This window comes from Stenella coeruleoalba (assembly GCF_951394435.1).
Source record: "Stenella coeruleoalba genome assembly, chromosome: 1".
Taxonomy (NCBI): Eukaryota; Metazoa; Chordata; class Mammalia; order Artiodactyla; family Delphinidae; genus Stenella; species Stenella coeruleoalba.
This window is the reverse complement of record NC_137169.1, coordinates 101,515,589-101,659,767: the sequence shown is the minus strand read 5'-3', so window position 1 is coordinate 101,659,767 and position 144,179 is coordinate 101,515,589. Positions and strand designations below refer to the sequence as shown.

Sequence of the window (144,179 nt, the reverse complement as noted above, 5' to 3'; positions counted from 1 at the left end):
AGGGGTACAGGGAACTTTTGGGGGTGATAGAAATGCCCTATATTTTTATTGTGATGGTTATATGAATGTATACATTTGTCAAATTCATAGAAGTGAACATCTGGGAAGGGTGAAATTTACTCTATAAAAACTATACTTAAATGAACTGATTTTAAAAATCAAGCATCCAAAAGCTGAATGCAAATCTCTTGAGTTTTCCAGTGATGTTTAAAAGCATGCCACACTCAAGGTCTAGTACTTTTTTCTTTTTTTTTTTTGCGGTACGCGGGCCTCTCACTGTTGTGGCCTCTCCCGTTGCAGAGCACAGGCTCCGGACGCGCAGGCTCAGCGGCCATGGCTCATGGGCCCAGCCGCTCCGCGGCATGTGGGATCCTCCCGGACCGGGGCACGAACCCATGTGCCCTGCATCGGCAGGTGGACTCTCAACCGCTGCGCCACCAGGGAAGCCCAAGGTCTAGTACTTATGAACATTTCACTAAATATAATGATAAATGTTTAGAAGCCTCTTTTGAGGTTTCTTACTTTATAGCAAAAGCCAAACACTCTGCTGGAAATGGCAAAACCAATAAGGTGACAAACTAAAGTGCATTCCCCTGTCAGCAAATCCCACTGACAGATGCTTGAGAAACATTGCTGAAGATGTGAAGAAACAAGTATTAGACCAATTTATATGGTGTTGGAAGTTTGCTATTTAGCTGGATGAAAGAACAGCAGCTATTTCTAACATGCTTCAGCTCATGGTACTTTACAGATTCTGTTTCAATAATGAAATACATGAAAAACTTCTCTTTTTAAGAGGGCATTAAAGGTAAAGTGTATGGGAGAAGATACACTTACAACTGAAATGATCTTTAATAAAAAAATGATTTATGGAAAAACCGTGGAGGTGTAACCACTCAGAAAATGGCTGCTTTAATTCAAATAAATATAGGGTCTGGGGCCAAAGATTCTATCACAAACAAAATTGATTCACTAAATAATTCCACTGCAAGAATTTTCCATAAGGAGGTTGGAACAGAAGGGTACAGGATGTAGCCATGTAGTTAGTTTTAGAAATATGAGTCATTTGAAGTATGGGTGAATCTTTGCGATATAGAAAACTAGAAGAGAGCATATATTCTGCTGCCCCACAAGGTGGTATGCTGGCTAGCACCAGCTAGAGACCTGCACGCCGCAACTACAGAGCCGCGTGCTCTGGAGCCAGCGCATGGCAACTAGAGAGAAGTCCGTGCCCGGCAACGAAAGATCCCGCATGCTGTAACTAAGACCCAGGCAGTCAATCAATCAATCAATCAATCAATCAATATTAAAGAGAAAGATTAACGTTCCAAATTTATTTTTCTTTGATGATAAAGGGCTGTAATAGCATGCTACCAGCAGATTAAAAATAAACTCACGCTCAATGTGTCTCTTTAAGTAAAATATATATTTTTAAAGGAGTTAAATGATAACTTAAAAAAAAAAGAAGTTTGTGCTGTGGAGAATGCATTTTGAAAAGAAATATTTGGACATTTTTCTATCGTTACGTCATTTTTTGCCACTGAAATAATGGAAATATGCCACATATTAAAATCTCTTGTATCTGAACACTTAAAACACTTGGAAATAGAAATTTCCAAACTGTTAAAAACTTTTTCCAAATAAAGAGTGTCAGGGCTTTGAACCCATTTGTTAGAAAGAATAATTCACATTAAAAGAAAATTGCTAACCAGATTTCAAAAATATTTGGCATATTTGATAGATAAGATAGAAAAATGAGAATCATAATTTAGTACAATCAATGATGATCTTCTATTTGGATTTTTTTTTTTTTTTTTTTGCGGTACGCGGGCCTCTCACTGTTGTGGCCTCTCCCGTTGCGGAGCACAGGCTCCGGACGCGCAGGCTCAGTGGCCATGGCTCACGGGCCCAGCCACTCTGCGGCATGTGGGATCTTCCCGGACCGGGGCACGAACCCGTGTCCCCTGCATCGGCAGGCGGACTCTCAACCACTGCGCCACCAGGGAAGCCCTGGATCTTTGAATCTTTGTATTACATCTTTTTCTGCCATATTAACCATTAATAAATAAATTGAGCTTAAAACCAGACCATCAAATCATGTTATCTCAAAGGATTAACCAATAACCGTAGTAAAGTAAAGCTTATTGCTCTTTAAAAAACTATATATTACCAACAATATCTTGTGCTGCTAAGAGGTTTTTGTATGATAATAAATAAAATTATTTTATAAATACTGCTAATTTTATGTTTATCGCCCTTTTAAAATGTCTTTTTGCGTATGCTTTATAATTACAGAATATGCTGCTACAATAGTACATGTATAAAGTTTGTTAATAATGAACATGCATACACTGGCTATGTATGCTGAACATTTCTACTGATGGAGTGCAAAATTAAAGAAAATAGATTGGAAATAGCTGTCTAGTTGAATTAACAAGTGATTATAAAGCCTCTGTAGTCCGACAGTGCCTGGCACAATACGAGACTCACAGGAAGTGTTCAAAACTTACTGTGACTCTCTGACCACCTCTGAATGAAAAATGTGGTAATTTATATATGTTTTGTGTGTATATATACTTCTCCCTCAAAATATGCATTTCATTTGGCGAGTAATTCTTCTGCCGGAGTATATTTGCGTAGAAAACCATGACCATAGAAGCAGTAGTGCGTAGTGGTTGCAGTTTCTGAATTTGGACCACCTGAGTCTGAACCTTGGCCTTATAATTTATTAACTATGGGACCTTGAATAGACTACTTCTCTGTGTCCCAGTTTCCTTGTATGCAACGGGGCCTACCTCATGGCTTTGTGGTGAAGATAAATGAGTTAATATGTGTGAAGTCCCTTGACCTATGTTTGACATATGGAAAGTGCTCACTCTAGGCTACTTGCCAGATATATACATATCTATCTATCTATTTATATACATACACACACAGTTACACACACACACACACTGGATATGTGTATATTTTGTGTAATTTCATTTACATTTCCTGTTCTCATTATGTATTTATTTATATACATTTATATTGAATAATAAGAATCTGTTATTAACAATATTAATAACCCACACTTATTTGGCATGACTAAATATTATATATTTAAATATATTATACATAAATATATATATATATAAACTAAAGACTAAATAAACTAGGCATTTGTTTAAGCACTTTACACGGATTATCTTGCTCATCTTTGGAAAAATATATAACATAACATACTTTTGTTATTCCCATTTTACAGATAGAAAACTGAGGTCCAGAAAAGTTAAGTAACTCACTTAAGTTCACACAGCTGGCATATGATAGAGTCAGGAAGTCTGGCTTTTTCTACTTCCCCACTCATTTAATAATATTATTTACTATTAGGAGTAATAGTTCATAATCTCTTTATTTGCCTGGTGCTTAGTATTTTATAAAATACTTTCACATACATTGAGATTCATAACCAGCCTGTGAAGTGAGTGGGGCAGGATTATTATCCTCACTACTATGGGAGAGAAAACTGGTACAACTGAAACCATGGGTGTCCTTTGGAGGAAGTGTTTCCGTGTTACAAACAGCCTGGGTGCCTCTGTACCCAGGGAGTCATTTACCATGAATGTACTGAGTCCTTATAACATGTCAAACTCGGACAGGGGTGCTAGCGATATGAGCCACAGTCCTCCCCAGAAGCATCACAGCCTAGTGGGAGACCAAGGTATGGAAACCAAGAATCACAGCACACAATGTAGTCTCTAAGGGAGATATGAAAAGAGCGCTTATGGAGCACAGAAGGAGGGACCATCTGTGCTGGGGAGGTCTTAGAAAAGGCAAGGGTGGGGCCTTTCCTGGAAGAAAGAATGCGTGTGTGCGAGTGTGAACCCATGTTTGTGACCATGACCATGTGTCTAGGTGGATCTGAGTGTGTACCTGTTTACATGGTCTTACTCATGGGTTAATTTATGCACATGCAGGCTGTTAAGTGTGAAAGCAGAAAGCCTGAACGTAAAAGAAAGTGTGCTTGGATTCACACACGCCATAGCGGAATCTGCCCTGCCCTGGATGGTCTCCCCATTTCTCCTTCCTCCCCCTAACACCGGGGTAACCAGTTGCTTGCCACTCTACCAGTTGCCTCGTGAGCTATGGTGATTAGACCCACCAGGTTTTCAATCTGTCGGTCTGAATGTGTAGTGGTCTAATAGAGCCCACCATCTTGTGTAATTGGGGGTGAAGAGTACAAGTACCTGTGGGTGTATATCTGTTTGTATGCTTCTGGCTATGTGTGAAAGCTTAGCGTTGACTGCTCCTAGCCAGACTGGGAAAACCTCCCCTCTCCCTTCATCTTCACTATCTTGAGAGTTCATACACTCACCTGTTTCCCTTGCCATCCAAATGTGGCTGGCTTCTGCCTTCACTTAAATGTCCTGGGATATGTAAATATACTTCTGTGCCAGGACTGGACAGAGGCAAGGCTGGAAAATGCTGGTGCCCATTATCTGTGGAGGCACTCCGTGCTCTCCCCCATTCTGGTCCAGGACTCTCCCGCAGGATGACAAATGCGTGCAAAGGCAAACAGGAATGGTGACAGCCATGAGGAAACCAGAGTGTCATTCCTAGGGGCGAGCTGGTCAACCCCCTCCCCTGATAATAAAACCCATTTTTAAGGCAAAATTGATCAAGGAGGGAAAGCGAGGACTTTTCTCTCCACAAGTGCTACCTCAGGGACTGGGGAGGTTGGGGCGGTAAGGCTGCAATACTCTTTATTTCTTTTAAACTTGCACAATCAAAAAAGTTAAAATGATTACAAATAATATGCAATTGATGGTGACTAACAGTATCTCTATAAAGTGGCCCAATAGTTGAACTAGATTTTCCCTTTTGTCATAAGGCATATAAATTCAGGGCTGTGGGGTCATGTAAGGCAAAGTTATTATGTGCTGGAATACACTGATGATTTGTGAGTGTTTATGTCCTGGCCCAATGCACTGCCACACAGCTAAATATTCGCATGTTAAGATAAGCAAGAATGAACTGCAATAATCAACACATGTAGCATGCCATATTTTAAGTTTAATGAATGAGTGGGTGAAGAGCAAAACAAACATATTCAGAAAAGTAGAATGGTCTCATATATTGATCCTTGAAATTACAACACCTGGATTCTGTTCTCAATTTCAGCAATGACTTAATCTATTGAAAGGTTCTTATCATATATGGGAAAATTAGTCCAGTGGCAGGATATCTCTCAAAAATATGAATATGCTTAATCAAGCCTTGTTGAAGTGTCTTTTAAAATGTAAATGATTACAAATAAATGTTAGCTGTTGCATATCTGAATATATTTATTGTAGCACCATACATAGTATATATTTCCATGTTCTGGATACAAGCATTATCCTAAACTTTAAGGGAAGATATTGGTTTTATAATGTGCCAGGAGAATTTTTCCATAGTCAATATGTTGTTTATTTGCACTTAAATATTGCATCAATAATCTGAAAAAGAGAAATAACCTGATTATGGCTAGAGATTCTGATTAGAGGCTAAGGTTTCTATCATGGACTGCTTTCAACTGTTATATTTTATGGCACAGATTCAGTGGGAATCTGATCTGCTAAAATATTTGGGCTGTGAAAACTCCCACACTGTGACAGATGTCAAGTCCAATTAAGTGACTCATGTCCAGGTTTCTGTCCAATAGGATTTCCCATTAAATATCAATTTAGGGAAAAAAATTCCATCCCCCTTCTTAAGCCTTTATCTCTTCCACCATCTCCAGGCTGAATCAATTGGTACCAGGAGAGCCAAGAAGCCACACACTCATCTCTGCCTCTTTGCTCTGGCTCTCCCACCCTCTCGCGTCTTTCTCCGCTTCCCTGTCACTGTTACTCCGGGAGACGTTCACTTTTCACCAACCTTTCTCCAAACATCTCCAAGCCACTGACTATATATATTTTGCTACAAGGTAAAGAAAGGAGGGGGTGGGGGTGGGAGATGTAACCAAGCCTTGAAAGACTTTGAAACTGGAAATATGTGTCTGTTTATACAACATACAAGTAAATGAGGGAAGAGGAAGAGGCAAGCTAAGCCCCGAGTTACAGTATTGTGTTCCTGAGAACTGGGGAGACATCAGCTGAACAAAGCCTTATCTCAAAAAAAAAAAAAAATTACTTCTGAGCAAGATTGCATCTCTGCCTTGCACTTCCCAGTTTCTGCTCAGTCGTATTAAGGGAAGGAAAGGCGTTCTACGGGAGCGGAATCTTATCTTAACCATCTTTCTTATTGATTCTTCCGCTATTAGAAAGTGGAGGAATCAGCCCTTTGATGTGATTGTGTTTATCTCTGCATCTCTTTTGTTATTTATAGAGACCTAGAAGAGGAAAAGAGGCACGAGACTTTTCAACACATCGTTTTAAAAAAAATCAACAACGAATTTCCCGAAATGTTTGAGAACAATTAAAAGGAAAAGCCGTTTTTGATCTATCAACTAAGTGAACAATCATTCATATCGTCCACATCCTGAGATATTATCGTCCCTCGCTGTGGACACCAGCGAGATGACAGCTGCTTTTTCATTTTTGAATGTAATAAATATTTGCTGCTTCTAATATATTTCGGAATTTCTCCCTGCTTTTCCCTGGGATTTTAACTCTAAAAGATTGGAGAAAAGATTATCGAAAAGGCTTTTACAAGGTAAGCCTCCTTTAAATGATTTTTTTTCCAGCTTGGAACTAAGTTAGATGATTCATATCGCATTTATAGATGTGTTTCAGTGAATGGCTGAAAAAACCAAAATGCATACACGACATGCTATTTACGAATATTTTAAAAAGATATCTGGAGAAGAATTTATCATGCTTCGAGGGCAAGCCGGGAACTTTTTATCCGAACTACAACTATGTTGTGATTTATTGTGATTTTCCATTACTCGCCTATTTATTTATACCCTTTCAAGGCGAAGGTGTAGCTGCAAGTTGTTCTACTTACAAACGTATCCGTGAAAAGCCCACAGGGAGTCACATGTATTTCACTTGGAGCGTTTGTTTTTATTTTGCCTTAGAGGACTTGTTTTCCTCACAGGGAAATGAAAGCTGCCTTGGAGCCAAATTCGCTCCTAAGCAAGTGCGGTGCTGGGAGCGGAGAGCACAGCCCCCGCTTTTGTCTAGGAGCAAACGCTGCCGCACGTCGCCGACTCGATCTCTCTTCCAGCGAGCATCCCTCCAGCGGCACACTAGGGCCCGGGGCTCGCAGCCTGGTCCTCCCTCCCGGTGCCCGCGATCGGTGCGCTTAGCCCCCCGCAGGTGCCTCCCCGCCTGCCGGACCCTTTCTCGAAGCCCGAATTTCCTCGAAGCCCCAAGGCTGGGAGCGGCCCCCTCCCCGGATGGGCGCGATCGGGGCTGGTCCTCCAGGCGTCCGGGAGGAGCCGGGCAAGGAGGCCTTTCTAGGATCGCATCCTTAGAGAAAGGCTGAGGACGGGCTAGCTCGGCCTCGGCCAGGCCGCCCGGGGACAGCTGAGGGCTCCCGACTCCGGGCCCCAGAGCACCAAACTTTGCGGGCGGGGATGCAGCTCGGGCCGGGGCAGCAGGCGCGGCGCCCGCCTTTCCCCGGCCCTTCCCTTCCCTCCCCAGCCTCTCCTTCCGCAGCCACCCGGCCGCCGACCTATTCCCGGGAGGTGGTCGGCAGACTGCGGGAGCATTGTCTTATCCCACGTCGCCGTGTCCCTAGGTCCCCGATGTGTGTGGCTGTCTGCGTGACAGATGGTGCTTCGGGAGCCTGCGAGGGCATGAGAGTCCATTTGCTGTTGAAAGGAGCCTCCACGTTTGTTTAGTCATCTATTATTTCGGAGAAGCGCGAGGGGTACGGGGAAGCCTTCCCGCTCCGGGACGCCTGCTCTCCGTCCGCGCTCGGGGCTGGGTTCCTCTGGAGTCCCGGCCGCCCCGCGCCCCAGACCCGCGCGCAGCCCGCGGGCACCCAGTTCTCCGGCTGCTTCGCCCCAGGCCCTCGGGGCGGGAAGCGCGCTCCGCGTCTCCCCGCCCCCCCGCAAACCCCAGATGGATTCGTCGTTCGGATTCATTCGTTTGTCAGGGTCGGAGAAGAAGTAAGGGAGGCGGAATGGCCGAGTTGTATTTAGCCGAAGGAAGCACAAAACCCAGGAGCGGCCTCGCAGGCCTGCGGTCGTTCCCCGGAGCAGGCCCGCAGGCCGGTGTGGGTCTCCTGCAGGCCTCGGTGTCAGGTCCAGGATGCGGCCTGGGCCAAGGAGAGGCCTCGCTGGCTCCTGAGCCGGGCGGTGGCACAGGGCTCGGCTCTCGGGCCTGCCTGCCTCGGCGCGCTCCCTCCCCGCGGGGTCCGCTCCTCGGAGCTCGCCGTCCTGCCTTGGGGAGGCGGCCCGGGCCGCGCGGAGGCCCGGCAGGCTAGGCCCTCGCCCGCTCTCGCTCCTATCCAAAGAAGACCCCCATTCCTTTTATTGATCGCTTTTCTGACTCCCCCTCAGTTTCCAAAATGATGCTGAGTCCAGACCAAGCCGCCGACTCGGACCACCCCAGTTCGGCGCCCTCGGACCCGGAGTCGCTGGGTGGCGCGGACGCCAAGGTGCTGGGCAGCGTGTCGGACCTGGAGCCGGTGGAGGAGGCCGAAGGCGACGGCAAGGGCGGCAGCCGGGCCGCGCTCTACCCGCACCCGCAGCAGCTGAGCCGCGAGGAGAAGCGCCGCCGCCGGCGAGCCACGGCCAAGTACCGCTCGGCCCACGCCACCCGCGAGCGCATCCGCGTGGAGGCCTTCAACCTGGCCTTCGCCGAGCTCCGCAAACTGCTGCCCACGCTGCCCCCGGACAAGAAGCTGTCCAAGATCGAGATCCTGCGCCTGGCCATCTGCTACATCTCCTATCTCAACCACGTCCTGGATGTGTAGGGCCGGGGTCGCGGCGCGGGGCCGCCTGGCCGGGAGTGGGTGAAACGCGGCCAACCCGGGCGGCCGCCGCGGCGATGGAGGAGGAAGCGGTGGCGCAGCGGGACGGCCGCCGCCACGACCTTGGACCGGGTAGGAGGCTCGCACCGTGTTCTCTCCGGTCGGCAGGGCGACTCTGGAAGGTTTCCGACTCCAGAAGGGTGGGGTTGTCTGGCGAGCCCTGGGGCTTGTAGGGAGCATTTTCCAGGCAAGGCGAACCTCCTGGAGGCACCGAGATGAGTGGCCTCCAGGCCTCCCCTCCACGTGTTAGGATCCCTTTAGGGGTTGTTGCTTTAGCTCACTGGAGACTGAGTTCTCCTACATTCATCTCCCACAGATCTTCATGTTTTGAAAGAATGAGGGCAGAAGCTCAGAGTCTGGGCTTCTAACTTTAGACTATCTGGATTTTTTCTAACTGACAAATCACCAAACATCATGAGGGGAGGGGAGGGAATCTCCTCCAGGGCAGAGATTCAAGACACAGAAAGGTGGAACAGGAAACTTTCTGATCCGTTGTGAAAAGAAAGATTATATTAGAATCCAAGTAAAACAGACAAGCCTAGAACATATGGTAAGGTTAAAAAGATACATTGAGAACAAACAGATATTGTGGGAAGATTTGAGTTTGGTGAGATTTTTAAACCCCAAGGTCTGACGCTAATGTAGACAGGAATATCCATATTTAAATGGAAAATTTAATATCTGATTGCTTTTTCAGGCGAAGTGCCCCTTTATATATCCAAAAGCATCTATTTGTGACCTTAAACATGTGGACCCATAGGTGCAGTTAGAAAAGACAACCTATTTTTATTTATGTTAGAACGAGTAGAGTATTTTTTTCAAGACACTTATTTTTCAGAGTGGTGATAATTTTACTTTGGACACTCTGTGCCAATTTATTTATAGTCAAGTGTTTACACTTTCTCCTGTGGAATAATTATGTCTAACTTTTTACGTGTTTATTGAGATTATACTGTGGTCTTTCTTTTTGCTCTAATTATATTGCACTTGTATAACAAATTTCCCACATCTCCCTGTTTCTAAGCATATTTTATATATTAAGATGTTTGTTCCTGAAAGGTTCTTTTGTTGTGAGATCAGCAACACTAGCACTTCACTGTTATAGTTTTTTTAAAAAAGTAAGTGTTGTTATCCTTATCTGTAGTTATGTCTGAAAAGTACTTTGCAAACCGTTTATAAGGAGAGTAGCTTCTTTGTGTGTGTGTGATGTTTGTGTGTGGGATGATTTTAGGAAATTAAGTTATTTTCCTAAAAAAAAAAAAAAGAATTCAGAACTACTTTCCTCTGTGACAACCAAAAAGAAAAGTCTATAACCTGAAAATGTTTCATGTTCTCAGCTGTGAAACTCTTAAAACAAGGAGTGTATTTTAGAGACAAGGGAAAAAAAAAAACCACATCTGCTATCCAAAGAATTTAGTCTTTTTCAGGGTTTTTTTGTGTCTCTGTTGCTTTATATAATGCAATATTTTGTAGTGAAAATAGATATAATCTGGTTTCTATCTGACGAGTTTTTCATATCTCATGAATGGTGCGCTGTTTTGCATATAAATAAAGGTATCAAATAAAGTCATCTCCTTTATTTTAAGCATACTGTCTAAAAATAATGAACATACTGGCTGAGCAAGAAATATCTTAATGGACTCAATTCCTCAGAAAGGAGCTAAAATTAGAAAACAGCAAAAACAAAACCAAATCTTGACATGTACTGAGATATTTGATGCTCTTCCTAAAGTTGGACGCTGATCAGTCTATAAATAGATGCCCCACATATGATGGTGACAGAAATCGTGTTTCTCTCAATGAAGAAAAAAGATTATCAGTGTTTATATAAAAACATTGCTTGAATCATAGATTCTTTTGCTTTAAAAGCAAATTCAGTAACTAACCCAATCTCTTCAAATTAGAGTTGGGAAACTGGGGTCCAAAGAGTTTATATGCCCTGCACTAAGTCCCATGGCTACTTAATGAAAATGAGAAGACCCCAAGATGATAACTCTAAGTCCTCATGGCACTTATTAAGAACAAGGTGCGTTTCACTATTGTACTATAGCACTCGGACATCTCATCAGGACATAGATTTTGGACATGATATCTGCGAGCAAGAAAAGACAACTAAACCCTGGACCAACCTGGAGATATGAAGAATGTTATCTACAAAAGCCTATACTTAATATAAAAATGTGGAGTACTCTGTCTATAAGCAGAAGACACGAATAACTTAAAGACTATCTATATGTGTATATGTACACACACATAGAGAGAATATTATCAACTGTGAGTCCATATCACACCACATCTCTGGTTGCAAAGTAAAAAACGCAACTGTGTGGATGCTTGGTTTCATAGCTATAAAATATCTGGGATTCTGAGAATTTTTCACTTTTTCTTGTAGTCAGGTTCACAGATACCTGATCAGGGAGACTTCATTCTCTTCTTCAGCTGAGGAGAGCACTTCCTAGGACATGAAAAATAATGGTGGCTTCTTTGGCCTTGTATCTGGACCAAGTTGTGGTCCCTGCAGCAGTGGTTAGTTGCTTGGCCTGCACACACACTACCTTTGGACTGAGTGTTTGCAGGTCTCCCTTCCCACCTCAAGGAGTGTGGTGAGGTAGCTACTCCGCGTCCTAATAGCACTTCTCTGTTGTAGGGCAGAGAAATCGGCCCTGCTCCTTTGCCAAGGACACGAAGTCAACATCTAGCCTCCCTTTTCTGGTTTATGAGCCCAACTTCCAACTGACCAACACAGTCCTCCCTCTGACACCTAGGAGGAGCCTATTAACTCCCCTCTCTAGTCTAAGTCCCTTGCCCTTGGAGTTGGACGTAGGGCAGACGTGGACAAAGGGCAACATCCCTTCCCAGGTACACAGCCCACGGGATCTCAGGAGAGGATCTTTGCAATGTCACTTCAAATCCGAGGCCTGTGAGCAGCCCCCCAAAAGAAGGGCAACACTGTGGCGCTCTGCTGGACCAGAGGGTGACTGGCTGCTCCCTAGCACGTGGCAGGGACTCTGAGTACTCAGCCATACGTAAGGGAGTAGAGTCTTCTCCGAATAATGATGATGGCGATCACTCAGTCTGACATTCAGCAAATAGTTATTGAGGACCTACTGTGTACCAGGCATTGTTCTAGGTGCTGAAAATAGAGCAACAGATGAGACAAAGTCTACTGGAGAAGAGCAGTACACTGACGACAATAAATAATAGTTAACTTCAGGTATTGCTCAAGGCTATGAAGAAAAATAAAGCAAGGTAAGGAAATAGAGAATGGCAGCTGAGGGTGCTGGTGGAGGGTATTATTTTAGATAGAGCTGTCAGGAAAGGCCTCTCTGAGGAGGAAAGCTCTGAGTAGCCACCTAGCTCTGCCTAACCAGCAGCCTCCACAATTGCTGCCCCTCGTGCCCTTTCTTCTAGCATCCTGTTAACCTGACCTGTGCTCAGGCCACCAACACAGCTCTTGGGGATCACTCGCCATTCCCCACTGGCAGCAGCCTCACCCTTCACCCCCAGCTTGCTCCCTCTGTAGGCAGACCTGGGACCACAGTTCCTCCAACTACTCCTCACCCCTTTTGCTCTCTGTCCCCACTGCCCAGCAACTCACCAGGGCATTGCTGCTCCCCAGAAAACTCAGCCCCACCTGGCCCAGCTGATAAGGACATCTGGCCTGCATATTTCTATGCCCAAATGTCCCCTCACATCTGCCACTGTTCGGAGACATCCAGAGAAAAGGGGCAAAGGCTCTGGGCAAGGGCTTTCCTGGTGGCGCAGTGGTTGAGAGTCCGCCTGCCGATCCAGGGGACGCGGGTTCGTTCGTGTCCCGGTCCGGGAAGATCCCACATGCCGCGGAGCGGCTGGGCCCGTGAGCCATGGCCGCTGAGCCTGCACGTCTGGAGCCTGTGCTCCGCAACGGGAGAGGCCACAACAGTGAGAGGCCCGTGTACTGCAAAAAAAAAAAAAAAAGCTCTGGGCAAAAAAACCCCAAACAAAAAACCCTTCCCTTGCACGGGGAAGAGAACGGGAGGAGCAGCGGCAGAGGGTGTGGGTGGTGGGATGCAACGGGAAAGGAAGAGCAGGCTGAGGTCAGGGGAAATGGGTACAGAAAGAAATGAGGCTGAGTGGAGGTGGAGGGCTGGGGCCGGGAATGCCTGCTTCCCACATGAACCCTGTTCCTGGGGCTTCCTCCAGTGGCCCTGCCCCTTGAACAAGCATCGCCTGATGCTATGATGAGGTTAGTAGACAGAGCCGACCTCTGTAACACTGGGATTAATCCAGTTCCCATCGCTGCTGTCTGTTTCTGGATGCCTGTCTTCCTCCCAAGGAGGTTCAGGGCAGCAGGAGTTAGGGGAGTGGGGACAGCTAATGTGAACGTGTGCACAGCTGATACACTTTTTCTGGGCTTAGAAGGGCTATCTCATTCAGTACTGGTAGCGGTAGAAATATTAATAGCTAACATGTATTGAGTGTATAATGTGCTTACAGAGTTAAGTGCTTTGCAGGCATGATCTCATTTAACTCACAACAACCCAATGCAGTAGGTACTTTTGTCTCCATTTAACATATGAGGAGCTTGAGGCTTAGAGAAATAAAATTACTTGCCCAGGGTCACAAAGTCATGTTTGTCAGTTCATCAAAACCCCTGCTCTTACCCATCATACTCCATGGCTTTCCTTTGCCAGAGGGACGGCGGGGCCATGCACATACCCCCACCCTTAGCTCCCGTACCCCATCTCTCCACCCATGTGATCAGGGGAAGCTTTAGATCAGACATACCAAAGGAGTGCAGGATCTGCAGTGCACGCACCAGCTACCAAACCAAGGGGCCACGTGGAGGCTAAGACTGAGCCTCTGTTCCGCTTGCCGGGTCAAGCATGTGCCCTGACTTGGGGCTAAACTCTTGGGAAGACACTGCGGGCTAGTGGCAGTCCTGAATCAGCCCCTCCTGCAGGAGTCTGGCGCTGACACTGTCCATGGTACTGCTCTTCACCACCACACGGGTGAGCCTGACTCCTCAGCCTCCCCCATCCACACGCCTCTGCACATCAAGGCCCATCCTCACACTGCACACCATCCCTTGCCTGGACATTTTTCTTGACTCTTCAATGCCTATAAAAAAATAAAACTCCAATTCTTTCTCTGGGCACAGAAATCTTTCACAACCTTGTTTCAGATCCTCTCTAGCATCACCTTCAGCCGCTTTCCCTGAAGTTAAGTGTTCCTGCCAAATTCAGATTTCCTCACTTCCCTGGAGATGCCTGTCCTTTATAACCTCTACTTGTTTTCTCTCTGCCTAGAATGCTCTCCTCCAACTTTATTTTTGCCCAGAAAATTCCAACGATGCCATTGTCACCCAACTCAAGTGTAACCACTTTACAAAACTCTCCTCAATTTCTTTGGGCAGCGTGAGCTGCTCTGCTCTCTGAATCCCAGGTACAATCGTCATTATGCCAGAATTTGTCTTTCTCCCATCCCTGTGTTTGAGACCTAAAACTCTGGGGCCAGGTTCAGACCCTGGCTCCAACTTACTCTAAATGTATGATGTGGGGCTTCCCTGGTGGCGCAGTGGTTGAGAGTCCTCCTGCCGATGCAGAGGACACGGGTTCGTGCCCCGGTCCGGGAGGATCCCACATGCCACGGAGCGGCTGGGCCCGTGAGCCATGGCCGCTGAGCCTGCGCGTCCGGAGCCTGTGTTCCGCAATGGGAGAGGCCACAACAGTGAGAGGCCCGCGTACCGCCAAAAAAAAAAAAAAAAAAAAGTATGATGTTGAACGTGTGACTGTATTTCCTTCCTTTTCAAATGTGTGGGATGGGACAATGCATGCACCTTTCTCAAATGCTGCTGTGAGGCTTCCATGGGATAAGGCAGAGTGTTTCCAGAGCAGGAAGAACATAGTAAGTGCTTGATAAATGTGAACGATTATTATTAACTTTGTATTTATAGTATGCATAGGAAGCTGTATGAGAGAAGCTAAAAATAATAATCCATTCATAATTCATTTATGTATTCATGATTTGTGGTCTCTACCAACTGTATTCATCTGCATATGACACATGATTAACTCTACAGAAAGTCAGACAGTGATAATCCCTGTCCTATAAAACAGAAAACATCATAGGTAAGTAAATAGGAATCCACAGAATAGACCATAAACATACGCATCTAAAGTTATGTACAGGTCTGAGAATCCCACTCCACTCCATGTGGGAGGCCCGGCCAATGCCTTTTCTTTTATCATCTTGGTTTTTCCCATCGCACTTAATGCTGTGAACTCCGGATCTCCTACTAACTAGCTGTGGCCTTGAAAAATTACTTAATTCTGTGCCTCAGGTTTCTCACCTGTAAAATGGGGGGGGGGGGTGATAGTAGTAGCTACCCTGTAGCTTTATTAGGAGGATTAATTAAGTTAATTCACATAAATCACTTAGAACATATCCAGTGCACCTTCAGATCTCAATAGCATTTTCTGTATTAGCTCTTATGGCAGATAACTTTTTCAAAAGTTAAATAGTTAAATTCTTTTTGAGGTAATGAAGAGAGAAATTGTTGAAATTTCCTAATGAATCTTGCTAAGTATTTCTGGGTCAGGAGGGAGGTTCCTCATCTCCTTGCTAATCATTCCAGAAATATACCAAGAGTAGGGAAGAGTTCATAATGCCATTTGGATCATCGTGGATGGACCTAGAGATTATAATACTAAGTGAAGTCAGACAGAGAAAGACAAATACCATATGACATCACTTATATGTGGAATCTGAAGAAATGATACAAATGAACTTATTTACACAACAGAAATAGACTCATAGACAGAAAACAAACTTATGGTTACCAAAGGGGAAAGGGGGTCAGGTAGGGAGGGATAAATTAGAAGTTTGGGATTAGCAGATATACACTACTATATACAAAACAAACAACAAGGACCTACTGTATAGCACAGAGAACTATATTCAATATCTTATAATAACCTAAAATGGAAAAGAATATGAAAAAGAATAAAATATATATATATAAATCTGAATCGTTTTGCTGTACACCTGAAACTAACACAACATTGTAAATCAACTATACTTCAATTTAAAAAAAAAAGAAAGAAAAAGTAGGGAAGATTTCATGAGCTTCTTGAATCACAGGAAAAGTGGTAAGATTTGGTGGATGGAGGAGAAGGGGCAGACTCCCTAGGATCACCTGGAATCAGGATGGGAGAAGTAGGAGGAAAAGGACATTGGGGTCTGCCTGCCTGAGAGGGTCAGACTGATGGAAGGGCAAGAGAGGAAAGAAAATCCTCGAGAGGCGATTCTGTGGAGCAGTATGAGGGCTGGGGCTTATCCCCTGAGCAGCGGGAGGTGAGCTGCACTGGAGGGGGAGGTGAGGATGAGGGGGGAGGTTACCTTAGTGCAGGTGCGAGTCAAGTGGGGCCTGGTGAGTAAAAATCAATCTGCATGAACTTTCTGAGCAACTACATTAAAAACAAAACCAAAATAAACAACCAAACAAAAAACACTCTTATGGATGATTTAAGAACATCTACCAAAGCTAAGGGGATAGTACACTGGTTTCTAATGTAACTGACATTTCTTTGTACACTTACCCATGCTTCCTCATTACCATTTTGGGCGATTTGAAGCAAATCCCAAATATCACACAATTTCATTCATAAATACACCAGTAAGTATCTCTAAAAGTTAAGGGACTCTTTTTCTTTTATTATTTTAACAAAACTGAAATGCCATTATTACAGTGAAAAAAATGAATAGTATTTCCTGAATACTGTCAGTGAGCACCTACATTTTTGAGGGGAATTTCACAGCTGGTCTAACCCATGTTTCCTGATTATCTTTTTTCACCAGCCAGTTGGATTGTCTCTCCGGTAGTCTTCCTTCTATTTTAAAAATCCATCCCCTGTCCTCCTTAATTTTGGCATGTTCTCTTACTCACATATCGGACAAGAGTGCCCCTCTGGCCACCCTCCCCCTGCCCCATCATGGATGGACGTAACTGGCCACTTCGGCACAGAAAGCCATTCCACACTCACGGCTGCTGTGTGGGCCGTGCTGGGGTAGCTGGTGGCTGGTGGCTGGCTAGCTACAGCTCAGGGTGATGGAGAAGGGATCGCTAGAACACGACAGAGTGGACACATGGCCAGAGCACAACTTAGGCTGATTTTAAAGATGTAAAAACAAAAAGTCAGATGGATTCTTTTAGCTGTGGATGAGGAACTGGGGTGAGGGGGTGACGTGGCATAGAAAGCATTCTGGGGGAGTGAGGACCTGCCAGACCCCCTGGACAGCAGCACCTATGAAGGCCTGAGGACCACTAACAACAGTAACAAGCTCCCCTAGCACGTCCTTTCAGGTCACAAATCTGTCACACATGCTGTCTCTGTGAGTCCCTCAGGCCTGGCACCGGGGTACGACCAACACTCTGAGGGGTTAAGTGACTCACCCAGTCTCACACCCTCTCAGCGCCAGAACCGCCTAGAAGCCTTTGACACCAATCTCGTGCTTGTTCTCCACACCGACCTCACGCTGTCTGCCCTGGCGTGTAGTTAGTAGCCCGGTGACTAATAATAATATCATCAAAAACAACTGCAAACACTTAGCACTCACCCTACGCCTTCCCATTAACTCACTTAACCCTCCGACAGCTCAGTGAGACAGGGGCTCTTATTATTCCTAAGTTACAGACAAGACCCCAGGACACAGAGAAGTCAAGTAACATGGCCAAGGTCATGCTGCTAGTAAGGACTTGCATGGGAAAATAAGGCTGAAGGGCAGTAAAATTCAAAAGCTTATACTTTGAAAAGAAGGAAAAAATACAAAAGTTTCTCTTTTGTGAAAATCATAAAATAAAAAACTACAGCAATTGAAAGAGCAAATTTTCTCTGCGAAGCAGCCTTGGCCCTGGACTAGACATTGGCCTGGGCCCCTGGACTTGTCCTCTCCTGTTGAGAGACCTCAGTGTGGCAAAGATGGGGATCAGGTGTCAAGGCATACAGGCAGGGCATGTTCTGAGTGTGTCTGTAGAGGATTGGGGACTGACAGCGCCGCATCTTATTGGTCTGCATCAAGACTCAGGACAAGCCAGAACGAGTCACTCTAGCGGGACCATCCTGACAACACTTTAGACTTTGGAAAATGTTCAGAAAAGCCTAGTGGTTAGCGTCCTGGTCCAATTCTAAATAAATGGAAAAAAGAAATGAGTGTTCTTACTAGGGAGGCTGTGTGTGGGCACTGAACACTTACACGAAGAAAATGAGCCCATCCAGGAATGGAACATCTACTGTGTCGTGGGTGTGACAGACCGCCAGGGGTCTAGGGCTGTCACATCTACGTATCTCAATTCCCCTGTCCCTCTATTTCGGACCTTAGCTATCAGGACCTCCAGTGGCAGCCACTTCGTTTTAGTGTCTTGTGTGAGCGGGAGGAGATATGACTTACTACAATCGCTAATGATTACTTTTTTAAAACTAATGATTTTTAGTGGCTGGAACCTCAAGCGGGCTTTGATGTTCTTGGTCTGTGGGCAGAATGCGGCGAGTGGCTGAGCTGCAGGCCGCGCTGCTGCCCCTGTGCTGTCGTATTTGCATGTGGGCCCAGATTTGTCTTTGGCTGCTTGCATGGTTTGGGATGAGACCCTCGCATCCCAGGGGAGGGGGGCAGGTGTTGCTCCAGTCGAGCGAATGGAACCAAATTACAGGCCCGTCTGTCACCTCCTCTGGGAGAAGGTGGAGGGAGGGAGAGGACGGGTGATGGGAGGGAGGGAGGAAGGGGGAGGCGGGGGAGGGGAGAGGACACTCTGCTTGCCTCCTGAGGAGCCTGGCCAGCGCTGGGGATGTGGAGCAGGGAGACATTGCCACCCTGGGGATGCGGCGTGATCCAGGCTCTTCACTGATCTGCTGCGCTCTGCGGCCACTTTGGCCGCGTCTACGCGGCTCCGGCCAACACTCAGGCTGGAACTGGTTTTCACTAAATTGACTGATATATTTTCTGACTGCACTGATTTGGGGGCTGAGTCTCTATTCCACGAAATCTCCTGAAAAGAGACACACACACTCTCTCTCTCTCTAATTAAGCCACACCAATTTGCAGGTGTAGACACAGATGCACCTCTGTGATTGTAGCCCTGGGTGGGCACAGCTACTGCACCTCTGCAGGGATTTGTCCTGCAGTGAGAGAGCCAGAGGGGGCAATGGTAGAGAGAGATAATGCTGATTCTACCCTGGTGACGTCCTGCAGCTTCATTAACATTTGGAAGTTACTTTGAGGACGCCAGAGATAAGCAGAGATAATGTGAACACTTTGCGGTCTGAGGCAGCCGCTAGAGACTCTAGGGCCTTCTCCTGAAGGCCCCAGTGTGGCAGAGCAATGTTTTTCTAAGCTGCCTGAGAAAAACGCAAACAGATAATGTGGGCCTTTCATGAAACACCGTGGACAGGAATAATAAAGTGTCATCATTTTGCTTTCTCTCATAGAGTGGTACCAAGAATACAAGAGAGAATGGGGGGAGCGGGGGAAACCTCAAACCAGATAGAGTGGTTCTGATAAGAAACAAGTTCTTGTCAAATTCTCCAGACTTGTGTGGAGAAAGCCATGTTTCCCATGTCTTACCCTTTCTTCTTCCTGCCTCTGGGGTGGGAAAGGTCAAAGCAATTGTCAGCTCCCACTAGCTCTTTCAATAAGAAAAGAACTGAGGCATAGAGTGATGATGTACTGCAGGCCCAAGAAGAGACACGTTTCTTCCCCTTTTCTTCAACAATGAAATGATTGACAGAGATAATTCCCCGAGAGGAGAAAAGAATTGCTCGCAGATAATGGGCTGTGCTCAGGTTGTGGCTGGTAAGACCCTGTCCATCCGATGTCAGGTGATGACTGAAAAGTAAGAAATTAATTCCAGTATCCAGCTGTTGTTGCTGCGGGGTGCCAAACTGCCCAGATGTTTGGAAACATCTGCGTATTTGACAGCATGTTCGCACCGTACACCCAGATGCTTGCTATTGTGTAGACAAAGGCCGAACCTAGACGTGGAGGAGGAAAATAACTAACTGGGAAGAGGGAGGCCAAGAGATGGAGGAAGAAAAGGAGAAATTAAAGGGAAAAAATGTGAAAAGAGGTAAAAAGGAAAACAAGTAAATATTCAAAAAGAGAACAACTTTCTGTTTCCTGACAGCCCACCTCCTGGCCTCACTCTTACCTGGCTTCCTGAGAAGCATTTCTGCTTGTCCGCATCTGGGTGAGGGAAAAGGGGACAAAAGGATGACCTGGAAGACACCCAGGAGGAGACTAGAGGAGCCTGTGCCCAGACATTAGGCTCTCCCTGGGTGGGCAGCTGTGTGTCTGAAAAGAGGTGCAACTACCAAGTGAAAAAGTGATGAATGTATTGGGAGGAGGTGTTCTCACACACAGGAATGAAAAGGCAAAATTCCTGTCAAGGATGCCCGCATCAAGCAAAGCATTGAAATGTCCCGATTAGTCAACTCTGTTTCCAGTTATCAATCAGGATGATGAGCTTGGTATAGACAGAACCAGTGATGGTGTAACGGAAGGAAAAGGGTAATTGACTGGGGGAAGGTGGCACCGTTGGGTGACAGATTTAGAGGAGGGGACATGATGTGATTGAGGTGATGGTGGGAGTGTTAGGGTTTCAGAACAGCTCACAAAGCCTCCTGTAATTCCCAAGCTGTCTGTTATCTATGAAATGCAAATCAGGAGGGGAGTGACATCATGTCGGATTCTGGCCACAGGGAGTAATTATTTAGACATTAAAAGCTACTGAAGGGAGTGGTTGACAATATTAATGATGTCCAGATGGACAGAGTGTGATGCTAAAATTATTTTCTAGTACAAAGGACAGGGGAATTTTTATCAGGTTTTCTCTTCTATTGGACGATCTGTATCTCTTGGAGGTGTGCCCCTCAAAGAGGTGGTGACGCTATAGGAGATGGCCTCTGGAAGCAAAGCACAATGGGTTTTGCAGAAGGGGCCAGTCTCCAGCTCCTTGGAGGAAAGGCACAGTTAACACGTGAAAACATTCACATAATAATTATGATTTTAAAAGGAGGAAATAATCTCAAGGTGGCGTATGTAACAGGCTGCTGTTTGGAAACCCTTCTCTTCCACCACTTGCCCCACCCCACCCAGCCTTTCTTACCCAAACGCAGCAGTGTGCAGCCACTTAGTGTCTTCGTGGCCCTCTCCCCTCCCCTCCCGCTGCAATACAAACACTAGTCCAGAAGCCTTGCCCATTAGTACCGGTATCGACTGTATAAGCACAGGTGATGATATTCTCAGCTGTTGATAAACATGAAGAGAAGTGCAGCCTGGCCCAGCCCACAGTGTGAACAAAAAAAAGCAGGAAGCCACATCCTGGGATCCAAATCGGGAAAGATTAAAGAAAGGTCAAAGAGAATCAGTTTCAAGAAGATTAAGAGGCAAAGTATGGTGATCTGAACTGTAGATCTAACAATGCTGCCTGGAGTTCTACTCTCTTCCCAGAGCAGGAGGTGAGGTTTGAGTGGGGATCCACCAGGCTTCCAAACCTGCTGCTCATCTTTCTGACCCATACCAGAGTGAACGGTGCAGCCAGGAGAAACCAGAATGTGTCTCCAATATATGTGGCGTTCCTGCATAAAATTAAAGGGATCGGGGCACGGGGATGTTTTAGCCTCTTACATATGAAAGTCATTAAATGGGTAACGAGGAGGATTCAGAAAGCGAATAGATAACTGCAAAGATGGTTTCAAAGATTCCCCTCTGGTAATTCTTTTTGTCTTAGGTTATATACCACTAGAGATACATAGTCATATTTATTGTATTTTAAAATTACTTGAAATAGTTTCTCTCTGGATGGTAACACCACCAACTGGATTTATAGTTGGGAATCATTTATTTCATTGTGCTTTCAATTTTCCAGAATTGCTTCTTTAAATTTAATTTTGTTTTAGAATTATGCAGACTATTTACATGTTTCAAAAAGCATATCTATAGAATTAGGTGTATATATATATATTTTTAAATAAATTTATTTATTTTATTTATTTACTTTTGGCTGCGTTGGGTCTTCGTTGCAGCACGCGGGTTTTCTCTAGCTGTGGTGAGCGGGGGCTACTCTTCGTTGTGGTGTGCGGGCTTCTCATTTCAGTGGCTTCTCTTGTTGCTGAGCATGGGCTCTAAGCACGCGGGCTTCAGTAGCTGTGGCATGTGGGCTCAGTAGTTGTGGCACAATGGGCCCAGTTGCTCTGTGGCATATGGGATCTTCCCGGATCAGGGATCGAACCCACGTCTCCTGCATTGGCAGGTGGATTCTTAACCACTGCGCCACCAGGGAAGCCCAGAATTAGGTATATTTAAAGAATCAGCTTTATATTCCCATCATTGCCTCTACTATATTTCCTCCCTCTCCCTACAGAAAACTTGTTTTTATGGTTTATCCTTCTCTTTTTTATATAAGAAAAAATATATATATATAAGCAAAATATGGATAGAGAGATATCATATCTTTCAATTTCTTAAACAGTGGCATGTTATATGTACTTCTTTTCATATTGTGTTTTCATTTAATATATCCTGGAAATCACTCTATAAGAACACGTAGACATAGTCACATGTCTTTAAAAAATATTTTAAGGGTGTAACGGAAAGATAATAAACTACAAATGTTTAAAGTGTAAAATTTTATCCATTTTGACATGTGTGTACACCACAACCAAGACAACAAACACATCTACTACTCCCAGAAGTTTCCTTGTGTCTCTTTCTAATTCATTCCTCCATCCACCCTTGTCCCCAGCCAATTTCCAATTTTTCTGTCACTATAGATTCAAGTTCACCTTCTAGAATTTTACACAAATGTAATCATATCATCTGTATTCCTTTTTCTCCGGCTTCCTTCACTCTGCACAATAATTTTAAGATTCATCCATGTTGTTGCATGTGTCAGTAGTCTGTTCCTTTTTATCTGCTGAGTAGTGTTCCATTAAGTGGATAAACCACAATATTTACTCATTCACCTACTTGTGGATATTTGGGTTACCTTCAGGTTGGAGCTATTCCCCATAAAGCTGCTATGAACATTCATGTGCCAGTATTCGTGTGAACATATTTTGTGGATTTCTTCAAAAGTGCAACATACACTTATATTACAACCCAATCATTCCACTCCTAGGTATTTCCTTTTTTGTAGCCACACTATACTCTGTTGTGTAGAGGTACCAGTTCCCTATTGATGAACATTAGGGTTGTTTTTAGTCTTTTACTATTATAAATAGCACTGCAATATATAATCTTGAGCATCTGTCCTTGATGTTTTTGCCAGTGTATGTGAAGGGCAGATGCCTGGAAGTGGGATTTTTACCCAAGTTTTTCCAGTGGACGAGGGGCTAGTAAGCAGAGATATCATTTCGTTATATGCATTCTCATAGTGATTGGATTCTGGAAACTTATCAGAGTAGAATCCAAACGTGAACCAAAAGTATCTGAAATTACAGTCTATCCCAACATTCTCCTAGGGCAAATCATGACAAGATCAAAGAGAGATTCACTTTAAATTCAAAGTTCCAATAGTTTAAAAGCACAAGGATGGAAAAAGGTATACTATGCAAATAGTAATAATAAGAAATCTGATGTGGCTATATTAATAACAGACAAAGTAGAATTTAAGACAAGAAGTACTACCAGAGGTAAAGAGGGTACTTCATATGATAAGGTCAATTTACCAAGAAGACACGACCCTAAATGTGCATCCACCTAATAACAGAATTTCTCCTTAATCCTATACTAAATTTCCATATGCCGTTGAGTATTTCGGGATTTTATAAGATCTTTTTCCATTGTTCTGTCTATTCATGGACAAATACCATCTTGTTTTCATTATGCTTTACAAAGCTTTGTAAGGTTCTTTTAATACCTGGTAGATCTCGGCCCTCAACCCAGCCCCACTGCTCTTCTTCTCAGAGTTTTTCTAGCTATTCTTGCTTGTTTTTTGTTTTCTGAATGGACTTTGTAATCAACTTATCTAGCCCAGAAAAAAAGGTCCGATAGTATTTTTATTGTATTACATTAAATTTGTAAACTAATTTAGGAAGACAAGACCTTTTTTTATGTTGAATCTTCCTATTCAGGAAAGGGTTATTTTAGAATTACCGTATGACCCAACAGTCCCACTACTGGGCATATACCCAGAGAAAACCATGATTCAAAAAGACACACACACCCCAATGTTCATTGCAGAACTATTTAGAATAGCCAGGTCATGGAAGCAACCTAGATGCCCATCGACAGATGAATGGATAAAGAAGATGTGGTACATATATACAATGGAATATTACTCAGCCATAAAAAGGAATGAAATTGGGTCATTTGTAGAGACATGGGTGGATCTAGAGACTGTTATACAGAGTGAAGTAAGTCAGTAAGTCAGAAAGAGAAAACCAAATATCGTATATTAACGCATGTATGTGGAACCTAGAAAAATGGTACAGATGAACACGTTTGCAGGGCAGAAATAGAGGCACAGATGTAGAGAACAAACGTATGGACACCAAGGGAGGAAGGGGGCTGGGGGTGGTGGTGGGATGAATTGGGAGATTGGGACTGACATGTATACACTAATGTGTATAAAATAGATAACTAATAAGAACCTGCTGTATAGAAAAATAAATAAAATAAAATTCAAAAAAAAATATAACAGACCACAAGTATGAGCCACATATGTAATTTTAAATTCTCTAGTAGCCAGATTAAAAAATATAAAAATAAACAGATGGAATTTAAAAAAAAAGAAAGTGTATGTTTTCATTGATTCAAATCTCTTTTTTTTATTGATCTTTAAATTATAGAATAAAGCTATAGACAAATTATGGCAGGCTTAATAATGCTTACACAATAGATGTTATCAACCTTGGAAATGCAAAAGAAAGAGCACAGCTGATCGTACTTGCAGGAGAGAAGGGGAGGTGGGAAGAAGTGTAGGGCGTTTACTATCCTTAACTTACAGATTAAGAAATCAGAGTTGATAAAACAAGAAAGAGGGGTTTACATATTTTTGCTGAAGTTAGAGAAATTAAAAAATAGTTATTTTACTATGCTGTGGGAATGAAGAAGGGCAGAGAAAGGTGTATAAAGTATTGCCCACCTTAAATGGAGTTAACAGGGAATGTCTAACTGATAATCTGATGATTTAGAGGTACGGAAGGAACCACCATAAGAATTAAAAACAATTACCATTAAAAGTGGTTGCCTCGGGCTTCCCTGGTGGCGCAGTGGTTGAGAGTCCGCCTGCCGATACAGGGGACACGGGTTCGTGCCCCGGCCCGGGAAGATCTCACATGCCGCGGAGCGGCTGGGCCCGTGAGCCATGGCCGCTGAGCCTGCGCGTCCGGAGCCTGTGCTCCACAACGGGAGAGGCCACAGCAGTGAGAGGCCCGCGTACCGCAAAAAAAAAAAAAAAAAAAAAAGTGGTTGCCTGTGGAAAGCAGACTTGGGCAGAGGGGCAAAGACTTGTGGCGTTTCACTTTTGGACCATTTACTTTCGTAACTATTTGCTTAGGTAAATTTTTAAAACTAATTTTCATGTGACACAAATTAAAAGATAGCTTTATATTGATCGACTGGAAATAAAATATTGTGATTTATGCACATTTCCCTAAGTAGGAGAAAGTAGTTGAGGCAATGGTAATTAGACTTCTGCCCGGATATTAGCAGACAATAGCTAATGAAAGATCAGCCTCACACTTCTGATATAATGGCCTTGGGGGAGTCAGACCATGGGAATATGGTTATGTAATGGACGGTTTCGGAAAGTAGGACACCCTTAAAGATTTGGGCCCTGTTCTCAAACTTGGGTTGGTAACACTTAGGTTGCCTTCTTTACATCAGTTGGATCTATAGGTGTCTAACTATAGATCCAACCTTATTTTGGAGGTTTTCCTCCTGACCAGCAGAGATGGGAAATTGCTCACCAATTCATGTGAGATAATTCCCAACCTTAGGGGGAGCACGCCAGGACCAGGGATTGGGAAATAAGAACTAGATGATAGCTATCTTTCTGTCTTTCCCATCTGATCCCTGTGCCCCAAGAGGGACTTCTTTTCTTTTTATTAAGTTCCAGGAGTTGATCTGATTCCTCATGCATACTAGGGAAAAGTAAGTAGGCTGTAAATTACTGAAGTGAGTTTGCTGAGTTCAGTCTACAATCACAGGCAGTAATTTGGGAAAGTAAATGATGGAGTAAAAGGACAAGGCTCCCTCAGTCAGGGCTTTGAAAAGCCCCAGGTTCAACCACACAACCAACCCCTACGTCCTTCCGTGACTCTGCAGCCAAGCTTCTCCCCTCTCCCAGCTGCTCCCCTCTGGTACTTTTACCTTTTAGTGCTGTCCATTTATTCAATTATTAGATAAAAACACATGGACTGGTGGGGAGAGAGTGGGAGCCAGGGAACACAAGACAGAGTATGTAGTGCTGTCTCCAGTCTTATATCATTTCCCCCCTTCTTTCCCAGGTCACATCCCAAGTGTTAACTTTACCATGAGAAGTATGATTATTAGCAGACTGTATTCCCAAGGCTGCTGCCCACCACATCGTCTTTCTATGGTGAGCCTACAAGGCCAAGGGAATTATGATCCGAAAGAGTCCTTGGTGATCATGGAATAAAAGCAATGAAAGCTGGAAGGGGCTGCAGGACAACCCTCTACCAAGAGCAGAGAAAAACTTGGCAATGACAACCCCCCCTCGTTGTCTCCAACCTCTTACCTCTGGGCCTCACGGAGCACCTTAGGTGTTAGCTTTCCAGGAAAGTTGTCCACCAAAGCCTAATTAAATAAAACAGAATGATAATTTCCTATGGTGTTTGTTCAAAGCCAAAGTTATATGATGGTACATTTTGCATGTCCAGCCCAACCATGATGGGAGAGTATAGACAGGGTCGGCACAAGGACAGTCAAGTCCCAAATCCTTCATTCCCAAATCCCGTGTGATGGAAAACGCCCCATCTTACGTGACTTTCCTGATACTTTTCATTGGGGATCATCACATACTTACACTAGGAAAATAAAGTGTTTGTAAACATTAGCCTGAAACAAGGAAGCTGATGGTCTGGGCATTGACACAGTTACCAAGGACAAGGTGACCCAAGGTGACTCCGATATGGGCAGGAATGAAGAAGAGAAAAAGAATTGACAAGAGAAAGGGAGGGAAAAGGCCAGCAGGAATGAAGGAAAAGTAGGGCAGTTTTGTGTCTGGGAAGGAGTTGTGACAGAATATGAGTTGGGGAACATGTTTTCCTTTGCCCCAAGGCCCACCCTCTCTTGTCCATCACAGGCTCAAAGGACTGGGCTCCCCTCAAAGCCACGTGCAGGAGGGATCACATTTCCTCTCACACTGGGTTCATAGTTAGGGGTCTCCTCTCTCTAACCCTCTCCTTTGCCTGACTTGGGACAATGCATAGAGTTGGAGCCTGTGCTCATCTCATTACTGGTGAGGGATGGAGCTGCAGTTATAAACTACCTCCGTTTTCTGGTGTCTCTCAGGCAGCTTGGCCCCTGAGGCTGTGGAGACAGTTAATCTTCAATCAGTCTCCACTCAGATAAAGTCCACATCCTCTCTGAAGAGCAGACATCTTCCCTGGACCACTGATACCAGATCTCTCTGGTGCCTGGAAGCCCAGCTTGGCTGCCCCGACATGGATAAGCTTCCCTTGGCCTACTGTCCTCGCACGCCTTCTCCATCAAATTCAACTCCAACAGCCTTTCTTGCAGTTCTGTTTCGCAGGCTGGGTCTGCCTCACCCACATAGTTTCTATCACTTGTTGCCAACATCTCCTGTATTCAACAATTCAAACATGTTTTTGGACTTCAGGTTCATTCTCTAGTTGAAAGAAGTCTGATAACAGAATTTACTAACACAAACATAGGGCAAAAGTGGGTAGGGTAGAAATATAAATTAAACCCTATGGGAGCCCAAGAGAAAAGGTGATTAATTACAACTAAGTGAATCAGGAAATGCTTCATGGACATTGTATATGCACTGGGCCTCAGTGGGCAGGTTGCAACAGGCAGAATGGAAAAATGCATTCCAAGGGGGAGGAATGCCATAGGACAAGGACAAAGTGAAAAAGTTCAGGGTCCATGGAGTTCTGACCATTGAGGGTCTTGAATGCTGTGCTCAGAAATTTGAACTTCATTCTGTAAACCATGGGGAACCAAGTGAAAGTTTCTAAGTAGAGGAATGACATCATCAAATCTGACAGTATGGACCGTTTATGGAGTGAGTCCTCACTGCGATCCAGGCTTTGTGCTAAGCACTTCACAGGCATTCACTCACTTAACCTTCATAATGACCCCTGAGCATGGTGAACTCACACAGTAGTTTGAGGATGGACCAGAGGCAGATGGCTAGGGGAGAGAGAGTAGGAGAGGACGTAACTTCAGCGGCTTAGGGTCCAGGGATAAGGGTAGAGTCTGCTAGCAGTAACATGACAACTGGAGTTAGAATTCTGAGAGGGTAGAATCAGAAGACCTGGTGGCCAATTTGCTCCTGGAATCAAGGAGGGCAAGTGCCTAGGAGATGGAGAAGGAAAGGCTCCAAGTAAACAGCAGACCCCCGGCTTGGCATTTAGGTCCCCTCCCTCCCAGCCGAACGCCAATCTCAGGAGGATGGGGCATTCTGCCATCCGCTGACTGTAAGCATTGGAGATTCAGGGGAGTCACAGCCATGAGGGTTTTTCCAGTTGTCCGGCTGGAACACCAGGTAGGATGCAGAGGCGAATAGATCAGGAGCAATGAAAGCGCTTCCCTACACGAAGCACTAGGTGGCAGGCCCTGTGCCAGGCGCTTCATAGATCTCATGTCATTTAATGTTAATATCAACCCTGTGATGGTCCCTGATTTATTATAAGGAACCTGAGATTCAGAGACATCAGGTCGCTGGTCTGAGCTCACATAGCTACTAAGGGGAGGAACTGAGACACACAGAGTCTGTGCTTCTGACTGGTGCATGAAACTGCAGAGGGGAAGATAGACTTCTCAAATAAAAAGCAAGACAAGTCTGGCTCAGGTTGGGCTCATTGTCACATCTATTCATACATGGATTAATTTACTCATTAACAAATGAATTCATGAATTCATGAATTTATTCAAACACTAAGCAATTACTGAGCACCTACAATATAATATGGTTGGCACTGCGCTAGGTATTTAAGATAAAAAACTAATAAGAGATCATCTCTGCCCTTAATGAGAACAGTCTAGACGTGGAGACAGGAGGGAAGGGGGCAAAGGACAACCTTTGAAAGAATGACATGGCCACTGAGGATATGACATAAACTAGTTAGAACTGATGAGGCCCGAGGTAGCGGAAGATTCAACTTCCAGTAGACCTTGAGCGTCATTATAACACTCATTGCAATAAATTAGCACGTGCTACATGACACATTCACAGGTGCCATGACAGTTTCGAGGGGACCATAAAAGGCCAAAAGGTGGGCGGTGGCCCAATTCCTGGAAATCCCCTCCCTTTCCCCAAAATAGTTGCAATAATCCTCCCACTCATTGGCCTATGGAATTACCCAGCCTATAAAAGCTAACCACCCCCATATTTCAGGGCAGCACTTGCCTTCTGAGGTGGGTTGCATTCTGTCCATGGAATGTGTATCTCTACTTTCACTTTCCTATGGCTCACCCTTGCATTCTCTCCTGCATGAAGCCAAGGACCCTCACTTGGCAGCCCGTCCCAGGGACTCATCCGAGACCTGGGACATGACTGTCCTCCAGTGCCCCGTTTTCCTGCAACCTCTTAAAAGATTATTAATAACTCTGTTTCTTACCTATCATTTTGCCTCTTGCTTAATTCCTTCTGCACTGAGATATAAAGAACCAGAGCTTCATTAAGTCCTGAGATGAGTTGTACTGTTTCCGTTGGAAGACTGTGTGTTTGAGTCCCATCTGAGGTACAGTTTCAGCGTGGAGGCAGACAAGTGAACAGCTAATTATAACACACAGAGAGCAGGCAGCTAACCTGGCTTGCGGGGTGAAGAGGAAACTGGAGAAGACTTTTCGAGGTGATACCCGGGCTCAATCCAGAAGGAGTAGAGGGTGGTTACACTGAGGTGGGGAAGTCAGAAGAGATCCGTGAACCAGAAAACAGTGCTGGTGCAAACGCACAGCCCAGATGAGAAACAACAACGAGCTCTGTGCCGAGAACCAAAGGCAAGGAGGAAAGGCAGAGGAGGCTGGAGGCTGGAGGAGGGGCAAGAGGATGTTCCATTCAGAGTCCCTGAGCCTGAATTTCACCCTGCAGGCCATGTGGAGCTACTGAAGGGCCAACTTACTTTCAATAAAGCTCACTCGAGCTACAGTGGGGAAGAGACAGGAGGCCAGGAGATGAGGGAGACTGCTGCTGCGATGGTCCAGGTGAGGGAGGACAGAGATGCAGAGGACAGGGGAGATCCGAGAAATGTTTAAGGGTAAAGTGGGCGGGTCCTGGGTGGAAACAAAGGGCCAAGCCTCCCTGAGGATGACTCATGGCCTCAGCTCCACCTTTCAGCAGGTTTCCCACACTCCCCAGCTCTGCACGGCTCATTTGCATGCTCATCCATCCTTATGCCCAGTGCAGGCGGCCTGACTGGACGCCTGTGGTTACCAAGCACAGCTACTGGGGGCGCTGAGACTCCATGGAGCAAGGCTTCAGTCCTGCAGTCACTGACCAAGAAGGGTGTGCCCTCCCCATGCAGGAAAGGGGTAGCTCAGAAGGTCTGGGTTTCTCAAACCCTGCACATTTCCAAGAAAAAAACCTGACTTCAGGAATGGCCCTTGGCCAGCCCCTGGGTGATGAGCTCTGAGGGCCTGGAATACTCTGCCTAATAAAAGTGTTTTTGTAGGGCTGAGGCCTTGGGCCAGGTGTTACCAGTTTGATCAGATAGTTTATGCAAACAGTGTCATTCGTGGTGAACACCTGTTTTGCTCTGGGGGCTGGAGTCCCGGTAGCTGAGGTCAGCCACACAGCACAGCACGACTAGGTGACAGACCCCTCAATAAAAACCCTGGACAGCAAGGCTTGGGTGAGCTTCCTCGGTTGGCAATACATTGTATGTGTTCTCACACACTGCTACCAGGAGAATTCAGCACGTCCCCATCACTCTGCTGGGAGGGGACAGCTGGAAGCTTGCATCTGGTTTCTCCTGGACTTTGCCCCATGCGCTTTTTCCCTTTGCTGATTTTAATCTGTAACCTTTTGCTGTCATAAACTCTAACCGTGGGTATAAAAGCTTTCCTGAGTCCCGTGAGTTCCTCTAATGAATCATCCAGCCTGAGGGTGGTCTTGGTGGACCTCTGACACACTCCACCCTAGGGGGACAGCAGCTGGGACAGCTGGGAAAGCACTCAGCCCAAACGTGGAATTTCAGCCCAGAGTGAGGCATCATGAGGGTCAAGTCCTGTGCAAACGACCTAAGTGGAACACTGTGTGTGCTGCACAGAACAGGTGGGCAGGAGTGCCCAGAACACCAGAGGCTATTTTCCAGTTTATCCCAAATCCAAGGTCACTCTGCTGTTCTCCCAGTGGCCTCTTGGTCCTGCTTTGATTCTGACCTCTATTATCCAACAGAGCACGTTACCCTTTCATTTTCAGCTTTTTCAAAAAGCCTAATGTCCTCCCTCCACCCTTCCAGTTTGTTTCTTTTGCCAGATAGTTGTAGCAAAATTGGACCCATAACTGTAGGCAATTTCCAGATCCTGTAAAACATTATCTACCCTGAACAACAGATATGAGCATCTACAGTATGCCCTAGAAACTCAATACATCGCTGGGCTGTAAACGTATAGGTTATTCGAACAACGTGATGTAACACAACAGGGAAATTAAACTTCTCAGCAATGGGTATATGAGCTACAACCAGGAAATGTGAGGTGTGATTTCGTGTGAATACAAGCTTTGTGTGCACAACTTTTACCACTTCGTCAGTTTATTTATAGAACATGAGAGGGAATTAATGAACAGTACCCACCTCCTCTTCACATTTATCTGGAAAAGGACTTTTAGATTAACAGGTATTTCTGCTTAATTTGCAGTTCGAGCTCATCCCTGTCTTCAACTCCAAGCCTAGGAACTAGAAACTTCTTGTAATAGTTCAGTTAAACTAATGAGCTTCAAGAACATATTCTAGTACATCTTTGTAAAGCAGCCCTGAGGTCTCCCCAGGCCCTGACACACCCTGGCTTAGTTTCCTGTTTATTATTTCCCACTCTCTGTTACACTGGGGCCCTCACTTCTGTGCTTAGATCAGTGGAAAGCAAGACAGAGTTTCTTCATCTGTTTACGACTTTGTATGAGGCAGGGCTCAAAGCAGGAAACAGAAATCTGGTGTTTTAAGCAGAAACGAACTTAATACAGGAAATGCGGTAGGGCAAAGTTATTGGAAGAGCCAGGGGAGTGGATTCTAGACTGGGCTCCAGAAAGTCAGCCCTGGAACCGTTGAGCTCAAGTCCACACTGTCGTGCCTGCTAACCAAGCATCCATGGCCTCTGCCACCTCCGCCACAACTGCCTCTAGGCACCAGGAGACTAGAAACTGACGCTGTGCAGGACACACCTATGTCCTTGACCTTGCTCTGCAGCAGCAACAGCCAGTGGAGCAAGAAGACAGCCCCTGGCTCACTTCCATGATTTGAACCCTGCTTATGCATGTAAGTGGCAGAACCTAAATTGCATGCAAGACCCTAGTTGCAAGGAAAGCTTGGGAAACGAAATGCTGAACTTTCCAGCACCTGCAGGAAGCATACTAGGAGGTGAGGATGGAAGCTGAGTCAGGCAATTTGCTGCATCTACTGCAGGCCGTTAAAGTCCCTTCAAGTCTAACATTCCACATATGACCAGGATCCCTGAGCAGGGAAGGGATCTATATCTCTAGAAAAGAGTATAGAAGAGGAAACTATGCCTTCTGCTACCATCTCCTCTCCCACTGCCATTTCCTTGGGAAGAAGTGATTTCCAGGTCACGTGCTGAAGCAAGAAGAAACCCAAAGACATTTGAACCTGAATTCTGACTGAAGCTTTGCCCTAATCATTTGGGGACCTTCATGGGAAGGGTACATAGCTTTTAAAACTATGATTCAAAAGTTGCAAGAGATTTCTGTCTTGTAAGAGGCAGAGGTACTATTCTTTTAATCTGGGAAAACTCTTGGCATAGAAATTTAAATATGTAAGTAAAAAGCAGGGCCCATAGTTGTGGAGTGGGATGCTTGAGACACCACAGCTGGGAGAAAACAATTGTACGTTATTGGACGAACGTTATCTCGGTTTTAGGCAAAGTTGCCTCTCTGCAGACCCTACTTATTTTGGAAAAAAAAAATTTCTAAACAGAGATTTCAGCTCTTCTGTTGCTAATGTGAGCCTGTGTGTGTGCACGTGTGTGCGCATGTGTGTTCTCGGCCAATTAGTAGCCTCTGAAGCAGAGGCTGTTTTCCTGAACGTCTTTTATTGAGTTCTGGGCAAAGCTTTGAGGGGCAGCTGCACAGATCCACACAGAGATGAGGAAAAGACTTTCCCCCCACTTTTCCATAAAATTCAGCACAGCTCTGCCACTTTAAGGACTGGTGGTGACTAGGAGCATCCTGGAATGGATCCTGCCTTCCTAAAAAAGGGAGGACATCCTCTAAAGTGTCAACATTGCCATTCCTTGAATCTTCACGAGTCTTCAAGAGGAAGAAGATGACAGGTACCGTGTAGTGGTTTGTGAACTCATGAGTGGCACCTCTTCTGGGACTATCGAAAATATGGGGGTAGGGGAGAGAAGGAATTGAAGAGGTGAGGCAGGTGGGTGTTAGTGGGGACAAAAATAAAAGCTTCTACTGGTTGTTAGTAATTTTTTTTTTTTTTTGCGGTACGCGGGCCTCTCACTGTTGCGGCCTCTCCCGTTGCGGAGCACAGGCTCCGGACGCGCAGGCTCAGCGGCCATGGCTCACGGGCCCAGCCGCTCCGCGGCATGTGGGACCTTCCCGGACCGGGACACGAACCCGTGTCCCCTGCATCGGCAGGCGGACTCTCAACCACTGCACCACCAGGAAAGCCCAGTAATGTAATTTTACTTTCATCCACAGATTGAGAAAGCTGGCAATCTAGACCGCTTACAGTTCTAAGAGGGGACAGGGAAGAAATACAAAAGGCTGGGAACTCACCACGTGGCATTTACTAATATGGACCTCATCAGACGGTGAGGCTGAGCTTGTCAGTCTTCGGTGAGTGATGGCTGGTCTGTCTCGTTGGGCACTCAAGAACTTGAGACCAGGTTTTGCTCCTTCAGAAGTCCTCTCTCCATTTTACTCTCATCCCAAACTCCCTTCCTCAGATACAAATATGTATACATCCTTCCCATCCTTGAGAAAATCGCTTATATTCTATGGTCTTTAGAAAATTATTTTGAGGATTGCGGATTAGCAGGTAAAGCATTAGCACTTGGCTTATGGTGATGGTGAGGATGCTGAAGAGGATATGATGATTTAAGGAGATCATAATACTCCCAGGAAAATGTATGAGGGGATGAGACAGCTTCACTGAAACATCTTCCTCTTTGCAGCCCAGCTTGCCTTACCCACTTAACTTCTAGCTCCTCTGACTAGTTCCAGAAAGACTTTCAATCTAGCCCCTTGTTCCTACGAGTGGGCACTGACTCTAAGTCTGCAGTTGGAAGGGGTCCTGGAGACAACCCTTTATTTTACAGGAAAAGAGCTAGGACTTGAGAGTTTCTGTAACTCTCCAACTCTATCATTTGGGTTTTCTACCACCTTCATCAAAATATTTAAGGAAACTCACTGATGGCAGAGATGCCATAGCTTTCCATTTTCAAACTCAGCAAAGGTTAAAACCTCCTAGCCTTTTCTGTCAAGCATCAATCTCTTAATTTTGATTGCAGTTGCCCCCAAAAGTGCCCTGGTTAATTGGATCTTGATGGGGGGGACCTTCCTTAGCTCCTAAATAGGGAGTGTAGGGAGTATTCAGGAAAAATAAATATTTTAACCAGAGATGTTTTCGTTTGTTTCATTGGTTGTTCTATATATTTCTGTATTATCTTTCCTAAAACAATATGAGGTATGAAAAGCAAAGCTTAAAAAACAACACACACATAAATGGAATAGGGTACTTGAATGGGGAAATGGCAGAGATTTGGCTAGTAAAAGAGAACTGCATTTGGGACCTCTGATTTTGAAGAGTATTACAGAACTGTTCCTTGGATAAATCTGAAGGGAGAGTCCAAGGAACGTGAGAGTGGATTTTAGGAATTCAGGTGGAAGACATTAAACTGATGTGTCTCAGAGTTTGTGCAATTGAATGTGACTATAACTGGTGAAGGGACAAAAGATTGTTTGAAGGTAGGGTTTTTTAACCTCAGTCCAATTGACATTTTCGGCCAGACAATTCTTTGATGTGGGGACTGTCCTGTGCATTGTAGAATGGTTAGTGGCTTCCCTAGCCTGGAGTCGTTAGATACAAGTAGCCGTTCCACAGTCTTGATCACCAAAAATATCTCCAGACATTGATAAATGTCTCCTGGGGCACAAAATCATCCCCAGTTGAACCAGTGTTTTAACGAACACTGCGTGTCTGTGTGTAAACTCACATTAGCAGAGGGAGTAGGGGAGAGAATGAGGTTGTTAGCATTTGGAACCTGGAAATTTAGCAGTTCCCCTTTAATTTTACACATTTCTTTTAAGGGGTTTCTTCAGAACCTCAGCAAGTCCTTCGTTTAGCCTTTCCTCGTTATTCCAAAATACCATCGGCATCTTCATTGGTAAGGGCTCCCCCTACTGGACATGTTGTTATTAATCCTTCAGTCTCCCCAAAACTAAGATCTTGCCCCTTGAGCTGGGATATTGAAGCAACCCACCAATTTTATTTCCTGTCACAAATACACTGAAGAAGCTCAAAGGTCATCTACCATCCCACAAGTGGAGCAGTTTGGAAGCACTGTTCCACACGAGGGCTGTTAAATTCAAAGACATCCTGGAAGAAGGGGAACAAAGTTCAGTGCAAACGTCAGTTATCCCTCCACTCAGAAATAGGTTATTGGGGTTCAAAGGAGGCAAAGAGGCATATAGGAAATTGTTGCCTGGAGTATTCCTTGCTTCCCTCCAAAGCAGGAACTTCTGTCCCCTCAGTAATTCTCTGCCTGTGACCATGTATCTGACCCCGAGAGATCTGTTCCTTGACTCAGAGACTGAGAAAGGCTCTTCCTTTTTCTCTCCTTACCTCCTCTGTGGCACCATGGGGCCTGGGAACCCCAGTCGTGTCTTAAATACCTGTCTCTGAGGTGGCGCCAAGCCTAACAGTGGTTGAATTTCTAGAAGGAATTCCTTCTATATTGCCAGGCCTTTAAAAGTCCTGGACACCTCCATGAAGAATGTGACCGAAGAACAAATCCCTGGCGGACATCCACTCATCTCAGGAGATGTTAGCAGCAGAATTCACTCATTCAATAACTATTTACTGGGTATTAACTTTATGCCGGGTACTGGCTTAGGTGCTAAAGAGAGGCGTGATCCTGCCTTGAGGAAATTCACCATAACATTGGGAAAATTGATGAACAAAGTGGTGGGATAGGGAAGCACAGAGTGCTGCAGGAACACTTTCAAGAGTGCCAACAGGGATTATCAATGATGGCTAAAACTGGAAACCAAAGGATGACGAAGGGCTTTGTAATAGGTGGCTCAGGTTAACATCATCTGAACACAAGGATGAATCCTAATATCTCTAAAGGTGAAACAGCCAGTCCTATGTTCCTCCCAATGTGAGAGACTAGGAAGTACATAGCACCACTTAAGGATTATTACTTAACAAACAAAAAAAAGGGTACTGAATCTAGTCAAGTCTCTGGATTTAACTACCTATTTACAGGGAATATAGAGGTTACAGGAACATGGTAAATGACACCAAGAGGATGCAATCAGACAAATTCAGAATGAGGGAAATTCTACAGAACAGATAACCTAGTTTCTTAAACAAATAATTGGAATGAAATAGCAAAAAACAAAACCAAAAAAACAAACAAAAAAAGAAGAGCTGTTAGAGATTAAAAGAGATTTAACACATTAAGACACAAACCAACCAAATGTAATTTGTAGACCTGACTTAGATCTAGATCATTTTTCTTTTTTTTCTTGCGATATGCGGGCCTCTCATTGTTGTGGCCTCTCCCGTTGCGGAGCACAGGCTCCGGACTCACAGGCTCAGCAGCCATGGCTCACGGGCCCAGCTGCTCCGCGGCATGTGGGATCTTCCCGGACCGGGGCACTAACCCGTGTCCCCTGCATCAGCAGGCGGACTCTCAATCACTGTGCCACCAGGGTAGCCCCTGACTTAGATCTTGATTCAAACAAACCAACTATGAAAAGACATCTTGGGGATAATTATCTGAAATTGAACATGAACTAGATATTATATGATATTAAAGAATTATTAAAGTTTTTGAGAATAATAATGGTATTGTGGTTATGTTACTCTTAAGAGTCCTTATGTTAGAGATAGACAAGGAAGAGCTCACAGATGAAATGATATGATATTTAAGTTGTCCAAAATAGAATGACTTGCACAATTAAAAGGTAAGTGAAAAGAAAAAAGAAAGTTTAGAGACAGGTCTTTCTTGTTCACTATTAACATACAAGAGAAACCTCATTTAATTAAGGTGTTGAGTAGAAGGCCTGACTATAGGAACCAGATTCCAACGATGTAGAAAATTGCAGGGAATTCTTCTGGAGGGGAAGCAGAGAATTCAGGTAGGATATGTTCTGAGACCTTGCTCTTGAAAGAGTGGTCCATTACCCAGCGGCATTAGCATCTTCTGGGTTATTGTAAATGCAAAATCTCAGGCCCACTTCCGACCCACTGAATCAGAAAGAGCCTCTTAACAAGATCCCCAGGTGACTCAAATGAATGTTGAAGTTTGAGACCCACTGCTCTAAGTGCATGCTCGTTTTTTAATGAAGTTGCTTCATTATCCTCTCCGAAGGCTCCGAGTGACCAAATCTAAGAGTTCATGCAGGATCCCCTGAGAGCAAAGATTTGTGTATTAATCTGTTGCAACACCTACACTGGTTCCTTTACTAATGGCTGATCCACCATCTATTCCTGGCCCCCAGCCACACACATCCTCCCTGCCATGCTTTCTAATTGGTAATGTGCCACCCATGACCTTGACCAGATGGTGTACTGCCTTGAGACCCCTGGCCTCATCAGCTGATTCCACACTCAGGCAGAGTCACACTATAAAAGGAGGCTAGTGCCTGGAGGATCCATAGAGATGGATGGGCCCCCAAAGATTGTGGCATGCAATTAAAGGGAAAGAACTCTATTAAGTATTTTTATGAGAGGCCAAGGCCCTTTACAGATAAGGGTCACCAGTCCAGCTATTAATCTAGTCTTGCTCTGTCCTTCAAATAGAAAATACTTTACATATGAAGAGATATGAGCAGGGCACAGGGGCAGCTGTGGAGTGCTTCAAATCCATTCAGATAAGTGGGACTCTCTTCTACCCTCTCTTTTCCCAAGACAGGAAGAAAGGTTTATCTCCATTAGTGTTATCTATCCTTTTGGACAGAGTCAACCTGGGAGCAGCATCTACGTCTTCTTTGTGATTAACTTTTGTTCATGCACATGGCTGTTTAATGAATATTGATTCTAGAGATTGCTTTGGTTAATAGGGTCTGAGGAATTTCACACTTAATACCCGAGTTGAGATGAGGCACGTGGCATCCTTTCAGTTCTCCAGGAACTGGCAACCATATCATAGCCTCTTTTAGGAAGTGTCTTAAAAGAAATCCTTTCCATATTTCTGAATGTTTGCCATCAGGTTCGCCCAACATCTTCAAGTCTGACTCTTTTAGTGTTGCTTCAGCTGCCCTGGGGTCAGAGAGACAGAGCTGAACAGCGGGACTGCATGGAGGCAGTGGTTTAGGATGTGGGTTCTGAAGCCACATTGCTTGGGTTTAAATCCCAATTTTGCTATTTACCAGATGTGTAATGTTGAAATTACTTAGCCTCTCTACGCCTCAGTTTCCTGCATATAAAGTGGGGATGATAATGACTTCTACCTCACAGTTTTGTTGTGAGGATTAGATGAGCTCTCAGAACAGTGCCTGGAACAGAGCAAGGGTTCGTTAATGTTATTTATTTTTACCTACGCAAGTACTTACTATGTTCCAACACCAATTCTCTGACACCAACTAGGTGTCCTATAGTTCAATTCAATTCTGATACTAACTACCCAGAGTAAGCACAGACCCCACAAGTTAAGGACCCTGAAGTCAGTGTCAGATCCCACAAGATAAGGGGCAAGGTTCCCAAGACTGCCCTTACTTCAGACGCCAGTTGCAAGGGGTTTTCTCAGGATACCTGCACTTCTGTCTGACTTGGCTACAAATTAGGGGGTTTCCATGACCCTCCTTCAGGTTTGATAATTCACTAGAGTGACTAAAGGCTACAACTCAGGAACTGCCTAATAGAAGAGACACGTAGGGCAAACTCTTGGGGAGAAAGGCACAGAGGTTCCTTGCCTTCTCTGGTGTGTCACCCTCCCAGCACATCAATTTCTTCACCAACCAGGAAGCTCTCCTGATTGCTGGGTTTCCTTATATGGGCATGACTGATTAAATCATTGGATAAAGAAGATGTGGTACATACATGTATGTGGTACATACAATATATATACAATGGGATATTACTCAGCCATTAAAAAGAATGAAATAATGCCATTTGCAGCAACATGGATGGAATTAGAAATTATCATACTAAGCCAGGTAAGTCAGGAAGAGAAAGACAAATACCATATGATATCACTTATGTGTGGAATCTAAAATATGACACAACTGAACATATTTACAAAACAAAAACAGACTCACAGACATAGAGAACAGACTTTTCGTTGCCAAGCGAGGGGTTGGGGGAGGGAAGGACTGGGAATTGGGGATTAGCAGATGCAAACTATTATATATAGGATAAACAACAAGGTCCTACTGTATAGCACAGGGAACTGTATTCAGTATCCTGTAATAAACCATAATGGAAAAGTCATATATATATATATATATTTATATATATGACTGAGTCACTTTGCTGTACACAACATGGTAAATCAACTATACTTCAATAAAATTTTATTTATTTATTTATTTATTTTTTGCGGTACGCGGGCCTGTCACTGTTGTGGCCTCTCCCGTGCAGAGCACAGGCTCCGGATGCGCAGGCTCAGCGGCCATGGCTCACGGGCCCAGCCGCTCCGCGGCATGTGGGATCTTCCCGGACCGGGGCACGAACCCGTGTCCCCTGCATCGGCAGGCGGACTCCCAACCACTGCGCCACCAGGGAAGCCCTACTTCAATAAAATTTTAAAAGAATCATTGGCTACATGACTGAACTCAATCTACAGCTCCCCTCCCCTTCCCAGAGATTGGGGGGTGGGGTTGAAAGTTCTAACCCTCTCATTATAATCACATGGTTGGCTTTTCTTACATGACCAGTCTCTGCCTTTAAACTATTTAAGGTCCCATCAAAAGTCACCTCATTAGCATAAATTCAGGTATGGTCAAAAGGGGCTCTTATGCTAATAAAATACATTACTATCACTCAGGAAATTCCAAGAAGTTTTGCAACTCTGGGCCAGGAACCAAAAATAAAGGCCAGCTGTATTCTTTATTATATTGTACTCAACAAATATTCTGAGCACTTATGCTGGGCCAGATACTATGCTAGGCATTGGGGAATAATCTATATATTCCATGGTTTTCATTAAACCACAAGCCCGGAAGACAGTGCCATATCCAGACCATTAATCAGGACCACTACCTTTGCTTCTCCATCATGACGACCCACACAGAACCATATCTCAGGGGTTTTGAGAATCACAACCTTTCTGAACTGCAGGGCACCTAAGACCTTACTGGAACAACTCTACCCCTTTTACATGAGGAAACCAAGGGTTAGTTGGCCAAAGATTATATTCACCAATGACTGACCACATCATGACTGCCAGTGTGGAGCTATTTCCATTCACCATGAGACATGGGATCAGACACATTGGCACCTGTGTCAAAGGTGGGAGGTAGATATTTACAGTCCTTTGGATTAAGGGCCTAGTCACCTTCCTCACTTACTGTTATGGCCCTCCCAGTTGGCTTGGAAGATGAACAGAACATGCTAGGGAGAGCTGTTGGTATGAGGAATAGTATGCTCTTTCTCCCTTCCCCTCCTCCTCAGTGAGCTCTCCTACCACCACCTTCTACCCCTGGAGGAAAGGTCCTAATACTTTGGCAAGTCCATTCCATTCAATATTTGGGGAAGGGGGTACCCACTAGGTACAAAGCATCCTGCTAGCTGCTGAGTGTACAGAGCTGAGTAGGTCTTATATGACATCTACGTATATAACTTGAATGTGAAAAAAATGTGGGAAATGTGGTACCAAAGGCATAATATATTATCAAAATATAGAGGAACAAGATGAATTAAGGTGAGGAGTCCTAGTGTAACACTGCTTTTACAAGGTAGTTACCCATCTGCTAATCTGCAGACCAACGAGGAAGGATCAAGAAACTAAAATATGTTGAGTGCCGGCCATGATATGCAAGCACAGGTTGTTTTATTTACCTTCAATCTCCTAAATTAGAGGTTTTCAAACAATTTTGATTATGTAGATTCTACATCCAAAGACAAAGAAGAAACCACAAAGAGAGGGTAGGAGGGGTGCACTCGCAATATAATCAAATCCCATACCCTCTGGGGTGGGTGACCCACAAACCGGAGATCATAGAAGTTCTCCCACAGGAGAGTTCTGAGCCCCACGGCAGACTACCCAGTCTGGCAGTCTGGCATCGGGAGGAGGATCTCCCAGAGCATTTGGCTTTGGAGGCCAGTGGGGCTTGATTGCAGGAGCCCCACAAGACTGGAGAAAATAGAGACTCCATTCTTGGAGGGCACACACAAGTTGTCCTGCACACCAAGATCCAGGACAAAAGCAACAAAAGGAGCCTGGGCCAGACCTACCTGCTGGTCTTGGAGGGTCTCCTGGGGAGGCAGGGGGCAGCTGTGGTTCTCTCTGGGGTCATAAATGCTGGTGGCAGAAATATAGCAGAGTGTTCATGTACTTGAACTCTGGCTGGAGCAGACCTCTTGCTTGGGTCCTTTGCACCGAGATCTGACCCCACCCAACAGCCAGTAGGGTCCAGTGCTGAGGTACCTCAGGCCAAACTACCAACGGGGGGTGGGGTGGGGTGGGGAACACAGCCCCACCCATCAGTAGACAGGCTGCTTAAAGAATTCCTGAGCCTACAGCCACCTCTAGACATGCCCCTTGACATGGCCCTGCCCACCAGAGGGCCAAGACCCAGCCCCACCCACGAGTGGGCAGGCACCAGTCCCTCCCACTAAGAAGCCTGCACAGGCCTCTAGACCAGCCCCACCCACCAGGGGCCAGACACCAGAAGCAAGAAAACTACAGTCCTGCAGCCTGTAGAACAGAGTCTGCAAACATAGGTCAAACTACCCTGGGGCTAGCTGGTCTCTGGGCCGTGGGTGACAAGAGGGAAGCATACTGCTGGGACACATAGGACATCCCCTATAGAGGGCCACTTCTCCAAGACCAAGAAATGAATGAAACTTCCACATACATAAAAATACAAATAAGAATTTAGACAAAAAGAGATGGCAGAGGAATATGTTCCAGAGGAAGGAACAAGATAAAACCCCAGAAGAATAACTAGGTGATATGGAGATAAGCACTCTACCTGAGAAGGAGTTCAGAGTAATGATTGTAAAGATGATCCAAGAACTTGGGAAAAGTGTGGATGCACAGAGTGAGAAGTTACAAGAAGTTTTAAATTTTGATTATGTACCCTAATTTTTGAAACATATTGACAATATCACATATATATATTTAGTTATGGATAAAATGTGAACATGTACTGATATATTGTGCAAAATACATAAAATAGAGTAAGATAATAAAGATGAAAAATTTGGAAGATTGTATTTTCCAAAAATGGCATATCAATATGATCTACTCTTTTGCAACATGACATTGACACTCCTTGATTGAAGAGTGATGTCTGTGTTCCCTGCCCTGGGACCTGGACAGAACTTCGTGACCACCCAGCTAGACTAGGTCATAAGAGGAGATACTGCTTTGCTTGGCTCTTTTTCTCGTGGGATGTGTGCCTTGGGGGCCCTGAGCCAATATATAAGAGTAGTTGGCCCACGTGGAAAGGAGCTGACAGTCAGCTCCACTTGGCCAGTTTGATTAATTAACTTCCTGACTTCAAATGATTCAGGTCCCAGCCTTAGAACGGACCCAGGTGACACCATGTGGAGCAGAGAAAAGCTTTCCCTGCTAAGCTGAGCCCAAATTGTGAAACAGTAAGCAAAATCAGTATTGTTGTGTGCTAAGCCACAAAGTTTTGGGATGATTTGTTCTAGAAAATGAGAAAGATGAAGTGAAAAATATTTCTAAAATTATTTTACTTTATTAACGGTACAAAAACCTCTTAGAGTCTTTTAATGTTATAATTCATAATATTTTTAGTGAGAGCAATATAGTTGGATACACTTTGTTAAAAATCAAACAAACTTGGTTTAACATTTTACAATGCAGTGATTCAAAACATGGTTCTATGCCCAGTTTATTTTCCCACTAGATTTTTTTTATTGAGATGCAGTTGACATATAACAGTATATTAGTTTCAGGTGTACAACATGATAATTTGATATTTGTATATATTGCAAAAAGATCACCACAATAAGTCTAGTTAACATCCATCACCACACACAGTTACAATATTTTTTCTCTTGTGATGAGACATTTTAAGATCTATTCTCTTAGCAACTTTCAAGTATACAGTACAGTATTATTAACGATAGTCACCATGCAGCACATCACATCCCCAGGACTGACTTATTCTATAACTGGAAGTTCATACCTTTTGACTTCCCTCTAGATTTTCATGGCAGACACGGCTGAAATGACACCTCACTTTCTGAACAGACAATATACACCATAATTGTACCCTGTGGTTAGTGTTACAAATTTGCTCTTTCAAGAGTCTTGATAATTTCTAATTTGGGGGCTTTTTGTTCGAGCTAATGATGTTGTTTTTGCTTTCACCCCATAATGAGGCTGACAGAAAGTTCAAGAGTAGAGGAGTGACCTTGCCCTTCTCCTGTCTGCTTTGGTCTGCTGTTTCTACGCAGGAATCTCTTAATGCCACTCATTCATCTAGTGACGAAGAGTTTGGTTAAATCAGATACCGACTATAAGCACTACTGTCGCAGTGATCCGCTCTGGTCCTCCCTGTTTCCCACATCCAGCACCTCCTCGTCACCCTCAGGATAAATACCCAAGCCCCAAACCTGGCAGACCACAGCCTCCACTCCCGCACTTGCAACTGGGTACCAGCCTTTCCAAATCACCTGCAGCCTCTGTTCAGTCTCTCACAATGAACGATTATGGAATGTATTGATACACGGGCATTTAAGTCAAATGGTCAGAAGACAGCAACTCTTGCAAACGTATAAACATCTTGCCAATGATGGCAGAGAGAAGGGATCCAATTTACTTGTATGACTACCTTCTTACACAAAACAGTGGCAAAAACCAACAAAACATTCCTTAAAGGTGTCTGAAATTTTATGGTTGGGAGCTGGGGCAGGGGATCTCTTGTCATAACTACCATAGTATACTTGTCTCTTGTGACTTAGTAGGGACAGTATAATGATAGTCACCCAACAATTATCCTTGATCAACTTAACAGCTTTATTATCTTTTAAGTATGGTTTCTATTATCCCCCAGAGCAAGGCTTTTCATCTGGTGCAGAACTTTAGTTTTCAGATAGAAAACCATGGCAAAACAGAATTCTGTTCACCCAAAATTTACATTTGTAGCCAAGCCTTTCCGAACTCATCTATTCTGTAAAGTAGGTATAATTATATTCCTCTTTTCCTTTAGGGATAGAGGAGGGAGATGGAGTAGGCAAATGCATCCAGCTCACCAGTTATTAATGTTGTGGATTACATTCTCTGTGGATTATAAGGGGTGTGTTTTTTATTCTGGGCCAACACTGACCGAGGTACCTAGGGAATAAAAACTCATTTTAAAATTAACCCAAGTGAAAATAAATAATGAGGAAAGAAAATGCATTGTAAAAAAGAACAATATGATGTAGGTGAAAGGCAGATACTACAGTTTTGATCAATCACCACTCTGGACTGTCTTTTCCCTGCTTTCCTTTCTATTTACATGAATAATTGAATGTTGACTACGTGATGAAAAGGAACACTTATGAGAAAATATTGCTACCAAGATGATCAAGATTTGTAAAACTTGTGCCTTACTAAACTTCAAGGCTCCCCTCTCAGGAAATGTCTCTTGTTTTCAGTCTGTACCTCCTTAGATTTTAGGTCTGATTTGCCTTTCATGCTGATGGACCTTCTAGGGGGTGAATTAGCTCTCCACACCTCTGTGTGTCCTAGGGATCTCAAGGGTAATGGTTTTTTTTTTTTGCGGTACGCGGGCCTCTCACTGTTGTGGCCTCTCCCGTTGCGGAGCACAGGCTCCGGACGCACAGCTCAGCGGCCATGGCTCACGGGCCCAGCCACTCCACGGCATGTGGGATCCTCCCGGGCCGGAGCACGAACCCGTGTCCCCTGCATTGGTAGGCAGTCTCTCAACCACTGCGCCACCAGGCAAGCCCCTCTAGGGATCTCTAATAGCATTTCCTTTTGAAGTTTCCTCAGACATTCACAATTCCCAGGAGATTCTAAAATGACATTTCTTAACACTCACATTTTCTTTTTAATTTCCACTTCCTTTCTCTTTTTCATCCTTTGGAAAATAGTTTGAAGATGTGGTCTCCTTTCTTTCTTAAATATATAGTGACCTAAACAGCCTTGGTGATCTCTGTGACTCTCTCCCTCACTTTCTTGTTTTCCTTGTCACAGGAGTGAAAGCATCAGAGTTCACTCAAGAGGAGAAGACAGACTTCATTTTACACAATTTCAAAAGAATGATCAGGCTGTCTGTACATGATGGCAACACGGCTCTTGTGATGAATCATTTATTAAAACATAAGATTAGTAATACCGATAAAAGAAAATTAATTGTTTGATGGCAAATTCACTTTCCCCACTGTGGTTAAGAACATCCAAAAGCTCAGGCCTGGAGTTAGTGGAGCAATATCCAGTAAGTCTTTCTGATGTATCAGAGCATCAGGAAACCTTGTAGGATAATCCCTTGAGGATGTCCCATTGGTATTCAAGGAGCCATCTCTAGGAGCCAGTCAACCTCAATGAACTGTTCTGGGGAAAGTTCTTAGACCTTCCGGAGAGATGCTTTCCAGGCTTCTGTTGACAAGCTATTGATCTGAAGGGCAGAGGGCAAATTTGTTTTCTTGTCCACCACCGGAAATTCCAATATTTTCATAGACTCTCTTTAGGAAGAGTGGGAAGTGCCTTCTTTCACTCCTTTTGTGATCATATTAATGACTAGGACCTTGAACTTGATGCAAAGTAAGTGAAAACCGTTCTTCTACAACTCCCTGCACAGGTGGGTTACTCAGCAGATTTCACTACAGCCAAATTGCTTTTATCCCCTTACATGTTTTCCAGTTTTTAATCTAGACTTACAAATGCAGTCATTGGAAAAAACCAAAATACTAGCCTTTGGGCCTAATGTATTTTTTTTTTAATAATGATTTTTTTAATGGAACCTACATTGGTCTGACTTCCTTTTGTCTGAATAAAAGCTCTAGCACAGTATAAAAGGGTTGCATGTGCTGAAATGTTGCCCAAGGATATGTGTTATTATTCCTCCCCCCTTGACCAGCAGGGTCTCAGTTCTCTTTCCCTTTCAGCCTTTTGTTTGAACAGATGGGATTGGGGAAGCAAGGGAAAGAAAGCCATTCTGTTCTCATTAACTCTCCCCATACACAAACACAAACCTGGCCTTCTGGGACTCAGAAACGGGACAGCTCCCACTCCATTGCCATTGAGACCTGATGTAGTGTAATACAAAGAAAGCCAGGCCAGGACCACATCACCATTTCAATGAGAGACAGCTCACCAGTGAAATTACATTTATATATGTTTTTATAAATACATTTGCAAAAAAATGCGCCTATGTAATATACAACACAAGCAAATATTATGTGTACAGAATAAATCAATTTACTAGGTATGCTATATAGAATATATTATTTTCATAAATCCCTTTATCATGTATAATGACATCTTAAGAATACAAATAACATTTGTGTTGATAGATAAAGGTATTCTGTGAACTATAAAATTCTTTTCCCTTTTGTCATATCTTCTCTCTATACAATAGAGTTAAAATATATTGAGAATGGGGGGTTCTTACTATTTCATGCTGTTTGTTCAGTTGTAATGTAAAAAATATTATTAAGGTTTCCAGTTTGGATGGTTTTGTTTGTTAAAGCACTCCTGGCTAAGAAAAATGTCACAAAAAATATGGTCCAAATATTGAAGGCTCTCCCTTTGAGTCCTTATAAAAACATAAGACATATTTATATATATATATACATTTTACACACACATATATATATACATATATATATATAGAGAGAGAGAGAGAGGGAAAATGAAAGGCATAACAGAACTAGATGAGGTTGTTTCCCCCTTGGTGAGCAAATTCTGAGAAGTGCTATCTTTTGTTCTGCATGCTGGATGAGGAAGTGGTCTGGCCTATTTGTTAGATCATATTTGCTTTTAAATCTCCGTCCATCCTCATTACTATGATGAGGGTACTGAGGCAAAGATAAACAGAGCCTGAAAAGATGTCTTCTCATGGCCAGATGCTACCACCTGAGCTTCTGACTCCATAAGCGCCACGTCTCGGGAGGGCAAGGAAAAAAAAACTCTGTCCAGGAACAGATGAATTCAAATTTCATAGCACATTTATACACTCAGAATGCAGTCCCAGAGCAGTGAGATGCTACTTTTATTCTTCTAGGACTTCTAAAAGCATGGTATATGCAGAATAAAAACGCAATGGATAAAACTATGGAGACTGTAAAAGGCTAAGTGGGTGCTGGGGCATTAGGGGGAAGGACAGATGAATAGGCAGAGCACAGAGGACTTTTAGGGCAGTGAAACTATTCTGTGTGATATCATAATGGTGGATACATGTCATTATACATTTGTCAAAACCCATAGAAGGTACACCACCAAGAGTGAGCCCTGATGTAAACTATGGAGTTTGGGTGGTAATGATGTGTCAGTGTAGGTTCGTGGATTGTAAGAAATGTACCTCTCTGGTGGGGGATGTTGATGGGGGGGGGGAGGTTATGGGGAGGGCAGAGGATACATGGGAAATCTCTGGACCTTCCACTCTATTTTGATGTGAACGTCAAACTGCTCTAAAAAATAAAGTCTATTTTTAAAAGAATTTTAAAAGTCTATTTAAAAAAATAGATCTTAAGCTGGGACAAAGTGAGAGAGTGGCATGGACATATATACACTACCAAACGTAAAATAGATAGCTAGTGGAAGCAGCCGTATAGCACAGGGAGATCAGCTCGGTGCTTTGTGACCACCTAGAGGGGTGGGATAGGGAGGGTGGGAGGGAGGGAGATGCAAGAGGGAAGAGATATGGGAACATATGTATAACTGATTCACTTTGTTATAAAGCAGAAACTGACACACCATTGTAAAGCAATTATACTCTAATAAAGATGTTAAAAAAAGAAAAAAATAAATAAAAGCCATCACTTAAAAAAAAAAAAGATCACTATGGCATCTCTCTAGGTGGGATCCCCAAACATGGGGGAATATTTGTGTCAAAAGACAAAAGCATTTCTAGGCGGTAAGCAATCCTTTGTAGGTCTATTAAATACTTCCTTGGAGTTTGTTATAAACATAAATTTGTCAGTTTTCTTTTTTTTAGTACTGGAAAAAACTGGAGCATAAAATGGTCCAAGCCTGAGTGAGAAACTGAGTGAAACTTTTACTCTTTATTAGCAATTGTTAGCTCATGAACACAGGATTGCAAAGAACCTGTTGAAAATAAAACATTTCCTCAACTCTCTAGATCACATCAACATATGCTGATATTTAATATCTTGTTAGGAGAAAAAGGACTCTGTTATATAGCATAATTATTTCCTGCTGTACAGGAAAAAAATACAGATTTGGACTTTAGAAAATTTGGGGATATCTTTCAGCATTTTTATTTTCAAAATCGGTTTAAATTGACTAGGCTGAGAACAGAGGGAGATGACTATAAATTGGCCAAACAACTGCAGGAAAAAAAGGCCAGTGATAAAAGGCAGTCAGTCCCAAGGGGGGTTGTCTAGCAGGGCGCTGCAGGGGTCAGCACTGGGTTTAGTCCTGTTTAATATTTTTATTACCAACCTGAAGGGGGAGGGGAGACTGCATAAAAATGAAATCTGCAGATGGCTACTCATTACGGAGGATTTGCAGACCCCAGGAAGAGCAGGGATGAAATTCAGAGGTTCATTTGGAAAGGTGGTTAGAAAAGGACAAAGAAGGCTGGAAAGCAGTGAAATGGTGAATCCGAGGCAGGAACTCCAAGGCAGTAGGTGAAAGGCATCTCAGGCTGCAGGAATTCTGAAAGCGTCCTGGCAACAGTCGTTAACACAAGCAACCCCTGCTTGTCAGGGAACATATCCATCATTTTAGGAGTTTGGACGGGCAAGGCAAAGGTCTATGAGATTGTCTTTAGAGTGCTGGATTTAATCATAAGAAGACAAAGGGAATTTCAGTTAGGATCTCTGCCTTCTTAATTGCAGGTGCTCTCGCTGAGGGGTGTTTTAAGGCATATGGATGATTGAGAAGATCAGTATGCAGTCAAGTCTGTGCCATTCTTTGATGTGCAGAGACAGCCCCTTGTCCTCAGAGCCCGTCACTCTGTGCAGCTTGCCTCCTTAGGGGCACAGTTAGCATAGCACAAAGTCTTTCTCAGGAAGAGCCCTACCCACCAGTCTGGCTCCCCTGTCCAATGGCCCACTCATAGTTTGAACAGCTGCCCCTGAAACTTCTGCAAGTATTTATTCGGCCTTCCTTATTCGCTCAACAGAGAAGTCATCATTCACTGATACGCCTTCCCTATTGCTTCGAACCCTCTGTGGCTCCCCACTGCCTGGAGAAAATTGGCATTCATTGGCCTAGGATTCTGACTATCTCCCAAATAGAGTATAGGTTACCACACAACCCCCGGAATCAGACCGATTGGGTTCAAATTACATGATTCAGAAAGCCCATTGTTTTCGGCATTTTCAGCTACCAAATGGGGATGGTAATAATATCTGCCTTGTAGTGTCGTTCTGAGGGTTAGGTGAGGTAAACGTACATCAAGTGCGTACATCGTGCCGGGTGCGTCATATGTGCTCAGTGATGCCAGGCCCCAATTTCCATTTGACAATTATTCTCAATCCAGCCTTAATCCCATTTTATAAAAGGATCTTTTAAAAGTTATCTTCCTTGGATAGAAGATGTGGTACATATATACAATGGAATATTATTCAGCCATTAAAAAGAACAAAATAATGCCATTTGCAGCCACATGGATGGACCTAAAGATTGTCATACTGAGTGAAGTAAGCCAGACAGAGAAAGTCAAACACCATATGATATCACTTATATGTGGAATCTAAAATACAACACAAATGAACATATCTACAAAACAAAAACAGACTCGCACATGCAGAGAACACACTTGTGGTTGCCAAGGGGGAGGGAGGTGGGGGAGGGGAGGAGTGGGAGTTTGGGATTGGCAGATGCAAGCTGTTATATACATAAGATGGATAAACAACAAGGTCCTACTGTGTAGCACAGGGAACTATATTGAGTATCCTGTGATCAACCATAATGGAAAAGAATATGAAAAAGAATATATATATGTATAACTGAGTCACTTCGCTATACAACAGAAATTAAACACAACGTTGTAAATCAACTATACTTCAATAAAATTATAAAAAAATTAAAAGTTACCTTCTTTGGTTTATCTAAATCAACTATACTTTAATAAAATTATAAAAAAATTAAAAGTTATCTTCCTTGGTTGATCTATGACATGTACTTTATCTATCAGAAATTGATACATCCAGGAGAAATATTTGATCTATCATATAAAAGTGATATTTTCTTATAGAAGCTTGATGATCTGCTCCGTGTTCCAACGGGTGCTGACGTTGGTGACTGCCTTCCTCACAGTGGACTAGCTTATCATATAACATCCTTCACCTCTGATCCCAGCCCTATTTTCCAGCCTTATTTTCGCCCTTCTCCTTCCCCAGGCCCCTCCTAGTATGTCTTCCAGGCACATCCGATTGCTGCCCTTTCTCCACTCACCACGGTCGGGTTACCTACCCATGCTGTTTCCCCACCTCACACACCTCGAGTTTTCATGCCTCTGTGTTACTCACAATGTTCCCTCTGTCCTTCCATCACTTCCTTATTTGGAAAAAAAATCTCAGTTACTCTTTAAGGCCCAGTCAAGATGGCACATCTTCCAGGAAGCCTTCCCAGATCTACTCTGTTCTGTCGTTCTCTGAGAAAAGGAATCTCTTCTCCTGGGCTCCCACGACTACAACTCCCCACACTGCATATCTGTCTGCATCTCCACCGTGAAAGATTCTGGGGTCAGAACCGTGTCTTACTCAACCTACACCTTCACTTCCTCGCACAGAAGTCCTCAATCATCGTTTGTGAGTGTGGTCAAGCTTGTTAAATTCACGAATGGGAGGCTGTTCTCACAAAAGTACGTAAGACACACACACACACACACACACACACACACACACACACACACTGCCCCCCCCCCCCCCCACCGGAAGTCCAAGGATTGCCCAGCAAAGGGGCAGATCTGAGGTCTGCAGAGAGAGGATAGCCTGGTCTAAGCCACTAGGACCTCCTGCTGGAGAGAGAAAGCCAGCACAGGTAGCTTTGAAATTAACTGTGGAACCGGGGAGCCCTTTGTCCCCTGGAACGGGGTTTGGGTTAGCCCCAGAGAGGTGTTGGAAGTGAGACTCCAAGATGCAATTTCACAGTTGGAGCTGCCTCCATCCTCCAGCGCGGCTGTGGCATGTCTGTCCTGGGACAGGCACGCAGACTGTGTAATCAGGCTCAGCTGGTAATCAAGGAGCTGCCAAACAGACGCAAGACGAAGTTACCTCCCTGTCCCAGACAAAGTGGCCTTCTTGATGAGGGTTAAAACCAGCGATGGTGGAAAAACAAAGGAAGGGAAGCGGCAGCTGCTACCAAACACCTGGCCAGTGGACGGCTCCCAATCCGTCCCTACTTGCCTGCAGACCCTCTAAAGCCGGGGCTGCTTAACGAGGATCAGGCGTTTCAGACCAAAGGTATTTGGTGCCAAAGTCGTCATTACACGAGGAAAACAATGTATGACCACGGTGACAACAAAAGGGCAGAACCAATTTCCTGTCAACAGCTCTAACGCTTGCCAATGTTGGCCAAGTAAACTCACTGGGACAATGTGCCTCAGTTTCCCTCTTTATTAACTGAGAGGCAGGTGCCCTCACTTCCATGCAGATGATAAGACCTTTTTGTGAGCAAAGATTCATTTCTGTTCCTGCATGTGTGACCTTGAGGGACCGGAAGGGACCTTGTAATTACGGTCAGAACCATACGAGTTCGTGAGCTGTGGGATTAAGAAGTGCGAGAGAGGGCTTCCCTGGTGGTGCAGTGCTTGAGAGTCTGCCTGCCGATGCAGGGAACACAGGTTCGTGCCCCGGGCCGGGAAGATCCCACATGCCATGGAGTGGCTGGGCCCGTGAGCCATGGCTGCTGAGCCTGCGCGTCCGGAGCCTATGCTCCGCAACGGGAGAGGCCACAGCAGTGAGAGGCCTGTGTACCGTAAAAAAAAAAAAAAAAAAAAAAAAAAAAAAAAAGTGCGAGAGAAAGGAAATAAAGCCTAGGAAATTAAATAATTACCTAGGAAAGGGGCACTTCTGAGGGTTGGGAGAAACAAGAGCCTGCTCTATTCAATTGATATTTACTAAGGCTCTGCGTGCCAGGTACATGCTGGGCATGGAGCATGCAGTGGTGAAAAGAAAACAACCAGAAGCCTACCCTTGGCTTCATGAAGCTTACAGTCTGGGGGACAAACAGACATTAAACAAATCAAATGTGAAACTGCACCTCTAAGTGCTCTGAAGAAGCAAAGAGCTATGGGAGTGGCTAGTGGGGGACTTGACTCATTGGTGAAGGCCACTGAGAAAGTGGCAACTGAGTTGAGAGCTGAAGGACAAGAGGCATTAACTCCCTGAGGGAGGGAAGGGTGAGCATTCCTGCTGGAGCAGCACGGGCCAAAAAAGCTTCTTCAATCGCAGGTGTTCACTGCATCAGTTATTGTCTGGTTCACACATTTTATGCTATAGGTCTACGGTATACAGCCAAGGCTGTCTGCAAGGCAAGGCTGCTTTCCACTGAGAAGTGAGGTGATGAGGCAGGGGTTCTTCCTGAGTAAGATGGTAAACTTCCCCCTCTGCAGGGGGTGGAAGGCAGGTCCTGTGTTTCACTCAGTTGTCTGTCTAACAGGAACAAGGTCAAGATGTCCTGCTACAGCTCTTGGGCAGCAGACAGTACGATGGGCAGGACTTGCTCTAAGGGAGGGATTTCGACAGGGCCTGTGACATTGGATCGTCTGTATCAGTCAGCTTTTGTCACGATGCTGCTGAAAAACAAGTCAGTCCGGCACTCAGCGAGTCACCACACCCGAATTTATGCTTGTGCTCATGGTCTGTAGTTTTTCTGCAGTTCGGCTGATCCAGAATGGGCTGCCTGAGAGGCTCTGCTGTGGGTCAGCTAGGCAGGGCTCCTGGCTTCAGGAGGGGTTCAGGTCTATTCCATGTGTCATTCTAGGGTCCAGGCTGAAGAGGCAATGCTACCCAAGGCATGTTCTTCTTGTAGCTGATCGCTGGATGCAAAAATCACCCATGCCAGCACATTTAAGGCCTCTGTTCATGTTGCACCTGTTAACACTTCAGTGGTCAAAGAAAGCCACATGGCCAAGGTCAATATCAATGGGACAGGATGTATATTCCATCCACAGTGAGAGGGTGTAGGGAATGAATATTTTCTGAACAATAATCCAAATGATTACCCCATCCTTAAGGCCAGTGTTTGGTTACCTTAGCATTAGAAAACTCGTGCTCTGGAAACTCGCTATTTGTATTGTCTGCTATTATTTCCTTTTTGTTCTCCCTTAGTATTTAGTTAAGTTCTTTTTGAAAATGTCAGATTGTCTCAGCTGTGCTGTGAAGAAGCAAGGGAAACAATGTTGTCCACCCTCGAGCCTGAGTTTAAATGGAAACTGATGTCCCCTGTGGTGAAAATCCCAAGCGGGAGGTGAAACTCAGGGGAACTGTTTCTGACAATTCTTGTTCACAGCCCCTCCCCCCAGCCTTCTTCTCTGCTTACCCCTTGGAGGGTTCTATGGTTTGATTTTATAAGAAAACAGATCCGTGCAGTGTGCATGATGTGTCGGACTCCAGCATGCTGGATACAGTGTGTTTATATCCTGGACCAAGATGCTTCCAGTTGACTTGCCATCAGCAAGGCAAGCCTCCATAAGTATCACTAGTCATTCTGACCACCAAGGCAGGGCTCTATGCACCAGGTTTCAGGCATGTCTTCATGCCCAGCCAGGAAAGTGAAGTTTATCAGTGCTCCTTGGGACCTATTTCTGTGGCCAGAAGAGTAGAGTATGCTCTGTGGTGGGCAGAATCCATTAGAGCCACGTGGCTGGGTCCAATGGAAGACTGTTATGAGAAGAAGGGGGAAAGAGGAAGGGACAAGAAAAAGAGCAGACGTCCACTGCACTTGACATTCACAGCTTTGCTCAGTCTGGGTCCCGTGTATGTTCACAGCATTATTGCTCATGAAGGCTGCACACAACCTTCACTCCAGCCAGGAGGCCCCTTGGAATAACCTAGCGAAGAGTAGGGAGTCTGAAATATATACCTAGGGATCATCTAGCTCATGAGTTGTGTCACCTCAGGAAAGCCACTTAATTTCTCTAAGTTTAAGGATTCTCATCTGTAAAATTGGAGTAAGTGATAACATTAAATGAATGTGTAGGAATGTGTTGGGGCAGCAAACAGGTGGAGGAGATTATTTGTGGCCAGGGGGCCCCTCCGTCAAGCTGTACAACCTCACCAGTTTGGAAGCTGGTTTTAGTTATGAGTCAGAGGGAGGATTAGCCGTCCTTCTGCCCTTGGAAGGAGTGACAAAGGAATGTTTCTGGACGTCACAAACCCAGACCACCCATTGCCAGATAGAGCAGCTATTCCTGGAACATTGCTGACATGATGGTCTAGAGGGGATCATCCCTGCTGTAAAGCCCCCATGTCTCAGGGTGTCACTGATCTGCCCCTGCCCTAGTTTGGTCGTGTGTCCATGCCTCGTTAGGCCTGAGAACTCTGCCACAGGACACAATCCCACAGGACCTTGAGTACCTCCACTCCATCAGGCTGGTCATGTGCTGAGGATGGACGATCAGGGTGTTGCAGGCAGTGGGTAGCTACCATCACAGGACTCAGCAAACAGGACAGGCAGAAAGAGTAATCAGAGGACCATATTAAAGGATAACCCTGGGAAGAGCAAAAGGATCACGTAGGCTGTGATGACTCATCTTGGAACAGCTAAGAATAGAGTGTCCTTCCCAATCGAAACCTATCCTGTGGCCCAGGAGGCAAAGAGACAGAGCTGTGAAGAGCAACAAGCTCTACAGCCGGGGCTAGAGATGCAGGCAAAGCCACTGCCCTTGCACGAACAAGGAATGAGTGTGTCACATCCTCTTCAGGTCCTGTGCGCAGGGTTAAGATCACTGCTACACAAGTCACAAAGATCAAAACACGAGGGAGGGTCCGCAGAGGAGACTGTCAACCAGCCCATCGTGGTCTCCATGTCAGGTTCCACCCCAACACTAGTGGCATTTGGGGATCAGACAATTCCTTGCTGTGAGGAGATGTCTTGTGCATTGAAAGTTTAGTGCACCACTGGCTTCTAGCCACTAGGTACCAGGAACACCCCAAAGCCCTCCGCCAGAGTAGCGACAACTGAAAATGTTTCCTGGCATTGCCAAATGTCTCCCGGGTCTTCAAATCATCTTTGGCTGAGAATCACTGATTGGGCCGTCTGGACTTAAGCCTCAGAAGAACTGCTAGCGCTTGCAATAATATTTCCTGAGACAAGAGCTTGGTGTGAAATACAGGGACCTCTTCTGTGGGTTTACTTATAGCTGTGAAGCCAACAGCCATTATTTGTGTAAAAATTTGCCCCAAGCACTTCACAGAGGCTTACAGTGTAGTGGTTAATTATACATACTCTACAGCAAGAATCCCAGCTGCTCCGATCCCAGCTTCACCACTTATTGTTGGGTGGCATTGGGCAAGGGACTTTCATCGCTTTGTGCCTCAGTTTCTTTATCTGTAAACTGTGGATAACCAGAGGAACAACCTCACAGGGTATCTGAGACTATGTATTTGCAGTTACGTGTAAAGTGCTCCCACAGTACTTGGCATGTGGTGAGCCCTAGAGGTGACCTATGCTAGCACTTCTCAGCTGGGGGCTATGACACTCTTCAAAGTGCTCGTGATATGATGGCATTAAGACTGCTTTTTCAATTTTGTTCTTTTACGTACCTAAAATACTAAATTAAAATCTTGCCACCTAAAATAAAACTGCTTGGGAGCCTCCAATTACATATCAGTGTACATGCCCCTTAGCGGGGTCAGACAAGCCAGCTCCTGACTCAGGCACTCAGAGTATCCCTCAGCTGCCACCGTGGTCTTGGCGATTGTTGAGCTTTCAGTCATCTTTATTCTTAGTCATCGCCTTCAAATTTGTGCCTATAATGCACTATTGTACAAAGGCAAGAAATACAAGGGACGTTGGTGCTGAAACACACATTAAGAGGAAGCATACAAGTATTCATTAATTCTGTGAATGCATCTGGAGGTGATCTATATATATAACTCCCCATTAATTTATCTGACCCAAATCCTAATTTACATATCCAAAATTTCTAAAGTTGGAATCCAAAAAATACTATCATAATTATAACGAATTGGGGTTTTTATTTATTAGGAATAGACGACTCATACCTATGCTGTATTATTTGTTCCAGAGTACTTATAAATAGCCCGCCGCCTACCCAGGTGGACACTGTGATGGCTTCCCCTCATCCCTCTGACGCTGAGTGTTGTTTGGGTATCCCGCCCCTTCCTGGCAGCCCAGGGCTTTGAGGGAAGCTGACCCCACCCGTGTCCCAGTGATTCACTGTAAGCGAACCCCCGGGCTCTAGTTTTCAGAGGTGGGCCTGTGACCTACTCTTAGCTCAGGAGACTAAAGAAGATGGTTGCTGGTGGTTTCTGGGAAAAATACCCACACTGTCTTCCTGGAAGTGGAAGAGAAAGCATGAAGCCCAAGAGTGGTTTGCAGTCAGCTAACAACAACCAGGCACAGCCAATTATATGATGAGGATTTAAGACAAGAGAAGGCAGAGCAGAGAGATGAAACCAGAAAAGATTCTGATGACACCGTCAAGCAGATGAATCAAACCAACCCTACAGCCTTCCCTGCCTCCAGTGGTACAAGCTAAGCCAGCTCGCCTGGGCTTTTTGTTACTTGCATCCTAGCATAATCTCACTGCTATACCTTTAGCTTTTATAATTCTTTAGAAATACACTAAAAAAATTATAAACATGAATTTGTTGAGATAAGTGCAATCTACAAGAATGACCCACGTCTTTATAATAAAAGCAGTTGTTGTCTAGTTTTGCTTGTATAATCCATAGCTAAATTTTAATTTTCAAAGATTTCTGCTTCTAGCCAATACTCTCCCATCTGAAACAAGCAAAACAAAACCTAGAAAAACATTTGAAATAACAGTTTTTAAGACACTGCACATTAGGCAGCAAAAGAGCATGATCCCTGAGAGAGAGGAAACAAAGGATTTAAGCCCTACAGTTGCCCCAGCATACTGCCTGGAGAGAGCCTCTAGGTAGTAGAACAGAAAGTGCTAACCAAGACAGAGTCCCTGTGTTGAGCAGAAGGAGCTGAGGGTCTAGGGAGACCAAAAAGCTAAAGTTCACAGGCCATAGAACCAGAGTAGAGAGCTGCACAAGGGGATTCTCTGCTCATATAGAGCCACTAAGAGGGCCTGTTTCCACCAGCTGGACTGAAAAACCTCATAATTCATGGGACACTGGGTAGACTGCTCAGAAGAGTCTTGTCTCAGCCATGGAGAATAATTAGTCTTAGGCTAATTGCTGCTCTGGTCCTGCCAAAAAAAAAAAAACACAAAACTTAAAATTAAGACCAGAATGGATTAAACTGTTTCCAAAAAATTAACTTCATCGCAGAACAAAGTTGAAGAAGACTTATACGAAATTTAAAAATAAAGCACTTTATTTATAAATGAAGATTTATAAAAATTTTAAAAATAATTCACAAAGTCTGGCAGCCAATCAAATATTATCAAGCATTCAAAGAAGCAAGAAAATACAACCCATAATGACGAGAATAATAATAATTGAAACTGACCCAGAATCGACACAGATGTTAGAATTAGCAGACAAGGATCTTAAGATAGTTATTATAATTTTATTCCATATCTTCAAAAATTTAACTCAAGGAAGATATAGAAAGACCTAATCAGACTTTTAGAGATGAAAACTATAATGTCTGAGATGAAAAATACACTGGCTGGGATTAACAGAAGATTGTATGTTGAAGAAGAAAAAACTAGTGAACCTGAAAACTTAGCCATAGAAACTATCCAAAATGAAACACAGAGAGGGAAAAAGAATTTTAGAAAATGAAAAGAGCATCAGTGAGCTGTGAGGCAACCCCAAGTGACTCATTATATGTGTAGCTGGAGTTCTTGAGAGGGAGAGGAGACAGATGAAACATTTGAAAAAATAATGGTCAAACATTTAACAAATTTAATGAAAACTATAAACCCGTAGTTCCAAGGACCACAACAAACCCCAAGCACAAGAAACATGAAGAAAACCAAGCCACTAAACCAAGGCTAAAAATCAGATTGCTAAAGATCTATGAATGAAAAGAACATCTTTTTTATTCAACCACAGGGAAAAAGAACATTTATATACAATGCAACAAAGATAAGGATGACAGCAATTGCTTGTAAGGAACAATGCAAGCAAGATGACAGTAGAACAACGACTTTAAGAAAAAAAAAACAACTGTTAGCCTGGAACTTTTATCCAGTGAAAATATTTTTCAGAAACAAAAGCAAAATGAAAACATTTTAAGACAAACAAAAGCTACAAGAATCGTCAACAGCCCTTCACCACAAGCAATGTTAAAGCAAGTCCTCTGGGTGGAAGGAAAATACCGGATGGCAATCTGGAGCTTCACAAGGCACTACAGACCAATATCTTTCATGAACAAAGGTACAAATTTTAAACAAAATTTTAGTAAATTTAATCCAAAATTTATGAAAAGGATAACATATCATGACCAAATGGGCTTTATCTTAGAAATCCAAAGTTGAATTACCTTTCAAAAGTCAAACAGGGGCTTCCCTGGTGGCGCAGTGGTTGAGAGTCCGCCTGCCGATGCAGGGGACATGGGTTCGTGCCCCGGTCCGGGAAGATCCCACATGCCGAGGAGCGGCTGGGCCCGTGAGCCAAGGCCGCTGAGCCTGTGCATCCGGAGCCTGTGCGTCCGGAGCCTGTGCTCTGCAACGGGAGAGGACACAACAGTGAGAGGCCCGTGTACCACAAAAAAGAAAAAAAAAAAGAAAAGTCAATCAGCCAATCAATCTGGTAATTCACCAAATCAACAAAGTAAAAAGAGAAACCATATGGTCATCTTAATAGATGTAGAAAAAGTATTTTCAATACCCATTCTCAAAAGTAAATTCAGTACCCATTTCTGATCAAAATTCTCAGCCAACTAGGAAAGGAAGTGAACTTTCCCCAACCTCATAAAGGGCATCCATAAAAAACCTACAGCTACTGTCATACCTCGTAGTGAAAGCCTGAATCCTCTCCTAAAATCAGAGACAAGGCAAGGATGTCCACCCTTCCCACGACCATCAACAATGTGCAGCAGGTCCTAGTCAGTGCAGTAAGGCAAGCGAAAGAAACGAAAGGTGTCCTAATTTCAAATGAAGAAAGAAAATCTTCGATCTTTGTTTACAGATGACATGACTACCTATGCAGAAAATCCAGTGGAATCTCCAAAAATCTTCTAGAATAAGTGCATTTAGCAAGTTTACAGGATACAAGATCAACATATAACAATCAGTTGTATCTCTATACACTATCAACAAACAAATGGAAATCAAAAATGAAAAAACCTATCATTTTAATACCATCAAAAATATGAAATGGGGCTTCCCTGGTGGCGCAGTGGTTAAGAATCCACCTGCCAATGCAGGGGACACGGGTTGGAACCCTGGTCTGGGATCCCACATGCCGCGGAACAACTAAGCCCGTGAGCCACAACTACTGAGCCTGCGCATCTGGAGCCTGTGCTCCACAACAAGAGAGGCCGCGATAGTGAGAGGCCCGCACACTGCGATGAGGAGTGGCCCCCGCTCGCTGCAACTGGAGAAAGTCCTCGCACAGAAACGGAGACCCAACACAGCAAAAATCCATCAATCAACCCATCAATCAATTAATTAATTAATTTTAAAAAATGAAATGCTATCAGATAAATCTGACAAAAGATATTATGAGACCTGGATACTGAAAACTACAAAAAACTGCCAGAAGAAATCAAAAAAGACATAAATCTGTGGAGAGGTATATGCCTTTTGATGTTTGAGAAAGCTCAGTGTTGTTAAGATGTCAATTCTCCCCAAATTGGTTTACATATTAAACACAACCAGAATCTCAATGGACTTCTTTTTTTTTTAACTTGATGACCTGATTCTGAAGTTCACATGGAAATGTGAGGAACTGGACATCTTGGGGAGGGATCGAGGGGGCAGTATTCTGCCTGTCACAATCTCCATTTGGACACTTTGACGTAACCTCTCTAACCAGGTGATTTTGGGTTTTGGTTTTGGTTTTGGTTTTCTGTTCTTTTACTGCTTTCCCTGAGAAGTCTATATTTCCTTGTAGTTCCAGGACAAATAAACCGTAAGCTTTCCTTGTATCTGCTCTCATGTACATTTTTTTCTGAACTAAATTTCTCATTTTCTTTCTTCTCTTTTTTCCAATTGTTCCTCTTTTCTCTCTTGTAAAAAAAAGAAAAAAAAGCTGATTTCTTTTTATTTTCTTGTCCTTTAAATTTTCTCTAAGTTTTTCTATTTTTGTTTTTTCCTGAAGGAGACAGAGAAGGGTCCCCCTCCTTATGCAGAATAGCCTGGGATCATGACAAGCCAGACAGAACAGGGTCCAAATCCAGTCTCTGCTACTTATCAGCTGTATTAATTTAGTAGAGTACTTGATCTTGAATCCCAGTCTCCTCATCTGTGAAATAGAAGGAATAATACTTAGCTTGATTTTGAATTTTAAATGAGATGATACATAAAATGTAATGAGCCCAATGACCGACTCATAGCAAGCACTGAAAACATTAGTTCCCTTCTTGCTTTTCCTCTTATACACACAAGAAAGCACAGGAGGTGACTCAGTACAGGGCCAAAACCCAGAACATGTCCACAAATGAGCAGTCTCACATTGTGGGCAGCCATCTATTGTTCTGAAGCAATTTCTGGCTTGTCCAAGTGACTTCATGAGCCCCCCGTGAGAGGCATCTAGCTGTGGTTGCAAGTGGTAGAGAAAACAGAAACAAAGCACAAAGTCCACCTTCTGGGTTCAAACCCCAGCTCTGCTATGACTAGCCACGTGACCCTGTGCAAGTTAGTTAACCTCTCTGTACCTCTGCTTACCCATCTGGGAATACTAAAACTATCAACCTCCTGGGTAAAGAAGAATAAGTTAAATTTTGTAAAGTACTTAAAATAAGACCTGGTACAAAGTTAGTGCTTCACATTTATTTAACAAATATTTAATGAGAACTACTATTGGCAAGGCCGGTTTCAAGGAATACTTTGAACAGATGCCGTGCCGGCTCCTATAAGGCTCAGTCTAGCTGGGGAAAAAAGAATCCCCAATGGGAGGGATGTTCCCAAGGAGAAGTATGGTTGGTACCTAAGGGGAGTGAATGTCAGCTCCTGGTCTACCCTGAGGGCCTCCCTGAGGAAGTGACATTCGTTAAGATCTGGACGGTTTTACAACCTTGCTCTTTTTTATGCGGGCCTCTCACTGTTGCAGCCTCTCCCGTTGTGGAGCACAGGCTCAGTGGCCATGGCTCACGGGCCCAGCCGCTCCGCGGCATGTGGGATCCTCCCGGACCGGGGCACGAACCCGTGTCACCTGCATCGGCAGGCGGACTCTCAACCACTGCGCCACCAGGGAAGCCCCCAACCTTGCTCTTTTTAAACCTAGCATTGATCTTTCTCTGCTCGGCTCTATTTAGGAGTTTTCTGGTGCTGGGGAACCAGGGAAGGCTCCTGGGGTTGCCTGATATTCAGAGTCAAGAGGAAAAGGAAGGCCCTGGGGTTGCGGACAGGACTGTTCTGATTTGACCAGAGGAAGCCTCGAGCACCCGGGCTGTAGACCCAGGCATTTCTGGGACTTTCTCTTCCAGGCCAGCATGCTGACTCCCCTGGCCCGTGGCGCAGCAGAATGGGCTCAAAGAAAGAAAGATGCCATACTCCACTTTGTCCACTGGGTGGAGTATTTTAGCCAAAGAAGGGGCTTTTGGAGGCAGTGAAGTCCTAGACCTCTGCCTTGGAGGAGAGGCAAGCTTGGACTTGTGAGAGTCATGCCCATGAAACCCTCTTCCGCGGGTAACAGTCAATGAACTTCCTCAAACCTGTGGCCTGTGCCAGGGCCTATCCTGGGAAAGAAAATATTCTATGGGCAGAACAAATTCTAGAAGTTTAGAGCCAGAAAGCGGCCATGGGAGACCAGTGAGTCTGACTTCCACAAATTAGAAATGTGAGGGCCGAGAGGTGAGGAGACTCACCAAGGTCACACAGCTGGGTTGAGCTGTGTCACACCAGCCCAGGATCCAGGTGTCCTGGCTTCCGGGTCACAGCTTTCTCTGAGCTGCCTCCGAGTCGTTCAGATAGGTTCCCTACCCTGTGGACCCACCCATGTAGGTGTGAGCCCATATGTCTTATTAACAGACAAAAAAGTCTGAGAGAGAAAACTGATGCTTCCATCGGAGGTGGATGCAACGCCCCCTAGTGGTGGAATCCCCGTAGGTCTCAGTGCGGAGGCACCTACCTCTTCTCCCTGGAAGAAGCATGCTCTCTGCCTCAGCCCTGCCCTCCCTGCTGCTCCTAGGTTCCCTCCTTGAAGATGCTTTCCTTCACCCCCGGTCCAAAAGGGCCACCTCCCACCCACTGTCGCAGGCTCTCCCCTGTCCTTCTCAACTGCTCTTTAGAGCACGTGCCTCTATTTGAAGTCCTATTTTACACGGGTGCACACACATATACCCCTTAAGTACATTGATTATTTACTGCTCATCTCCCCTCTTGGATGTAAACTCAGTGAGTTCAGATGAATAATGTGTCCAACCCCAGTACCCAGTAGAGTGTCTGGTACATAGAAGGGGCCCCATAAAAATGTATTTAATTAACAAATAAATGAAAGATCATGGCTTCAAATACTGATTCATCTGTAAAACGAGTTATCGTGAAGATCCAGTTAAATAATATATGCAAAATGGTCCTGCCACCTGTCAAGGGTAAACAAATGAAAGGGGGAGGTTAGAATATGGGATTCTAGGGAGTGGCCACTGGAGTGAGGGACTGGAAATTGTTAGCAAAAACAAGGGGCCTATGTCATATATCGTGACAATAGTTAACGTACATTTATACTGATTTCCTTCCTTTGTTTTATCCTTTCTTGTTTAAAAACAAAGACAAAAAATACCTGCTAATGGCACATAAAGACACACGTACAATTCAGCAAAGTCACATAAACCAGGCATGTGCAGGTGACACCCTGACCTGGGTAGCTGCTAAAACTGGAATGAAAAGCTGATTTGCTAGATGCCACATTGACTCAGACATGTCAGAAGCATCCCTTGTTTACAAAATAAATACATTGGGAGGGAGGGAGACGCAAGAGGGAAGAGATATGGGAACATATGTATATGTATAACTGATTCACTTTGTTATAAAGCAGAAACTAACACACACAAAAATAATAAAAAATAAATACATTAAGGTTGGTGGGCAAGAAAGCAAAGGAAAAACAAAAACAATAAAAAGCAGTCAGAAAAAAATGGCTGGGACATAAAAAGTCGATCATGCAAACCTAACCTTCCTAAGAGGGGGACACGCATTTCACCCCCCGTGTCTCGGTGTGGGTGGACAGTGGGAAACCCGATCACCACACACGTGTGAGTAGTCATGCCGTCCTCAGGGCTGGGCTTTGAGGCCCCAAACTGAGCCAGGATTTAGGGACAGGAACTTTCCACACTGGAGCTTTTTTTCTGTTAATACACAGTTGGTCATAAGCCAGACTTGAGGGCTAAACTGAATTTTTTAAAATTATCCCTTTACCCTGGTACTTTTCATCAGTTGCAAGTCAGTGGGAAATTCAAAGACTCTGACTTTAAACATCTCTCAGTTTTTTGGTAACATTAAAAAAAAGCATATATTAAGAGAAGTGGAGCAAATTCTAAATAAAGATAAGCCAGCGAGATTGAGACAACTGGGAACAGTTTTGGGAAGCTGACCTTGAAAAGACAAGACATACATTGTTTCACTCAAAAATCATTTTCCCCTTAAATTTTCTAAAGAAAGCAGAGATCTTGCACACTTGCAAGTGACCTGAAAAGCTAACCACATCTTAGAACAGCTATTCTTGGCTCTATCTTTTTTTTTTTTTTTTGCGGTACATGGGCCTCTCACTGCTGTGGCCTCTCCCGTTGCGGAGCACAGGCTCCGGACGCGCAGGCTCAGCGGCCGTGGCTCACGGGCCCAGCCGCTCCGCGGCAAGTGAGATCTTCCCGGACCGGGGTACGAACCCGTGTCCCCTGATCGGCAGGCGGACTCTCAACCACTGCGCCACCAGGGAAGCCCTCTTGGCTCTATCTTTAAAAGCCTAGAGAATTCACCATCAGAAAGAACTGAATGCTGTCATGGGTTTCAGTGAGGGGTTCCCCAAGGTCCTGGCTTCCTGGACATGAACCTGTCCTGAAGACAACTCCCATCAGCCTGTCAGCATCAGGACCTCTGGCTGCAGTGGAGGGGCCTGCTTTCACTCATGTAGGCCACTGAACTTCTTTTCTCCTTCTGTTCCCTGCAAAGTTTGTAGGGGACAGAGTCCTTGCTATTTCCAAAGCTGATTTTCCAACCAGAAGAAAAATTTGGCCTAAATCATGAGAGCCATTAGACTACTCTAAAGAGCGGAAAGACAGGGGTGGACTGTTGTTTGACCAGAAAAGGTGGAACCACTCAAGAAAAGAAGTGTCTGTGGGGGAATTGCCCCATCAGGGTGAAAGTATCCAGGAGCACCAGGCTCCAAGGCAGAGCTGAACCCTCACTCAGGCAGTTGATGACACGATCTCTGACAGGGTGCTGAGCTCCCTGAAGCTCAGTTAGCTCCCCTGCGCAATGAGCCTAATCACATCTGCCCCAGTTGCCTGCTGGATTCAAGAAGGCAGAGAGAAAAGGGTTCACAAACCATTACTATCAGAAACTGAGAAGTAATTATTACAGTAACCTACGTTCCACCATCTCCAGGAAGAATGAAGTAACTATAATAGCTGCCGTGTTTGGGTAACTGTTTTGTACCATGCCTTCCCATCTCTGTGTTCCAAGCCTTACAATATAGTCGTAATTATCCCCATTTTACATGGTGGGCGTGCTGATGGGGGGGGAGAGATTGAGAATCAGAGAGGGTGAGTGACCCTCCAAAGTCTATTCAGCCATTAAGAGGCAGAGCACGGCTTTGAACTCGGATCTGTCTGGCTCCTGGACTCTCTACAGCAGTCTGTCTCTAATGAAGAGGAAAAGGGCAAAAATGATACATTGGGGGTTAATGTTAAAAAAGAAAGATGATGGGGATGATAGCGAAAAGCCTAAGAGGGCTTCTGAGGAAGACCGTTGAACTTTTATTTTATTTAATTTTATAATGGGGCAGGATCTCCTGGTGTCAGCAGCGTTCAGCGGTGAGCCGGGGCAGAAGGAGAGGAACTGTGACCCCGGGTGGGCTGGACTCCTGGAAAACGCCACGCTTTCCGTGGAGAAAGGGTGACCCTACATTCCTCTCCCAGTGACCGGCAGAGCCACAGGGACACGGCGCAATGGCCAGCCAGGGAAAACGCAGGTGCAGAACGTCAAGTCCACCTGGGGGTCCGGCTGGTCCCCAGGTCAGCAGTGAGTAGATAGGGGATGAGCAGCCTGCCAGGAAGGAACAGACTGAAATAGTTCCCTGGGGTAATAGACCGATTCAACAGCGTCTGAGTGGCCCTGTGCACATCCAAGTGCCACGTCTCTCTCCTCTCCTTTTCTCCTCCTCCCTCTTGAGTGAACTTCTCTCCTCTGACCTTCCCGCCCTCCCTATTTCATGTGCACACGTTCCCCCCCCCACCCCGTCTCCCTCCCACCTCCTCCTCCACCGGCCTGACAAACTGTATCAGCGAATCCCTCAACAGTGCCATATCTAACTTTTTAATTCATTGCATGATTTATTTTTAGCCTGAAACAACTGCATCCTAAAAATGGAGTTCCTGATGAGACAGGGGCTGGGCAGAGCTATGCGAGGTATCTGGGGCTGGGCCGCCTAGCCTGGCTCTGGTTCTACACATGCATGGGTGTGAGTCTCTGCACGCTTCGTCCCAAGCCCATGATTACAGTCAGCAGCCGGAGAAGGTGAAGAGGGGGTTGTCGGGCCCAGTAAGGGCCAAGGAGAGAGACGAGATCGGCCTCTCTGCTCCTCACTGCTGCCAGCAAGTCCTCTAAGGCACCAGCCTCTTTCCTACACACCGTGTCTCTGGGAAAGAAAAACAGAACTTCGCCCAGATGAAGAGAACCCACCTCTTTGTGGTGGCGGTCTACCTGCTGTCCTCCTGCAGGGCAGAGGAGGGGCTGAACTTCCCCACCTATGACGGCAAGGACCGCGTGGTCAGTCTAACCGAGAAGAACTTCAAGCAGGTTTTGAAGAAATACGACTTGCTCTGTCTCTACTACCATGAGCCCGTGTCTTCAGATAAAGTCGCGCAGAAACAGTTCCAACTGAAAGAAATCGTGCTGGAGGTGAGTGGGGGGCCCCCAGACCACGTGGCCCAAGGGAGCGGGGAGGTGGCCAGTGGTCGGCATGGGAGGACATGAGGTCGCTGAGAGTATATCCTCAAGTCTTGCCGCATTTCAGTCTCAGGCAAATCTGAAGATATTCTTGTTGCCAAGCTGGGATGTGTGAAAAACAGGGGTGGGTCCAGACTCTTAGGACAGGACAATTGAACGTGCTGCATGGTGCATAATAGTCTGTAAAGATGTAAAGTCTGTCATCTGATGGTCCTCTTGATTTCTCAAGGGCAATAGTTCCAGCTACTCTTTTTCTCAGAGAATGTTAAAGCGATTGTTAAAAAGCCTGACTGAAATGAAATTCAGGGTTATTTGCAGGTTTCATTCGGCGTGCTCATTTCCTACTCTTTGTTCCCTTAAGTCTCCCCATGATCCTGATGAAGCAGGAGTCATTTGACCTTGCCTGTCCTCGTGGGTCAGATGGGGAATATCACTAAGCGATGAGCCTCTCCTGTGACTCGGTTTCAGTCAACATTGCACAGTGTAGATGTGGGAAGATTTAAGCTGCGCGTTCATTAATGGGAATATTTCTCTTTCTCAGAAAGTTCTTGGTGTGAGTTCAGGGAAGATGCTGAAGTCAGTTCTTATTTCATCTGCATTACATGGCCTGTCCGTAAACCTGGCGCTGGGACCCGTTCTCTAATCGTGTGTGAGTGCCCCAGGAACTCCTCCCACAGTGTCTCCTGGACAGTTTCAGATCGCTTACACTCAGGAACACCTGTGAGCGCCAAGAATTCTAATAGGCACCAAGATCCCTTATCAGTCCCCAGGTCGGGCTCAGCCCAGGCACAAATCTGAGAAAAGGACTCCTGGAGAACTACAGCAGTTTATTAACCGGCGCAGCCAGAAAGCTCAGCTCAATCAGATGCGTTTTTTTCTTTCTTGTTTTCCAGTGTTATTGAGACATAACTGACATACTTTATAATCAAAGACTCTGATGCACAGAAGTACCATGTAAAACCCACGTGGATTTTAATTCTCAAGCAAAAGTGGCTGTAATAAAATCCAGGAAAACCACCCCAAACACATCAAAATAGCTTTGATAATTAAAAAAGTATTGCAGAATCCTGTGTCTCCCGATCACCACACACATATCTATCTTCAGAGGATTTATATACGGCAGTGTGGTCATTACAGGGAGCTCTGGTGGACAAGAAACCTCTGTGGGTTACGAGTGAGGAAAAAGCAGGGACCGTTATTAGGTCTTTGTACTATATATACGGGAAAATTACAGGCTGGAGAAAACCAGGACATACAGCACAGCTGCTGCTCAGCCCATGAAATCCTCACTCACATGATTGTCTCCATCTCAAACTGCCCTACTCAATTATAGAGACGTACTTATGAAAAGTTAATTGAAGGTATAAGGATTCTACCATATCTGCTTGTATCTATCCACTTAGCCTAGAACTCAAAAAGAATGCCAGTGCAAGCAGTGACCCCATTTCTGATTCCCTGTTATATTAACACACATGCACACACACACACACACACACACACACTCACACACAAACTCCCCCAAGAATCTGTCTCTCCCAAAGATGAATTCTGTACTCCCAAGGAAAATCCTGAGAAGGAGCTTTGCCCTGGACTTACCATCCTTCCAGCCACCTTTGATCCAAGAGTGCCCGGCAGAGACTGACAAGGAGGAAGTTGAGCACAGGAGGTAGTCTGATGCCCCACGGACTCCTAAATCACTAAGGGAAAGAGACCACAGAACTTGGAGTCAGGGGTTCCTGATTTATATTCTGACTTTGCCTCTACTGGACGCATGACATAGGGCAGGTTACTTAATTTCTCTGAGCCTCATTTTCTTATCTATAAATGAAAAAAATAACTATCATACAGGCTTATGAGATGATTAAATAATAATAATCAGCATTTATTGAATGCTTCCTGCGTGCGGGGATTGTGTGTGGTAGCTGGTTTGATCTTTACAGTACTTCTCTGATGTAGATAGTTACTATCCCCCTTCTACAGATGGGGAAACTGAGGCACAGAGAGGCTAAGTTGCCCAAGATCACTCTACTCGTGTGGGTGAAGGCAGCTTTAGCCCCTGTACTGCGTTACTGCTGGAATCAGATGAGACGATGTACAAGGAGCTGGTGGATACCCTGTTCAGTATTATTTCAAGAGTCTTCCTTAAATAGAGTACTCAGCCTGTGAGCCCGGGCCTGGTGATGCCAGCTGTATCATCTGTATCAGCTGAGAGGCACGGAGCCCCAGAGGCGCTGCTCATGCAAATGTCCAAACCCTGGGGGAGGTAGGGCTCCCTCCGCGCGGGTCGGGGAGGGGAGGGGTGGGCCTTTGTTGAGATACCTGTCAGGTGCCCGCTGTTCCTCAGAATCCAGGACAAGACTGGTTCCAGGAATCCCATGACTGATACGAGAGGGTAGATGTGAGCCTCTAAATTTCTTTTGTGGTCAGAAAAGCCTATTTTGTCCTCTTAATTCCCTGGACTCCAAACCTACACTAAGGAAAATATCCTGCCCATCCCAGAGCTGTGTCTGTTTGGGATAGAAGGAAGGGAGGAGACAGTGAAGTCTCAGCCCTGGGCAGACAGCACAGGAAGGGGCGGGCTCCTTCCCTCCCAATCGTTTGGGAAGGTGGCTGTCTTTCTTCTTTTTGAATTTTATTTTATTTACTTTTTATACAGCTGGTTCTTATTAGTTATCTGTTTTATACATATTAGTGTATATATATGTCAATCCCAATCTCCCAATTCATCCCACCACCACCCCCCCGGGGAAGGTGGCTGTCCATGTTTTTTTATCATAACTCACTATGACCTAATGTGTACAGACACATACACAGGTGAAACAAAAGTTTCATAGGACAACACATTATTATTTGGGGAATACTTGCATTTAAAATACTTTTGTCTCCTATTTTATTGTTATTTTCTATTCTTCTATTGTATTTCATTAAAAAAATACTAATCCCAACCTATTAAATTGATTTCCCTCTCCGGTGATGAGTTGCCATCCTCAGGTTGAAAACCCGGGGAATTTCTAAGGGTTAGAAAGTTAGGAATTAGAAGTTCAAAACTCGTCACATAAAGGCCATCCCATTCTGATAAAAAAAATCCAAAGGTACTATGGTCAATGTTTTGTCTGCTGCTGTAAGGACTGACGTTGAAACACCCAGAAACAGTCCCATCCACAGGGTAAGGAGGCCACTGCCCGACTTGGGGCCTTGAAATGCAGATCATTTAGTCATACATCTGTCACTTACTCTAGGTTGGGCCTTGGGGTGCGCGCCGTGGATACCGGGAACGTGAGGCACTCAGGTGGCTCATAGCCTGATGTGGAAATTATAGTGCAATACAAATGAAAGGCCACAGTGCAACGGGGTCACTGTGACAGTAGGGCAACATAAGGTCCTCTGGGAGCGCAGAGGAAAGAGGAAGCACCCCGCCCTCTGGGAGAGATGTGGAAGGCATGACAAGGAAGAATTGATGTGTGAAAATGAGTAGAATTTACCAGACAAATAAGCGAGGGTTGGAGAGGGAACCGCAAGAGCTAAGGTTCTGATAGCTCCCAAATCTTTTTCCACCCCACCAGCTTTTTCCTAAAATTTGGCCACGAGGGCCTCGTTCCTTTAGGTAAAATTTTTATCCCTACTTAGTCAAGCCATCTGCGAGAAGCCATCTTTTAAGACATTGCTATCCATTTACACTTCCATCGGATCAAGTTTGAGTTTTATGTTGAGAGCAGGGTTTGATAAGGGGAAGAGGAGAAAGGGAAGAATATGAGGCCATTAAAAGCTTAGGCAGAAAAAGGCTAAGTCAAATGGCACCGGGAGGCATCACATTCAAACTTTGCTTTGCGTTTGGTTGGGGTCTAATTCTGGGGGACCCCAGTGTTGGTGCATTGTACGTAGCTCTATACAGATGTTCTGTAAATGCTTGTTGAATGAATGAGTGAAGTGTTAGAGCTCAAAAGAACCTTGTGAACCATCTAGATTTTTCTGAACCTCTCACGTCATACATGCGGCCTTCCAGTGTTGTGACTTACACAGCTGGTAATCCTGATTCTTGGTTGGGCATTTCATCCACAAAGTAACAACACACTAGTGTAAGAATATGTTAGACTATGTGGAAAAGACAAAGCAGGCAATAAGAACTGCCACCCAGAGCTAAACATGGTTAATGTTCTGATAGAGTTCTTTCTTTTTTTTCTATGCATAAAATCATGTTTTCCAATTAGGTTTATACCTTTTTTTTTTTTTTTTTTTTTTGCGGTACGTGGGCCTCTCACTGTTGTGGCCTCTCCCGCTGCGGAGCACAGGCTCCAGACGCGCAGGCTCAGCGGCAATGGCTCAAGGGCCCAGCCGTTCCGCGGCATGTGGGGTCTTCCCGGACCAGGGCACGAACCCGTGTCTCCTGCATCGGCAGGTGGACTCTCAACCACCGCGCCACCAGGGAAGCCCATATACCATTTTTATAGTTTTGTTTCCTGCTTATTTTGTTTCAGTATATTGTGAGTGTTCCTATGTCACTAAATAGCTTTAAATTCTTGACAAACATAATGTTAATGCTGGCATAGTATTCCATTGTATGATCATACATATTTTTAAGATAATTTCTCTGTTTTTTTTCTTTTAATTTTTAAAAAAATTTTTATTGGAGTATAGTTGATTTACAATGTTGTGTTAGTTTCAGGTGTACAGCATAGTGAATCAGTTATACGTATACATATACTCACTCTTTTTTAGATTCTTTTCCCATATAGGCCATTACAGAATTTCTCTCTTTTTGGACACTGACACAATTTTCAGGGTTTTAAAAACCTTTGTCTATTTATATTTTTATTGTTGTTTTAATGGACATTCTTTGATTTCTAGCTAGGCTGAATTTTTCATAAAATTATTTGCCATTTACATTTTTTCTTATTTTTCTATGTCTTTTCCCCATTTTTTCTATTGAGGTGTCAACTCAGATTATAAAGGGAGTTGCAATTTTGTATACTATTTCCTTCAGCTTTGGCCAAGTCAGCAAATGTAGTCATACCACAATGGCTGAATCCTGTTAGTACCGCAAGACTCAGAGACACAAGAGGAGGATACGGGCACTGAATTTGATTCTTCCTTACTCCCTTGTTGCCTGCTTCCACCTTCGCCTTGAAACTGCAGTGCAAGTGCTATGCCTATCATGTTCTATAAATATTGCCAGAGAAAGTCCTCCCACATTCGACATCACTGACCTCTCTCAGGTTGAAATGCTTGAGAGGTGGTGTGCTCTAACGTGGGCTTCCAAATCAGACAGGCCTGGGTTTAATTCCCAAGGAAGTCTGTCTGTGTTCAGGTTCCTTACTTGTGATGTGAGATGCCGGAGATGGCGTGAGGATTCAGTGAGGCAGGATGGCAAGAGCTCAGCTTCTGGCACACAGAAGGTACTGGAAAAATGCTGACTCCTTTCAGCCCTCACCCCCTTTCAGTCGGGATTTTAGATACAGCCCAGCCTAACCCGTCACTTTAGAGACTGAGGACCCCAGGCCACTTTCAGAGAGCTCAGGACTGGTGATGTGATGCCATGTTGCTTATTCACAGCCAGCCACGCCCAGAAAGGTGGAGTGACTTTCCCTGATCACAGACCCTCTCCCTCTGATGGCCAAGGCTTACGGAGCCTGTGTCTGATAGATTCCACAACATCATCAGCGTCAGTTCTTAAATTAGGCCCCTTCCACATTTTCAGTCACACTGCAGCCTCCTTGCATTTAAGAAGTTCTTCCATTCCCTTCAGGCTCCTTCTAACTCACTCTTTCTCTCCTTGGAGACATATGTTGGAGTTCTCCCCCTAGATTGGAAGCTTCCTGAAGGCAACTGAATTCAAAGCAAACTTGCTGAGGGGGGAAAGCTTAAAAAAAAAAAAAGAGATGGAATCAAGTTCCTATGGACAAGGACAAAAAAAACTGCTTGTGAACCAAAAACACAACTGAATGAATGACCTGGTCATGTGACAGAGGATGCCTTGATGTCAGAAGGAACCCCAGCAGTATGGTGTCCACGTCGTGAGTTCCTGAGCTCGCTGGAAACGGTGTCATGGTCCTGCCAAATGCCTAGGCCAGGTTTGGGGAACCATTTACTTCTTCCTCTTCCCCTCCTATCTTCACACAGATCTTATCCCCCAGTCCAAGGCCCATTTCCTTTCCTCTACACCACTCCACCTCTAGGAAACCAGCATTCTAACCTGAAAAAGAAGGAAGGAAAAGGTGAAAACTTTTCCTAGTGAGCTTCATGTGTACGGAGAAATGATTTCATGGCCACTTAAGCATCTCTAGAGGGAAAGGAGAAAGGAGCCCTCAGTGTTGGAACCGCTGGGCACTCTGATCACATTCATCTCCAGAGCTGAGGCTGTGCACTGTGTATGTATGTCCTATGGGAGCAACTAAACACACCAACCTGTAACCAATATACATTTACAGGATTAGGAAAAACTACAGGGGATTTTTCTCAGGCAAGTTGGTGAGTGTTTCAGAACATGAAAATACGTACTGTGAATCCTTGAATAGAAATATTCATTCGTCAAATATCTTTTGCTCTTAGTGGGACTCTCAGGAATCATAGCATGAATGAATGAGTCACTGAATAGGTGGTGAACAAGCAATGCTTTCCACACTGTGAACAGTAAATATCACTTCATTTGTTTAGGGTGACTGGTCCCTGGGATTGGCAGGCAACCTGGGGTCCTGGCACAGAAATAGCCACATCACTCCGGTAGTTGCCCGCCAGGTTGACCAGCTGCACCTGTTGTTTCTCGGGAGGTCCGAGGCTGCTTCCCCTCTGCATCTCCTCTGATGCTTCCCCAGAGGATCCTCTCTGCAGAGCCTTCTGCTCTTCCTGCTTAAGGAGGTCCCACTTCGCTCACCACAAAAAAGCCACTGCCATCCCCACACATGACCTGCCCAGGGGCTCTCTCCCGAGCCCTCTTGGATATCAAATGGCAAGATCACTCCCTAAAAATTATTGGAAATGGCCTGTCCACCAGCAGGGAGGGTTATTGTTATGACTGATTGTCCAGGGCTGGTAAGCAGGTTATTTCCCAATACTTTTTCGATGGTGATTCCAGAACAGATCATCCATTAGGCCCTACAGGGGAGGAGGAGGCTGGTCCCATCATCTGTGGCAGAACCAAGAATCTGAATCCCGTGCAATGCAGGCTTCTGGGTTCTGCTAAGTGTCCTAACGCCGCTGCTCTCAGTCTGCCAAAGCCCACAACAGACCGAGCTCCCTTCTATATTCAGGTCTCAGTTTCCTAACCAATCTATATATCAGTGAGAAATCTTTGGGGGGGTGACTGCAGCCTCTTTAGGTTCTGCCACATGCCCAGTGTCGTCGACATGACTTTTGTGCACAGCCATCCTCGTGTATCCAGCTTCAGGTGAGGTCGCAGTGTTTGGGCAAAACAGACAGCTGCGGGTCAGAGTAACTGAATTTCTCTTTCATCTACTATTTGATCCTGGTCAAGTCACAAATATGCATCGCATTTTATTCATCTAAAACATCAACTGTGTGCTTTCTACCTCAGTGAATTAAGAGAATTCAGTGAACAAGATTTCTCATAAGATTATAAGAAGCTGGACAAGTGTCAGGTATCATTACTTTGTTACGTTGTTTACTACTTAGGAACTAGGTAGCCTGCTGAGTGCCTGAAATACAGCTGGTGCTTATCCAATGCTAATTCCCTTCACCTGTCACTTGAAAGGTAGCCCCTGTTCTTGGCCAGTTGCAGTAGTTCTCAACCTTGGCTGCACGTGGGACTCACCTATGGAGTTTTAAAAAACACCTATGCCTGGGTCTTTCCCACCCCCCCGCCCCCCACCAGCACTGATTTAACTGGTCATAGTGGAAGGGATGAGATCCAGGTGCTACAGTTTTTCAAAGCTCCCTGGGTGATTCTAACGTGCAGCCAAGTTTGGGGACCACTTGAGGCTTGATGCTCAAAATGTGGACGGCAAACCACACCAGCGGCAACGGTATAACCAGGGTGTTTGTTCCATTTAAACAGGATCCACAGGTGATTCGTAGGCATGTTAAAGTTTGCAAAGCACTATACTGGTCTGTTGGGTTGGAGAAATTTTCCAGATGACCATAATCATGTTGCACCTGCTTGACCTTTGGTCTGTTGACTCTCCTGAATGACAATGGACCTGTCAACATTCCTCTGATTTGGAAAACTGCTGAGACACGAAGTTGGTTTGGGGGCTGCAGGGATTCAGGTCTGCTCTAGGGATTCTGCCAGGTCTCCCAGTCTTCTCCCACGGTCCCCTCGCTCACACAGTCAGTGATGAATACTTTGGACCTCCTAAGAAAGGGAAGATCTGGGCCCATGGGAAGCCTCCCCCTCCTTGAGAGGTTTCCAGTGGAATTACAGGGGTTTCTAAGGCCAGATCAGAAGGTGCCTTAAAGAATCTTAGATCAGGTTCCAGGATTTACCTTCAGAAAGGGAGGAAAAGCATCTATTTGGTTGCCATGGCACACTTCCCTTTTCTCCAAAAGAGATGACAAAAATCTGAGAACCCTGGGGGTATATGAATATGGGATACTAACATGTTAGCATGTTTAACAGAAAAGTATTGGGAAGCTGCTCAGAGAAAACTGGTGAGTGTTCTATAACGTGGTACTAAGACTTGTGAACACCCAAATAGAAATATTCATTCTTTCATTTATTTGTCAAATATTCATGCACTGCTTACTTAGAAAATGCAGATGACATGGTCCCTGGTAGCTAAGGAGTTGGTCTTCTTTTGTTGATGATGAGAACTCACTTCCTTTAGGTCTATGCTGTGTCATCTCATGAAAGAAGTCATCCTGACCACCTATATAAATCACACTGTCCAAGCACCCCCTTATCCCTTCAACCTTACTTTATTCTTCTCCATAGCCCTTGGCTGATGTAGTGCATATCGTGCTACACTGCTGTAGAGTGTAAAACCCACAGAGACAAGGACTTTGTTCTCTTCATTGTTGTACTCCAGCACCTAGATCAGTGTCTGATTCACAGCGGGCTCTCAACGGTGTTTGCTGAATGAATGTTAAATGAACAGATGAGGATGGAGGGTTATGGAAATGGCACTTATTATGAACTTACCATGAAACATGTCCAATATGGGTGCTTTGCATATGTCATTCTGTTGAACTCTTACAACGTAGTCTCACATTATGTACAAAGAAATGATTCCATAGAGTTGAATAGAAATTGCCCAAAGTCACAAAGCTACAGAATGGCACAGCATGAAGCAGGATTTGAACCCACGTCTACTTGTTTCCAAACATCATGTTCCTTCCACTACACCAAGGAACTGGGACTGCTAAATTGGATCGCTTCCTGTTTGTAAGCAGGGCCAACTTACAAAGGGACAAGTGTCTCTAGTTTGAATTCTGGATTTTCACCCACACTTAAGCAGTGTTTAATTTCACAACTGGACTATGTGTGGAACTGAAGTGACTGGTGTGAGTAGAGGGACTAATGCTTAGCACCACCTACTTGGTATTTAATAAATGTTGGGTGGGTGGGTAGAAGGATGGATGGAGAGAAAAGAAAAAAGAATGGAATTACAGATTCATTGCCTACATTGGAAATATATTTCTCCTTGATATCTTTAAAAAATTAAATCAGTTTTTAAAAAAGAATTGAGTGGAAATGTGAAAAATTAAACTGAATCTGTCAGATTCAGGGAACTGTTTGTCATCCCTGCTTAATCCTGCTGAAATATGGGTAAAACAGATTCTTTTTTTAACCATGGGACTCTCAGTCCAAAATACATACACAGTATGGGCAGAAACCTCTGGGTTCTCTAAGGCTGATGCTGTCTTCAAACCTATTTAGCACTGGAAAATGTCCCAGTGGTTGCATTTCCAAACCTCAAGAGAGGAAGACAAAATGAAATTTTGGGAGGCAAGTGAATCCACAGATGGGATGATGTGGGAACACTGGGCAGAGAATCACAACACACACAGGATTCAGGTATTTCTTCCAACTGCTCACTGCCCAAAGATGGGATTCTCCAAACTCGCACCTGCTGCACTCGGAATACTCAGATGAGGTCAGGCTTATTTTGTTTTGGCTTTGAGACTAAATCCTCGCGTAGAGCCAGCGCTCTCAGAAGATGAGCGCCCAGGCTCACTCTTCAGTTGCACTTCTCCTTAGAGCCCACGTGCCACTGAACTGTTGGATGCGTGTTTGCTCTGCACTTCTCAGTAATAAAACTAGAGCCTGGGGTGAGATGGTGAAAAGACAAGAAGTGTTATGGTAAGAGTGTGGATTGAGTTGATTACAGTTAAATGTTCTCTTCCATACACAGAATTAATACGGAAATAGAGATTTTACAAAATGGCAAATACAGTGTTGATTCAGAAGCTTTTAGACCATTGGAACCTTCTTTTCTCACTCCTCCCCCCCGCAAAAGCCCTCGATAATATTCAAGCCCAAATAGGATATCTAGTCACCGTATCCTTGAGGCAGACCTCCTCCCAAAGTTATACATTTCTAAATGGAGATATGAGAGACCAAAAAAGTCACTGTGATAAAAGTATTATAAGGATAATTGTAGTGTAAAGTAGCAAAATAGAAACAAACAAAATCTGTTTCAGAATCACAAGATTTTTCTTTAAAAGCAGCAGCCCTATTGCGGTTTGAGCTTCACTGGTTGGTGTGGAGTATTTTTGCATAATTATCAGCTCAGCCTTAGCATCTAAAATGACTTGTTCCAAAGAATCTGAAAAAGGATATATATACATAATATATATATGTTATATATATTATATATCATATACCTGTACAACTGAATCACTTCGCTGTACACCTGAAACTAATACAACACTGTAAATCAATTCTACTTCAATTTTAAAAAATAAAAACAGGATGTATTGCAAAAAAAAAAATAATAACTTGTTCCATTAAAAAAGCCAGTCCCCACAAAGTACTGCAGCTGTCCAAGGGAGCCTCTGAGGTTCCCTCTTCTGTAGACTGAGTGTGGTTTGATCCAGATAAGCCCTTTCTGTTTGGAAAGACATGCAGGAACATGGCCAGAGCACCATCCTGCCGTGTGATGGGCTGGGCAGGCCGGAGCCACTTCTCAGTGCCCAGGGAGCCTGTTCCAGGAGCGCCCGCCTGCTGCCCGGTGCCCCAAGCCAGGCAGAGCTCTCCTCACCATCTGCCGTGTGCTGGGCAGGGAGACGGGCCAGCAGATACTCCTTCACACGCTCACCTGCCTCTACCTTACACTGCCCTGGCTCAGCACCCCAAGCCATTCCTCAGCCTGGCCACACACACCCAGCTTCCCTGTGAAGGAACTGAGAGCATTTCCTGAAGCCAAAGGAAGGAGTGAATACAACCCATGAACATCAGCCCCGCACCGTGGCCCAGCAATGCAAGAAGCATACACTGAGGAGGGAGACCCCGTGGGTCTGAGTCCTTACACTGTCCAGACAGTTGGCAGGTCACTGAGTTGCTCAAGGCTGAGCCCCTTCCTTTGTAAAAGACAGACCACCAACCCCTTGTCCCAGGGTTCCTCTGAAGAGAAAAGAGGGGTGTGTGTAACGTGAACGGCCCACATCTGGTGCTCAGGAAAGGACTATTCTCGAATAGTACATTGAAAACTAACTCTCAGGTTAGTTATACGTGGCGTTTTTTGTCATTAGCAGATGTTATCAAAATAAGCACTAGTCAGACATTTTTTTGAGGAAGTGCACCAACCTATGGAAAGTCTCGTTAGAAAAGGGAGAGTCTCTATCTGGCTGCAGGAACGCGGTGGATAATGTGTGGGACTCTTCCCAGGAAGGGGGTTACCAAGGGGTGTCGGCATTTGGGCTACCAGACTGCATTTTCACAGGCTCTCGGGAACAGAACTCTGCTGAGAAAAAATTGGAAAAGGGCATGGCCTCACCCCCATGTCAGTCAAATCCATTCCCCCCCCCAAATCCCATTGCAATAATATTTTTAGTATGAAAAACAGAAAACAAAAAAAACCCCTGGACTCCAGGAACAGCCTCCCTCAGTCAGTCATTTTGGACATGACAAAATGCTACCCAGGGAGATCGTGTTTATATGTTAGAGACAGTTGTAAGGCGGTGGTTCTCAGGGTGTGGACCCAGGACCCGCAGCATGAGCGTCTCCTGAGACCTAGTCAGACATGCACACTCGTAGGTCCCATCCCAGGCCTGCCGAATTAGGAGTTCTGGGTTGGACCCAGCAAGCTGGGTTTTTACAAGGCTTCCCTCCAGGTAATGCTGACGCGGGCTCAGATTCAAGAACCACCGGCTTGGGTAATGAGGTTGCCCTATAGTGAATTTCTAGGGAACAAACATTCATAAGCACTTGCATACATGTTACTCCTGCAAGAATTAGATCTCGCATTTTCAGATTAGAAAATTGAAATCAGAGAAGTTGTGACCTGCCCAGAGTCTCATACCTGATAAGTGGCAGAGCCAGGATTCGGGCCCAGGTCCCTCTGAGGCCCAGATGAAGGGAATGTAATGTAATGGATGAAAGCTTGGGCCCTGGAGCCAGAGTGTCAGGGTTGGAATCCCAGCTGTGTCACTTAAACGCTGTGTGGCTGTGTGCCCAGGCAAGTTGGTTAACCTCTCTGTGCCTCTATTTCCTCATCTCAAACTTCTACTTCATGTGGGTTTTGTGAAGATTCGATAAGATAATTCATGTAAGGTGTTGGAGCAGTATCTGGCATGTAGCAAGCACTCAATAGACGCTATTTTTATTGTTGTTGTTATACTGCTTCTCAATGTGGTGGAGTGGAAAGAACACATAGCAATGACCTCTGGGTCTTTTCCTTGGCCTTGACCAAGGTGATAGCCCCAAAGTGCTAATAAAAACAATCAACAGCCTCCCTTTCCCTCAAGGCTCTTTTAGAAGCGTCCCAGTCCAGCCCCAAGAGGCCCCCACGTTCACTTGAATCTCATAAAATAGCCGTTCCATTCCCTTGCCTGCCTCTAGCATGGACACATCATGTGCCAACCCCCCAGCTATACATAGCCCGGGCCTCATCTGAGGGCGGTGGAAAGTGACAGATTACGAGAGATGAACGTCAGCTCTCCGGTTTCAGGGGAGGACACAAACAGTAGTTGAATTGCTTGACGTGTGGCCAGATGGTATCAGGGACAGTGGGTGAAAAGAGCTGTTTGGCTCTTGGCTTACGTGGAAAGACCAGGGTTGCAGCCAGGGTATTTTTAATGACTGGCCTGAGGGACATTCACTTGGAGCAAAGATCTGTGACATTTTCCCCCAAATTTCTCAGCCCTTGATTTTTTTCAGATTCTTGACCCTGCAGAAAGTAACCCCCCGCATCAGCTCCCTTTAATAAGTAAACACTCCCTTGTCTCTGCTACCGCGTGCCTCCCTAGCTTCCTCTGACCATGAAACAAATCAGTCTTTCTCCTCCAGGAAGACCATTCTTGGGAAGTGGTACAAATGTATCTTTCTTCCTGTCCGTCCTTGGTTTAGGGCTGAGATGTCCCACAAAGGGACTGGACTTGGAGGGACACACATAGACAGAGAGGGCATCTTGCATGTCCTGTCCTCTGAGGCCAAAGGGAACGTGTCCCCTGGCGCTGCTGTGTTAGTATCCCCTTCCCTTCGTGGCAAACTTTTTGACCAAGTGATCCACATCTGCTCTAATGTGTCCTTGCCACCCACTCGTCGGCCACACTCTCACTGCTTTGGCTTCTGTCCCAGCTCCTCGCTAAAGGTCACCCATGTCTTACTATCCTGAAAGGAGAGACCTCACAGTGGTCCCATCTCTGTGACTCCCTGCAACACTTGATCTGACCACCTGCTCGTTCTCAAGCTTCTCATGACTTCGGAGTCACGAGACTGTGTTCCTTGGTCTCCTACTTCTCCCACAGACCTCTCGGCCTCCACACAGCCTCCTTCTCTCACCTCCTACAAGGCGGCCAGTCCTGGACCCTGTGGTTTTCTCGTACACTCTCCTCACTCCTTCACCCCTCACTTGCACAGTGCCTTCAGGAGCTCTCCCCCAAGCTCCAGGTTGGCACCTCCAGCTCTTGGCTGGATTTCCATGCCCGTCAACTCATTGCATCTAAATCCAAGCTGAGAAGCTGGCTCGTGGTTCTGGCATGCCCTCCTGACATCTCTGTTTGCCCTTCACTCTGTTCCCTGGCTGGAGACCCTGGAATCATCTTGCCTCCTTCTCTCCTTGGTTCCCCGCAGCTTCTCCAAAGTCATGAAATAGTTACCAGGTCTGAATGATTCTCAACCTCTAACATTACCTCACAAGTTACTTCATGGGCTGCCTTAGCTGGAGACCAGTCTTCTCCCACTCAGTCTCCCAACCGGTCGCCTTCGATTCTACTCTCCTTTCTATCTGTCTGGTCTACGCCCTTAGATCAACCCTCTCCGAACTCAAATTAGCCATATTGTTCTTCTACTCAAACATCTCCCAATCGGAACCGCTAGTCCTAATATTCCAAGTCCTATGTGCTCTTTTTCTAACATGCCTTAAATACACGACGCCTTTCAGCTCCCCTGAGAAGCCCTCTGCTCGAGGACAGAAGCCTCTTCTCTTACACTCACACTGTGCATTTGCCCCTCCAAACCTTCACCTATTTCTGCTGCTTTTTCTTCCTTGGATGTCTTTGCTGCTCTCCTCTGCTTATCCAGACACTCCTCCTGTTTCAAGGTCTAGCTGGTCTCCCCTCTTTCTTCCATTCATTTATTTAATAAACTAATATTTTTGAGCTCTCCTCTGCTCAGGTACTGTACTGGGTGCTGGAGATAGTATATGGAGAAAAGCAGACAGGGACATGGAGCTTACAGGCTCGCACGTAGATAGTTGATAGACAAATGATCGTATAAGTGAACGTGTACTTACAAACTGAGAAAGGGCTGTGAAGGGGAAGCACAGGGCACCATGGACAAGTGTAGAAAGGGCACCCAATTCAGACTGGGAGTCAGGAAATGCCTTTTGAGCAACTGACATTATGTGCAGACTTCAAGGAGAAATAGGAGTTGGCAAAGAGTGGAGGGAAAGATCTTTTAGGAAGAGGGAAGGGCATGCACAGAAGCAGAGCATGTTGAGTGTCTTTGTGTGAATACAACCAGGCATCCCTGTGGGCAGCTGCGGCCCATGTCTTGGTCTAGGACATGGGAGCTGAACGAGGTGATCCTGTGCAAAGACCTCCTGATTCAGGAAAGAATTTGCTGTTTTGAGCAGCCGAAGACGAGTGTGTTAAGTAAGAGGCAGAGTGGCCCCAAATGAGGCTGGAGAGGCAGGCAGGCCAAACCGTGCAAGGCATTGCTGGCTATGTTAGGGATTTTGGATTTCATCTTGAGTGCATAGAAATTAAATCTATACTCCTTATCATAGCTTATGAAGCTCTGTATGATTTGACCTCCCTGCCCACGAGCTCTCTTGCTCTATCTCCATAGCCCTTATTTTCTGTCCTAGTCCTTTAACGCTTACCAGCTAATTTTTCATTAGCTTCCTCCCTAATGAAATCACAAGGTCCTTGACTCTGGAATGTGTCTTACACTTTTGTTTAGCTTGGAACCTTGATCACGGTAGGTCCTCAATTAATAATTATTGTTCTTTTTCCATCCCAATATGTTAGGCTTTGGTATTTCTGAATTAGTACAAGGTTCAGAACCCTATCCAGCTGTCAGAATAGTAAGAAGAAAATATAACACTTATTAAGCACTTACTGCATGCCAAAAACTGTGTCAAGAACTTTACACATTATCTCATTTAATCTTCTTCAAAACAGCCTTATGAAATAGATATTGGTATTGCCCATATTTTACAGAAGAGTGAGCACTTATGACCAAGTCAGGAATCCAGGTCTCTGATGCCAAGCTGTGTACTCTTAACCACTAGGATTCCTGGGTCATTTATTCATTTAAAGCTGAGATCTATTTCTACCACATCATTACAGAGGTAACAATGGTACAATAAATACCTATACAATGCAAAATTTAAAAAGAGAAAGGACAGGGGGCTTCCCTGGTGGCACAGTGGTTGAGAATCCACCTGCCAATGCAGGGGACACGGGTTCGAGCCCTGGTCCCGGAAGATCCTACATGCCGTGGAGCAGCTAAGCCCGGGTGCCACAACTACTGAGCCTGCACTCTACAGCCCGCGAGCCACAACTACTGAAGCCCGCGTGCCTAGAGCCCGTGCTCCACAACAAGAGAAGCCACCACAATGAGAAGCCTGTGAGCCGCAGCAAAGAGTAGTCCCTGCTCGCTGCAACTAGAGAAAGCCCATGCACAACAAAGAAGACCCAACACAGCCAAAAAATAATCAATAAATTTATTAAAAAAAAGAGAAAGGACATACTATGAATATCCACATTTTTACTACTGAGTTATGCATATTATTTAATATAACTTTTTTATATAAAGTTATTTTTGTACTCAAAAGAATCAGCAATGGTCAAAGCAAATCCTAATGTTCTTGGAAAGAATGAGCACTGCACCAATGCCCAGCGGCTGCATGTACCGACTGATGAGACAACCCCATTCTCTAGGATGGACAAGAGGCAAGACCAACCGAGAAGTAACCAACCAACCAACCAACCAACCAACCAGACAAAACCAGCAGGGGAAAGATTATAAGTCAACAGGAGAAAACTGGAGTCCGATCTGAAAAGAGTATTCCAGTTTTCTGGGAATTTAGGAAACATATTGACTCTATCTTTTCTCCTCCTCATGGTTGTAAATTTTAATCACTGTAATTGGTAACAATTTCCTCTTCGCCCTTTGGCTCAAAAGACTCTTAAACTTTTGAAGTACTTGGGCCAGTCCATTCATTCATCCAAAGTATGCTGAGTGTCTCTAAGGAACTATATGAGATACAGAAGAAGCACAAAATGGGCTTTTTCTCCTTAGGGAGGAAAGATGCACAATACAGAACCCTAGTGATTGCAGAATAAGAGCCGGAGTGCTGTGTCCCTGTAATGGGCTATTGGAATTCACAAAAACGAGGCTGGACTCAAAGATGAGTCTGGAGCTGGGCTTTGCAGCCAAGGCCAGGCTGGCAGCAACTGGAGTGAGCCCGGTGGGATTGTGGTGCAAGAGAATGGAAACTAGGAGCTGGAAATCTAGGACCAGAGCAAAAGTGGAGATGAAGCCAAGTGGGAGAGGCAGACAGTGTCTGGCCAGCCCCATCAGCCCAGCAGGGGTTCTTGATCCTGGAGAGAACGGTCATGTTAGGAGTCAGCCCAGAAGTTCCCAGTCTTTCGCCACAGCCCTTCTCCCCCATCCATCTCACTGCTCTCTCTTGGGTGGCTGCCAGCCCTGGCCACCCTTGACCTAGGCCCAAGAAGGGTGCTTGCTAGGGCTGATGGAAGTGATGACAGAGCTCAAGTGGGCAGGCTTTGGGCCTAATCGCCGTGGGAGGCGAGAGTGACAGGACGCCGCAGGGATTGTGTGTAAGGGTACCAAGGAGAAGGTGGGCAGGTGTCAGCTAGCACAGGTTCCTGGGCCATCCGTGACTGCCAGCTCTGTCTATCCATCCGTGCCTAGGACGATAATTGGCTGTGCTTAAACAGAAAAGCAGAAAAACAGAACTGAGTTTCCCTGAGCTAGCACCTTCCACTCATACATCTTCAAATGTCACATATAAATACCAATAAGGTAAGAGAAGGGCACGCTTTATAAGCCTAGGAAAGGCACACATTGGCATCTACCTAAGAAACCAATAAAATGTGGTGACGTATGTCTAGGAGAGGTCAGAGTTAAATTCTCTGTTTAATTCTCAGTTAATCTCTAATATTCTTACTACTATTAATATTTCTCTCCTACACTTAAGGTGAAGTGGCCAACAGGGCTAAGCATGGCCCGTGGGTCACAGCTGGAAAATATTATGCCAAGCACTTTTGGATGAACTGACAAGCATTTATAGCCGTTTTCCGGAGTGTGGTACGGGACCTGCTGCGTCAGAATCATGGGGCTTGGTAGTGTGGTTTATGAAAATGTAGACACTTGAGTTCCACTCCAGCTCTATTCTCTACTTTCCGGTGCTGAAGCCCAGGAAGCCCCATTTTAACCAGTGCTCCAGGTGATTCTTATGCACACAGACGTTTAAGAACCACCGTTAGAGGCTCATGCTTTAGGAGTTGGGAAACTTACTAATATCACAAAGCCATCAGGTCTCATCATCATTAATTTTTAATGATAGAGAGGGAGCATTTAAGTTAAGGTTTTGACAGCACTAAATAGGACAGAGTGGCTTACACTGAAAACCAGAAAACTCATTCAAAAATAACCTTGTCTAATAAATTGAATGCAATAGACTAAAGCCAAGCGACTTCGCAGAAAGACCTGTTTAGGCATTACAGGGATGCTCAAGATGAGTCATAATCTAAACACTGATGATGTCTTTCATCCTGAGCCTTTCCTAGTCTCAGTCAAAATCTAAGAAAGAAGAGAAAACCGCCTGAGGGGTGCGGGTGTCATTTGTTATCTGTGTCGTGTCCACCGCCCACCCCCCATCACCAGAGGCACTCCACAGAGCAGCTGTCTGCGCTTCCGCCCAATATCCTTAGCCTTAGAGGAACTTAAAACTCTAAAACTTTTAGGGAGTTCCCTGGAAGGCTAGTGGTTAGGACTCAGCACTTTCACTGTCATGGCCCAGGTTCAATCCCTGGTCAGGGAACTAAGATCCTGAAAGCCATGGGAAACAAAACAAAACAAACAAACAAACAAACAAAAAACTCTAAAACTTTTAGGAAAAAATTAGAAAAAAATTTCAGGTTACGGGATTAGGCAAATAGTTCTTAGACTTAACACCAAAAGCACAATCCGTAAATGGAAAAACTGATAAATATGACTTCATCAAAATTAAAAACTTTAGTTCTGTGAAAGACCCTATTAGGAGGATGGAAAGATAAGCTACAGAGTCGGAGAAAATATTTGTAAACCACATATCCAACAAAGGACTAATATTTAAAGAGCTCTCAAAACTCAACTACCAAAAGTAATCTATTTGGAAAATAGACGAGATGTGAACAGGTATTTCATGGAAGACAGTTTACTGATGGCAAATAAGTTCATCATCATTAGCCATTAGCGAAATGCATTAAAACTGTAACGAGATATCACCACACATCTATTAGAACAGCTAAAATGAAAATTAGTGACAATACCAAATGTTGGTAAGGATGCAGAAAAACTGGATCTCTCATCACTACATTGCTGTTGGGAATGTAAAGTGGTACAGCCACTCAGGAAAACAATCAGCAGTTTCTTTAAAAACTATGCAATTATGATACAACCCAGCAATTTCACTCCTGAGTATTTATCGTAAAGAAATTAAGACTAACCTTCACACAAAAAACTGTACATGAATGTTTATAGCAGCTTTATGCATAATAGCCAAAAACTTGAAACAGCCCAGATGTCCTCCAATGGGTGAATAATTGAAGAAACTGTGGTACCTCCGTACCACGGAAATACTGCTCAGTAATACAAAAGAATGATCTATTAATATACACAAGAATCTGGATGAATCTCCAAAGCAATATGATGAGTAAAAAAAGACCAACACAAAAGGTTACATGTTATATGATTCAACTTATATAACATTCTTGAAATGAAAAGAAATGGGGAACAGATTAGTGGTTGCCAAAGGTGAGGGAAGAGATGAAGGTGTGGTTGCCAAGGGTTAGGGAAGGGATGAAGGTGGAAGCAAGTGGATGTGACTATAAAAGGACAACATGAGGGATCCTCTTGGTTATGTTCTGCCTCTTTACTATATAAATGCCAATATCCAGTTTTGATATTGTATTATAGTTTTCCAAGACGTTACTTTGGAGCAAACTGGGTAAAATGTACGAGGGATCTCTCTGTATTATTTCTTACAACTGCATGTTTATCTACAATTATTTTTTTTTAATTGTAAATAAAGAAATGTAATATTAGTATTACATGATCTTTTTGGTAGCTTCTCCACTCTATTCTATTTTAAGCTTCCATTCAGCCAGGTGGCAGGAATCAGATCTCAGGCAACTGAGGGTCTCCCTACTTCCTTATATCTAAGTTTCAGGGAGCTTAACATGATGTCAGTCTTGTGTTTGGTGTCATCATCTGGGCTGGTATCCACCCAGAGTAGTTTATAGCCATCTGTCCACCTGACACTGTTGTATCCTCTTCACCTTCGGGGCTATACTTCCACCCAGGTACTCTGATAGTTCTTCCTCTCAACTGGAAGCAGGAAAACTTCAGAGGCTGCCTCTGGTCTTTTTACCAGATACACTCAATGGGCATTCTTACTCCTCAAGCCCACGGGGTGGAGGGACTTGAGGATTATCTTGGGTACTGGGGTCACAGGTCTCCTTTGTCCTAAGGTCCCTCAGCCTATCTGGCATCTTTTGAGACCCCACCGAACCCAAGGTTCATTTGGTAGCTGTGATGGGCTCCAGGCCCCATGTTAGGTATCGGTGGGTATCTAGTACTTTTTGCTTCCTTTCTGATCCTGCTGTCTCCCAATTCAAATTTTATCTACCCTGAGGGCAGAGAAGGGTGTGCGACAAGGTCTTCCAAACCTTATATCTTAGATCTGGTCCTTATACTTTTCTCTCCTTCCTTCTCAGAATTCTACTGAATCATCCTTCTCCTGAGGGCATAAGCATAGAACCCCTACATTGCTGCTTGAACTGGTCACAGAGTAACAGGAAGTATGGAGGAAAATCCTCTTGTCAACATATCAACATAGTATCCCATGGTATTTTCTACAGTCTTTCTGATCTTGATTCACTTACTCTCCTACTTGTCTCTCCCTTCAGCTTGTGGCCCAAGTCCTGGAACATAAAGATATAGGCTTTGTGATGGTGGATGCCAAGAAAGAAGCCAAGCTTGCCAAGAAACTGGGTAAGTGTGATTTTCTTTGAGATATATCATGAAGAAACAAATGTGTCTTGCAAAAAAAAAAGTACGGTCATTTTTTCTTGCATGATTACTAGACTATTTTTGAATAGATTTAAAATGATCCTGCATACCTTAGTCTTGGCTTGGGGAAGAGTCTCACAAAAGTAAATACAGGTCTGAATTAAATAATTTCACATTAGTCATCTAATATATCTTTGTATCAGTACAAGCAAGAGGGTTTCTTCCTGGAGAAATGGACACTAAAGATTCAAACCTTGGGCTTCCCTGGTGGCGGAGTGCTTGAGAGTCCGCCTGCCGATGCAGGGGACACGGGTTCGTGCCCCGGTCCGGGAGGATCCCACATGCCGCGGAGCGGCTGGGCCCGCGAGCCATGGCTGCTGAGCCTGCGCGTCTGGAGCCTGTGCTCCTCAATGGGAGAGGCTACAGCAGTGAGAGGCCCGCGTACCGCAAAAAAAAAAAAAAAGATTCAAACCTTTATTTCCAGCTTCTAGATCATGTTAAAAGGCTAGCTTCTCGATGGCGTTGGGAAATATAAGTTAGGAATTTGGAAGTAACATATACACACTACTATAAATAAAATAGATAAACAACAAGGACCTACTGTATAGCACAGGGAACTATACTCAATATTCTGTAATAACCTATATGGGAAAAGAGTCTAAAAAAACCAAATATATATGCATGTATAACTGAATCACTTTGCTGTACATATGAAACTAACACAACATTGTAAATCAAATATACGTCAATTAAAAAAAAAAGCCTAACCTCTCTATCTCCCTGACATGGTGATCTCTTTGAGGGAGATCAAATCTCTTTTTCCAACACCTATTATTTCCTGACCTCTTGGCTGAAGCAGCCAACAAAGAATGTCATTAATAGTAGTGACTCTAGGGTCCCAGTGGTTTCTAAATTTAAGTCCAAAGCCCAGCTGGGCATTGTCACCAAGGATGAAAGGGAGGATTTAGATGAGGTATGGTTAAGCAAGCGACTGCACAGCGCAAGTTGTAATCTCTTGTGTCAATATGTCATGGTTAAGTGCAAGTGCGCTTTAAGATTCTTACACCTCTAATCCCAAGGAGAGAGAATATAGGTTACTCCGCTGGGTTGAAACACCCCCAGATGTGTATTGCCCATTTCACTTTTTCTGCATGACCAGTGAAGGATGGCTATTAAAAGAGAGCAGGAGGTTATAAAACAGGACCTTTGAAGAAAGGTTAATTGGATTTGGAGCAGTAAGCACAGGATAAAAAAGATTAGTGGTGGTTCAGTAAATACCTTCAGGCACACGAAAGTGCATTATCTTAGAGAATTTCAAACAACTGTTTTCTATTTTATGTTCAAGAATAGCTTTTTTAAAGAAAGATTTAAATTGTAAGAAACAATATTTAGGGTTAGCTACAAGGAAGAACTCATGACTATAAAATAATAATGAATTATTAAGAATGCCTGGGGTATCTCTTTCCCTGGAGATAAATTAAGAAGTTTTTTTCCCTTGAGCAGGGGAACAAAGCATGTTCAACTCTTTCCCTAGTCAAAAGCAAGTTGATGAGCTGTCCAGCGCCTCTTGATACCCTAGTCTTCTCCCTTCCCACTGTTTTTTTTTTTTTTATTATTTTTATTTTTTTTGCGGTACGCGGGCCTCTCACTGTTGTGGTCTCTCCCGTTGCGGAGCACAGGCTCTGGACGCGCAGCCTCAGTGGCCATGGCTCACGGGCCCAGCCGCTCCGCATGTGAGATCTTCCCAGACCGGGGCACGAACCCGTGTTCCCTGCATCGGTAGGCGGACTCTCAACCACTGCGCCACCAGGGAAGCCCTCCCTTCCCACTGTTTTAATGAGAAGTTGAATTTGGGAGAATTTCCAGTAAATTTAATTAGAGGAAAACGCTGGTGTTCCAGAAATCTAAAAATTCACGGAGGACAAGCTGGGTAAATATTCATAAGAATGGACTGGTGGATATCCTGACCATGGAGGATGTGATGGGGGTTTAAATGTCTAAATGAACCTCTAAATGAAATGGGGCGGGTTCTTTCTGACTATTCGATCCTCGGAGTTTACAGGACAGTTGTATTTTGTGAACCTGCTCCGTGATCTCCATCCCCATTTCCATGTGCCTGAGTTTGGTCTCTGGACTGGTGCAACAACCTCCTAACTGGTTTCACTCAGAGAAAAATCTAACAGCGGGACACTGGCTGAGGTTCCCCATGGCACCCTTTGTGATCAGTCACTGCCTGCTTCAGGGATACCTGGCCCATTGCTCCTTTAGGTTTACAGACGGTGCTCCATGGTGTGCCACGGGTTCTTCAGAAGTGCCCTGGGACACGGTGGGCAGCCTCCCTTTCCTAGAGGTTCTGCAGAAGAGTTCATCTGGAGAAGGCATCCTTCAGCTAATCCGAGAGTTTGAAAGCAATTAATCTAAGGAATTAAGGATGCCATGCCATTGGACTTAAGGCCAGCCTCAGCTATTTAGCATCCCCGGGGGGAAATGCAGTTCTCCAGCAAGCATCTGTGAAAGTACACAGCATTACACTGAGAGTGATGGAGGGTAGGAAAGAAGATGCAGAACCTGCCCTTGCAGCGTTATCAGCAGACTGGGAAAAGATGTGCAGAATTCAGTTACAATAGAAAAGCAAGCTGTTCATTCTGGCTGCAAACATTTATGGGGGGCCCAGTGTGTCCAGACTCCATTCAAGGCGCTGGGATCCCAAGAGGACAGCAGCCCTACCCTTATAGAGGGCTCGCTGTTATAGCGAATACCTCTAAATGGAGCTGAGAGCAGATCCATAGTGGCAAGGGAGATTGGAACGGCCTTCTCTGGAAAAATGGGTCATAAGCTGAGACCCAAAGGAGTTGACCGAGATGGGCAAGGGGGTGGTGGTGGTGGTGAAGGTCACTCTAGGCCCAAGGAGAACATCTGTGCAGAGAATCATGTGCTGTGATTTTTCCTTCATGTTCCCTTTCACAGCAGCTCTTGGACAAAAAGCCAAGGGAGTTGCACAGGGATGAGGAGTGCAGTTCTCAAGGGAGCACGGGTCCACCCAAGGGAGGATATAAAGGATAGGGCTGGCACTAGGTTGTGGAAGGGCTTGAATGTCAGGCTAAAAAGCCAGGTAGGCAGTGGGCATGAAAACTTTTTGATAAGAAGAATGGGGTCAGCAATACTTTTGGAAAATTAAAGCAGTGGTGGAGTGGAGATTAGATTTTTGGTTCTTGACTAGTTCATTTTGAGTTTCCACTCTGGGAGCCCTTCAGAGGTGTGGCTGCAAGGGAACTGATCCTAGGGTTCATGCTAGTTCCACTGAGCCTGACCCCATGTCACCCAGGGACCCTGAGCCAGACCGTGGCCAATAGGATGGCTCTTCCTACATCGGAATGACTTTATTTGGGGAACTCTTTGTTTCTTTTTTAGGTTTTGATGAAGAAGGAAGTCTGTATGTTCTTAAGGGTGATCGCACAATTGAGTTTGATGGCGAGTTTGCAGCTGATGTCTTGGTGGAGTTTCTCTTGGACGTAAGCATTTATGCACAGTGGCCCTGCATGGCGCTGTTTGGGTTCAAATACAGGGGGAAGTAAAAGCCCAAAGTAAGAACAGAGAAGGTGAATAACCTGACCTGGTCTAAGAAAGATATCTCAAGCTTCACAAAAAACTAAAGCATGCCTATATCACGGCAATACGTCTACTGGGAAGCTGGCCCTTCCATCACCTCAGAAACTATTTTATTAGCGACCGGAGGGTCACAGATCGGGACTGTGTAGTAGTAAGATGTTAATTCTCTTAGCAATTATACACAAACATCCCCAGAATCCCCTTGGCTTTGTTCCAGGGCTTCTGAAGAAAAGTGTAGGAGAGAGAGTTGGATAGTCCCTGGAAGATGGGGTAGGGAGAGGGGTAACAGTCTGCTGAGTGACCCCTCAGGCAGGATGAAAAGAGGCAGGGCTAATGAGACACCCAATATCACACTCCCTCTCAGCCATGGAGGTCCAACACCCTGGGGTCCACGTGCTCAGGCAAACAGAGCAACAAACATTATAAAAATATTTTTCCATAGATAAACTCACACTTTCAATAACAGCTGTGAAGTCAAGTTCTTTTGAACACAGGTGCCTGTGCAGATATAGAACATCCACAATGGTGATTCCTTATCTACCAGCTGGAATACAGTGGCCTATTGCCTTTTCCCCACTGCCTCAGAAACCCAGAGAGAGGGTCGGAAGTAAGTTGGAGGTTACTTCCTACAAAAAAGTGCGCATAGGCTCTGCTTGGCCCCCTCGCTAACCCATACCTATAAGCCCTCAAAAAAGCTGAGGGAGGCAACAGGATAACTGTGGGCCCCATGGCCCTGCTCTGGCTCTGTCAACCAGGAGCGGGCTTTTAGATGCAAGTACCTTAAAGAAGAAGCAGCGTCATTGACCCACACAAATGGAAGACCAGGACGAGGGCAGATTTTAGGCTTGATCGGTCAGGGCTGCAGCTCCGTTTTTCTCTGTAAATCACAGATAATGCTCTTTTCGGCGTGTTGGCTTTGTCCTCAGGCTGACTATTCTCAAGTTGGTTATAAGATAGCCAGAAGCAGGAGCTGATATATCACATTTCCTCATTCATATCCACTGAGGGGGGGAGGGAAATCCGGCCTCCCGTTGCTCTCTTAAAAGGATAGTAGAACTTTCCCCAGGCCTTCAGGCTTATCTACCCTGGAGATTCATTGGCCAGGATTGGGTCACATGCCATTCCTGAATCAATAACCGGCAAGAGAAATGGAGTTGCCCCCAGACCGATCAGCCTACCCCTTGAGGTAAGGTCAGTTCCTCTAAGAAGAGAACTGTGCTCACGGGGGAAGGTGGGGTGGCCATTGAAGCACCAGGACCTAGTCCACAACTTCCCTCCAAAGCCCTCTATACATGTTCCTGATTTCCCCTCTGGGGAGGGAAAAGTTCTCTTATTTGAACAGCTTTTGTGTCGTGTGTGTGGCATTCCAGCTCATTGAAGACCCCGTGGAGATCATCAACAGCAAACTGGAAGTCCAAGCCTTTGAGCGCATTGAGGACCATATCAAACTCATCGGCTTTTTCAAGAGTGAGGACTCAGAGTGTAAGTTGTCTGTCAGCCCCAGCCTGTCACTCTAAAGGCTCTTTTCCCAACAAGGTGTGTTAGATTATCCAGAAAGAAGATGAGCCATTAGCACATCACGTGCTAGGTAGCATAGAGGGAGAATCTTCCTTGCACCCTATGGAATGGGACAAATGAGCAGAAATTATGCAAAACAGGCAGGGGAGCTGAAAGAACATTAAGGTTGGGTCTTGTTTGCTGACCTTGAAGGGGGCCGAGTATTTGACAGAAGAGAGAAAAGCCCTTCCTCCGGCTTTTCCACCTGCCCACCAACCCCAGATGGGGCAGAGAGTGGGCTGTCTCTCTGACATCGGCAGCTCCTGTGGTCAGCAGTTGGAGAGCTTCTCAGTTACTTGGACAGCATTAGAGGAAAATCTGGGTAGGGATGGGCTTGGGAGCTACAGCACAATGTGGAAGACTGCTGGCCAGCCCCCCTTGACCACCAAGGCTGCCTGCAACGGCACAGCCACGCCCTTTGGTACACTCCCTTTGAAAGCTTTGTGGCCAGCTTTGGGGTGGGCAGAGGAACATATCAGACATCACCACAACCCACACAGGGGTGATCGGCGTAGCGAGTGGGAGTCAGGAAGAGTCAGGAAGAGAAGGAACCAGGAAGGCCAACTACTTGAGGACACTTTTTTAAACTGTTTCGGCAACAAGGGCCCTATATGACTTAAGGCTTTTTCTGGTGTCTGAGCCTTGGAGAGAGGGACAGTGTTAGAAGGAGTGGGCATAACTATGAAAGAGAATCTGGTAGCATTCGTACGTGTGGGAGGTGCAAATAAGGGCTGCTCGTGACTATTTCAGGAAACTTCAAAATATTTTGAAATTATTTGTAAAGCCGTTTCTGTACCCCATCGGCCAACTGGCATCCTTAGTCATCTCATCAACAACCCACCTATTTTCTCTCTCTCATGACCCAGCTGTCTTCTCACTTACTACATAAAAGCCTCTATTCACCCTCCTTAAGGGTGTGTTCGTGGGAAGGAGCCTAGCCAGGGAGTTTCAACCAAGTTCTTTAGGTGACTTTATTTCAATGTTCACATTCCTATATAGATGCTGACTACTCCGGGGTGCTTCTCCTGACCCCTTCTACCTTCTCCTCTTTATTTCACTTCCTTCTATTTCCCTTAATCTTTTTCTGCCTTCCCCGACCCCCTCAATTGTTTCTATCCATTTCCATCCTTCTGTTTCTCTCTCTTCCTCCATTAAGCTCAGGATAGCGTATAGGGAGGGAGACGAGGCCAAGATTGGGATAAGAAACACATCTTCCAGGGAATTCCCTGGTGGTTCAGTGATTAGAACTCTGCGCTCTCACTGCCGAGGGCCAGGATTCGATCCCTGGTGTGGGAACTAAGATCCCACAGGCCGCACAGTGTGGCAAAAAACAAAACAAAACACATCTTCCAGTTTATACCTTCCCCCACCCTAAATGAATAACAATAATAGCTCCATTTAACTAACGTATATCCTATGCCAGGGCCCATGCAAGGAGCTTTCTGTAGACGCCTTAGTTTCATTCTCACAACTAGCCTGTAAGGCAGTTACCATCATTATCAGCATTTTAATGATGAGGAAATGAAGGAACAGAAGGGTTGGGTGAACTCACCCAGCATCACACAGCTAGCAAATAAATGGTAAAGCCAAGGTTTACACCCCAGACATCTGACTTTAATGCTCATACACTGAACCCCTCGGCTGCACTTTCAAGACTTCACAGCTTTGTCGGGTCATGGCACACATGAAATGTGACCATGTTTGTAAGACACATAGTGGTAAACTGGAAGAGATTTACTTGGGCTTAGCAAAAAAAAAAAAAAATTACCTTCTTAATATAATAATATACAAAATAATAGGAAAGATATCAAATATTACATTGTATAAAACTTCCAAGTAAAATATTTTTAGATTTTGAATGAAAATCTTGTGCTTGTTTCTAAGAATACAGCTTTTGAAATTACGTTTTATGCTTGAAATAGCAACATACCGTTCCTGATCAAGGTGTTTTTTTTTTTTTTTTTTTTTTTTTTGCGGTATGCGGGCCTCTCACTGTTGTGGCCTCTCCCATTGCGGAGCACAGGCTCCAGACGCTTAGGCTCAGTGGCCATGGCTCACGGGCCCAGCCGCTCCGCGGCATGTGGGATCTTCCCAGACCGGGGCACGAACCCGTGTCCCCTGCATCAGCAGGCGGACTCTCAACCACTGCGCCACCAGGGAAGCCCCTGATCAAGGTTTTAAATGATCTCTTTGAATTCTGGATAGTCACCCTTGACCAGAGACTTTGCTGGCACATGTGGATGGTGGCAAATGACAGGACAACATTCACCGCTTTTTCTTTGATTGATGAACCATCTTTTCTTGCCATTGAACAGAATTTAGATAATCTAATCTCTAAATTGTCCTTCAGGAATGTGAGCATTCTTTCCATCTAACAGCTATTACTTTCCTTTTCAATGACAAATGTAGTGTTAATATTTCTTATGATCATTTGAATAGATTTCAAATCCAACTGAGCTCTTTTTTTTTTTTTTTTTGCGGTACGCGGGCCTCTCACTGTTGTGGCCTCTCCCGTTGTGGAGCACCGCAGGCTCAGCGGCCATGGCTCACGGGCCCAGCCGCTCCGCGGCATGTGGGATCTTCCCGGACCAGGGCACGAACCTGTGTCCCCTGCATCGGCAGGCGGACTCTCAACCACTGCGTCACCAGGGAAGCCCGGCTCTTTCATATTATATATTTCAAAATAATAATGAAGCATTTCCTTAGGAATATGCAATTATCGCTCTACTGGTCTTACACTTTTTCTTAAGATTTAAATAATAAAATTACTAGTGAGCCATTTTAACCTCCTTTTTAAGGTTAAATTTTTGCTTTTAAATTGACAAACTTTGTCAGTACACTGTGTATTTCACACAGTCCTTGGAATTTTCAGTTAACTTCATTCAGGATCTCAGCAAGGTCCGGCATGTTTTGAAGCCAATAATTTATCCTTTGAAGAGTTTTTAACATAATTCAGTTTTTTCAATTCACCTCTTAGCTCATAAACTCTTAGTAAAATTCCCCTGGGACAGTTAGACTGCTTTAGTGTGAAACAGCAGAAACAGTTCTTCTGAACCCATTTCTTCACCTAGAGCTAAGAAGAGAAGGGGCTATCAAGATTTGGATGTTACCAGGATCACCTGTTTAATAACAATCTTATATGTGGAATTCAGACCAACAGGTAAAGTTTATATAACAAAGAATTTCTGTGAATAAATACTGCTTGAATATCAAGATTTTCAGAATGAACTTGACAACACAGTCTTTACACCTTCTTGTCATTACAGCCTCACCATCAGTTCTGAAGCCAAAGGCCTACAGTCCTCTTTAATGAATCAATTAATTATATTATGTCCAATTATTATTTTTGAAAGAAATATTTTTAATTTACAAAGACAAACAATAATACATTATGAAAACTCCATCTAGAATTAGATTGGCTAATTGTTAATATTTACCGGCATTAGAGAAAAGAAAGAAGGAAGGTAGGAAGAAAGGATGGTAGGAAGGAAGGGATAAATTGAATAATTCAGAAAATTAAGAAAATCAGTTTTGTCCTCTTTAGGAATACCTAATGCCATATTTTGTTGATAATACTGATTACGATGATTACTAACCTAATAAACAGATAGCAATCATGCATTCCATCGGTGTTAGTAGAAAAATATGAACATTACAGTAAATTAAATCAAAAGAAAAAAATTAAATACTTTAGAGTCTCACAAACCAAAAAACTTCACTGATGATAAACAAACTTGGACTAAAGTAACAATCACACCGAGAAGATCCAGTGGGGAAGGCGGGGGAGCAGCCTCTCTCTAGCTGTGATGCTCGCTAGTCTTAGGCATAAAATAATTGTTATTGAAACAGAACATTTATAGAGGGAGCCATTGTTTTCAAATATAATATTAACTACCGTAAAGTCTGAATGGCTGTAGAAAACATCTAGGAAGATTTATCACCAAAAAAATTTATGTCTATCAAGCTCCTTGTAACATCCCCGTGGCCATCACACACTGGCTGAAAGCATCAGGATGTTCTGCTTGGCATTCCCATCTCTCTGTCTGTTTCTTCTTGCCTTTCAAAAGAGGCCAAGGTCAGTGGGTGGGGAAGCTAGGAGTGGATAAGGCACCCAGGGAAGCAGATGTTGAGAGTCCTATACTTCTTCTGTAGTTTGAGGGTGATTGGTCAGGAAAGTTTAATGGAACAGAAGGCACTGGCTTTGCAAATGGTCCCAAGCTTTTCTATAGAACAAGAACAATGGAGGCAGTGGAGAAACTGGAAGGATTTAAAACATAAGTAGACTGGAAGAATCTTAGCAGAAAAGGATGCCTAAGAGATTTGGTACCGGATTAGAAAGGACCTGGAAGAACCGGGAGGCTACATCTTCCAGGGAGGTTGGGCATGAAAGTCCATCTCCAGCTTGAGCGTGTAGCTATGGATGCTAGCGTTGAGCGAGCGTGACAAGAACTTCCTAGGGGAACTCAGCTGATGGTTAAGAAGGCCAACCTGGGGGAAATGTGGAGCTAAAGGGTCAATACCCAGTACGGAAAACCCGGAGGGATGGGCAAGAAAGGTGAGAAAATGCTAAGACACGTCTGCAATAAGCTGGAGGTTGAAGGCTGGATGTTCAGGAGCCCATTCCAGAGGGGAATGAGGAAACAAACAAACAAAAACAGGACACGAGGGCAGGAAAAATCTAGGGAATCACATGAGATCAATAGAGCAGAAGACTAGACCGGGTTTCCTGGAAGGCAGCTGTTGTTTGGGCAAGGCTAAAGGCTCAACCACAGTTTGAAGCACCAACTTGGAGAATTACCTTTCTCTACCCTTCTTCATCTTGAAAGGGATGTAGATTGGCTCCTCAAGTGAAGAAGAGAGATCTCTGGACACAGATCAGGGCCATTCTTTCTATGACGATAGGGGGTCATGGAGGTGGGGAGAGGTTCACCCGGAAGAGGGGGTCTGGGAAGAGGGGACAGAGGATTCTCATGGAGCCCACTGCTGCCTTAGAGAGACGTAAATAAGAGGTACAGCTATAACCACTCCACTTTCTATACTCTCCCACTGTCTCTCTATTCATTCTCCACATCTCTCACCCATCTTCTTCCCCTCCACCTAATCCTCTATCCCAACTCTCAGGTTTTGTGATATATATTTTTTTTTTTTTTGCGGTACGCGGGCCTTTCACCGTTGTGGCCTCTCCCGTTGTGGAACACAGGCTCCGGACGCGCAGGCTCAGCGGCCATGACTCACGGGCCCAGCCGCTTCGCGGCGTGTGGGACCTTCCCGGACCGGGGCACGAACCCGTGTCCCCTGCATCGGCAGGCGGACTCTCAACCACTGCGCCACCAGGGAAGCCCTATGATATATTTTCTGATGACACAACTACTTTTATGAGGAATGAGTTTGTGTAAACGTGTATCAGTTTGTACAGCTGTTCTTGTAAATTTTTCAACCCCTGTCTCGCCTGTGTTTATTGTGCTTTCCTCCATTCTAGCAGCTATCACTTGCATTGTGGTTCTTTAAGGGCCCATAACCCTCCTTGGCTGTGAGCCTTTGAGATCAGTGTCCTTGTCTTACTCGTCTTGGTGTCCCCTGAGTCAGCATGATTCTTGAAATGTTTTTCATTGAATATTAGAAGATTCTGCCTGCTCCTGGGATTCTAGCTAAAGTTTATGCCTCTGATGATTAAGAGATATGAAATTCCATGAAATGGAAAAAAGGTAATCTTGTTAAGAATGAATCATAGGATCATTGACTCTCAGGATTATAGACTTTATGCAGAACAACCACCAACACCAACACCATTACCATCACCCTCACATATCAGACAGGAATACGAATGTGTTTACCAAACAATAACTATCTAGGTGTAGTGAGGCACAGCATGGCCACACTCATGTGGTCTCATGCCTATCTTGACCAGTTTAGATTCAAGTTTGGGGCCAGAATCAAGCAAGGGCTTGGTTAATTTTTTTTTTTTTTTTGTCTGCATCGTACCTTAGTTGCGGTACGCGGGATCTTTGTTGTGGCACTCGGGCTCTTTGTTGTGGTACACGGGTTTCTCTCTAGCTGTGGCGTGCAGGTTTTTTCTTCTCTAGTTGTGGCACGCAGGCTCCAGGGCATGTGGGCTCTGTAGTTGCGGTGTGTGGGTTCCGGAGTGTGTGGGATCTGTAGTTTGGGGCATGAGGTCTCTAGCTGAGGTGTGCGAGCTCAGTAGTTGTGGCGAGCGAGCTTAGTTGCCCCGCGTCATGTGGGATCTTAGTCCCCTGAACAGGGATTGAACCCGTGTCCCCTACATTGCGATGTGGAGTCTTTACCACTGGACCACCAGGGAAGTCCCTGGGCTTGGTTAATTTTAAGTCATCTTCAGGAGATCAGAATGAAAAAAGAAAACTTAAAAAGAGGGAAAGAAAAACTAGGAGTTACCCAAAGAAGTACTCCTGTTAAGAAGTTTAAAATTCTTCTGTGATGTCATTTTTGATTGAGTTGCTTTGCATACTAAGTGGGTTTTCTTCTTACTCAGTGCTCACTTATGCAGCAGTACTCTTTAGAGAGCACACGTAACTAGCAGTGAGTTTGAGTGAAAAAATTTCTTTTGGTTTTTCTCTCCCTTGTCCTCTCTTAGTTTCTTCTGTTTTCTCCTTTCTGTCACCCAATTTCCTAAAACACAGAAAAGTGTGATAAAGAGTTCCTCTTTTGGGTGATAGAATGCCAGTCAGTTCAAATTCCTTGGGGTTTAAAATAGTATCAAATAATTATCTATCTAAATAATGGCTACTAAATAACTATCCAATCAGAATTAATTGGTTTCCCACTTTCTCTACGTTATTTAAAAAGAGAAATTTCTGATGCAGTGTGTATCTTGAAAATGTCTCTCCGTTTTATCTTCTTCCTCTTAGATTACAAGGCTTTTGAAGAGGCAGCTGAACATTTCCAGCCGTACATCAAATTTTTTGCTACTTTCGACAAAGGGGTAAGTACCTATGAAACCCCACTTTAACCGCTTTAAAGATTGAACTTCCCACCACTTTTCTTTTGGCCACATTAACCATCCTCTATCCATTAACACTTTCTCCAGAAGTGTTAGAAATATGGCAGTAAATATGGCAGTGAATAAGAGATGAGTATGAAGATGATTAATTCAGAATCTCTATAAGCATATTTCTGAAAGCATCCAATAAAGAGAGATGAACCACTCTTTATCACCTTCAACACTAAGAATGGGAAGTGTGTGAGCCCAGAGTGTGCCAGGACACTGGTCACTGCTTCCTTTTTGTTTAGGGCCATCCTCTGCCTTCCTGGGGTTGCATACTCCCGCCTCTACTGGGTCAGGATGGGGGATGAAGTGGAGAGGAGCACTGACCATCTGAAGCCCTGGTGCATCAGAAAGTTACTTTCATCCTCAGGAGAAGCTATTGACGTGCTTGTCTGTAATTCAATGGATCTATATTTTCTGGATGTGGCAAGTTCTTTTTTAAGCCAAAGAACAGCAGAGATAGAGGGATCTTGAATCAATGGGTAATTTATCTGGGGTCTACTAAGGTTGCAGTACTCCATTCTGGCTCCAGTTACTACTAAAATAGCTACTTATTGAGTATTTTCTGTGTGTTGGGCACAATTTGATATATTGCATCTATACTATTTCTAATCCTTTAAACAACTCCACAACAACTCTGAAAAGTAAAATACCCTGTTTCCCAGATGAGAAAAACGATTTAGCAAGGTTAAGTAGTATCCAAGGTCTCCAGCGAATTAGTAGTAGTGCTGAGATCACAATTTAGGACAATCTTTACCTAAAACTCATGCCATTTCTTCTGTACCACACCATTAAGCAGAAAACTCTGTATCTGCCCTTGAGATTCAGGGTGCACACCCACACACCCACATTCATACTCACATCCACACAACACACACAGAACACACATACACAACACCCATATAACCACACACAGTACACACACTCACACAACATACAAGCATAACACATACCTCCTCACACAATCACACTCACACCCACACATATATAACACCCCCAGTGCACATACATTCAAACTTACATCCACGCCCTCCTACACATACGTACTCCAACTAAAGCCCTAAATCACAACGTTTACTAGAACAAATAAATCTAGGACAAACTAAATCCTGATCAAATCCAAGTGGTAAAAGTTGAAAGTAAAAAAGGTAAAAGTTACTCCTACTGAGGAGTAAGGCATTGAAGAACAGTGCTCATGGGCCTTGCTACTTTGAGGAGTTCAAGTTTTCTGTGAAAAACAAGAGGCAGCCTGTAGGTGCTGGAGCAGGGAAGGAGTATGGTGAAAAGAGATTGCATTAAATATATAGACATAACCACTTCTATGGATCTGACCCCAGTCTACAAGCCTATAATCCAGAAGGGAGCTCTATAATCTAAGTGATGTAATCTAAACTTGAAGAAAGTTTACCCTAATGGTTTGGATTAGAGTTGGGAGAGAGCTTGAACAAGACTATCAAAGGGAATAATAACTATCATTTATTAAGTACTTTTTATGTGTCAGGCTGTGTGCTAAGAGCTTTACACAGGTTTTCTCATTTAATCCTCTCAACACCCCCGTATAAGAGGGATTAGGATTCTCTGCCTACAGAAGCTGAAACCAAGGCTCCAAGAGATGAAGTGATCTGTGATTTGCTCAGGGTCACACAGTGAGTAGGTTAGGCTGACTTCAAAGTCAACTGCTCTGTACTGCTGCACCCCAGAGAGAGAAACACTACGTGTCAAATGATTAGCTGCCGCCTGGCACGTAGTAAGCACTCGGTAAATGTTAGCCAGTACTATTGCTAAGAAGAGGCAGTCCTCTAAGCCCAGGAGGATGGAGGTTGGGAGGGGATATTAGTAGAGAAGGGGAGGTCCAGAGGAGCCTAAAGGAAATTCATCACTGGCGTTTGGTTACGATGGGCCAGGAGTGAATAAGGTGGCTTCTGGGTAAGAACTCATCTGAGGAAAGAGAGAGTCAGGTGGGCAAGCCAGGCCAAGCAAGAAAGCCTCAGTTCTTAGAAGGCTGCTCCAATGCTGAGTTCAGGGTAGTGTCTGTTTTTAGGTGTGCCTCCCGGCCCGACCATATGGCTTCATATCTGTGGACCATGAAGAAGGTGAGGTCGGGCTATAATCAAACACTCAGAAGGTTCTTCACTAAAAACTCTGTAAGACACTGAGTCATAAGTGCCCTTGTTCATAGAGACTTGTGGGATTTTAGAACATTTATAAAGAGAAAGCTGCACTCTCTACCTCTATAGAGAACACAGAAGGAAGAGCTGTTTCACTGAGCGGACCGGATCGTGCCCTTTGGGACTTGAGAACTTGCACTCATCAGTTGCGGGGTGGGGGAAACGGTGGTGTCCAGAAGCCATGGCTGTCCCCAGTCCAAGCCTCAGTGGTGTCCAGCAGGGGGCGCTAGAGCAGAAGAGGTGGGTGGAAGGACCTGGTTGTGAGACACATCCTAGGGAATCCCAGAGGGACCTGGGGAAGGGGAGGTGCTTTCTAGACGTTTGAAGTCAGGAGAGGCAAGGGCCCGGGAAGCCCTAATACAGTCCCAAAGATGAAAAACTAACTGGCAGAGGTTGAGATGACTAGAGGACCTGGCCTCTGTTGACATGAAGGAGAGAAAGACGAGAGAAGACACACCAGTAACTTAAGATCGCAAGTCTCTGCTTCAAGACAGCAAAGATTGTAAAGCTACTGAAAACATTAGGAAATCTAGGAAGAAGAATCTACATATAGGAACATAAGATGGGGTGATGAGCTCTAATCTCTACAAGCTGGGAAGACATTCAACTGGAAGGATCTTTCATTTATTGATTCATTCACTCACTTGGCAAGCATTTATTGAGTGTCTGTTATATGCCAGGCACTCTTCCAGATGCCAGGGACACAACATTGAGCAAAACAGATTCCTATCCTTGTAGAATTTAGAGTTTAGTATATGGGATTGGTGGGTAAGGTCTGGGAAAGGAAAAGACGGGAAGACAGAAAGTAAGTAAACAACCCAATAAATATATTATATTAAATGTATTATATGAGTTGGAGAACTGTCAAGAGGACGAGATATCAGGGCCGCTGATGTAGATTTGGGAGTTTAGTAGTTTCCAACCACTGTCCATATTGGTATGCCCCAAGGAGCTTTTAAAAGCAAGGATTCTTGAGTCCCATCTTGGAAATTTGGATTTTTCTAGCATTGCGACCAGGCCCAGAAATATGCACTTTTCTAAAAGCTCCCTGAGAGATTTTACCTGGTACACAGGTTTGGGACCAGCACTGATCTCTGGATCTTGATCCTACATCAAGCCACACAAGGGCCTAACCTCCCTGAAGCAAATGGAGCAAGAGTGAGAGGGCTAAGGATGGTGTCCACTCTGTAGCACCTCACAGCCTGAAAAATGTCAGTTCTAATCATCTCATGCTATCTCCCACTGGCCTGTTCTTTTCTTGGAGTGAACAGTGAGAAGCAAAATCATTTTTTGAACCATATTGGTCCAAAAGAAGCTGTGATTCTCTAAACAAAGTTGATGGGCAAGACAGAGGTTGAGAAAACCTAAATTCATTGAGTTGTTTTCATCTGCAACAACCAAAATGGCTTGCTAACTTGTAGAAAAACATCTGTTATCAAAATTCATACACATGCAAATGTCAAAAAAATTGTACTTTGTAACTTTCTTGTCTTTGGCATACTCTATTCCAACTATTTTTTTTTAAGTACAAAAGAATTCATTATACGGACCTCTTGAGTTTTTAATAGTAAAATCCATTCTTACCATCCATGAAACAGGTCTCCTCCCAGAACAGAACCTTGGATATAGTAGACCCCACTAAATATTTATTGAAGGAATGAAAGAATCAATGCCTCAATCAATCAAATCTCCTTCAGTCTTTACCATCCAAGATACAATTAAAAGAATGGAATTCTCTTGAGATTCAAAAGGAGGAAAATCTATGGTAGTGATGGGGATATAGTGAACAGGTCTCTGGAAAATTTTGCTCAGGGTTCCAAAGACTTAAACTTACGAACATCATAATCCAACTTTACATTCATGGTCTTAACACTACAGACCCTAACATACACACACATATACACATGCACACTCATGTGCATAGGTGCGTCTCCACTGCTTACCTCAATGGAGGGTCTGATGAGCTCCTTTTCACCTTCTGGAAGCCTTCGTTCTAGCAGACTGTGCTAGGGATGAACTGATGAGAGCATGTTACAAGAGGTAGAAGGAAACCTCTCACTGTGACATGCGTAGTGTCAAGGCAATATTTAAAGGGACATAAATTCCTTTCTGTACAGTGTCAAGAAGAAGGTAATTTTCAGATGAGAGGAAAGTTGGAACGGAGGCAAATTGTTAGTTGAGAACAATTTGAGAACTCAAATTGTGCCTCAGGTCTGTCATTTGTAAAATAAGTATAATAATAGTTCTTACCTCATACAGTCAAAGTGGGGATTCATAAAGTAATCAACTGAAAACACTGCAGCGGTGCCTGGCACATGATAAGCACTCCATATGTTTGCTATTATTAGTTTTTGCTCATCTGCTCACTTCCTACTTCATATAAACACAGTTTCCTGGTTCCTAGAATATGTAGTACGTGAACTCAGAAAACCAGAATCCAATGTCATTTTCAAGCCCATTCTATGATGGGCCCAGCTTTGTGAAGAACTGTGCGTAAACCCAAACAGTGGTTGTAGAGTTGCTCTTTCCTCCCTTCCTCCAACCACACTCCTCACCCCCACCCCACTGAAGAGGGAAGAAAGTAAGAAAAAAACCCCACACCTTCTTGTCCTTTAAAACCAAATCAGCATGACCATTAAATCTCTTTGACTGCGGCTCTTAACACAGCTTGTTTTCGTTAGCTCTGAGTAGGATGTTGGTATTTCTTTCCCTTAGGTCCTTAAGAAATGTCTTTTGGAATAGAGTGACCTGGATGAATAGCAATTGATGACAAAAGCCATAGGGATACCAGTGTGTGCTCAGAATGGACCTCCTTGTGTAACAGCTTATGTAATACCCAGTTCCTCCTCGTCACCAATTAGTCACGGCTGCCCTGGGCCTCCACGCTGTTGGTTACCACCACAGGGCGTCAGCTCTTAGGCAATTCCTCTTTATTTTCAAGGGAACCACTGTTCATCCCTGTGCTTTCTTGGACCACAGCTTTGAACTAGAAAAGAATGGCATTTGGTTTTCTACAGAGCGTTGCACATTCCAGGCCTCTCAAATCATTTCACAAAAGGAGATGAGAGTTCAGCAGCTCTGCAGGCGAACACAGCAACCATTCTGCCCTGACCAGACCGCGTGGCCACGTTAATGAAGAGCGCAGATGGCTCCCAGGCTATGGGCTGGCTCCCCATGCTTTTTATTTGGTACAGCGTGAGCAACTCATCCCAGCTTGCTGGGTACTAACCCAGTGTTAGCACTGAAAGTCTGAATCCTGGGAAACCCCTCCACTCTGGACAAACCAGGATGGTGGGTCACCTTCTGACAGGTAACTAACCAGGCAGTTCCCAGAGCCTGAGAAACCATAAAACAAGCCCAGGATTGAGAGACAACCCTTGGGCCAATGCTTCAACCAAAATAGCAATTAGGGTTTATGAGCTGATCGAGGACAGGTTCCTGAGTTGGCCTCTGATTCTGAGTACCTGTATGCTTTAAATGGTTTCTGTCAATTGCCTGTTCTATCAAAACTGATTCAATTAAATCCATACATCCCAGGACACTGAACATGATCTGTTGACATTTGCTTCCTCCTCCAGCCCCTGGCAAATACAGTAGAGTGGTGGTGATAATGGAATTAAATTTCCCACCTTTCATTCTGACTGCTCTCTGGCCCTGATTGGATCTCATTTGCCAGGGAAGTTTTTTTCTATCTGTCCTTTGATCACAAAAGTAGATCGGTCCAGCCAGATGGACCGATGAGTTAGGTGATGAGTTCCTATCATTTCAATGTTTAAGTAAAAACCATGCATACACTTTCATGTCTTTTGCAGAGAACACACACACTTGTAGCCGGACAACCCATTGCCACTCTAGACTAGTGTTCAAGGAAACTATTGTCTTACTTCTAACTGTTACAGGTTGCAAAGAAATTGTCCTTGAAGATGAATGAGGTTGACTTCTATGAGCCATTTATGGACGAGCCCATTGCCATCCCTGACAAACCCTACACAGAAGAGGAGCTTGTGGAGTTTGTGAAGGAGCACCAAAGGTGTCCCAGATGGCATGCAGGGGTGGGGGCAGGGGGGATCCAGGGCCTGGGAGATGGAGAAAAGCCTCTCAGTCCTACCATTTCAGACCCCCAAGGGCAACAACCTGGAGTTAGTAACCGAGCAGAACTGAACTCAGTAGTGTGGCTTTGTTGGTCATTGATCAGCGGCAGGGATGTTGCCATATTTTCTGAATATGGGTCTACACTTGCAAACAAGGTTAGACCACCTCCCTGCAGTGAGGAAATCACCTCATACAGTAGGATGTAAGTAAATTCTACAATGATAATGATAGTGATGTAGTGACAGCCTCCTAAAGTACTATGTTAGGTGCTTTTGGAAACTATATTACCGACTCTTCAACATTATGGGGTAATTATTATCATCCTAATTTTACAGATCAAGGAATTGGGCTCAGGGTAGTTGAGTAACTTAGTCAAGGATGAACACTTTATGCCTAGAACTTCTGGGAGAGGAATCGTTGATACCATCAGCTCTAGCATGGATCAGCAAGCTTTTTCTACAAAGGGCCAGATAATAAATATTTCAGGCTCTATGAGCCAGATGGTCTCTGTTGCAAACACTCAATTCTGCCATTATAGTGTGCAAGCAGTCGCGGCCCATATGTAAACAAATGGGTGTGGCTGTGTCCCAAAGGGAGTTTATTTATAAAAACAGGAGCCATTGGCTGGATTTGACCCACCAGCTGTAGTTTGCTGACCCCAGCTCTTAAGGGAGGGACAATACTGGAACATGGAATATGGTGGTGGTTCACCCTCTCACCCACCCACCCTCCCCTCCACATGCTCACATAGGTTCGTTGAACCTGGAGCATCATGATTCCATCACCCAGTCAGCTTGGTCCCTCCAGGGATGCAGCACCTGGAGGAACAAATATCAGCATGTCTAACAGTATTTGTCAACATTCAAAAAGAAATGAAACCATGAGCAAAAGATAGACCCGACCTGCTCCTCCCTAAAGGGCTTTTGATGGATGACCCTGTGATAAAACAACTGTAGTTCTGGGCTGTTTCCTCTCCTGGGTCTCCTCATTCTGGGCCTGCTCTGGGTTCTCAGGAGTGGCAGCTGTATGTGAGGAGGGAAATGGCTTCTTGGCCTGGGAGTGAGCTGACTCCGTGCCCTCTGACCTATTATTTGTAATAGATTTTATAATCCTTGGATCAAATGAGCCCATGAAAAGGCTGAGAGCTTTAGGCCCAGCTCTGTGTGTGACACAACAGGGTCAATCTGCTCTGTCTCCTTAGGGGAGACAACAGGTACGTAGACACTCTTGAAAATGGACTAACATCTCATTCTACATTTCACTGTGCTGAGGCTTTGGAGTCAGCCAAGGTAATCCCTACTCAACAAAGCTCATCTTTTTTTTTTTTCAGACCCACTCTACGTCGCTTGCGCCCAGAAGATATGTTTGAAACATGGGTAAGAAAGTGGCAAACTCTTTCTGCTTTGTAGAGATGGGTATATTCCCCAGGAGGAATACCCCTTGGAGTTCCAAAACTCAAACCAAGTCTTATTTGCCTGGAGTGGATGTCTGGATGGTGGAGAATTTGAAATGTGGACAATATCACACTGAGTTACAACCCAGTTCTTCTGGGCTGGCCAGTAGGCAAAATTACTCTATCTCTGAGTTCATTTCCTAGAGTTTCTACTGGCTTTCATTCACTGGCCACCAGAGACCCAAGGTCACGTGGTAGAAGGAGCTCAGACCATGAGTTATATACAGACTTGAGTTGAAGCCCACAGTCTGCCACCTAGTAGCTTTGCATCGTAGATCAAGTCACGTGGTCTTTCTGAGCTTTAATTTCTGTATCTAAAATCAGGCTTTTTGTAAGTATGAAAGGTGTGAAGAACCCAGACATAGGGGGCACTCCATTCATGCATGGTAGCTGTTTTTGTAAATATCAACTCAAGGCACTGGAAAATGCTGAGTCAGACTGTCCCCTAGGTCTGTGTCACAGACAAGACATAAGGTGGGTCAAATTGCATTAGAAAGAGGGCCTTGGAGATACACTCCCCCCACCCCACCCCCCAGCTTTATACAAAATTCTGTAAACAGTAACAACCAAAGTCTATGGAGCATTTTTCAAAGCATTTCATGCATCTTTTTACTTGGATCTCTCAACAGTTCTAGAAAGTGATATAGAACAAGTATTATTTTAGCTTCCTGGGGAAACTGACAATCATACAGATTAGATTAATTACTCACGGATACATAACTAATAAGCATTAGATCTTGGGACTTAAATTTAGACCACCTGGGGCCAAATCTCATTTCTCCGGTATACCCCCTAGAGTGGGCCACGTCCCCATAAGGCAACATTCTGGCGGGGAGGGGGCGGAAAGGGATTAACATGGAAGCATATATTTACTCTCTAACTCAGTCTAAAGTGACAGATGAACAGAACCGTGGAGTAACTTGACACCCTCTGTTTTACTGGCACTTAACTTCTCTGGATGTCTGAAGGTAGAACAAACATTTCACACCGAAGGCAAATGATCTGGTCCAGAGGAGAGAACTATAGAAGAGCAACACAGCACAATAGAAACATCTTTTCCTAACATTTAAACCTTTCAAAAATTTAACCTTTAGGAGGTCTCATTATTAGATTTAAAAATAACAAAAAGCATATAACAGTGCTTTGAAACTAAGATTCCTTTTTAAATTATTTTTGCTTTTCACCTAAAACAATTTCAGACTTATAAAAAATAGTGCAAAGAATTCCATGATCCCTTTACCCAGATTCCCCAAATGTTAACATTTTATCTTTTTGCTTTATCACACACTCTCTTGATAGATATACAGATTTTTTCCTGAACTGTCTAAGTAGCAGACCCAATTCCCCTTTGCTCTTATATACTTCAGAAGTTGTCTAAAAACAAGAACTTTCTCTTATATAATCATAGTATGCTTATCAAAATCAGGAAATTAATACTAATACAATTCCACATTTAAATTGACCAGTTGTCACTAATATCCTTTATAGCAAGAGAAAACATTTGTTTTTTCCTGGCCCAGGATCCAATCCTGGATCACAGGCTTATGTTTGGTTGTTATGTTACTTCAGTCGCCTTTAATCTGGAAGAGGTCATTGGTTTTTGTCTCTCATGACACAAGGTACCATTTTAAATCGAGAGTGATTATTACTGTTCCGTTCTGCTATGCCTTTATCTTTACTTCTTCTTCTTACTTTGTTCATTCTTAAGAGATAAGTCTCTAGGCTCCTGGAAGGGAGACACTGCAAAACTGTAGAACCCTTCTCTCAGGCCTTTCCTCACGGACATAGCAGTATCACATCCCGAACCACCACACCATAGCGGGAGAGGTCCTGTCCGCTCCTTCACAGACACCCCTAATCCTCCACACTGCCCTGAAGAAATGCTCTCTCTCCCATATCGGAGGTAGATGTTCAGAAAGAAAGTTCACTGCCTGGCTTCACTGGAACCCATCCTCTGCTTTCTTTTCACTTAGTAAGATACAGCTTTTGCTATACTATAAGATAACAGTGATGGCTCACATTATTATATATTCAATTGTTTTCTAGTTGGGAAAGGGCTGTGTATTGAAGTTAACCAGGTAGAGAAAAGGGCAACCAGACTGGTTTACTGCTTTCCAACACCCCATCATGGAATACCCACGTGATTCCCCAGAAGCCCTAGCCAGACCTAGTCAGCCCCTCATCCAAGTCTCCAACTAGGGAGGGAGGGCAAGACCGGCCATCCAGGGTTATCTTCACATCCTGAAAAAGGAGGAGCAGAAATCAGTCTGTCAGAAGGCTCTTTGGGGAACCCCTCTGCCTATCCCCAACCCATCCACATGTGCCCACCTCCAAAACAGCATCTTCCTGGGCTACTTGGCCATAGCAACTTAAACCCCACATGTTGGGGAAAGTGACCAGCTCATGAACTTTAAAGTCTTTATCTTCAATACCCACTTCCTTAGACATTGCAAGATATTTAAATAAAATAGTAAAACTAGGTAGAGCTAAAGCAACTATTGACTTTCTTCTCTCCCAAACTCTACAGGTTTTTAAAGCAGCAAATCTTAGAAAACACATAACTTATTATTCCTAAAAACATTATGCCTAGTAATAGTTGCTGTGTGAAAATCAGACAGCTATTTTTTTTTTTTTTTTTTTTGCGGTATGCGGGCCTCTCACTGATGTGGCCTCTCCTGTTGCGGAGCACAGGCTCCGGACGCGCAGGCTCAGCGGCCGTGGCTCACGGGCCCAGCCGCTCCGCGGCATGTGGGATCTTCCCGGACCGGGGCACGAACCCGTGTCCCCTGCATCGGCAGGCGGACTGTCAACCACTGCGCCACCAGGGAAGCCCCAGACAGCTATTTATTTATTTATTTAGAATATTCAAAGAATGTCGAGGTAGAGCAGGGCGGTCCAGACCCAATGCTGACCTGTCCTTCCTCTTTGAGACTCCACCTTCCCACCAGCTCTCCATCCTAGCAAGTGGCCAGCCAGAGTCCTTAGCAAAAGCCCACAGAAATGGGAGTCAGCAGTTCTTTCTAAAAGAATCTTCCCTTGGTTGCAATAGGCAAGTAATTCCCAGAGGGGGCCAGAGAGCTCCTCCAGATGAGCCCCTGCACCACTTCACTGCCCCTTAGTTAGGGAGTCTGACAGTTTTAACTGCTTCTTTTTTTCCTTTGCATCTCTTCATTCAACATGAGAGCAAACATTCAACCAAGACTGGAAAGGAACAGAGTTAAATATGAACAATGGTAATTGATTGGTGGGTAATTGATGTTTCATTTCTCCTTGGTATCTCTAATATTTGCTAATTTTCTTCAAGCGGTATGTAAGATTTTTATCACTATATTCTTTTTTTTTTTAAGTCAATAAACATTAAGAAGAACCTATTACATTGTGCTAAGTACGGAGGTTATAAAAATAAGCCTTGCTGTCCTGTCCTTAGGAATTCGAGGTTAAGTAGATGAAACAGTTGCAATAATACAACACCAGCCCAGTATGCTTGCCGCCAAGACAAAGGGACATACAAAGTGCTAGGGAATCTAGAGTAAGGTATTCACCAAAGTAACTCCCAAATTTCCACTTCTTTGGGGGATCTGGTGCTCAGCCACTTTGTATAAAAGCCCCTTCTTGGCCTCTTTCAACTTAAGTAAGAGCCACTGACCAGAGTTTGCAACATCTTCTGCAAAGCCCGTGGAGAGACAATAGATTTAAGGAGCCCATTCTGCTGTTGTTCATAATGTCAGGGAGGAAAATCTTTCCTCTACCCTCTTAGGTTCATTTCTTACGGCCTACAAATTAACCTGACAAAAGACAGATTGGCAAGAGAGAAAAAAAAAAAAAGATTTAATTAGCTATTTATGCATGCGAGTTCACAAACGTGATTCAAGGAGGGGCTTATATACCATCTTAATGGGGAATGGGAGGGTAGGGGCAGAGGAGCACTTCTGGGAGAATGAAATGACTTTTTGGAAAGATAAATGGGCCCTTAGGAGAAGAGATGGCAGATATGATAGTTTTGTGATAATGTCTATCTGAGAAAAGAAAATTAGAGTGATGACAAGTTCTTTGGGGAGGCTCTACTTTTAGGCAGATAAAAGATTTCAGGAATTCAAATGCCTTCAGCCAAAATAGTTTTTATGCCACAGTGGCTTATTCTGGACCCCTTCAGTGAGAAGGAGCATGGGCTTTGGGGCCAGACAGAACTGGCTTGAATCCCAGTTATGTCATGTACCATCTCATGCCTTAAGGTAAGTCACTTAATTCTTGAAGCATTGAATAGGAATGAGACTTTGATTTGAGATTTAGAAACAATGTATTTACAGAGTACTGATACAGAGGGTGGCAAATATTATTGTCTCCATTTTCATCATCATTATCATTTTAAGCCATAATGCCTTCCCTCAGAGAGCTTGCCATCTGGTTGAGAAGAGATTTGTGCAATTAAAAAGGTTATTTCTGGGCTTCCCTGGTGGCGCAGTGGTTGAGAGTCTGCCTGCCGATGCAGGGGACACGGGTTCGTGCCCCGGTCCAGGAAGATGGCCGCTGAGCCTGCGTGTTTGGAGCCTGTGCTCTGCAACGGGAGAGGCCACAACAGTGAGAGGCCCGCGTATCACACACACAAAAAAAGGTTATTTCCAAGGCAAGGCGATGACTAAATGGGTGATCTGGGCAGCAAAGGCTGTGGGGTTCAGAGAAAGCCCCTGGGGTATTCTCAGGCCCGTGGATGGTCAGCTCGGCTCTTCCTCCCCCCATGCACGTTGGATTCTCATCGAGTAACCCTGACTTACTGGCTTGTCCGTGGATTCTTGCTCTGTGAGTTTATTACTGAAAATACTGAAAACACCTGGCACTAAGCAGCGCCTGCCTCTTTGCAGGTGTTCAATACAGGTTTGTGGGCTGAATCTTTGAGACCCACAGAGAGAGAGGCTCTTTCTTTGGGTTACGTATGGCTCTCCATCCAGGGACCACCTCAGGCGTGGGGAGTGACAGCTGTATTATAAGCAGCCTCTTAGCAAACAAATATGGATTCTTAATTCTAAAACCAATTTCCAAATGCATTCTAGAAGGGCACACAGAAATGAACAGAATTAACACTGCTTACTTCCAACTGATGGCAGGAGACAGAGACACGGGGCAGCCTAATGAGAACTGATCAAGATATTCTGTCTGGCGATAATAGCAAATGTAAAATAGGGAAACCTCAGACTGCCCTTCTGGTTGCTGTCGGTTTTGTGTAATAAACCTGCACTCATGCACGCGCGCACGCACACACACATGTTATCTGTAAAATTCAATTCCCCAGAGAGTCTGACCATGGCAGTGCCTACTCTCTTGTTTTTAATAATAATATTTTCCATTTAATCTCTCTTAGACTATTTGGAGGTTTTTGTCCATTCCAAACTCAAAGGGGAAAAATTAGCATTTAGATAGGATTGCACCCGCATTAAAATCAATTGAAATGGAAACAGAGATCATGGGAGGGTTGAGATGCCTGGAGTTTTTTTTTTTCCCTAGGATGATTCTGATACGACACATTCAGGGCATCCAGTGAATCCCTCTGCTGGTGTCAGTGATAATCATATTCACTTGGGTTTGTCCCCGGTGCCTCGTTCTCACACAACTTCCTCTCCAGGTCTTCTGAGGATCACATTTCCCAAAGAGGGGTCCCTCTAAGCTCTCGCTTCTCCTTCTGCAGGAATAATCAATGCAGAGGAGACACAAGGCACATATATATGGTCCTTTCTGCCCAGGACATAGAAACATGGAATGCCACTTGCTTGTCCCTGGATTTGAAATACTCTCTCTAGATTCTTTACCTCGTCCCAGCCTTCACATCCACACACACTTTTACTGTCACACCCTCAACCTTCCCTAACTCCAAATTCCAGACTCTCCCTGTAGCCTCCCACTTTCATGACATGTTTTAGAGGCCTATCCTGCTTTGGCAAGCTTGGGTTCCAGAGCAGAAAGGACCCCAAGGAAACAGCCTGGAGGTCACAGTCAGCAAGGCGTCCCCTACTGACCACACAGGTTCTGCTCCTTCAATAAGAGATGTCTTAACAGGGAAGCACTACACTTGCATATGATCCTCGTGTGACCAAAACAGACTCACATCCTAATTTACCGCATAGAGTCCTGTCTGCTGCCTGTTTGGGGACAGCTTCAGGATCTGTCAGCAGCATTCGGAAGTTTCCATAATCTGGTATATTGCCGATTATATTTGCTGGAGGTGAATTCTTGAGAACACAGACGGACGTGCACACTCACTGAGCTGTGTCCAGAATGCTTGTTGCCCTCAGAGCTCCTGATAAACCAGACTCACATTCTTCCTCATTTTGCCTTTTACTGCTGTTCTCCTGGACCCACCAGCCCACCGGGGTGAGGCCCCTTTAGTGCTAATGTCTGTGTGCAGTTGGTGTTTTCCTGTCTTGCAAACCCACTGATCAAACTCCACACATTCCTCCCAGGGGCTCATCAGTATTCCTGTCCTGAATGCATGCCCTGCTCGGCTCTTCTGTGCCCCTGCGTCCACCCCCCTCCACCACCTCCCATTTCCATTCCAGTCTCTGAGTCTGTCCTTGGTACCTCTCTACCCAGGAGAGTAACTTTGATTCTTTTCTCCCATAGGAAGATGATTTGAACGGGATCCACATTGTGGCCTTTGCGGAGAGGAGTGATCCAGGTAGGAAGCCCCCTGTCTGCTCCTGTACACCTTAAGCCTGACTGACCTCTCACCTTTGTCAGCCCTCATCCTCTCTTCCGTCACTTCCGGGTTTTCGCAACCGCAAGGTATCGGGCGCCCCCTGGTGGTCGCCTGTTAGGGACGACTCCACCTTCAAATGTGCACACAGCTAACAGAATGTTGAACCTCATTCTGCCTACATGTCCAACTAGGAAGAAGCACCAAGTACTGAGGTTGAGGATATTAAAACGTCCTAGCTTTAAGGATGTGTGTGTGTGTGTGTGTGTGTGTGTGTGTGTGTGTGTGTAAACGTCTGTTCACATTTAAAGTTCATTTACCAATGTTGTGACCTAGCCTATGTGAATCACAATCCTACCTTAAAATAACAATCATGTACCCTTTGGTCTGAAAAATATTGTCTGTGCTTAGGAGACTTCATAGAACATATTCCCCCAAATAATCAGAACTGGGCAAAACGAGCAGCTTATTTCTAAAGTACAAAATGACCCTATAAATGGATATGTAATTTTGTTTTATTTTGGAACTTTTTCCTGGTTTCACTCTTTTTAACACCAGTGGAAAGCGAAGTGCAGGAAAAATTAATTTTGCAGGTGGTAAAATGCCGGGTCCCTTCCGCAGTGCTCTGTGAATAAAGGGTCCCCAAAGGGAGGTGTCAGTGGTGATTCTGAAGTGTGTTTTGGAAGACCTGGGGCAATCCAGAATGTAACCAGAGAAGGCAGGGAACTTCCTTTGGGATGGCTAAGCAGTCAGGCTTTGGACTATGAGGTGCCTGGGCAGGGATTCCCAACCTGATAGTGCCACAAAGCCACCTGGGGCTGACTGAAACAGGACCTTCAGACACCTGTCAGTTCACGGGGCTCTGAGGCAAGTGCTGATGCACCGTGGGGTTGGGAACCACTGTTCCAGGTAAGATACAATTGTGTCGTATTTTCCTAGGACCTCAGCCTCTTATACATTCATAGGGACAGATGAGGAAACAGAGGGTCAGAGAAGTTCAACAAACTGCCCAAGAGGGCACAATGAGCTAGAGGGAGGCCATGAAGGAGGGACAGATTGTCTCATTCATCAATATATACCTGGTTCTCGCCCATGCCTTGGCACATAGTAAGTGCTCAATAAATGCCTGTGGGCAGATGATTAGATAGGCAGATGACTGACTGAGACTGAGCCCGATTCTTCACTGTCTGACCAGTAGTTTTTTGGGTTTTGTTTTGATTTTTGATAACACACTATCAGCCTCCATAGTTTCTTACAGGCTGAAACCCAAATGTTTTATCACGCAATTTTTAAAATTGAGATATAATCCACATACCATAAGATTCACCTTTTTAAAGTGTGCAATTCAGCAGTTTCAGTACGTTCAGAAAATTGTGCAAACATCACCACTCTCTAATTCCAGAACATTTTCATCACCTCAGAAAAATCCCATACCCATTAGCAGCCTTTCCTATTCCCTTCTCCCCCACCCCCTGGCAACCACTTAATGTACTTTCTGTCGCTATGGATTTGACTGTTCTAGATCTTTTATATAAATGGAACCATGTAATACGTGGCCTTTTGTGCTTGGCATCTTTCACTCAGCATAATGTTTTCAGTATTCATCTGTATGTAGTATGTATCAATAATTCATTCCTTTTTAGGGCCAAATAATATTCCATTGTATGAAAAACAAATTTATGCTGCAAATTATCTGAAAGCTTCCTTCCCCCTTTTTTTTCCATTAATTTTTTTGAATGTCCATTGATATCCCAGTTTTCCTATCATTGACTTGCAGATTTGGAAAAACTCTTCAAGAAAATCTAGCCTGCGTCCAAAAAAAAACATACCAGTATGCTTCCAGCTTTTTTCCACAGATTCTGGCCACCCCTCAGCCCCTGGAGAAGAAAATAGCAAAGAAAGCCAGTTGCCCAAGGTTTACAAGCTATAATCAAACAGAATGGGATCCCCTGGTGTTGTGTGAACAGAGATGAGATCGCCATCCGCAGCAGCCTGCTGGCCAGACTCCAGGGGGCTTCCTCCCCCGCCCTCTCCCCTCCCCTCCCCCTCCCAGGATTACAGGGAGGCCTGTCTGGCTTTCGGGAACAATGGAACAAAGAGGCCTCCGCGAGGTTGCAGGAACCTGTTTGACCGAGATTGCCGCTGTAATGAATCAGGCTCCAGAAACTACTTCCACCTCCTCCCTGCACAAACACCCCTGGGCCCGAAGCTGCGTCTCGCCCCAAAGGAGCCCAAGCTGGGGCTTGTTACTGGGAAGCTGGAAGAAATGTGCTGGGGGTGGGGGGCGGGGGAGGAGCTCACAGCATCTTTCCTTGGTGGGGGTGGGGGGCAGGGGCGGGGGGGGGGGGGGGGGGTGGTGCCTGGCCTGCTCAGGGCTGGGAAAGGGAAAGGCTTTTCCGTGAAAGTCCCTGAGTCTGCGACTAGTCAGTCATTACTCTCAGGTCACTGATGTGTAACCGGGCCAGAGGGGCCTGGCTGCAGGACTAGGAATTTCATTCCTACCCAGACAGTACTTCCTCATATACCTTGCTTTTGCTAACAAGCTACATGTGGCCCACCGCGCCAACCAAACCCCTCGCCAAAGAAGACGGGTCATACATCCAGGAAAATAATACAGCTCTCCTTAAAGAGCTCACAGTCTGGAGGAACTGTGCTGTGAGCTTTATGGAGGTGGTCCTATTTGGTCCCTAAAGCCACCCTGTGATATATGCATAATAATTATCGTCCCAGCGTCAGATGAGAAAAGAGATTCTTAAGGGTTAAATGACTTGCCCAGATCACTCGATGTACCCAAGCCAAGATTCAAATTCTATCAGGCTTTCTTGACCTCTGAATTCATTCTGAGTCTGAGGAAGAAGGTGATGATGGTGGTGACTTACTGTATGCTTAGGTGACAGAGCAACCCCACGTGGGAGGTGCTACTTTGATTCCCACTTTACAACTGATGAAGCTGAGGCCCAGAGCAGCTGACTTGCTGGGAAGCAGTGGAGCGGGAATTAAGCTCAGCGCTGTCTGGCTCCCCAGCCGCACCCTAAACCACAAGGCCCTGCCTTGTGTCTGCCGGCCCTTCGGAGTTACTACCCCTGAGGACGTCTGGGTGACCATTTAGCCCGCCCTCCTTCCTCTCTGCTGTCCTTTACCACCCCCTGCACCTGCAACATTTGAAAGACCCAGAGACGTTCAACGACGCGCTTGAGATCACACGGTTAGAGGCACAGCGGACACAGAAGCTTAGATTTCTGGTTGGCTCCTCTGGTCACTGTCCATCTGACCACACTACCGTCTCCAGGACTTCCCAGCCAGCTGCAGGCTCTGGGCATGCGCAAAGCCGCTGCAAGGAATGGGGGCGGAGGGAGCCGAGAGCGCACGAGAAAGAAGAGGGAGTGAGGAGAGCGAGCGGAGCCATCTGGAAGCTTGAGGGCCCGATCAATGAAGAAAAGTCAAACTTCCTCCCTACTGATGTTTCCAAATTTGGAATCTACGATTTTTCAGCAGCAGCAATAACAAAGGTCTGAGTGACCCGGGTCTCCCAGGGACTCTCACAGCGGTTCTGACATTCGCAGCCGAGAGCTTGTGTTCAGGGATTGCAGTGACTGCTCTCCGGCCCCGAGCGTAATCGCTAGGTCTCTTCTGCGGTGAGCTCTCATCCTCGTTGCCCCTGCAGGCGGGCCTGGCTGGGAAGGACATTTCCGGCTCTCTGGTCTTGCCCGGTGCCCTGTGGTGCGGCCCGGCTTCCTCTTTCACAGCCTCCTCTCAGCTCCTGCGCTCAGAATGCCGCCAGAGCTACTGTGTGACAGGTTTGAAAATGAACTAGTCTCCCCGGCCGCCCCCAGATGTGTCTGCATCAGGCTGACATCTTCTTTAGAACAGTCGATGAACGGTTCACAAAGCGGCGTTTCTACGTGAGCGCATGCTGGATGGATATCCTCCAAGGGCACTGGCAAGATTAGCACTAACAAGCTGGAAATGCGCGAACCGGCTGCCGTCTGCGCCTGCGGAGCACAACCAGTGAGGGGCCCCGAATCAAAGTCTCCAAGCCCTTGTTCCAACCGAGTTTCAACAGCCTCGGTTTCGTTTTTCACACCTGTTGCCTCAAATAGGCAACTGCTTAACTGAGCTTCTAAATTTAAATTTGATTTTTCAAATTTAAAATTCGGTTCTTGCTAAATGCTAAATGTAGTTCCGGCCCTTAAATATCAACACATTTAATCTTCACAGCAGCCCTATTGTACGCAGTAGGTACCGTCGCTATCATCTTCCCCGATATGCGGATAGGGAAACAAAGGCATGGAGAAGTTAAGTAGCGTCCCCAGGTCACGTGACTAATCAGCGGTAGAACTGGGATTCCAGCCCAGGCAGTCCAGCCCCAAGCCCAAGCTCTGTAACTACCACCTACGCTCCTCTATTGCAAAGCTGTACCGCTGGACTTTTCCACCAATGCTGGGCCCCGAGAGCTAGGAGACAGAGCGGAGAAGGAGGGCTGTAGTAAGGAGTGTCAGGGTGTTCTGATGTCGCAGGTGCCATCTCGGAACCATGGGGCCCACACGATGTCCCCCGGTTCTGAGCGGATGTCTCACTCTAACAGGTGACTGGGCGACTCGCCTTGTCTGGGAGGTGCTCTCAACCTTGTCCTCCCTAGGCTCCCAAAGGGCCCAGCTTCAGATGCCCTGCCGCAGCTTTCTGAGACTTCCACACTTCCTGAGTGGGCCTTTCTGCGAGGGGACCTCTCAGGTGACTGCCCTCCACACCTGTGTGTCCCAGCACCTGGCCCTGGGTCTAATACATGTGGGCACTCAGAACATACCTGCCCGATGAAAAAGTGAATCCCTCCCATGAACACTTGAAATGAATTAAATGTTGATGGAGTGGGAAAGAAAGACAGAAAATCTTTGCAGTTCCTTCTGCAAATGCCACACATGATAACAGCGGTATCATTACTATCAGTGAGCCCCCAAGGTAATAAGGGAGCTGTTTTCTCCATCTTCAGACGATAAGATGGAAGCCCAGAGAGGTTAAGTGACCTGTGCAGGGTCTTCAAACTCCAGACACAACCTCCAAGCTGTGTGATGCCTGCTTATCTGTGTCGTCTGCTGTAGAAGCAATAGCCACAGGGTTGGGCCAAACAGCCCGGCTTCCGAAGCCTAGGCCTGTCTCCAGGGGCGAGACCCCGAGTCCCATAACTGCACATGGTGTGGCGGCAGGGAGGGTCTCTCAGTGCCTTTATGGAATGAGCACCGCCAGTCCCCGAGGTTGGGTCCAGAGGATGGTGTGAGAGCCGGGTGGGCAGCATGCTGAGGGCCTGGGCCTGTTACTTTGGGGCCACTGCTTGGTCTGAGACACACGTGTCTCTGCCAGACAGGCCTTGGTTCCTGACATGGCTGCGACTGGCCTGGAACTGGTCCCCCAGGGCTGTGCAGCCTCATTCCCACCAGGCTCTCTCTGCCTGGAAAGGAGGAGAGTATAATCACCGGCTTCCCCTCCCACAGGATGTGATTCCCAGAGGTCTCTGGCTCGCCGTGGGAAACCTGGCCCATCCTGAGCCCTCGACCCCGGGTCGTGGGATCTCAGGGTCCAGGCCTGTGTGGCAGGGACAGAGTCACAGCTTTCACAGCACCGGGCCCCTCTTTAGTTGGCGCCACCTCTGAGATTCCAGGCGCACTCAGGGAAATCGCTGAGACAGCCAACCAAACAGGCTGTAGCTGGGGAGTGTGTGGCTTAGCGGCAGGTTAGAAGGAGGGGAAGGAACCCTGATTACTCCGGGGGAGGGCAGGGGCTGGCCACCAGGCCCCCTCTCCACCCAGGTGTCTCCTCATGCCCCTGCCCTCGCTTCCCTCACATTGAAGCTCTTACACTGGGCACTGGGCTCTCAAGCACAAATTCGAGCAAGAAGATGCGGCAGTTTTGGTAGGCATGTGGAGACCACAGGTGGATTGTGGAAACGGCTCTCGACCTGCAGACCAAAGACCTGAGTTAGAATCCTGGCTCTGCCACTTGCTGGCGTGTCGTGCTGGGCAAGTCAGGTACTCTCCCTGTGTCTCAACTTCATCCTCTTTAAAATGGAGATAAAAACATCTTCCTAACCTCCATCAGGACTAGATGTGAAGATTAAATACAAAAGGGCTCAGTAGCCAGTAAATGCTCAAGAAATACTCATAAAGTCAAAGTTGGGCTACATGATGGCAGACTTCCTGCATGTAAAGAACAATGTCCTGTGTTCATAAAGGAAGAAGTTGGGAGACGAACTTCTTGAGAAAAAAGGAGATTTCAGCTGGATGCAAGAAAACGACTCTTGTCTGTCTGGGTTATTGACTCTATAGTGGACCTCTAGGGAGGTCCGAGGGGCTCAGCCCTGGAAACATTCAAGAGAGAAGACAGACAAATGTTCTGGGTGTCTGGGTGGGGCTATACACCTGCCTGAATCTGCGGGATGTTTGGGAGTCCCTTCTGGCTTTGAAAATGGCTGCTTCTCTAACTAATGACCGCAGAGAATTGTCCTCTGGTTTCAATGGTGAAATAACCGCTAGCCTACAAATTTCAAAATAATATTTCCTCTTTTTTCTTAACCTACCTCTGAAAAAAATTATGGGCTACTCCTTTTGAGAGCTACATGGCCACAATCTTAAAAGGCCTCTTAGCTGGGTATATCACTGATAAAGGAAACAGTCATTAATTTCAAACTCATTCATTCATTCATTCATATAATTGCAACTGTGAGCTGTCTTCTGCTTCACATTGAATTTCAAAAACGAAATGTGGCTTCCTACACCTGCCTTCCTGGTCAAAAAGGGAGGGTCCACAGTGGACGCGTCCCTTTTCCAGCTCACCTGTTTTACAAAGAAATAGTTACTGTCCCTAAGAGGAAACTGAACTTCTAACTTAAAATGTTAGCGACTGAATCCCTGCGAGGCCAGTGTGACTGCCTTAATTCCGCTTTCCCAGATGAATGAGAATCCATTCCAACAGGTCTATATTCAAGGCTGGGGAATAATGGGGGGAAAGGTATGGGGCTTGTGAGCCTTGGATCAGGAATATCCAAATTAGCTTAATGACTTTAAAACAAAGTAATTAAACCGTGCTTTAACCACTGAGTACTGAGGCGAGGTACTCATAGTCACACCGCCTGGTACAGCCACCCCTGCAGACTTCAGTCACTGAGTCAGCAACAGGGCCCGGAAGGAATAGCTCCATGATACACCACCTCCTGGTGTAACTGCTTGGGAGTATGTCTTCTCTGACACACGGGGCCGAGACTGTGTCTAACCGCCCCCTTGTGCCCAGATCATTGCACTTAAGACATATGCATTGAACGAACAGATGAGTGGCCAGGTTCCTTGTATTCAAGCAGAAGATCGTCAGAGCATTTCAGAAGAATAATGGCTAAACCTTACTATGTGCCAGGCACCATCTAAGTACCATAGAGACACTAACACATTTAACTAACAGTCATTCTATGAAATAGGTACTCTTATTATCATCCCCGTTTTACAGTTGAGAAACCAAGACATTAAATAACTTGCCCTAAGTCACACTCTAAATGGCAGACCCAGGATTTGGACTGTTTGCCCCAAGTGTCCTTTGTGTTGAAACATCATGCTGGGCTCCCTCCCTAAAGAACAGGTTCTGTTCTGTTCTTGGAAATATTCAGGGATGCAGAAGGATGATGCCCTTTATAAAATCCATCATCCTGAACCCCAAAAAGCTGCCCTTGACTCCGGAAGAAACTTCCTCAGCTTTTGTCAACTCAATTATTAATTTATTCTGGGCATGTCTTTTGAGCTTTGCTCCTCCATAGACACAAAGAACATCCTCACAAAAACTTTTTGTATTCTTGAACATAGGCATTAAGCCACAATTTTGACTTCTCTTGTTTATGTAAAAACTCCAATCCATTTGATTTTTCTTGCAGGACCCAGTTTTCGTTCCTTCAATCTTTCTCTTTTTATCTCCAAACCTGCTCTAAAACATAGAAACGATCCCTGTATGTACATTCTTATTCATAAATCCCATTGTGTGGGTTTTTCCATCAGAAAACCACAGTGCCATCTCGTGTGTTCGGCTTCCGTTCAGATCTTCTCCGTCTACAACGCTGTGCCTAGACAGATTCTGCCTGCCCTTTATGTGAGTTAGTCTTTTGCCCTTCAAGTTTACTTTCTACCTGAGTTCGGGTCTGTGTGGTTGAGTTTCATCCTCTTTGTGGATTTCTGGTTTGTCACATGTGATTCTCCTCTTCCAGAGTACTGGCAGCATCACCTTATTTATTGCCATTCATCTCTTCTCGGCTGCTGAAAGCAGTCACTGAAGCTGTCGAGGAGAAATGCCCTGTTGCAATCTGTGTATAATGATACTTATACATCCACAGATAACCCAGGTGGCACCATAGTCCCCGTCCTGTGACACGGCGACACACCCAGAGAAGGAAGATCTGTAGTGTCCAAGTAGCAGCAGCCAGTGGCACTCTGGAGGGATTTGACTTTCTCGGCCACACATCAGGCAGCAAGAAGAGTATCCCCACCTCCACCCCCATCTCCACCCCAACCCCTACAGTAATAGATAATGAGCGCTGAAACACAAGGCCCCATCCATCCCAAGTGTCTGTCATACGATCTAATTTGTCATATAGTTCAGAGCATAGATGGAAAAATCACCTCGGCCACCCGGATCTCTGCTGGAGAGGGCTGTGGGCCATAACGACCCTCTTCTCTACTAGCAGGGTAGCTCTGCCTTCCAGGTAACAAGGCCTGAGGGGGCCGAGTCGGAATCTTTAGTGTGATCTAGCTACAGTTAAAGAGACTACACCCACTCAAAGCAGAGCTCCTAAGAAGAGTGTGCATTTTGCCTAGAATATGTTAACTATGAGGAAGTGCAGAGAAAAACCCTTCCCAAGAGGCCCCAGGTAGCCAAACAAAGGCTAGGGTGCCGGAGAGAGGAGAGGTGTGTTCAACAGAGGCCACAGAGAGGGGCTTAGAATGGCTGGGGCCCCCAGCAAAAGAAGGAAGCTTTCACAAAGAAAGAGCAGTGGCCGTACTGAATTTCTAAGTAGTGGGTGAGTTAGTTGCTTATACAGAAGGTGAATTTCAGGCCACAAATTCATCTATGCAAGAGCTACAACTTTATTTTCTAGAACTGAACCTAGATTTTACCACTGGATGGTGGAAACTGGGTCTGACAGTGAATGGTCTCCCCTCCCCCACCCACCGTCCCTCGGGATCCGGCGTCTTGCTGGTTCTCAGGTATGATGTGTGAAGTGTGCATCTGGTCAGAGTTATCATCATCACCTATCCATGCTGGCATTTGCAGAGAAGTCCGTCATTCTGTCTGGACTCTAGCTTTATGCCAGGGTCACCACTGGTCCCCTTCATCCCAACTGCTGGACTTCTTCAGATCTGCCCCCTCCACTAGCCTTGTCCGTGTTCCTCAAAACCACAGAGAACTCGGTGGGGCCTCCTCACACTCTTCTCTGCCCTAGTCTTCCTGCACCAGAGGATTCGCCAAGAGAATCTGAGGTCTTTCCATTTTCATGAGTTTTAGAACAAAGCACGAATCCCCTATACTCTGGGACTCCCTGAAAGTGTGGAGTTTCTCTACGTGGGCTCGCTTTCGCGCACGTGCACATGTACACACAAACACATACACACAGGCACAGAGCTTATTCTCAGGGACTTGCCAGAAGCTAAACTCTTTGTTTCTCCCTGGGAGTGGGGCAGAGACGCCGAGGGTTTAGGCTATCCTTTCTCTTACTAGACATTCTTCCAAAATTTTTGTCTATGGTATAAAGTTCATCTTTCTCATTTCTTCAAGATTTAGGCTTTCTGTGCTCTTGAAGCTATGAGTTTGTCCTTTGAGTCTTGTCTCTGCTTCTCTTATGAATCATCCCTCCCCTGGGGGGCAATGAATGCTTCGAATTGAATAAAGGGAAGGCAGAGCATGCAGGGAAATGCTGACGAGGGGAGGGAACCCTATTTACTATCTCAAAGCTTTGAAACCACCTGTCAGTCAGAAGCCCACTTAGTCTGAAGGTTGTGGGAACTCCAGGTTGTAGAAAACTAAGGATCCAGGCTAAACATTCTTGCTCCATAGAGCAAATGCTATGGGGAACTCTCAGGGGTAGTATCAATAAATTATCAGTTTTAAGAGACGGCACAGAGCACTGAGGACCAGACAGAAGTTTCTCTGTTCTGGGGTTGCACTTTCTGACACAGGGCTCGTCAATTTTCATATGCAATTTCGCTTTCCGTTACAACCAGACACTTCCCTGGGAAACTTTCAATTTCTTTATTCAAAATGTTTATTGTTTCCTTTGAAGAAGCTGCTTTGTGGCTGGAGTTCTCATCTGACTCATTTTATAGGATAATCCTATAATTGAGGGTATGCACCAAATGGCCTAAGAAACACTTGTGGAATAACGGCACTCTGCTCTCCACATTAGAAGCCATGTATGCACAGGGCTTACTCACCCTCCTTGAATCCCGCTTCAGATGGCTATGAGTTCCTGGAGATCCTGAAGCAGGTTGCTCGGGACAACACGGACAACCCTGACCTGAGCATCGTGTGGATCGACCCAGATGACTTTCCTCTGGTGAGTGGCTCAGACTGGGGCCCTGTCCTTGGCCACCTTCACAGCCTCATGTTTGTGTTTAGTGTGAGACCTGGATGCACGAAGGAGGATGGGAAATAGGAGGGGCACTTGCAGAAGCTCAGTGGCTGTCCCCACCCGCTGTGGGAGATCTTAGCCCCTGGGGCAACATTGAACTTAGGGCCTGGTGCCTACCCGACATGGTTAGACTTATTGTTCTCGCCCCCTAGAGGCCAGAAGTCCTTCTGCAGGGCCCACTCAAGGGTGTTGGGTGAAATTCTTCTGCCAGCAGCTCCATAGCTGCCCTTCACCCCACCACCACACCACCCCTTACTATAACCTCTTTCATTTTCTGGGTGGAGACCATCGCTGTGAGGCAACCTGAGTTACTAAGTAATAAATGTGCAGAGATGAACATTTTGCATAGAGTTAAGAACAACCTCTGCTGGAAATTCCCTGGTAGTCCAGCGGTTAGGACTCTGCACTTCCTCTGCAGGGTGCACGGGTTCAATCCCTGGTGGGGGAACTAAGACCCCGCAAACCTCGCAGCCAGGGGAAAAAAAAAAAACCCTCAGGGAGGGCAGAGACCCTGCCTGTCTTGTTCAACATGTTCTCCCAGGTCCTTAAAGCCCAAACTCTTGCTGGGTCAGTGATCAATGGCCAGAAAGCCTTGCTTATGCTTTGTTTTAAAGAGAATAAACAGAATTTGTACAATACATGAGCCCAGTGGTAATGATAGTGAGGGTGGCTAATAGACTATCTGCCTAGAACTATGGTAAATTCTTTCCATGCATCATCTCATCCAATCCTCCAAACAACCCTGTGAAGTACAGACTATTATAATCCCTATCTTTTTTTTTTTTTTTGCGGTACGCGGGTCTCTCACTGCTGTGGCCTCTCTCGTTGCGGAGCACAGGCTCCGGACGCGCAGGCTCAGTGGCCATGGCTCACGGGCCCAGCCGCTCCGCGGCATGTGGGATCTTCCCGGACCGGGACACGAACCCGTGTCCCCTGCATCGGCAGGCAGACTCTCAACCACTGCACCACCAGGGAAGCCCTATAATCCCTATCTTACAGGTGAAAAGAATGACAGCTGGAGAGGTTAAAGCTGTAAGTGGTAGATATACTCTTCCAGTCCCCATGAGACCATATATTTGTTTGGGAGACTTTTTTTTCTTTCTTTCTTTCTTTTTTTTTTTGGCTGTGTTGGGTCTTAGTTGCAGCATGCAGGATCTACACTGAGGCATGCGGGATCTTTTCCTTGCAGTGTGTGGGCTTCTCTACAGTTGCGGCACACGGGCTTCTTCTCTAGTGCGCTTCTCTCTAGTTGTGGTGTGCAGGTTTTTCTCTCTCTAGTTGTGGCGCACGGGCTCCAGAGCGCGAGGGCTCTGCAGTTTTGCGGCACGCGGGCTCTCTCGTTGAGGCGTGAGAGCTCAGTAGTTGTGGCACGAGGGCCCAGTTCCCCTGCAGCATGTGGGATCTTAGTTCCCCGACCAGGGATTGAACCTGCGCCCTCTGCATTGGAAGGCGGATTCTTCACCACTGGACCCCCAGGGAAGTCCCATGTTTGGGAGACTTTCTACCACTGAATATCTCCATTTTCTTAGCCCCATGGCCCCTTACTTTTTTAGTCCTGCCCTAGTCAGAGATTAGTCCTCATGGAACCCAAGTCTGGCTGAATGAAGAAGCCCTCTTCTTACTCGTGTGCCCACTTACAGCACACCACTGCTTTCCCGGGCATCTCGTGAGCAGAGTGGTGCAAGGTAAGGGATTTTTAAGTGAGACATTGAAAGAGAGGTGGAGGGAAATGGCTCATTCAACCACACATAAACTGTAAAAAGCCACAAGTGGCGTGGGCATCAGCTTTGGACTATCTCTGTAATATTCTTCCTTACAGCTGTAGAAGCTTTTGTATTACATGCTTTCACAGTTTGTGTTATGACTTTTTTTTTTTTTTCGTGTTTATTTAAAGTGCTGAACGCTGGGGCCAAGTCTTCAATTTCCTCAGTGCCCACAGCTGTTTTGGAGACCTGTAACCAATGGTGACCTAATTACTGTGATGGGATGGCAGGTGGGTCCAGCCACAAAAAGTGGCTTTAACAGGGAATGGCTTCTGCCTGCTGTCTAATTTTATTTTTTGTGGATACAGCTTGTTGCCTATTGGGAAAAGACTTTCAAGATTGACCTATTCAAGCCCCAGATTGGAGTGGTGAATGTTACAGATGTGAGTATACCTCGTGAAAGTTTGCTCGGATGCCCTCAGCCTGCCCTGGTTTCTGCCATGCAGCCCAGACTATGAGATCACGTATAGGAGCCTAGCCCCATGTGAAATGAGCAGGACCCTTGGCCTTGCCAAAGCTCAGGAGACTTGCCAGTGTGGCCCAATCCTAGTCTGAGCCAGTCCCAGCCTATTGTTCCATGGTTCTCTTCCATGGGCACATTTCCTTGCTTTGGGAGCCAGCCTAACCTGGTTCACTGACTATTTAGAACTTTCCACACAAGTAAACTCTCCTATATTTTCTTCCAAAGCCCAACAAGGTCTCTTTGCACAAGGGAACCCACACCGGGAGTTGTTATTGCTCAATGGGTGATGGGGAAGCTGTGGCCCAGAAGCCCATGGAGACAATCACCATTGTGTGTGTGTGTGTGTGTGTGTGTGTGTGTGTGTGTGTGTGTGTGTGTGTGTGTGTATGTTCATGAATATATGGATATATATGATATATAGGATCTATATGAAACTTCTGGTAGGGCAGCCATGAAACTACCACCAATGAGACTAGGGATGGGGTCAGGGCAGCCAGAAATACTTTTGCTTTTCACCTTGTATCCTACTGTTCTGTTTTAAAATGTTTTAACTTAAGCAGAATTTTAAATTATTATTATTATTAATCTTAAAAGTAGTTTACAAGATAAAGAAATGTAGAATTTCCCAGGTGACTGAACATCTACCAACAGGATAAAAGGACATTGCTAACTGGCCATACATACATACAATAGAAAAAAATATATATATATGCAATGGAATATACCTTTCCTTTTAGGTTGCACAAACAGGATACTACACACGCCATTCTGCAGCTAAGCGTTTCCATTTAACAGTGTGCACATACTCCTGACAAGTGTAAGTGACCTGGAGCCCACTCAGCACAGCTGCTTGGAGCCCCCTGGCCTTGCTGACCCTTCGTGCACTCACTCACTCAGTCATTCTGTCTCTGGCTGCAGGCTGACAGTGTCTGGATGGAGATTCCAGATGGTGATGACCTGCCCACAGCTGAGGAGCTGGAAGACTGGATTGAGGATGTGCTTTCTGGGAAGATAAACACTGAGGATGATGACGGCGAAGATGAAGAGGATGAAGAGGATGACGACGACGATGATGACAATGACAATTCTGACGAAGAGGATGATGACAGTGATGACGATGAGGACTAGCCCCCAACTCCAGCTGATTTTCATGAAAACAGAAGCACAGCTACCCACCCCCATGCAGACAGCACAAGGTAGCCGCGAGCAGCCCTGGCCCACATCCAGCCAGCTCCTTTCCCTTTTCCAACATCTCTTTTCCCACCTCCTTCTCACCAGGAGATGTGCAACTCAGCAAATGCCTTTCTAAATCCAGCAATCCCACTCAGCAAGAACAGTGGGGAATTTTTCCCATGTCGACGGTCTGGATTGTCATGAAAAAACTCTCGTTCTTTGCCAGATCACCAGTGGCCATGGCAGTGCCCGAATCTGGCAGTCTGGGGAGAGCAATCCCCAAACACCTTGACTCAAATTTACCTGTTGTCTTTGACTATGGCGGTAACAGAATTCACAGCTTGCTAACTCACAAGCGTGGTGTGACCTTATACCCAGAGCCCGGGGAAGACACACAATCCACGTAGCCCCCATGCCTACAACGTCAGTTAGGATCCCTCCTAAAGCCAAGAGGATCCCTCTTAGGGAAGCCTCAGGCTTGGAAACAAGTTTATAAATCAGCTTCTCTTGGTTCTGTTTAACTTATTTTAAGTGTAGGTCAGACCATTATGAACTCACATCCAAACCTTTGGATGGCTATTGAGAGGCAGGTCTTGAAAAACATGTGTACTGATGTCACCATCATTTCTAGTATATTAGGATACTGGGATGGGAGGTTGATTTGCTCTCTGAACTTCCCTCTAGGTGACCGTCTCGCATAGACACACAGGGGTTTGTTTTAATTCTTTCTGATGGCTTTAGGTCTCTGATTGGGTCAGCTGGCATCCTAGCCTGAGCTGGGATCCTGATGACCCCCCTCTTTTTTTTTTTTTTTTTTTTGTGGTACGCGGGCCTCTCACTGTTGTGGCCTCTCCCGCTGCGGAGCACAGGCTCCGGACGCGCAGGCTCAGCGGCCATGGCTCACGGGCCCAGCCGCTCCGCGGCATGTGGGATCTTCCCGGACCGGGGCACGAACCCGTGTCCCCTGCATCGGCAGGCGGACTCTCAACCACTGCGCCACCAGGGAAGCCCCCATATCCCCTCTTTTGCTCCTAGTCAGCCTTCCCATTCAGAGTCAAAGTTGGTTTAACCAGAGGGCAATGAACTCTCCATCTATCAGTGCTCCCACAGTTGAACAGAACAATAATAATTAGAGTTCATAATGATACCCTGAGGCACTGAAAAAAATCCCTCAGTGCCTTCCGAAGTATCTAAAAGTTATATTGTGCTCGGTAGTTTTAGTGTTAAGTGTGCATTATAATGTTCTAATTTATTTTCTCAATCTTTTAACACACGTGTAAGACACTGCAAATTCTTTGAAAATAGGGCAATCCTTTATGGAATAGTAGCTAACTAACTCTGTCATTAAAGTTATATTTTGAAAATACTGAGACTATCTTGAACATCCTCTCCTGAGTTTTTGTTTCTGCTCATTATCTCTGGGCGCCTGTTCTTCCTCGCTATTCTTTCTTCGTTTTCCTTTCTGGCCCCTCTTCCTCTGCCTGCCCTTGAAATGTTAGTCTTCCACAGGATCACTCAGCTCTAACATTCTTCCAAGACAGTTTATCATCCATGCCCATCAGCTAATAACTTCCAAGTCTGGGTCTCTAACCTTGACCTCTCTCCTTAGCTTTAGACTCACTCATTCAACTGCTTCTGGACATCTTGGTTTGGACGTTGCACAAGTGCTTCAGACAACACCACAAAAGCCAAACTCATTACCTTCTCCCCTAAACGTCTCCTCCTCCTCTTCTTGGAGCCCCAGTTCAAATGATTAATATCACCATCTGTCCAATTGCCTGGGTGGTCCGAAGGGGTCCCCTTCCCCTCTGCTCCCCTGTCATTTTGTGTATACCCCAAATCCTGGCACTCGTCATTTAAATGGTAGCACATATTTGTATGTCTGTCCTTTCACTAAAACACAGGCTCCTTGGAGACAAGGAATTTATTTACTGTTGTATCCCCAACACCTAGCACTTTGCTCAGCATGAAGTAGATACTCATTTATTGAACTGATGGGTGAATAATTGTTTAATCAGCACTGTTGGATCACAGTGCTTCCAAGGCCTCCTTAGTTTTATCCCTTCGCCTCACAAAACAAGGCAGACACTTCCCAAGCGGGGCTATGTTGCCATCCAGACAGGCCCAAATAAGTTCCTGGCGAGGTGAGTTTTCAAAGTGATCTTTGAAGCTAAACTTTCAAATAGCCAAGGAATGTGCTCTGTCATGAACGTGGTCTATTTCCCAGCCCAGGAAAATTCCCTGGTTCTTACAGGCCTGAGTAATATGCATTAAGTTTAAATCATGCTATGCTGCTCCTGTGCTGGAAGCACTGAGTGTTAAACTAGTACTATCTGTAAGTAGTAGTGCTGTTTAGTTATTGGTCTAAAACTTTTTCAGCTGATATTTATTGAATGTTTGGTATGTGCCCAGTGCACTATGCTAGATGCTTCACATGTATTGTCTCGTTTAATCCTTCCAAAGATCTTATGAGATGAGTTTTGTTATTTTCCCCATTTTACAGATGAGGTAACTGAAGGAGGCACAGAGGCCTCGAGTAATTTTCCCAGGGTCACACAAATACTTTAAAGGAGTGTAAATATAACCCCATTTTTATAGCTAAACCAAGGATTTAAACTATATTTAATTCCTTAAATTAAGCAATCAAAGGATTCCATTTCTTTTCTTCAGATGGTGTCCCAAAATGGACTCAAGGGACTTTCTCGTAATCCTTTTCACTGCTTAAGCCAAGATGCCCTTTCCCCTTTCATTCTGGAGGCAAGTAATCAATTATACAGTACTAGAAATGTAGGCTAATTAGAACTGTGAGATCTGGCCATCCTGCTAGAAAACAAAATAAAACAAAAACTCATTGTGTTATCAAGAATGCACAATCATTTAAATATATTTCTTTAGAACATCATCTCATAGTTGAAATGAGCTTGTCTCTTCTGTAACAAGGTTGTGTACTGTCCAGGCCCTAGTTTGTATTGCCCAGGAAGCCCTTTCTGTTAATGATGTCACCAGTCACAGGTCATTATCGAATAGCTTTTGATCAATAATCCCTGCTACACCCAGACACACACATCCCTTGAGTGGGTCCTATGGCCTGTCTTCAAACTTCCCACTCTCACCAGGGCTCCTCAACCCTGCTCAGTGAGCGTCAGAATCATGTCTGAGCTTATTTTAGAAAACACAGACTCCTGTCACCAGCCCAGACTTACTGATATACCGTCTCCAGAGTTGGGGCCTGACCCTCTCCATTTTTTTTTTTTTTTTGTGGTACGCGGGCCTCTCACTGTTGTGGCCTCTCCCATTGTGGAGCACAGGCTCTGGACGCGCAGGCTCAGCGGCCATGGCTCACGGGCCCAGCCGCTCCGAGGTATGTGGGATCTTCCCGGACCGGGGCACGAACCCGCGTCCCCTGCATCGGCAGGCGGACACTCAACCACTGCGCCACCAGGGAGGCCCGACCCTCTCCATTTTAACAAGAGTCACTGGGGATGGATGCAAGTCAGCACCGACCACTGCTCTTGCCACTCCCCCCAGTCATCTCACCCAGCCTACAGTTTCCAACTCTGTCTCTAGCCAGGCCTCTCCTGAGTTCCAACCCCCTCGTTCCAGCCGTCTCCCCTGGACAGCATCACCTGGATGTCCCATAGGCACCTTAGACCAACACAGCTTTGGGGCTTTAAGGGGGGAGTGCCCTTAAAAAGTATTGATAGCTCTCTTTTCCTGACTGAGATCTGAACCAACTGAGAAATTAGCTCCAAAAGTCAGCAGTCCAAAATATCGCCCTGATTACAGAGAAGCAGTAATTTGGAGACTAGAGATTAGGAGAATGGGCTTGCCAGCTTCCAGCCTTCAAGTGCAGGTCATCCAGGTGTGCAGAGAGGACCAGTGCTCTCAGCGCTCAAGGATGGAGAGGCAGGAGAAAAGGAGTGGAGCCCTCACACTAACTGCACCCTAAGCACTTCACTCTAAGAAACATGGATAAATGGCTACCGCCCATTAACCAGGTAACTTACGCCATCTCAGGACGGGAACAAGGACTGGACAAAAGGCCAGCAGTGTTTTGGGGAAAGTCCTTCACAGAAGCAGAGGAGTGGCGAAGAGGCATCCCCCTCTGACAACGTCCCAGCCAGAAGAAACCTTAGAGCCATTTTGTTGTCTCCCACTTTCGCATCCAATAGGGAGCAAGTCCAGTCCTCTTCTCTTCACTCGCTCTTACTGTGTAATTGCGGCTTTACAATCTCTCAGCTGGGTGACCACCAGTTTCTGACTGTACTTCCATCTCCAGCCGTGCACACTGCAATCAAACGATCTTTTGAAAATGAAAAACTGATCATGTCACACACATGCTTAAAATTCTTCAGTGGTTCTCTATTCCCAATAGGTGCTTAAAATTTGTTGTTGTTGTTGTTGTTGTTTTTAAAGATGATGAGGCCAAAGAGCAAGTAATGAATGGAAAGTTTTCTGACGGCCAAACGTGGAGTCTAGACTGTGGGGCATGAGGTTGGGGAGGAACAATGAGGTAGGGCTTGTAAAACTAAAAGTCCTTGAAGAGTCTCTCCTCCACAAGAGGAAAGCGAAGTCTGAGTAGTGTTGACGCTGGGGATATCTGGGCTCAGGGATAAGAGCACTGGCCTAGCTGGGGTGATCCATGCTGCAAGTGGGGAGCGCCATCTTGGAATGATGGCGTCCAAATGCCTCATCTGGATTATAGCACCCAGTTGTTATTTAAGCAGAAGTGGGGTCAGTACCACTGCCAACGAGCTAAAGGGCCAGGACCAGCTTTGTCATGGGGTAAAAACTGATTTCCTTTACAGGACACCGGCGGTCTATGTGAAGTGTCTCTCGTCTACCTTACCATCCTCGTGTCTCATGACACCTCCCAACCATCTGCCCCTTTGCCCGTCTACCCTTAGAACCTGAAGTTGGCCGAAGCTGCGTGGCTGTTTAACACCTCCAAGCCTTGGCTTATGCTGTTCCACCTACTGGAAAGCCTGTCCTTCCCCATCTGTGCCTGCCTGGCAAACTCCTATAGAGATACACTCTGTGACACTTCCAGTCACGCCCCAGGCAAAAGGACCACCTCCTCTGCTGAGGCCTAGCTGCACCCCGTGGAGGCCTCTTACAGAACCTGCAATGTATTGTACTATTAAGTGTGTGTCTCCCCACCCCCACCCCCCCCGGCCATTAGTCTGAAAGCAACCTTAGGGAAAAGACTTTGGCTGATTCTGTTCTATCCTCAGTGCCTAAACTCGGATTGGTACTTAATCTTTTTTTTTTAATTTTTTTTTTTTTTATACAGCAGGTTCTTATTAATCATCCACTTTATACACATCAGTGTATACATGTCAATCCCAATCTCCCAATTCATCACACCCACCCCTTGCCGCTTCCCCCGCTTGGTGTCCATAGGTTTGTTCTCTACATCTGTGTCTCAATTTCTGCCCTGCAAATTGGTTCATCTGTACCATTTTTGTAGGTTCCATATATATATGTTAATATGCGATATTTGTTTTTCTCTTTCTGACTTACTTCACTCTGTATGACAGTCTCTAGATTCATCCACGTCTCTACAAATGACCCAGTTTCATTCCTTTTCGTGGCTGAGTAATATTCCATTGTATATATGTACCACAACTTCTTTATCCATTCGTCTGTCCATGGGCATTTAGGTTGCTTCCATGACCTGGCTATTGTAAATAGTGCTGCAATGAACATTGAGGTGCATGTGTCTTTTTGAATTATGGTTTTCTCTGGGTATATGCCCAGTAGTGGGATTGCTGGGTCATATGGTAATTCTCTTTTTAGTTCTTTAAGGAACCTCCATACTGTTCTCCATAGTGGCTGTATCAATTTACATTCCCACCAACAGTGCAAGAGGGTTCCCTTTTCTCCACACCCTCTCCAGCATTTGTTGTTTGTAGATTTTCTGATGATGTCCATTCTAACTGGTGTGAGGTGATACCTCATTGCAGTTTTGATTTGCATTTCTCTAATAATTAGTGATGTTGAGCAGCTTTTCATGTGCTTCTTGGCCATGTGTACGTCCTCTTTGGAGAAATGTCTATTTAAGTCTTCTGCCCATTTTTTTTATTGGGTTGTTTGTTTTTTTAATAATGAGCTGCATGAGCTGCTTCTATATTTTGGAGATTAATCCTTTGCCTGTTGATTCATTTGAAAATATCTTCCCCCATTCTGAGGGTTGTCTTTTTGTCTTGTTTCCTTTGCTGTGCAAAAGCTTTTAAGTTTCATTAGGTCCCATTTGTTTATTTTTGTTTTTATTTCCCTTACTCTAGGAGGTGGATCAGAAAAGTTCTTGCTGTGATTTATGTCAAACAGTGTTATTCCTATGTTTTCCTCTAAGAGTTCCATAGTGTCCAGTCTTACGTTTAGGTCTTTAATCCATTTTGAGTTTATTTTTGTGTATGGTGTTAGGGAGTGTTCTAATTTCATTCTTTTACATGTAGCTGTCCAGTTTTCCCACCACCACTTATTGAAGAGACTGTCTTTTCTCTGTTGTGTATCCTTGCCTTCTTTGTCATACATTAGTTGACCATAGGTGCTTGGGTTTATCTCTGGGCTTTCTATCTTGTTCCATTGATCTATATTTCTGTTTTTGTGCCAGTACCATATTGTCTTGATTACTGTAGCTTTGTAGTATAGTCTGAAGTCAGGGAGTCTCATTCCTCCAGCTCTATTTTTTTCCCTCAAGACTGCTTTGGCTATTTGGGGTCTTTTGTGTCTCCATACAAACTTTAAGATTTTTTGTTCTAGTTCTGTAAAAAATGCCATTGGTAATTTGATAGGGATTGCATTGAATCTGTAGGTTGCTTTGGGTAGTATAGTCATTTTCACAGGATTGATTCTTCCGATCCAAGAACATGGTATATCTCTCCATCTGTTGGTATCATCTTTCATTTCTTTCAACAGTGTCTTATAGTTTTCTGCATACAGGTCTTCTGTCTCCCTAGGAAGGTTTATTCCTAGGTATTTTATTCTTTTTGTTGCAATGGTAAATAGGAGTGTTTCCTTAATTTCTCTTTCAGATTTTTCATCATTAGTGTATAGGAATGCAAGAGGTTTCTGTGCATTAATTTTGTATCCTGCAACTTTACCAAATTCATTGATTAGCTCTAGTAGTTTTCTGATGGCATCTTTAGGATTCTCTATGTATAGTATCATGTCATCTGCAAACAGTGACAGTTTTATTTCTTCTTTTCCAATTTGTATTCCTTTTATTTCTTTTTCTTCTCTCATTGCCGTGGCTAGGACTTCTAAAACTATGTTGAACAATAGTGGCGAGACTGGACATCCTTGTCTTGTTCCTGATCTTAGAGGAAATGCTTTCAGTTTTTCACCATTGAGAATGATGTTTGTTGTGGGTTGTTGTATATGGCCTTTATTATGTTGAGGTAGGTTCCCTCTATGCCCACTTTCTGGAGAGTTTTTCTCATAAATAGGTGTTGAATTTTGTCAAAAGATTTTTCTGCATCTATTGAGATGATCATATGGTTTTTCTTCTTCAGTTTGTTAATATGGTGTATCATATTGATTGATTTGCATATATTGAGGAATGCTTGCATCCCTGGGATAAATCCCACTGGATCATGGTGTATGATCCTTTTAATGTGTTGTTGGATTCTGTTTGCTAGTATTCTGTTGAGGATTTTTGCATCTATATTCATCAGTGATATTGGTCTGTAATTTTCTTTTTTTGTAGTATCTTTGTCTGCTTTTGCTATCAGGGTGATGGTGGCCTCATAGAATGTGTTTGGGAGTGTTCCTTCCTCTGCAATTTTTTGGAAGAGTTTGAGAAGGATGGGTGCTAGCTCTTCTCTAAATGTGGATAGAATTCACCTGTGAAGCCATCTGGTCTTGGACTTTTGTTTGTTGGAAGATGTTTAATCACAGTTTAAATTTCATTACTTGTGATTGGTCTGTTCATATTTTCTATTTCTTCCTGGTTCAGTCTTGGAAGGTTATACTTTTCTAAGAATTTGTCCATTTCTTCCAGGTTGTCCTTTTTATTGGCATAGAGTTGCTTGTGGTAGTCTCTTAGGATGCTTTGTATTTCTGCGGTGTCCGTTGTAACTTCTCCTATTTCATTTCTAATTTTATTGATTTGAGTCCTCTCCCTCTTTTTCTTGATGAGTCTGGCTAATGATTTATCAATTTTGTTTATCTTCTCAAAGAACCAGCTTTTAGTTTTATTGATCTTTGCTATTGTTTTCTTTGTTTCTATTTCATTTATTTCTGCTCTGACCTTTATGATTTCTTTCATTCTGTTAACTTAGGGTTTGTTTGTTTTTCTTTCTCTAGTTCCCTTAGGTGTAAGGTTAGAATGTTTATTTGAGATTTTTCTTGTTTCTTGAGGTAGGCTTGTATAGCTATAAACTTCCCTCTTAGAACTGCTTTTGCTGCATCCCATAGGTTTTAGACTGTGGTGTTTTCATTGTCATTTGCCTCTAGGTATTTTTTCGATTTCCTCTTTGATTTCTTCAGTGATCTCTTGGTTATTTAGTAACGTATTGTTTAGTCTCCATGTGTTTGTGTTTTTTATGTTTTTTTCCCTGTAATTGATTTCTAATCTCATAGCGTTGTGGTCAGAAAAGATGCTTGATATGATTTCAATTTTCTTAAATGTACTGAGGCTTGATTTGTGACCCAAGATGTGATCTATCCTGGAGAATGTTCCATGCGCACTTCAGAAGAAAGTGTAATCTACTGTTTTTGGATGGAATGTCCTATAAATATCAGTCAAATCTCTCTGGTCTATTGTGTCATTTAAAGCTTGTGTTTCCTTATTAATTTTCTGTCTGAATGATCTGTCTATTGGTGTAAGTGAGGTGTTAAAGTCCCCCACTATTATTGTGTTACTGTCAATTCTTTCTTTTATACATGTTAGCATTTGCCTTATGTATTGAGGTGCTCCTATGTTGGGTCCATATGTATTTATAATTGTTACATCTTCTTCTTGGATTGATCCCTTGATCATTATGTAGTGTCCTTCTTTGTCTCTTGTAATAGTCTTTATTTTAAAGTCTATTTTATCTGATATGAGTATTGCTACTCCAGCTTTCTTTTGATTCCCATTTGCATGGAATATCTTTTTCCATCCCCTCACTTTCAGTCTGAATGTGTCCGTATGTCTGAAGTGGGTCTCTTGTAGACAGCATATATATGGGTCTTGTTTTTGTATCCATTCAGCAAGCCTGTGTCTTTTGGTTGGAACATTTAATTCATTCACGTTTAAGGTAATTATCAGTATGTATGTTCCTATGACCATTTTCTTAATTGTTTTGGGGTTTTTTTTGTAGGTCCTTTCCTTCTCTTGTGTTTCCCACTTAGAGAAGTTCCTTTAGCATTTGCTGTAGAGCTGGTTTGGTGGTGCTGAATTCTCTTAGCTTTTGTTTTCTGTAAAGCTTTTGATTTCTCCATCAAATCTGAATAAGATCCTTGCCAGGTAGAGTAATCTTGTTTGTAGGTTCTTCCCTTTCATCACTTTAAGTATTTCATGCCACTCCCTTCTGGCTTGTAGAGTTTCTGCTGAGAAATTAGCTGTTAACCTTATAGGAGTTCCCTTGTATGTTATTTGTCATTTATCCCTTGCTGCTTTCAACAATTTTTCTTTGTCTTTAATTTTTGCCAATTTGATTACTATGTGTCTCCACATGTTTCTCCTTGGGTTTATTCTGTATGGGACTCTCTGCACTTCCTGGACTTGGGTGGCTATTTCCTTTCCCATGTTAGGCAAGTTTTCGACTATAGTCTCTTCAAATATTTTCTTGGGTGCTTTCTCTCTCTTTTCTCCTTCTGAGACCTGTATAATGCGAATGTTGTTGCATTTAATGTTGTCCCAGAGGTCTCCTAGGCTGGTTCATTTCTTTTCATTCTTTTCTCTTTATTGTGTTCTCCAGCAGTGAATCCCACCATTCTGTCTTCCAGGTCACTTATCCATTCTTCTGCATCAGTTATTCTGCTATTGATTCCTTCTAGTGTAGTTTTCATTTCAGTTATTTTGTTGTTCATCTCTGTTTATTTGTTCTTTAATTCTTCTAGATCTTTGTTAAACATTTCCTGCATCTTCTCAATCTTTGCCTCCATTCTTTTTCTGAGGTCCTGGATCATCTTCACTATCATTATTCTGACTTTTTTTTCTGGAAGGTTGCCTATCTCCACTTCATTTAGTTGTTTTTCTGGGGTTTTATCTTGTTCCTTCATCTTGTACATAGTTGTCTGCCTTTTCATTTTGTCTGTCTTTCTGTGAATGTGGTTTTCGTTTCACAGGCTGCAGGATTGTAGTTCTTCTTGCTTCTGCTGTGTGCCCTCTGGTGGATGAGGTTATCTAAGAGGCTTCTGCAAGTTTCCTGATGGGAGGGACTTGCGGTGGGTAGTGCTGGCTGTTGCTTTGGTTGGCAGAGCTCAGTAAAACTTTAATCTGCTTGTCTGCTGATGGGTGGGGCTGGCTTCCCTCCCTGTTGGTTGTGTGCCCTGAGGTGACCCAGCACTGGAGTCTACCTGGCTCTTTGGTGAGGCTAATGGTGTACTCTGGGAGGGCTCACGCCAAGGAGTACTTCCCAGAACTTCTGCTGTCAGTGTCCTTGACCTCACAGTGAGACACAGCCACCCCCCAACTCTGCAGGAGACCCTCCAACAATAGCACATAGGTCTGGTTCAGTCTCCTATGGGGTCACTGCTCTCTCCCCCTGGGTCCTGATGTGCACACTACTTTGTGTGTGCCCTCCAAGATTGGAGTCTCTGTTTCCCCCAGTCCTGTCAAAGTCCTGCAAACAAATCCCACTAGCCTTCAAAGTCTTATTCTCTAGGAATTCCTCCTCCCATTGCCAGACCCCCAGATTTGGAAGACTGACATGGGGCTTAGAACCTTCACTCCAGTGGGTGGACTTCTGTGGTATAAGTGTTCTCCAGTTTGTGAGTCACCCACCCAGCAGTTATGGGATTTGATTTTATTGTGGTTGTGCCCCTCGTACCATCTCATTGTGGCTTCTCCTTTGTCTTTGGATGTGGGGTATCATTTTGGTGAGTTCCAGTGTCTTCCTGTCAATGATTTTTCAGCAGTTAGTTGTGATCCTGGTGTTCTTGCAAGAGAGAGTGAGAGCATGTCCTTCTGCTCTGCCATCTTGAACCAATCTCAGTGATCTTGGTACTTAATCTTGTTTGACTAAATATTCTCTAAGCCCCAATGCAAAGCTAATTTAACAACTATTAGCACCATTAAGAATGTGCTACTGATTCTCGAAAGTCTATCTTATCCCAAGAAGTTTTTGGCAACACGGTGTCATCTGTTCAGGTTTGCTGAGGATAGCCAATTGCTGAAGAAATAGGAAAACTATCTCCTTGGCTCAATAAGAAGGTTTCCAATGGGGGATGTTCTCTTTCCTCAGGTTAGCAAAGTCCCCCAGCAATATAGCCATCATGATGGGAAGCAAAGCAGCATGGGGATGATAGCAGTGGTCCCAGGCCCCATTCTCTGGGCATGGAATGCCCACAGCCACCTAAGTGTCCATGCATTTATTTTAATGCACCTTCAGACCCAAATGGTTGCAAGGTGAATTAAGGACCTTTTTCAAATTAACCTGGTATTTCATTGATCAGAACTCTTTGGAGCAGTGATGAGCAGAATTCTTAATGATCACCCTAGTCACTGATGATTAGGTTACACCCAGTAGTTTTAGCATTGAGTGTGCTGCCATGTTCTCATTCATTCATTCACTCATTCCAATATTCATTCAATGGACCCATAAAGCTGGTTACCACATGTGGATCACAGAAGGCAAAACTGAGTGGGTAAGATGGGAGAGTTGAGCAAGGAAGCATGTTTAAAGCCCCCGTGTCAGTTCTACAAATGCATCATCGTTTTGTCTGAGACATTATGAATTCTCAGAACCGCAGAAACACGTTCAGATGTAAATATAGAAAACACATCCAGAAGGCAAATACAGTTTTGATTTTCCATGTCAGCATTAGCCTGCATAACTAGAAGATGCTGCATGACACCAGTAGGGAATTACCAAGTCTCTCTTGTGCAGGGATACTGCCCATTCCCACACTACTACTGGTGGGTCTTGTCTCTTGCACTGGGCAAGCAGGCAGTGGCTGTAGCTGATGCCATCCTGATATCCCTCATTCCACTTCCATAATCTCAGTTTATCATCTGACATTCTCGAAACTCTTCCAAAATTCTATATCTGTATTATGGGTAATGAATGAAAAAGAGAAGTCTTTGGTTTATGTTTGCATACACTTTTAATCTTTTCTCTAGTAGGTTTTGCTTGTGCAGGTGTAAATTGTGCCCATCTTGGCCCAGAGAAACAGAGTTTATCAATAATCTATACAATGAATATCATCAAATCAATTACTTTCTCTGATCCTTATCCATGCAACAGGTAAGAATCTGACTGTGTGCTACCAGCATTCAGTAAGGATAGCTGAGAGTAGCAGAAGGCAAGCTCCAATATTTCTTTGTCAAACAATCAAGTTCCCTTTAAATAGACCTATCGAAAATAAGTCAATAATTTAAACTGAATTAGCAAGCCATTTGCAAAAACAATCCAACATTCATTCACCCTCCTCACAATTCCAGGGTCTGACATTTTCCTCCCTCCTTACTTGGCTCAAAGATCTTTTTTCACTTGCTGATTTACTCAAAAGGCCTGTTTCACCTCCAAGTTTTAGAGCCTAAGGATTTAATTTTCAGTAATCTATTCATTTAAAACATTCTCTTGACCATAAAATGATTGCAACCTGTAGTTTTTCTTACAATGGCAATTCCACTTTCCCGTTCAATCTATCATTACAATTATCTTGGTTTTCAGAGAAACTTGACAGGTTATATTTAAGAAGGTATCAAAATTATTCAAGAGTGAAAGTGTTCCTCAAAAAGTAGAAAACACTTATGGTTACCAAAGGGGAAGGGGGGAGGGATAAATTAGGAGTTTGGGATTAACATATATACACTACTATATATGAAATATATAGATAGCCAACAAGGACCTACTGTATAGCACAGGTCACTATACTCAGTATTATGTAATAACCTATAAGGGAAAATAACCTGAAAAAAAATAATATGTATAACTGAATCACTTTGCTGTACACCTGAAACTAACACAACATTGTACATCAACTATACCTCAATAAAAAAAAATAAATAAAATAAAACTTTTTAGATTGAAGTAATCACGTGAAAAAAAAGTAACAAAATGTAATTTGGGATTTCAGTTTATTTTCCGAGTTTTACAGTATAAAAAATGTAACATGTAAAATGTTTTACAATTAATTGGAATAGGGGACCCAAAAGAGAACAAGATAACTTGGATGCCAGGTACACTATGCCCCTCATAGACTCTAACATTGTTACTGATGTTACAATGAAAAGAGGCTTCACTGCATACATCTTATGAATATATGTAAATGTACTTGGGCAGATGGTTGCTGGTAGTGTAATTCATTCATTCAAATGTTTGCAATGTCTCAATAGAGCCCACCACCCAGTTTATGCAGGAAGTCACACTCAGACTTTGTCATACATATCTAGTGATTGTGCATTTTGCTAACCAGCAAAACTTCCCCTTCTGGTTACAAAGTGCAGTATTAACTAATAAGGGAGAATGAAAAAGACCCCTGGCCACATCTTTGCACAAACAGTTATGGCCCCATCAGATAGACAGATGGTTTTGTCACTGAAGTTGCTGGGTTGATACTGGATTCTAAATCCAGAAATGTGAAGTCCTTTCAACACAAAAGCGATGGTCAAATAAACTTCCCTTGAGTAAGACCTGGCCCCAGCCTCTCTGGTCTTCTCCCAAGCATCTTTGTTGAGGAAGTGGTCATCAAAACGTGAGTTAATTCACCACCCCAGTGAGCCAGTATCCACCACTGCCCTCATCCTGGCTGGTGTCCTGCACTCTATGCAATAGTTGTCATAAACAACTGCTTGGAAATCAAGTTTTTTAAACATGTCATAATTTAGGAGTCCCAGAGGACTTTGCTATTTAGTTAAAGCCTACCGTGACTCCATTATAAAAATAAGGACTTATCAGCAAAGTTTGGATTTTTTTTTAGAATGATGATCAACACTAAGTGAATATTCCATTATTTCTATAACTGAGGGGCGCTGGCCAATGGAAAGCGACCGCCACCTCTCTCCACCTGGCCCCTGGAATGGTGATGGTGTATTAACTGTTTAAATTCGCTACAACATGAATTGAACTAGACTTGACACCCGCAGATCAGATGCCCGGGTCCTACTACTAATTCCCTGAGCAAGAGTCTCTGGCCTCAGGCATGAAGCTTTCCCAAGGTGAGGGCTTTGGGGGGTTTAAAAACTCCTAAAGGATGACCTCCTTCAGAATGAAAGCTCATGTGCACAAGGGAAAGCTGAGATAAATACAAGCAAATACAAAACCAGACACTGCACAAATATTTTTATCCAAGTATTATTTCAGTGCCAAAAGAAGTGCCAAAGACACTCAAGATAAAAGCCTGGGAATTGGTCACATTTGTCCCCAAGGCTTAAGAGTGTTTTTATCCCACTAAAACAAGGACAAAACACTGATGTTTTCAAGCTGAGAGACATATCAATTGTAGATTCCTGGTACCATATTGGGAGTAACTTTTCACTGTGCTGCTTCAGGTGTCGGAAACCTGTTGTTGTGTTGGGGAGACTCTAAAACAACCCACTGAAGAGATTTATGTTACAGGTGAAACAAAACAAATTGGGTTATCTAAGTAGAAATGGGACAGGCCTGGTAAGAGGGACACAGAGTACTAAAATCTAATTTTATTCAGTAGTTATACATTCCCTATTTACCCTCTGAAAATGTATCCTACTCGTTCCTAATAAGCAGCAATGCTGAGAGGTGTGTTATCTTTCCTTTCCTATCCTCTACTGAAGCAAACAGCAGGAGAGAAGGTAGTTTATGCACAACTAAACCAAAACCTCAAGACATTGGAATAGAGAAAAACGGTGTGCTCAGAGTCTTGTTTTATGTCTAGTGATTAAAACTCTAGAGGGCAAATGTGGGGAAAACAGTGGGATGCAAAGTGCTTGCTGAGAACATGAAGTCAAGGATGGAGGTCAGGGGCTCCAGTCCCAAACCTCCCTAGGCTGGGCTGCAGGCAGTCCCTCTCCCACCCCAACCAGTGGAAGCTGTTGGGGCATAATGTTGACAAAGCACCAGGAAGAGGCCTCCTCAGATCAGAGGGAGGCCAGGTCAGCCCCTGCACACTTCCCCAAGGTGCACACCCGCCCAAGCCAGCAGGGTGGGAGTGGAGGGGGAGGGGACAGAAGCAAAGGGTGGCTACCAGAACAATAGCACCTGAGTCCTACAGCAGGTGCAGCGCTAGCAGGGCTGGTTTTCCTAAGGGAAGGAGGATCCTCAATTTCCTTCCATCAAA

The 144,179-nt window shown here is 44.7% G+C and overlaps 2 protein-coding genes across 2 annotated transcripts; both read left to right on the top strand.

Moving 5' to 3' along the window:
* The first annotated feature begins 7,903 nt into the window (after positions 1 to 7,903).
* NHLH2 (nescient helix-loop-helix 2) lies at positions 7,904 to 9,183 on the top strand. The gene has a single exon (XM_079936557.1). The coding sequence runs from the start codon at positions 8,485 to 8,487 to the stop codon at positions 8,890 to 8,892; it is 408 nt and encodes a 135-aa protein (XP_079792683.1). The 5' UTR covers positions 7,904 to 8,484; the 3' UTR covers positions 8,893 to 9,183.
* Positions 9,184 to 66,881: 57,698 nt separating this feature from the next.
* Positions 66,882 to 128,723, top strand: CASQ2 (calsequestrin 2; the record flags this gene model as incomplete). Its single annotated transcript, XM_079942459.1, has 11 exons — positions 66,882 to 67,225; positions 88,031 to 88,115; positions 91,545 to 91,645; positions 93,113 to 93,224; positions 100,184 to 100,257; positions 106,388 to 106,518; positions 107,911 to 107,956; positions 114,646 to 114,700; positions 125,194 to 125,294; positions 127,441 to 127,515; positions 128,514 to 128,723. Exons 1-11 carry the CDS (start codon positions 66,992 to 66,994, stop codon positions 128,721 to 128,723), a joined length of 1,224 nt encoding a protein of 407 aa, XP_079798585.1. The 5' UTR covers positions 66,882 to 66,991.
* Between the last annotated feature and the right edge of the window lie 15,456 nt (positions 128,724 to 144,179).

What these genes read in the sequence shown, in the direction of transcription:
- NHLH2 (XM_079936557.1), top strand. Translation starts at nt 8,485, where the DNA reads ATGATGCTGAGTCCAGACCAAGCCGCCGACTCGGACCACCCCAGTTCG.